This window comes from Anarhichas minor, unplaced genomic scaffold (genome assembly GCF_050575085.1).
Source record: "Anarhichas minor isolate MPS153535 unplaced genomic scaffold, ASM5057508v1 ptg000020l, whole genome shotgun sequence".
In the NCBI taxonomy this organism is placed as follows: Eukaryota; Metazoa; Chordata; class Actinopteri; order Perciformes; family Anarhichadidae; genus Anarhichas; species Anarhichas minor.
This window is the reverse complement of record NW_027466466.1, coordinates 4,142,394-4,286,572: the sequence shown is the minus strand read 5'-3', so window position 1 is coordinate 4,286,572 and position 144,179 is coordinate 4,142,394. Positions and strand designations below refer to the sequence as shown.

Here is a 144,179-nt window from a genome sequence, read left to right as displayed (position 1 = left end):
CTTCCCCTGTTTTTCTAAAATGAACCGTCTTCACAGAACCGTTTAACATCTTTTTTTGATGCAGAATGTATCATTTTGTTATGAGTTTCACTCGCACATCTCAGTGTTTTCCCCCCACTTTCAACCGTTCTTTTGTTTCCACAGAGCACAAGCGTGTGCGTGCCTTTTATCGTTTTTATTTTCCGATCTCGGCGTCAGTCGGGTCAACGACTGATGCTTCAGACAAATATTGAAACCATGAAGTGCGCGTCTGTGTTCTGCTGGTGGTGCTCCATCGTACGCTCGCTCACCCTCGGGTGCCTCTGCGAACAGAGGGAGGGGGGGGGGGGGGAGACCCAGCGTAGTTCCCAGAAACCCTCGGTGTGTGGGTGTAAGAGTTTTCTTCTGTGTGTCTATGACCGTTGACATAAAGTGTGTGTGCAAGCCTATAAGTGTGTCTATGTGCATGTGTGTGTGTGTGTGTGTGTGTGTGTGGTAAGTCCATTCAATTACACAATCTACCATGCAGTCTGAATCACATCCGGTTTCGAGCTCAAAATAACAAAACCACAGGGTGACAGAAAAGCAGCGCAGCAGGCAACTGCCCACAGGGAGAGAGGAATACATGTACACACACACACACACACACAACAACATCTATGTCTAAAAAGAGCTTTCCTGTACAGAGTTTGGGGCTAATTGCGTGTCTTATCCTTTGATTACTGAGACTGCAGAAGCCTCCACATGATGTATGCAACTGTATGAAGTAACTGCAAAACATGATTATTCCAATATATATTGGTTAGTCCATATATGAGGGTATTGACATTTCATGAAAAATCTAATATCAACCGGTCCTTGCTGGAAATACCTGCTAATTTCATACATTTTGAAATCAATTTGCGTTTTCAGAAAGAAAAACCTAAAGTAAATCAAGCCGAAATGACACAGTTGAAAACAGTCAGTCTGACGTATATGTAGCTCAGTATTATATGGGGCAGGATGTGGTCAACTGTGTGCTACACGGTTGCCTCCCACCTGCAGCGATGTGCTCCTGCCAAAACACGACGTTTGACACGAGAAGAGATCTTTGACAAAATACAAAAGTCTACAAAACCATGCTGAAATCCTCACAGAATGACGTTCAGAATAATACAGGAGGGCTATCGGAATGAACAAAGCAAAGTGACTTGTGTCCAGGGATTAGAGATGGGTGTCGAAAGTCATTTTTACTCATTCTTTCATAACAAAGCTTCTTTTTTAATTACTTCTTTTAAACATGTTTTGTTAAGGCAAAGTTCTTTTACGTCTAGTTGTGTTTTTCATCTTAGATCTTTGGCTTCTTTTGTTAAATGAAACAGTTTTGGACAAAAATATGGTTATATTTTATTAAGTTATCGATTTGAAAAAAAGTATTATTTTGATATCAGTACACAAAACCAGGTGCCAACACTACAATGTAAAACAATTTTCAGGCCTACCCATGACACATAAAGAGACTGTGCATCACACCAAAGCTTTAATTCTTTAATTCCCAATCTGCGTCTGTAGTTTCAATTCTCCTCAGTGAAGCAGTACTCGGGACAACTCGAGAACATTTACTGTTAAGTTAAACTTCAAGTTGAACATTTAAGATAAATTATGACTCATGCGCATGCATGCAGACACAAAGAAAGATTATATATATATATATATATATATATATATATATATATATATATATATGCATTTTAAACATACTTATTCTACTTTTTGTGAGTGTCCTGTCTCTGTGAGCCACTATGCGTCTGACTCTTCATCTCCCATGTGTGTCGTTAAAAAGAAACAGCACACACGCTTGTATGAACACGAATGAGCCAGTTTTACGTAACAGAGAAGGGTATGACCTGTATTTGCACTAATTATGAAACACAGTGGTCTCAGTAAGCTGTTTTAACACAGTTAAAGTACAAGCATACAGTCACTGTGTGTAAAATGGAATTAGCAGGGGAGGGAGGTTTTAGAGAGAAGGAAATGAGGGAGTTAAAGAACAAGGGAGGGGATTCGAGAGATGAAAGTGGCTGAGGGAGAGCAGTAGAAAGTCAGAAAGAGATAAAGATAAAGTGAATGGAGAGGTAGAATCAGCAAAGAAGAAAAAGAGGAAGGATAGGATGAGAGAAACAGGGAGAAGCTGAGAGCGCTGTAATAATGTTTGGCCTTGGTCTGCCAGCGGGGTCCTTCCCCTTAAGAAGCCAACAGGAATGCAAGGAATGCTGCATGAGAAGAAAAAAAAGGAAGGAGAGGACGAAGAGGGGGAGAAAACAGGGGAGGATGATAAAAAAGAAAGAAAAGCCAAGAAAGAGGAGGAGGAGGAGGAAAAGGAAGGAAAGCGGGGAATCCAGAGCGAGATGAAGATAGAGAGGGGGAGACGTGAAGATGAAGGCAGGGAGAAATATGAGACACGGAGGAAAAGACTTATTATCTTTACTGGGCTGAGTAAACACAAGAACAAAGACGATGAAAAAAATAAGGCTGGAAAACATATGGGAGGAAAGAATGTCTTTCTATACGTGTGTGTTGGTGTGTGTTACTTGTATGTGCGAGAGACTATCAGGGTGTGGTCAGCTACAGTATTCAACGACGCTCAAACTTCCTCTTCAAAGTTTTCTCTTTGCCAGTATTCTCAGTGTCAGAAATTTCTCTCCTGCAGTATTCCACAGAAAATGCTCTCCTTCCCTGTGTGACGGCTCTTTCAGTGAAAGTCTGCTCCGGTCTTGTGGCGGTCAGTTGATAATCATGAGATGCAGACAGACAGAGACTTTGCACATCAGCAAATGCACGCTCAAATCGTGTGAGATCCTCCTGCTTCATGGAGGGTAACGTGGAGGCTACGGGGTTATATAAAGCACAGACTATACGCAGAATGCTGCTATTGAGGACTGAGATCACTGGAGATATGCTCACGGTACTTTCCCTAAAATGCCAAAAACACAGTAGCCTAACTACAAATTAGGTTAGGACCAGAATCTGACTTTTGGGAATATCTTTTGGCATATAAAACATAATTCTTATAATGTATAATTTCTGCGAAAACAGTCAAATTTGCCAACCCAGTCTCAATCCCAACTCGTCAAATACCGACGCTTGGTCAGTGCTACAAACTTGCACGTCGCAAGTAACAGATACGCTCTCATGTTAACTAAACCTCAGTCTACTGCGTAATGCTTCATGTTAACTCTTTTACGCTTCCTCTGAACAGATACTGTCAGTCCTGCTCCGTGTTTAGTTCCGTTAGCTAGCTATGTTAGCTGCATTAGCCCTATTAGCTGTTAGCTCTTGTTAGCCAAACAGGAGTCTTCCGCCGACTGGCTGCTGACAGCTTACTAGCATTCCTCATACTAACATGAGAAGACGTGCATCGTTGTAGTTAGTGCTCGCTTCAGTTTGTCATTTGCAAAGTTACATACATACATAGTCTGGTTCAATTCATGGCCTTGTTTTCTCATTATATCATGTATAATTTTAGCCTATTTTATTTAGGCATAGTTCTTGAACATGTGCTTGTGTCTGGACAACATTTTACATTTCAGAACTTTGGCTTATTTTGTTGAATGAAGGTCTCTGTTTGCATGTTAGATGACATTTACAAGCTTGTTAAAGAAGAAAAGAATGTGTATTTTAGGATTACACTGAAGTACACCACATATTTATGATTATATTTCCAGGCTCAAGGTTATCAGTTGTCTGCTATTTAAAAAAAAAAAAGATGTGAAACATTTTAGCATCTTTAAATAATACTCCTCGCCTAAATACATATATCCCACGCAACAACTTTAAAATGCTAATACAGCGCAAACATAACTGGAAACCCAAATAAGAGGCAATCATACATTCCCTTACACATTTTCAAAATGTTTCCCCGGTGTGCGTATATGTGTGAAAAAAGAGAGACAGAGTGAGTGTCTGACTAGCCGCATCGGAGGCCTTGTTGACATGTGCAGTCCACAGAAAAGACAATGGATCGCTGACAGACATTTTCCACAACAGAGCAACGGTGTCATGTGTGCAGTAATCACTACCCAGTGTCAAGGGGTAAAAAAAAAAAAAGGTATGGTGACTTTATTCCAGGGGCACGTAGGATAATATGAATCATCTTACAGATAAAAAATACCATAACTATTCAAATAAAAAGTCGTGCAGAAACTTTACAGCAAATATGGAGACTAATGACTAGATTAAAGATGGTGGTATCTGAATGAATCGCAGCCTCTTTTGGGTGTTTGATCTGGTCAGATTGAAAGTGAAATGAGGTCAACCCCCAGTGACAGCACAAGCAAGAGCGTATAATGATGGATACTTTACACCCTAAAGATGTTTGGAGTTAAAGCGAGTTGTTCAAAACACAGCAAGAAACCATAGCAACCAGAAAATCCCAGGGATATCAACAGCACACACACACACACACACACACACACACACACACACACACACACACACACACACACAGAGAAACCCTCAAAATGTAAAGTCGAATCAAATCAAGACTCACCCTCTCAACACCCACCATTCTGAACAACAACAAGCCTGAGAAGTGTATGTGTGTGTGTGTGTGTGTGTGTGTGTAGGAAACACCCAGACGGGCCAAAAATAGCTCTACACTCTCATTCCCCATCTCTCGCTTTCAATCCCTCGCTCTCTCTCTCTCTGTCTTTCTTTCTTTCTCTCGCTTGTATCACTATAAACCATCGGTTGGAAAGAAACATGAGTTAATGTTCCCATACGGAAAATTTCACCCACTTAAGAGTGCACTAGAATGTGAGAATATCAGTATGTGATTGAGTGTGTATGGAGAGAATATGATAATATCTGTTGCTCAAGGGGAAACGCAAAGCTTCTCAACGGAGGGAGAAATGAGTAGGCTGAAATCAGTCCATTTGTCTGACACATCTCGCCAATGAGAGAACTCAGATATTCCTTTCAAATATTGTAGAAAAGTAACACTGGTATTTCTGTTTTTTTTTTTCCAAAATAAAGTTGCTTCGAGATAATGTTAGCATGGTAATGTTTCTTGCCACGTAGATCTTCATCGGGCTATATTCTCCTGCATCGACATTTTTTATGATCCTGGCACACCCACTGATATATTTTGCTTTGGTCCAAAAAACGTGGTGGCAACTTTGTCAGTTTGTTTAGCTTCAGCCTCCGCAATTATAAGTGAAGCAAGGCTTGTAAACAAAAGTCACATGGACTCACAAGTAGCATGTTTACTGGACAGTTTTAGCAAACTGTCATCCTGCAAGGTCAGAGATTTTCAAAACAAATGTAATTACAGTTAAATGAGCAAAGCATGTCGGCGTTGACTTTTTTCATCAGGTCTTTCGGTAACAATAGCAATGCATTCAAGTGATTGCTGGGAATGTGTCGACATCCTCACAGCAAAGCCCGTAAACTGTTACTGATGTTTGCAGAGGACAATTTTGGAAACAATATGATACTGATGCGGATGGGTTTACATTGAGTTAGTTGAAAGCCCGATGCCAGAGGGACACTGACCAAACAACGTTTTTTGACGAGTTGGGAGTGAGAATGTGTTGGTAGGCCGAGGGGGTCATAGTACAGCAGCCATGAAGCTGGCAGATGTTCATTGCCTTGCTCAAAGACCCTTCAGCAGGGCAGGTAACAAAGGAAAGATACTTGCACCAGAGACTCTGAAACCTTTAGCCAAGCAATCACTATCTTGCATAAGGAATTTAATAGCACAGCTGTTTTTCCAGGGACCATGCTGATATTAACGTTAAGCCTGAGTCTGTTAAAAATAAAATTGGGATGTTGTATAATCTTCACCAATACCTATATCGTCCCTGCGCAAACAACAGCACAGGATGAAACATACAACTGTTGTCACCAGACTTTATACACACTCAGTTTGTCAGGTCAAGACACATCAGGCGTGCATATCTGCTATCTGTCACAGTCACCGATGATTGATGAAAGTGAAGCCTCTCAGTCGGGAACTTGTGTTTTCTCTGTTGTTCTGAGTGAAAGGTTACACCTCTCCTCTCCACTGTGCCCTCTGTGGGAATTTAAGAGACGGAGACCGAGAGAGAGAGGGAGAGAGAGAGAGAGAGAGAGAGAGAGGGAGAGACAGATGGGTTTTTCCCTGCAGGATATCCTGTTCTAAGTAGAGCTGCTGGGCCCACTCTGACCTCCTCACCCCTCTTGACCTCTGACCCGCTCATAGCTTAGGCTCACATCTCCAACGTTTCCTAATCGCCCAAATCTCTTCAATTTCTTTCAATTGTGCCGTGGACCCTTTTGCTTTCTCTCCTTCCTAACTCCTCTGTCATACTCACAGGTGTCACCTAAATGTTCCCTCCTTCCTTTTCCTCTTTGTTGTCTGCAGTCACTCAATATAGTGCCAGCCCTCCTCTCCGTCCTCATATCCTTTATTTTATTTTCTCTTTCTTAAAGCATTTGCCCTGTTAGCTGGCCTAAATGACCTGATAGCCTTTTATTGGAAACATTTGAACATACAGCTTCCTTTAGCATACATATCCCGAGTACAAATGACCATTTTAGCTACTTTATTGGCCATCTTGATCTGTTTTCTTGTCGCTGACTCCTCTTTCACCAAACACGAAGCGTTCAATGACAGCTGAGACATTTAATTTAGGTCAAACCCACATGTGTGAAAAAGGCTGGAAAAGTGTTGTCTATCCTCTTTGTCACTTTCCTCTCAACCTCGTTCCTCTCTTTAAATCTTAAAGTGCCCGCTTTCCTAATTCTCTCTATTTTTTAACAATGTTCCCTGCAACATAATTTCACTTGTTTATCTGTCTTGGAACAAGTGAAGATAAAATCGATCATTGAGCTTGTTATTTGTTGCCAAGATTTTCTTGAATAAAGCGTGAGTTTCTTTGTGCCTTTTGAGCTTTTTCTCAAAGAAGTGACGATGACGTCCTTTCGTCCGTACAAAAATCCATCAGGTAGGGTTTTTTGCCCTTGGACGCCCTATTCTTGGCCTTCCCCCACTTTCTCTTTACATGCCAGCCTCCCTCTGTCTCTCTCTCTCTCTCTCTCTCTCTCTCTCTCTCTCTCTCTCTCTCTCTCTCTCTCTCTCCCATCCAGCCCTCTCACCCCTCAGTAGAACTGCAATCCATTAGCTGATGAATGGTTGTTTGTGTTTTCTTAAGCTCAACAGCGCCACCCATAGCCTCCGCGGCCAAAGAGGGCGATAACAAAACATTTGCAGTGATTAGAGGAATAATTAGCCAATCGTCCTCTGACCTGCGAGCCAACCCTGAGGTCAAAGAGACACAGGGTGGGTTCTGCTTCCCAGGTGGTTTCACATGAAAACCATCAGGCTGCAAAGATATAGTGGAGTCATTGTCTGCAGACAGGTGACTCTGATGAGATTCAATCAGACCCTGTTGAGGCTGTTAAGTTCCTTGGACGAGACCGTCCAGGCACAGTGGCCCAACCAACTGCCAGCCCTTATCCAGGCCTATAATAACACCACCCATAGCACAACAGGGATGACCCCGCACTATGGGGTGTTTGGGAGACATGCCAGATTACCTGTGGACTGGGCAACTGGCTTGAGCCCTACTGTGGAGTCTCACACTCTACAAGGCTGGGTAAAGCAGCACCAGAAAGCGCTGAGTCATGCAAATGAAGCAGCAAATAAACAGTCCCAGCACAGACAACAACGGGATCAGGCCCGTTACAACAGACGAGCTGAACTGGCACCACTGCTTCCAGGCGATCACAAGAGGGCCAAAGGAATGGGGGCCTCTGTTTTTCAATCTGATAGATTTAAAAACACGTATTTTGGTTTGAAGGCATCACATCTTCAAATTGTAACATTTTGGTTGGTTAGAAGGCACCGATGAGAGAAGCAAAAAAAATTCTTTCAAACATTGTAGAAAAGTAACACTGGTATTTCAATTTTTGTTTTTCATAAATGAAGTTGCTTCAAGATAATGTTAATGGTACATGGTAATGTTTCTTGCCACGTAGATCTTCATCGGGTTATATTCTCCTGCATCTTCTCCACATTGTTAGGATCCTGGCACACCCACATTTATATTTTGCTTTGGTCTAAAAACGTGGTGGCAACTTTGTCAGTTTGTTTAGCTTCAGGCTCCCCAATTACAAGTGAAGCAAGGCGTGTAAACAAAAGTTACATCTCACAAGTAGCATGTTTAGTGGACAGTTTTAGCAAACTGTCATCCTGCAAGGTCAGAGATTCTAAAACAAATGTAATTACAGTGAAATAAGCAAAGTTTGTCGGCTTTGACTTTTTTTTCGTATTTTCATCAGGTCTTTCGGTAAAAACAACATTGCATTCAGGTGATTGCTGGGAATCTGATATTAGCAGAGGACAGTATGGGTAACAATTTGGCGGTTTATTTTTATTTTGTTCTTGTCACCATAAATTTGGCCAACCTGGAGGTTTATTTACAACCTGATCATGTGACTGCTCGTGTTTCTTGTCTTTTCAGTTGATCAACTCGGTAAATATTAACATTAACTGCCATAGTAAAAATCTATTTGTAATTGTCACAAACCGGGCCGCACGGCCATGACAAACGAGTGAGACGCACACAACCAAGCAAATTAACAGATTATTCATTAACTTAAAGGCAACATAAGGCCTTGTCCACACTACTCCGTTTCCATTTGAAAACGCATACGTTTTGCTACGTTTACACTGGGCGTCCACACTACGCCGGAGTTTTCAAGCACCTAAAACGTTTCCCGGAAGATCACAAACAACAGCCTTGATTACCGATCGACTACCAGGTTAATTCAACATGGACAACTGATTACAGGTGTTGCTGACCTTGTTGTCTTTACGAGCAGCTGTTGCCCAGTTAAAGTCTGCATTTCTGCGGAGGAAGCAGCTGTTATTGGGGCGATCAGTGAGCGGCGTGTCCAGCGGCGTTATCAGACCTACGGAGCGGCCGTCTGAAGTCACGGTTAGCGGCTTTGAGGAGAACGGACACAAAACGGAGGACTTTACTTTTCTTATTAATGCTTATTTTGTTCTGCACAACTGTTGTGAAGTCCACACACATAAACTATAAAAGAACAAAACACGGATTGCTCTCCAGTACGACAGAGACTTCAGCCACCAGCAGAGCTACGAGTGAGAACAGACAACAACGAAACCGAGAGGTGACGAGTGAGAGACGTGTGTTGACCACTTTTATGGATAAAGTAAATTTGATGTGTGAGACAGAGAGAGATATAGCAAGACCCGCAGCGTTGTAACTAAGTCTGAAAAATAAAACTTCTAAAACTTTCGACGAAATTTGTCTGTTTGAGTTTATAGAGGAAGATTTTAGAGAAAGATTTTAAAACACGATCTTTCATTTTTACTCTGTCGTATTATTTTAAACTAAGCAACCAATCTACTTCCTGTTTACACCGGCACCCACCCGCATGCCCAGTGTACGTGAATAGTCACGTGATATTTGTTTCCAGGGGTTTTAGTCTGGACGGAGATCATTCCGAAAACTATGCTGAAACGCCGTGTGGACGGAGATCAGTATTAGTGTGGATGTAGCCTAAGAGGCAAGCTTAAACTAACAGTGGCGTGTGAACTCAGTCATTTCAGCAGTGTAGGTGCATGAGTGGAAAGTATGTATGCAATGTTGCATCGTGTAGAAAAAAAAACATAATGTCAATCAAAAAAACAAATAATTGGTCATAATCAATTCCAATATTAATTTTAGTAAAGGATTAGTGCAATCTTTACGTTTGCACTTAAGAATACTGAAAGGGTTAAAATAATCTACAGCGTAAGGCAGTCAGATGTCTACACGTTTGAAACAACAAAACCTAAATCTCGTGTTTTGGGTCGTTTCCTGTTCTTAGATCAGATTGTTCTCAGTCTTGTCAGACCACAGCACAGTTTTCTTAGAGCCTCACAATTTTTGACAACTTTGTGTAATTCTCTGGTGACACTTGAGTTTCAATGATTTTGTCATCACAGGGCCAAAAAAAAGAACATTTTAGGAAATTTGACTTTGACACCCAATCAAAAGGCACCCACTTTACTCTCCAGCACTCGCACATATCTAGTACATCTGTTTGCCTATAATATGTCATTGTCCTCCCAAAACTATGACTCTCTAGTATTCAGTTCTGGACCTGTCGGGTACAGCGTGTCAGTGTCCGCTTAAATGCATACAGTGTCTTTTCAAAATAAACTGTCAACAGAGGTTTACCTAGTTTTTTTTTGCTTTAGGCAACAAAAGTACTTAGTTAGGTTTAGACTTTCAGGGGGTCTACAAGTATCAATCAAGGGGTCTCAGACCACCCTGACTCCCCATATTTTGCACACTTGGTTTAGGCAACAAGGGTTTAGGAAAATATCGTGGTTTCGATCAAAATTTGTTTTTGTTTGTTATGTAAAATAAGTATGCTTGTGTTTGCTAAGTTAGTAAGTAACGTAACAAAAGTAAGATAAAGTAAGTCCATGTTGACTTGCTTTCCCTCGGGACACAAACAGCAGTTTCCTGGGTGAAAGTCCGGTGTTAGTTTGACCCAACCATCCACCCTGTCCTCGTCGCTCAGCCAAAGACCCTTCAGCAGGGCAGGTAACAAAGGAAAGATACTTGCACCAGAGACTCTGAAACCTTTAGCCAAGCAATCACTATCTTGCATAAGGAATTTAATAGCACAGATGTTTTTCCAGGGACCATGCTGATATTAACGTTAAGCCTGAATCTGTTACAAATAAAATTGGGATGTTGTATAATCTTCACCAATACCTATATCGTCCCTGCGCAAACAACAGCACAGGATGAAACATCATACAACTGTTGTCACCAGACTTTATACACACTCAGTTTGTCAGGTCAAGACACATCAGGCGTGCATATCTGCTATCTGTCACAGTCACCGATGATTGATGAAAGTGAAGCCTCTCAGTCGGGAACTTGTGTTTTCTCTGTTGTTCTGAGTGAAAGGTTACACCTCTCCTCTCCACTGTGCCCTCTGTGGGAATTTAAGAGACGGAGACCGAGAGAGAGAGGGAGAGAGAGAGAGAGAGAGAGAGAGAGGGAGAGACAGATGGGTTTTTCCCTGCAGGATATCCTGTTCTAAGTAGAGCTGCTGGGCCCACTCTGACCTCCTCACCCCTCTTGACCTCTGACCCGCTCATAGCTTAGGCTCACATCTCCAACGTTTCCTAATCGCCCAAATCTCTTCGATTTCTTTCAATTGTGCCGTGGACCCTTTTGCTTTCTCTCCTTCCTAACTCCTCTGTCATACTCACAGGTGTCACCTAAATGTTCCCTCCTTCCTTTTCCTCTTTGTTGTCTGCAGTCACTCAATATAGTGCCAGCCCTCCTCTCCGTCCTCATATCCTTTATTTTATTTTCTCTTTCTTAAAGCATTTGCCCTGTTAGCTGGCCTAAATGACCTGATAGCCTTTTATTGGAAACATTTGAACATACAGCTTCCTTTAGCATACATATCCCGAGTACAAATGACTATTTTAGCTACTTTATTGGCCATCTTGATCTGTTTTCTTGTCGCTGACTCCTCTTTCACCAAACACGAAGCGTTCAATGACAGCTGAGACATTTAATTTAGGTCAAACCCACATGTGTGAAAAAGGCTGGAAAAGTGTTGTCTATACTCTTTGTCACTTTCCTCTCAACCTCGTTCCTCTCTTTAAATCTTAAAGTGCCCGCTTTCCTAATTCTCTCTATTTTTTATTTATCTGTCTTGGAACAAGTGAAGATAAAATCGATCATTGAGCTTGTTATTTGTTGCCAAGATTTTCTTGAATAAAGCGTGAGTTTCTTTGTGCCTTTTGAGCTTTTTCTCAAAGAAGTGACGATGACGTCCTTTCGTCCGTACAAAAATCCATCAGGTAGGGTTTTTTGCCCTTGGACGCCCTATTCTTGGCCTTCCCCCACTTTCTCTTTACATGCCAGCCTCCCTCTGTCTCTCTCTCTCTCTCTCTCTCTCTCTCTCTCTCTCTCTCTCTCTCCATCCAGCCCTCTCACCCCTCAGTAGAACTGCAAGCCATTAGCTGATGAATGGTTGTTTGTGTTTTCTTAAGCTCAACAGCGCCACCCATAGCCTCTGCGGCCAAAGAGGGCGATAACAAAACATTTGCAGTGATTAGAGGAATAATTAGCCAATCGTCCTCTGACCTGCGAGCCAACCCTGAGGTCAAAGAGACACAGGGTGGGTTCTGCTTCCAGGTGGTTTCACATGAAAACCATCAGGCTGCAAAGATATAGTGGAGTCATTGTCTGCAGACAGGTGACACACACACACACACACACACAGAGCACATGCACCTCTGGGGGTGTGTGCTGCTCGCGTTTGTGTGTGCATGTGTGAGTTTTCCCATAGAGGCTGCGGTGAAAATCAGCACTTCCTGCTTCCTGTGGCGAGAGGAAGTGCTACCGTCGCTGTCCCCTTATCGCTGGATACACAGGCAGCGTGGAGGGAACAAGGCAGGGAGGGAGTGAAGAGGAAGAGGAGACACAGGGTGCTCAAGCAGGCTACACAAAAGGAAGAGGACGAGAGGCAAATACGGCAAATACGGTTGTTGATTTGAGAATGAGGAGAGCATGTGCAAAATGCATCTGACATGCATATGTAGAAGCTTATGCTTCTTGTAGTTTTAAGATATAATTTGTTTTGAAAATAATGATTTGTTTTATGATCCAAAAAACGTAGTTGCATCCCATTAAATCAGCAGCTAAAGTGAGACCGTTTACAGTTTAAATTACACAAAAATACAGCTTTCACTTGCATTATGTTGCAAGCCAAGCAGAACAATATATATACAGTATAGGGGACATGAACGTGGATAAAAAGACATGTAGTGTTTTTCCTGTTGTTAGAAGGAGCTGCATGTAGCACGCTGGCAGATGAGCGGAGAGAAGAGGAAAGAGACAGAAAGAAAGGTAGGCAGCATGTGTGTGTAAAGAGAACAAATGCAACAACTTGGATGTGTTTTGCAGGTTGTGACGAAAAAGTACCCACTTGCACCTTATTCTGAAGGAGCGAGAGAGAGACAACAAGAAAGACAGAGGGGGAGACAGGGGGGGGGGGGGGGATCAGGGTGGGGAAGCTTTCAGCACTTGGGATTGTCCCAGACGGACACAAGCCGCTCCCTCCCTTTATAAACAGCCCCTGGCTTCTTCCTCTCCTCTCCTCTCCTCTCCTCTCCGTCAATCTGTCCTTCTTTCCTTTAATGCCTGTTGTAAACCACTCTGCTCCCACTTTGCGGGATACATACCCTCACCAGAAAATCTGAACAAAGTGACACTTTTTGATTTTTCCTCTTTTCTTCTGACAATTGTATCTGTTCCCCCCTACCCACCCTCCCCTCACCCCCGATCCCTGCCATTTCAAAAGTCAACACACCACTAAATGCTGGGCTGACTCACTTCCACTGTGGGTGGCTCTGTTTCCAATTTTCTAACCACCTCAGCCCATCCACCACCTCCGAAGAAAAGAGAAAACTTTTTGTTCATAAAAAAAAATAAAAAGTAGCCAACCAGACAAGCAAAAAAAAAAGAGCAAGAAAACATTTCCCCAAGTTGCTTTAGCGTTAAAGGGACAAAAGCGTGCACGAGAGATGTCGAGAGGAGACACGGGATGGAACCATGCGTGCTTCTCCCACTTCTTTTGTGGCTCCGAAATGGTTATCCCTGTTTTCCTTCCTTTCTTTCTCCTCGGGAGAGCGTGGGAGCGCCCTCAGAATGCTGCAGAGAAACCACGGGGCTCATAACAACAGGAGGAAGCCGGTAACTTGAGTAACTTTGGGCCGGGCAGAGAGAGGGGGGATAAGGAGAAGTGGTGGAACGGGGAGCAGAGGGAAAGGACGTACGAGCGCCTCACATCTTTACATGTCTCCACATCTTGAAGGCATGAAATCGGAGCTTGTGCAAGTAAAGAAAAGGAAACCCAGGTTCACAAATGACCTGTTGCATTCCAGACAGCATTTCCCACATGCACACACACGCAAAGTGGCATTTTCCCCCGACACACACACACGCATGCACACTCATCCTCTCTGCAAACCCAAAACACACAACTTTGCCTTACCAGTCTGTAGTGTGAACATTCAGCATGAGGAGCGTGTTAGAAAGTCCCGTCAGTCACGTTCACGTACAGTTCAGTCCAGAGAGATCGAGAGTTGTGAGGACACCCAAACTACACATGCACACACATACATACACAAACACACACACACACCGGCACAGTATCGGTTCCCTCTGTCCAAGTGTTGAGAAAGTGAGGGGCCGTAACAAAAGGCAACAGAGGGAGGGAGGGAGAGATCGAGAGAGAGCGAGAGAGAGAGAGAGAGAGAGAGAGATAAACCCCTCTGAACTGACTGGTGGACTCTCTCCCTCCCTCACACACACACACACACACACACACACACACACACACACACACACACACACACACACACACACACACACACACAGTTGGTTTTCCGTATCACTGACTTCTTGTGTTTTTGCTCAAGTGCCAAGAGGATGAAGGGAGAGCAGAGGGAAAACCAGAGTATGTGTGTGTATTCATGGTCATGGATGTGTGTATTGTGTGTGTGGGTGTGGGTGTGTGTGTGGGTGTGTGTGTGTGTGTATTTTAAGGTAGGAGGGACCGGCTGGCTTGAGTCCAAAGCCAGCCTGCCTGGTAGAAAAAAAAGACAATAGCAGGAAACACTATATCAAGAGGAGGCAAAATACCAGCGCAAAAATAATGAACAGACAGTGAAAAACAATGACATCCACTGTGGAAAACACGGCCCGGGCCGAACAATGATAGTGGAAACAACGAGCAGAAAAGGCTTTTTTTTTCTCTTTTTGAGTGTTACTCTAGGATATAAAAACCCAAATCCAGAAATATCTGAGGGGTTAGTGACAATTGAATTTAAGAAATGTTAGCTTTATTTTTGGATGTGTAAAAGCTTGGAGTTTTTTTGAGTTTTTTTTGGCATTCGTCAAACGTTTTCGAAATGACTCTCACACTCGAACCCAAGCATGTAGACGCACATTCCCCGTGCAATCAGTCAGCCATGACTCCCACACAAATCTCACCACCACCCACACACCCACACCCACACACACACACACACACACACACGCACACACATTCCCCTGGCTGGTAATCATATCTAGTGATAAGGGCAGCTTCCCCCAGCGGTCGCTGGCTCTCCGACTCCGACCACAGTGACTTACAATGGCCCTGTATTCTGAGCCTGCTCTGATTACACACATAAGGAGCTGCATTACACCCTGCTAATTCAATTTCCTCCCCTCCGGGTCAACCCGTGTGTGTGTGTGTGTGTGTGTGTGTGTGTGTGTGTGTGTGTGTGTGTGTGTGAGTGTGAGAGTGCAGAAGGGGGAACTGATTAAGCAGTTGTTGAAGGGAAAAAGCTGCTTGCACAAAAACTGTAATAGTCTGTGTGTGGTAATGTGGTTGTTGATCGATATAGTAGTTGTTTGTCCAGTTCTGGCTGCGTTGGAAGTAAAACTTGGCTGGACTGTCAAAACACTGAGTGTTACGAGCAGGTATGGCAGGTCCAGCAACATATTTCACTGCTGACAAGTTGTTCCCGGTGTTGTTTATTGGAGTGATGTAAGGCTTTTACCCAATAAAAAAAGCATCAAATTATCTTAACTAGATATGACTGCTGGATCCAATCAGCTTTCTTCCACCTCTCTAAAATCTGAAATGATGTATGACGTAACAAGCTGATATTTAGCAGTTATAATGTTTACTATCTTAGTTGGATGGGTAGGCTCGCTCACAAACTGCAGACTGATGAGAATGTCATTAGTTTAGGCATGTTGTCATTGGCCAAGTAGCCTATTAGACAAATGCTGAATTTGACCTGATGACCTGATAAGTGCATAGACTGTAGATAGGAATTGGGCATAGTCACTGTGACGTTGGTTTGGGGACTGTCCTTTTGAAGCCTTGAGTTCAGCATTTTAGCTGTCTCCATCTTGTTTTTTTTTCCCCCACCAGACGTGACGCAAGAGGGTGGAGCCAAGTACAAGTCAATGCCGAATAAGACATTTAAAGGCAACCAAAAATGTCACAATTAACTGTCATGAACTGAAAACACACTGTGAAAGGGTGTGTTAACGACCTGTCAATCACAAGGTAGCCCCGCCCTAAAGCATACTCTGCTTTATGGTCTATTTGACTCTAAATGGACCATAATTTACTAAATGAACATCATGTTGTATTGAAGAAGACTTGAAACTATAGATTGAGACCAAAAACTCATGTTTACAATGTTTACTGAGGGAATAAATCAAGTGAGAGTAGAGTCATTTTATCATAGACTTCTATACAATCAGACCTCTTTTTGCATCTAGAGGAGTCGCCCCCTGCTGGTCAGTAGAAAGAATACAAGTTTGCAAGCCTGGATAAATTACTGGGGACCAGTGAGGTTATTACAACTGGTCCTGTGGGGGTCTCGAATGTCCCCATGAATGTGAAACCATTCAATAACTGTTGAGACATTTCAGTCTGGACCAAAGTGGTGGACTAACCGAGTGACCAACACCACTGAGGTCATGTTAGGGGGAGTTTGCAGGTCGAACTAACAGCTCTTTACTCCTTACAGACAAGGGTCATACTCCCAGTTAAAGTCGTTGCCAGTTAAACCTTATTTTAGGCATTTGGACAAACAACTGATGATGACAGTTATTGTTCTTGAGAGGACAGCCTCCAAAGAACGAGGTTGGTCATGCACTGTTTCACCGAAGAGTTGCTGGTGGTAACGTGCCAAGAAATGTAACAATCCGCCTGGTAAAAGCAGGGGGGGGGCAAAGATCAGACCGGTAGCAATCGCACACATGGATGTTAAAATATTAAAGAAAACTTCATGGGTTACCGTGTTTGTATCCATTTGTGGTTGAAAAGCACCACAAAATGTGATTCAAAGCTTCAACTCTCATTGTTTTTGATTCATAATTTAGATGGGGGGGGGGGGGGGGGGAATGTTTTTCATGTTTTGAAATACTTTTCAGCTGCACATACTGTAAAGTCACAATGCAGTGCACTCTTGCTCAAGTCGGGTGGATGTGCCAAAGATGTATTGTTGTTGCCAAAAGACTTTAAATTCTATAAATATTACTACAACAGCACTGTGGTACAATGTATGTTGTGTCTTTCCTTTTTTCCCCGTTTTACTTGAACAGAAAATCTCTGAGAATGTTTTGGTTTAGAGTTAGAGATTATGACAGATCACTTTGTGTTGAGCTGAATGAGCTTTCACTGTTATGCAAGCTCTCTTGTGCCAAGTTAAGTATGGCGAGTATTGAATAGCCACATGAGCTGGGAATGAAAACCATCCAGCAGTGTTATTGTTTTTTTAATTACATCAACACTCTTAATTTATAGCTTTACAGTTCAGTTGTAAAAGCACTAAATGCTAATTAAAGCTGCACTTTTTTTCTCTCTCTCTGCGGAGGTTTTCTCTCACAGCCTCCCCAAGAAAATGATGTGCAATGAGTCAAAAAACGCTAAAATCAGGGTGGAGATGCAAAATGCAGAGCTACATCACTTCCAAATGATGAGAATCAGTTGTTGGTCTGACTTTGTCATGACTTTGTCATGTTTCTTAAACTCGGGGTACAGAAAAGACCCAAAATAGGTTACAGGCCTTCTTCTGGCGGGTCCCACCAGAACACAAGCTAGCAATATGAAATCTTGGGTCCCACAGTAAGACACTAAATTCTCATTTGGATCCTGGGGATAACATATTTTAATGAAAGTCCTTGCTTTAATTTGAAGCAAGAGGTCAGATCTGCAGGCTTTTTGCACTGATTCTGTGTAATGCAGCCTGATGAAGCGGCTGGCTCACCGCACGTTGTTTATCAGACTCCCTCAACACATCTGAGTCTCATTTTGGACGAATAAAACAATGCCGTGCGTCACTGTCAAATGCATGGCAAACATAAGGCGTGTGTCCACATGTGCGTGTGTGAAAAAAAAGACAAAGAAAGTATGGGTGTGTGTGTGTATATGGGTATGTGTGTGTGTGTGTGTGTGTGTGTGTGTGTGTGTGTGTGTGTGTGTGTGTGTGTGTGTGTGTGTGTGTCCAAAAGCAGAGAATGTGTTTATTATTAAACTGACTGAATGCAAGGGCGAGATCCCTCTGGAAGGGTGGGTAGCTACATATCTGCGCGCACACACACACACACACACACACACACACACACACACACACAAACAAACCGTCACACATCTTTTCTGTCATCCTCTCTGAATAAACTTCTGTTCACCCTCGCCGTCTCTCGCTCACACGCACACGCACACACACATGGAAAGATGTCTCCAGATGTGGGTGTGATGCTTGTACACAGTGATCAGTGTGTAAGTGAGTCTTGTGTGTTTCCACCTCTCCTCCTCTGTTGTGGTTACCAGTCTTGTCTGCTGAGCGTCACTGATCAGTCCCGCTGCCAGGAGAAGAAACACAAGATGCAGGCCTGAGCGTTCAGAACAGTTCACATACAACGGACTGTCAATCACGGGACCTTATTGCTTAATAACTTTCCGATCCTGTTTGAATTGTGCCATGAATTATACATGTTTGTCAATTTAAAATATATTTTTGCACATCAAGAAAAATGCATTTAGTCGTAAAAACTGTTGAAGTATAAGACTGTGAAAATATGTTATCAGAAAGACTACACACCCAAAGGTCGTGACGTCTCTCTCTGAAGGTACGATGCCTGTGTGTTTCGTACCGTGACGTACTCACAAGAACAAGGGGTCTCGCTTGTACTTTCGCTTCCTAGCTGCTAAAAAGAGTCGCTGGATAAAACACATTGGGTAAGATAACGTAATATTTGTGCATGGATATAGTTAAGTTACCTGGCTAGTTAGAAAGCCAAGATAACGGCCGTGTTAGTGACGTGCATTGTGCGAGACGAGAGGTGCATGTAGTTCACTGAGCGGTTTCACGTAAAACTAAATGATATTACTTTCTTGACTTGCAAAATTATTTTTTAAATTATATGTGTAATTCATGGCAAAAAATATTTGTCTTTCGCCATTGATTAGTACATCATTTTTTCCAAAATAAGGTCCAATTGGGGGACTCTGATGGGGGAGGGACTCCGCCTCTCTATGATCTTCATACAATACGACTTTTACACCATGTACCCCATTCTTCAGTAGACTTATCAATAATCTTCTTTTTGGAGGAAATTCACTTCATGTAAAGACATTTTTCATAGCAACAAGAATGTCTGATCATTTAAGTGACAGATTAGCTGCAGTTCAGGATACATGTTTACCTTGAGATTCAAGTAAATCAAATCAAATACAGTAAGACATGTATGTTTACACGCAGGTAAAGATATTTGTGTCTGACAGTCAGTCAAACTGTGGGCTTACACGTGCTGATGAAATTTTCAGGGAAAAAGGGTCCGATCGAATTTGGCACACTCGTGGTTATAGCTGGCGCAAGACGACAAATCTAGCCGAGGTCAGGGCTCAAGTTGAATTAATTGAAAGCATGTGAAGCCTGAAGTCGAGACTTCTTTCTCATGAATTAAAGAAGATGACCTGTTTAGTTTCCTTGACAGAGACTGTTTTATTGCAAAATAAGCCACGGTCTCTGACATCATGGGGGGCTATGGGCTATAACACATACAGTTTAACACCTCTTACTTACATAATATCCCTCTCTCTATGACCATTGTATATGAGGACAATTTTTCGCAATTCCATTGGCTAGAGTTCGCTTGCTCGCTGCATGTACCATAAAGGAATGGTGTCCGCTCAGTTGCTCTATGGGTGTGCTCAAATTTAAATGTCAAATAAGATTAATTTAATAGCACAGTCTGCGTGATTCATACTTTTATTTTACGTACAAAATATATTATGTCCCAAGGTTGACTGTGGATGCCTCTGGGAAACAAATCAATCATCCAAATGTTCTATGCTAATGCAGACCAGACTTTACTGTGCTTGTGCTGTACCCGTAGAATTAGAATGGGAGTGAAACGGACATTGAACTATTTTCTGTGGTCATTTGACTAGAGCGAAAGAAAATGGCGATTGCTGTTGGTTTTTACGGTGACAACATACCCCAGCACGCTGTTCTGCTTGTCTTCCGTAACCAATGTAACACTAAAGCTAGCAAGCTAGCTAACTAACAAGCTGTCCGCTAAAAGTGCTTTCTTACAAGTGACAATAGTGTGTAGGTGAAGCATTAAGGTTGTTTATTCAGTTTACTCTGTTACTCTTTGCTAAGTCGGCTTAGTTTACAAGGAAGTGAGCCCGCCACAACTGTGGCAATGGCAACGGTAGACATAAAAATGGCCACGACTCTGACCATCTTGCTACGTTAATTTAAAAAGTCCGTTCTACTCATAGCCTGTATATAAGAAGTGGACGTAGTCATCGTGACGTCACCCATTGGTTTGTGGACTGCAGTTTTGAAGCCTCGAGTTCGACGATTTCGCCGTCGCCTTCTTGGATGACGGCCGTCGCCTTCTTTTATTTCTTTGCAGCCAATGAACGGAAGTTACCATATTTGGAATGCGGAGGGGTGATGTTGAGACGCCGTATACGGCTCTGGTAGCGGCAGAGACCTGTCAATCACAGTAAGTCCGCCCTAAAGCATACTCCTCTTTATGGTCTACTTTACTCTGTTACAATGCCGTGACCCGTCAATCACAAGGTAGCCACTCCCAAGAGCAAACTCCTCTTTATGGTCTATTTGACTCTAAATAGGAACACAATTTACTAAATGAACATCATGATGTATTGAAGAAGACTTAATACTAGAGATTGAGACCATAAAATCATGTCAGCAATGTTTACTGAGGTAATAAATCAAGTGAGAAGTAGAGTCATTTTCTCATAGACTTCCATACAATCACACTTCTATTGTACAGATAAGTCGCCCCCTGCTGGTCAGTAGAGAGAATGCAAGTTTTAAGACACTTCCGCATTTACTCGCAAGAACCGTAGAATGTAAGGCGAATCTCAGGGCATATAAAACTGGTAGAGTGCCCACTGCTGGTATTGTCACCTAGAACATCTTTGCCTCAATCCATCGATCAAATGAAGGGGTGGGAGCGTCCTATACATAACCACTACAATGAAACCCAGACGTAAACACTTTTGCCAAGTTCTGTTAAGCTAGACCTTTAAAGGCAATAACTTCAGTCCAGTCTAACAACACTTTGCACGAGTGAAGCCAAACAAATCCACGCTTTCTTGCAGGGGAACTATGCAGGTAAAGTTTAGACAAATAAACAGCTGTGGTTACGGTTAGGGTTAAGATTAGGCAACTATTTGGTTAAGGTTAGAATCACAGCAGTACTGACAAAGAACGATGTAACGACGCTGGTTAATATAGGAGTAAAAGTGAAACCGACCAAAGGAAAGGAAAGGAGGAGGAGGACAAAGAGGAGGAGGAGGAGGAGGAGGAGGAAGGAGGAAGGAGAAGATGAGATGGGGTCCAGACCCCTGATCCCAGCAGCTGCTGCTGTTTTGTGGGTCAGCGTTACATCAGTGGGTTTATGGAAAAGGCTGGGAATCACGTCTCCACTTGACCTACTTAAAGAATGTTAGTGTTAGATGACATGCAATACTCCCCGGCTTCCCAGCACTCACTCACCGACTACCCGATGTGCAACAACACACATTGTTTTTTTTCATCTTTTCATTAGCAGTTGCTGAAAGACTCCAAAATTAAGGAAGCAGGGCCTGAAAGCGTCTTGGCTCTGAGGCTTTGGGTGGGTGAATTGTTTTGAGTTTTATTCATCATTTATCATATTTTTCAATGAAGTCCCACATTGGTGTTGTTAGTAAAGAATGAAATGTCCAGGACGTGACCATTCATAAAGATAAACATTTCACAAGCTTATTTTTCTTCTTCAAGAAAACGCGAGCACTAAAACTCTCACAAATGTAACAGAGACGCACGACCCCCCCCCCCCCCCACCCCAACCCCCAGTCACAGTGTACAGCTCGTCAATAGCTCGGTCGATTTAACATGCCAGCTGTCTTTTAGGGAAGAATTATGGTTTTAACTTCCTGTAAAAACCTGCATCGAACCCGAAGGAGTAAGAGCATTTCTACTGAACAAATATTGAAGTGCGTTGCTGAAGAATTTACAAGTCTGTTTGAATTTATAGCATCCATGTGTTGGAGGATTTTATAGTGAATGGTTGTGGTAAGGGAGTGTGTGTGTGGGTGTGTGTGATGCAGAGGTTAAGTGGTGTGGTTCTGGCCTCTCAAGCAGCAGCCTTCCAACACGGGTCATGTCTTTTTCTTCACTGCTAGTGAACCACATAGGGCACACACACACACACACACACACACACACACACACACACACACACACACACACACACACACACACACACACACACACACACACACACACACAGGGCTCTGAACCTATAGCTCATATGAGATCATCAAGAATGTAGAGCTGCACTGGTGTAACAGTGACTGTTTGACTGTGTGTATTACGGTGTGTATTACCAAGCAGCGGATGTGTCCGAATCAGCCATGGGTGCCGTCGCTGTGGCAACAAAGCTGTCATACACGAAAGGCCGTCTCTCGGGAAACATGAATGATAATCACAAATCTAGATTTGCCAACATGCTTTCAAGCAGATCAACTTTTTACCCCTTAAGTCCCAGTCGGGGTAACAGCATGATGATCTGATGACCAATGGGATAAAAACAGATCTGAAGCAGCCCCTAACACATCATTAGGAGTGCACAGCCTGCACACACTTTCATATTTCAGTGTGTCGCTACGCCCTGACTTGAATGTAAATAAACTCTGGTTTCATCCAAACATCAGTGTGTACTTGATGCTGCCAGTGATGTACACAAGCTGCACGGAGGCAGCGAAGACAGTTCATTCTGTCCAGCACACAAGAACTGTTTATAACAAGCCACAGTGTCGGAAATAACCGAATGAACACAACAAAATGTTCTCTGCTGAGAAAAGATCAAGATGAACAAGAGTGGATGAAATTAATAAACAACAACAGGAGGCTCATATATTCTCATCACATATGCATGAATAATAAATAAATAACACTATGAGGTCACCAATTACAGATTTAGGACATATAACAGCTGAGTATTCAGACATTTATAAAATGCCCTACATGAAAAATGAACATTCAGGTTTGTGCCGCCGCAAGTTGAACTTCAATATTCTACACATTGGTGTAGAATATTAAGAATGGTGTAGCTGTGTTGTAAGTTAATCACATTCACTCTTCTTTTAAACTGCTGTGTGTGTGTGTGTGTGTGTGTGTGTGTGCGTGCGCACGCGTGCACGTAGTCTAGGGTCTGCTGTGCGATATGTCTGAATTTAGACATCTGGATGTGACATGCACATTTGATATAGTCCATTAAAACGTCACATGGTTATACAGGAGCTCTGTCGCTACAGTTTCAGCACCTGTCGGGTGATTTATACAGAGACACTAAGTTATGCAATGACACTCTGAGCTTGGTAACCTTTTCTTTCTTTGGTCATTTTCACCAGCTGGTATCAGAGGTGGTGAAGACACTACGGAGATCACGCCCAGAGACCTGAACTTGGCGGTTAAATTGGTTTACTTTTTGAGAGGAACTCCAGCTTTACTGCTCGGAGCTGTTGTCGGGCTTTAGTAAGATGCCTCCAGATGTGGTCTGACTGATCTGATCACATCCCGATCACAGTGCATTCTGCGTGCATTTACCTTCCATTAATTAATGTAAATAGGATCTGATGTGCAATCTGCATCCAGATATGTCTGTATCTGACAATCCGATCGCAGACCTTCACCTTTTCACCTGGTGTTAGCGAGCGTTTTCGGTGTCTCAAATTCCGCCATGATCGTGATTGTATCTTCATATGTAGGCTACCAGTAGAAAAGGATGCTTCTACGGAGAGGGAGTAGGGGGTGAGGACACGATAATTGCGAAGCTGTCTGACCATCAGACAAGCAGCTCTAATGGAGTGTAGGCTACTGTTGTTTTAAGCCAAAACAACCGATGAAACAGAGAAAAGGAACATAAAATGAGCAAAGAAAGCAAAACACAAGAGATTTCCTGCGTTGCTGTATCCTCATTTGGAAACATATCTACTTCTCAGGTCTGTTCACTTAAGAGCACACAAAAATGAGTTCTATCCAAGCCACAGCCAGCTTGGGAGATGTATTACCCCTGTTATATATTTAGCTAGTATTTGCACGCAGCCAAACTCTCCGCTCGACATTCGCGATGGAGCCAGATGTGGCTGATGGATTTGTGATGTCCGAATGCGGAGCCTGCTTTCGCCGAGGATGGACGGGCGGAGGAAGGAGGTGAGGAGGTAACACAATGGATCTGGAAAAAAAGGAAGACGGAGGCTCCCTGAGGGGGGAAACTGGAGGGGAATTTTTAATTCCTCCTCTCCATCTCCCCATCTCCCCATCCTCTCATTCGCATCTCTCCCCCTCGCTCTTTCTGTCCCACTTCCTTCATTGAGAATCTAGCTTTTCTGTAACTCTCTTTCTCTCACACACACACACGGTTTTGGCTGGAGTTGGCAGCAGTGTGAGTAAGAGCAACAGCTGCAGGGATTACAGACAAGGGAGGGAAAGGGAAGAGGAGTTGTGTGTGTGTGTGTGTGTGTGTGTGTGTGTGTGTGTGTGTGTGTGTAGACAAAGAGAAGAATTGTGGGCGAGAAAGACAAATGTGTCATGTGACGGAAAGAGAAGATAAAATGTCTGTGCGTTTGAGCGTGTTGTCATGCATGTAATGAGAGCAGTCAGCAGCACAAAGTATATTCATTTAGTAAGTGTCTATATGCTGCTTTGTCTTAGCTGTGGGCTCGTGGTTTCAAAGGCAGTGGGTGGGAGATGTGTGTGTGTGATTGTGTGCTTTGTTGCGCTTATTTTTCCGCGGAGACAGAAGTCAACAGTGTCACAGTGTGGAGATGTAATCGGCTCCCGTCTCTCTGCAGGTGCCTGTGTTTTCTTTGGGTTGTCAGCAGAATGTCTGAAACACTGTGAGTGATTCGGACAGAGAGCAGTGGGGATTTGTCCAAAAATCACTTGGTTCATTTTAATTTTTTATACTATATTAATCCCTTTAAGTGGGAAATTTGTCTCTGCATTTGACCCATCCCTGTATATAGGGAGCAGTGGTCTGCCAATGACAGGCGCCCGGGGTTCAGTGTATTGCTCAGGTACACTTCGACACGTGACACATCCCAGTCGAGGATCGAACCGTTGACCTTCCGGCTCCCAGACAACCCACCCTCTTAACCCAGTGAGCCACGGTCGCCCCAAAAGTTAAACATCTGTATCTGTGAGTCCTGCCATTAGATGATTATCTGTTTTGAATCATATGAAATGATTACAATATTCATTACGAAGGAGGTTTGCATGGTAAATAAATCTGACGGTGAGAGGAATGATGTCTTTTGGTGTAACTGTGTGCTCGCTACGCTCTTATTTTAGAACGTTATTCCATGTTAGCTTAAAAACTGAGCTTCGCCTGCTGATGAAAATCATTGAACATGATCGAAAGCTCCAGGACAGCTACTCAGCTGCTGTTTCCACGGTTAACTCTGAACCTCTGCTTTGAAGCTTTAAAGCCAACAAGGACATTTCGTGACAACTCTCGTCTGCTGATGAGGATATGATGGAGATCATGTGACACGATCGAACGCTCCACAGCGGCTACTAAAGGGACCTTATGGTGAGATTAGTGCTGCGATGGTATGGTGAAGTATTCAGATTGCTTGGTTTGGTCAATCAACAGTCCAAAACACAAAGAGTCACTATTCAATTTACTTAATTACAAAGAAAAGCATCAGATCCTCACATTTTAGATGCTGTTTCCAGCAAATGTCCAGCATTTTTGCATGAAAAAACGTGAACTATCATTAGATTATCAAAATACTCACAAGAAGAAGAGAGCAACTCGTCCTGTGACAGCACCATTTATTCTGTGGCTCTGCAGGGAGATTTCCAAACAGAAAAGAGTTTGAAAGAAGCGTTTGGGGGTCAGTGAGGGTCTAATAAATGGGGCCCGGGTTATTTTTGAAGCAGATGCATCTGTAGCAGCACCTCTCAGAACTTCTTTTATTGACTCAGAGAGCCACTTGGGTGCACAGCGGGAGTGGGACCTGCAGCCCAATTGTGGGTCCTGACCTGTGGTTTGAGAAAATATAAAGTATGATAAAAAAAGAAAAGAAAAGGGGGGAGGTACTACCTTAAATGCATCTACCTAGCGTAAATGAGAGTCCGGTACCAATAACGTGCCTGTGCTACACTTCAAATGAAGCACAGTGCTTTCTTCCTGTTCTTTTGGCAACCCCCCCCCCCCCCCACACACACACACACACAGGGCAGGCAAGCGACCATGTAACACAAACAAGAACAACAAGAATGTCCACCAGTGTACACACGAGCACACAGACTCACACACACGCACACACACACATACGCGGAGGATACCCATGAGTTTATGTATAAACCGACACACACACACATTTTCCCTGTGTGTCATCACGTGGTGCTCTGGGATTATTTAGCTGAGGGAACAGCTCAGCGAGGGAGTCGTCAAAACAGGAAACGTTTTATGTAGCTGAAACATTCCATTTTTAACTCTCACACAGGCTAGCAAAAATAAATAACGCGCCCAGCACCCGACAGGCCAGACTGTGTGTGTGTGTGTGTGTGTGTATATTTAAAGTACCTATATGTGTGTGTGTTCCTGCAGTGTTGTGTTTGCTTTGTGTCTTGCAATTGTGCATTTGTGTGTGGCGGCTTGCAGTGCACATTAACGCACGGGTTTGAAGGTGTGTGTGTGTCGCATACCAGCCCTACCCCCAGGCACTGCAGAGGCCTCTGAGTCTCGTGAAGTAATTTCCTCTTTGATGGGGGACCTTGACTCTGTGGCTGCACAAGGAATTACAGTCCTCTAGACCAGGACTCACTTGAGTAGTCTCAGACCAGTACAGACCGGCGGAGCCCGAAGTCACATCTGGTCGTTGCCTCTGAAAAGGATGGATTTGATGCAGTCAGATAACAAACTTGATGAATTGATTGATACGTCGTTTGCATGCATCTTTGACAAAAATAACATTTAAAAGGTAAATGGTAAGATAACCATCATTTAAAAATGAAAAACCTGTCCAGCAATAGTCCGAACTAAAGCTTTTAAAAACCCATTCACCCTCAGACCAGGTCGAAGGCCAGAGACCTTGTCCTGACCTGCTAAAAAAAATGATGGAAGGTGAAAACAGCTGAATAAATAATCCAGTGATTGGAGAAACTGTGGACACACATTATATTGATGCTTTTCTGAGGGTGAAACATCAGCCGATGTGAACTTACTTAATTTCGAAAGCCAGTGATTGAAGTCACATGACCTATGAGGACAGACAAATTCATCTCAACGTGTATTTTTCCCAAGAATGACAGTCTAGTTAGCTTAGCTTAGCATAAAGACTGTAAACGAGTGGGTCTGACCAAAGGTAAAACAAAAATGCCTACCAGCACCTCTCAGGCTCATTAGAGCCTTATCTCTTTCGTTTCACTTTGTCAAAAATCAAAGAGTAATGTTTCCAGTCATTATGCGAAGCTAAGCTAACCCGCTAATTGCTCGAGCTTGATTTTGGACAGACATATGAAAGTGGTATCCATCTTCTCATCTAACTATTTCCCAACAAACATCAGACATTAATCTTGTATCCTGTCAGTATAATAAGGTGTCATTGACAAGCCCTTAAATCAGCCGTCATTTATGACCCACATCGTGCCTATTGTGCTCTCACGATACCATGCAAAGTCCTCCGTGCACTTTGTTAGCTCTGCATCTTCATTCTAGGTGTTTTGAGTCTATGTTCTCCCGGTTTCTGGTTCCAATCACCCGCTGCAGCCTTCACACAACCACTTTGTATATCAAACAGATTCCAAACCGTGTTTTGAATATGAATTTCTCCTGCAAACACTTGCGAATGCGGCCTCCTTTTTAAGTCGTTTTATGTGTGGGAATGCCAGCATGAGTGTTCTTGCACTGCGTAAAGCTGTTTATATTTGTGTGCGTGCACATTTGTCTCATTAGTCACAGGGACAGCAGCTCTGCTGAGCCCCCCGGCCGCACCCAAGTGACCGGCTGAGTGATTAAAGATGTGGTCGGTGCTGACGTGGACGCAACGCAGGCGGCTTACTAAAGGACTGTGAGAAAGAGCAGGCATCACATCAGTAATCAGTGCTCATCAATACTTGGCTTAAGCATCAAGTTGCGATGAAGTTACCTCCCTGGCGTTTGCACGTATAAACTGCAGTTTTTCACAGTGTTCACTGCATCACATTTCTCCCTCAGTCCACCACATGTGTCATACTAATATCTGCTGATGCCAACATCCCCTTTTCTGCTGTTGTTTCCAACGAAATTTCTATAGACAGTTCTCACACATCTGCCCACGCAATTATGAGCGTAAATTACAGGACAAAGCTGAATGAAACGGGAAATGATCACTGCAGTGCAACGGTTTCGGGAAATGGCTGTTTCATCTTCGCGCTTTCAAGATCACTTGTTCATTTAGACTCAAAGTATTTACCTACAAAAGTAAGACGTATATAGGCAATAGGTGCTGACTGGTCCCGAGCACGTTTTGTATATACACATCCACAGCATTTACCCACCAGATATAAATCATGACCATGGAACTTGTTTTGAAGGAATACTAATATGGCCCTATCTGGCCCTACTTCTTGCCTGCTAATGCCTGAGATCATCCTTATGATGTCCCTATTTCTTTTTGGAAACCACAGAAGATATTATACAACAGTTTTCATCGTGACCGGTAGACTGACTGTGTGAGTCTGATAATTCAAATGAGTAGATACTTTTGTTGATTTTACAATGTTCTAAATATAAAAGCTCCATAAATGAGCCTGAAAGTCATGCGCACACTGAATGAACCTCTTCTATATCTTCAAGCTGCCTGATACTGAAAGGCCAGACTTCATAGTGCACGTGTATTTCTGTAGCCATGCATGCACAAAGAACAATATAAAGAGTTACGGTTGTTCCTGTTCAACTAATAACAAGAAGGTAAACACATGAACTAAAGGCTGATAGGATCAGGGATGAGTACATGTAGTGTTTTATGTAGAGTAATGGCATGTATTCAGTGTTAAACTGCAGAATTTAGAACAACATGGAACACTTTAACTCTGTGATAAAAATCTTCTCTGGTGTGTTGACAGCTCGCTGCAAGACAAGCTTCCAAACTCATTCACTGCCTTTCAGTGAAGAAAGAACGATGACGGGTCAGAGGGTTCTGCAGGGGTGAACCTCCATTGTATCGATGACAGTTGCTGGATGACGGCCAATATCCGCCAAGGGAGACATTATAAATACTTCCGCAGCTTAGCTGCAGTAAAAAACCCGGGTGGACAAAACAATTCACTCGCCCACCATCCCACTGGATGCAATCTGAGCAGGTCGCAGAGGAACCATTTCCATGAATGCAGCAGCAGCAGCAGCAGCACGGTAGTAGTAGTAGTAGATTGCCGTAGCAGACAGCATGTTAAGCACAGGTCAAACCAAGAAGTCAGAGCGGAGGAGGATTTTTTTCCTATCCCAGAATTCCTCCCAACCCACACACACACTGTGACATTGAGTTCAGACGGGGGGGGGGGGGGGCACTGAGGGATCCACCCCTTGGAGTAGATTTACATACAGGGGCAGAAAGAAGAGATAAGTGGAGGAGGAGACAGGAAGTGATTTGTTTAATCAGCAAAAAGGAAAAAACGAATAAAAGGGGTTTGTGTAAAGTAATTATGTCATGCTTTGTTGCCATTTGTTCTGAGAAATGACCGACTGCCTGTGGTACTTTTCTATTGTGTCTAAAACCCAAATTGTTGTTTTCAAATGGAAAGCGAGCAACAAAAAGAAAGAACATACAAAGGAATAAATGAGTGATGAGATCTCCCGTCCCATCCCAGTTTTGAGCGAGCGGGACCCTCGGGAGGGAGGCCGCTCACCAATCCTTAATTCCATTCCCCAAAAAAAGACTTTCCTATTTTTACCCCGCGCCGCCATGTTCCCCAGAGGGAAAGCACCCGCTCTGGGCCGTTTGGGTTTTTTTTCCCCGCAGATATGTCGTCCCTCAAGAAAACCCAAAATAAACATGCGGGGGGGGGGGGGGGGGGAAACAACCACGAGTATAAATTTGGCTGCTTGTGCGGAAAAGCTTGGAGTTTCTGTGATTGCGCTCTCACATACTCCTTTAAAAAAAGAAAAAGAAAAGAAAAGGAGAAAGATAGCTGAGAGGCAGGGAGATGAGGGGAACAAACAGAAATGGAGAAAGTTGGGAACAGATGGATGACATAAAAAGGAAAACAGGGGCTGATGGGGGAATGCGAGGACTCCTGTCAAAAGTTTGCAACACACTGTAAACACATCCAGGATGAACACTGGAAAAGTTTACTTAGGACTGCAGTATAAAAACTATAAACAGTGACCTAAACATCACATGAAACATGCTTTAAATGTCTTGATATTGATTTTAAAAAAATGTGACACAGTAAGGAAAAGACTCTCAAATGAAAGCTAAAAATACCTCGTGTCATATGAAGATATCCATCACCCGTTTCTGCAAAACAGAAGAAAAATGTAAGTCTTCATATCAAACTAAAAATAAGCCCTGGTGCAGTGTTTTACTGAATTCCTCTGGCAAAGAGGAATTTGCCATATAAATAAAGTGTGCAGTAAAATCAACCTCTTGTTTTACCACAATGACACACACATCAGCCGGTCGGGGCAACGAGGAGGAAGAGCTGCGTTGAATTTGGGATTCAAAATATAGACGGCAAACAAAAAAGCTTTGGAAACTGAATTTAGATGGAGTGAGAGTTTAAGGATGGAAGCACTCCAACTGGGGGGGGGGAGAAAATAATGACATTTGGTAAGTAAGAAAAGATGTTTACTGTACGGGATGAATCCCTCCGTTTTTGTCAGCTCCACCCAAAACTTGAACTTCTCTTCCCGGACAAGAGAGCATAATGCAGCTTAATGCCAGACGAGGGAAACTGCAGCGGAATGAAGTTGAAATGTATGGTTTACACAAATGTTAATATCAAGCCGAAATACACCAATAAGCCAAAGTTGACTCTGCATGAGGACGGATGGTTTTTTTGGTTTTAGATTTGACTCTAGAGTAGGTGGGACATACTGTAAGAATCAATGTGGATAGTCATCGTCATGTTTGACCTTTAGGATCTATTGAGGACCCCGATGGGACTCTGGGTTTACGTTTGGGATAGATAGATGAAGACAAAAGCCAGAAGATGATCTGCTGGAGTGACTCAGCAACCTTTTTTTACAACGTTGGTGTCTTGTAGACACATCAAGTGTGTAGATCAGGGAGGATGAGATAAACACTCACAGTGTTTACGCTGCTTATCGCCGTAAGAACTGTTCTCAGTACTCCCGTTTCTGTTTTTATGGCTGCAACTGGACCAACACATCATCAGTTCATTTGGTTTCTCAAATGACTTTAACTTTCCCTCTGTGATTCACGGGACTGGAGCTAGTAGACCATCATGTGATGAAATGTAGAATAAAAATGATGTGATAAATCAACAATAAAACCTCTGAAATATGCCAGCATCGGTATGGGGAAAAAAAGCTATAAAATGTAGTGTTTTTGCATCGCTATGTAACCTAATGTTAACCTTACATAACTCTGAATATCTTAGTTGAAGTTAATGAAGTGTTTCTCCCACTGGCTCCGCCCACACACGTCCCACACACTTTACATTGGGATGACAACATTCAACACATGAAGACTAATAATCGACCTTGTTTGCAGTCTGAGGTGTCCTGCTTTCAGTTTCACAGACATCTCTGTCTTTTAGAACAGGGGTTTACAGGAAAATGTTTTGCAAAATACTTAAATGCATCTTGGGAATCAATAGCTTCACTTCTTTAAGTGTTTATGTCGACACGATGACTCAACCGCGAGTGTCTCCTATCGATCCAAGCCATAGCAGTGCTTCAACTGTGAATGCATAACTCATTTATGGGGACAGTGAATTGGAATTGTATGTAAGGTAACCAGGGGAGCCCAAAACATCTCCTCCGTCTTTGTTACTCTATGTAGCTACCAGGGGGTCTTCACCACCATTCTCAATTTGTGCGTTCAAGACATCTGTGTGTCTGTCCCTCCGTCACTCCTTCATAACTCGTGAGTGAACCGACGTGTTGTCATCACTCCAGTACTAACGTGTCCATCTGCTGCTGTGTGTCATTCTGTTCGCCATAGTTTTGCTTCACTTCTTGTGTTACCCTGGTTATTTTGACCTGACTCTGACTTAATTTGTTTGGCCTTTTCCTTAAGTGTCAGATTTATTTAAACAAAGCGGTTTAGTTTTCATTGTTACTGGAGGAGGAGGAGGAGGAGGAGCAGAGGAGTGCCTGGGGTTTGGTCGTGGTCCCTTGTGGTAATACTTAATAACAAACATTAAAAATACCACAGAAATCCTCCACCGCATTCCCACGCTCCGACTGGCCAGAACACATAAGCATGTAACCACACACACACACACACACACACACACACACATATGTACTCCGTATACATACCGTTGAGACTCTATCTGTCTCACTTGCACGAAGACTGCACACACAGATGCATGTATTCACACACCCGGGCTAAAATAAAAACACTTGTAGGGTCATGCAAGTCTCCACAGACACAGAGAGGCACACCCACACACTGACACAGAAAGCAGAAAACAGAAAACAGAAACAACACAAAACAGTGTGTGTGTGTGTGTGTGTGTGTGTGTGTGTGTGTGTGTGTGTGTGTGTGTGTGCATGCGTGCGTGCGTGTGTGTGCGTGCGTGTGACATTTATAGCGAAATGCTGCACAACAGAAAACGCTCAGTGAAACTGTTAAACAAAGCTACACAAACATCCAAAACATAAACCATTCAACACACTGGCTCATGTCAAAATGCATGTACACACAGACACACACACACACACACACACACACACACACACACACACACACACACACACACAGAGGACAGCAACAGGGACAGAGGAGTGGTGACAGAGGGCTGACCCAGAGAGAGGAACTAAAATAATAATGTCTTCGAAGAAGAAAGGTTTGTGTGTGTGTGTGTGTGTGTGTGTGTGTGTGTGTGTGTGTGTGTGTGTGTGTGTGTGTGTGTGTGTGTGTGTGTGGGTGTATGTGTATGTGTGTGTGTGAGAGAGAGGTTAGGGTTCACCACTCCGCTCCCTCGCTCCTCTTGGTTTTCCCGATCATAACCCCATCGATGATTATCACCTATTAAACTACTATTTACTGTTATTATTACTACCCCGACTCAAGTGTGCGTGCGTGTGTGTGTGTGTGTGTGTGTGTGTGTTCGTCATGTCGCCAGTGGCTTTCTGACCTCGTCTCGAGGTTTGGTGATCTCTGCCAGAGATTCCTTTCCATCCCTCCCTCCCCTCCATGTTTCACATGTGCGTCAGCAACGTTACCGCAGCCTCTCTCATCCTCCCTCCCTCACTCCCTCCTTCCATCCCCCCCCTCTTTCTGTAACCCCATGATCTCCTTGTTATCAACGCTCAAACCCCCCCCCCCCCTCTGAACTCAATGTCACAGGTGTGTGCGTACCCCCAACCTTCAGTTTCCTCATAACATTTAGCTGAAGCTCTTATTCAGATTGACTTACAATGAGTTCAGCTGTGGAGCAACTCTCAACAAGAAGGGGAAAAAAATCAAATAAGATGTCTCAGTCATCATAAACCCACCAGTGGGTCCATCAAAACCAGCACGTTGTAAAGCCGACAACTGTCCAAACCCTGCAGAACTTGAACTGCCAAGTTAACTGGGGAAATACTAAATGTTTCATTTTGATGTAGAGCAGCCATAAAAACATTGTAACATCGCTGGAATCAGACGTTGGATGACATGAAATTGTCACACAGTGTGGAACAATGTTTTTGTTTGTTTTTTCTAACTATACTTAAAGCTGCACTATTCTTCTACAGAGAATTATCACCCAACTCTGCTATTTCCCTCAGCTGTTAGCAATAAAGTACAGAAATCCACTATACACTACCTGCTCAGCACCGAACAACAAGACAGTAATAGTCTGAGGACGAGCTGGTGAACACAGTGGAACGTTCAAAAGGCTAAAGAGACAGATGTTCTTTGAAAGAGCTGCTGGAGACCAACACAGAACAAAGGACTCAAAGTGAACGCTAATATGGTCCCATGACTGCTAACACCACAACGTACCTCATCTGGTGATTACACGTCAATACTTGAAATTGAAACTATTTATTGGAAATGAAAGTTCGGGAAATTGTGCTGCACATTTCATCCGCTATGGTTCATACTGTGAAAATCAAAACCCAGCAGCGCCTGCAGCAGATAACAGCTGACATCTGCTCAGCTGGTTATACTTGTGGTTAGAATTCGACAGAGACATAGAAAGGCTATCTTCTATTTGCAAACATCTGAGGAGGTTTTGATCATTATCAACATGTGCACAGGGCTCTGCCTCAGTTTCACAGCTTCAGCATTACGGCCTGTTGGAAACCACACCAGCAGAGCAACATGAAGAATGAGAGCAGACAAGCCAGACTCCGGAGTGGAGCGCGTGAGAAGCAGGGCGGTCGCTGTTTTTGTTACACTACGTTACATAAAGATGGCAGGCTGTTTGAGCACGAGCCTGATTAACTGTGAGAAATATAGGAGGCATAAATATAAATGCAATATTGAAGACTCAACTCCTTCGCCATTTGTCTGCCGCAACAGCTGTGGATGTCGGACGCTTGGCTGGAGAAACAAGAACCTTATTCACTAAAGCACTCCTCCTCCACAGGGAAAAGCTGCACAGCGCTGGGAAATGTGAAGATGAGACAAGTAAGAAACTCTAGAGGTGACTCCCTTCTGGGGTTGGACAATTCAGCATACACCGCTCTGGTGCCAGAAATACCAAATGTGCACCAAATGTGTATCAATCCACTGCGGAAAGTAGTCCCCAACCAAAACAAAATGCACTATTTACTCCTGTTTGTGGGATGTTTGCTAAAAAATAAAGTGACCAGTTTTTAAAGAAAGATATTGATCCTTTTTTAAAAAGGAAACTATACATTTGAGAGGTGATCTTAGAGATTGATTCATTTATTGGGATCTAGTGGGGTTGGGGGACTCTTCATGGGGGACTCTTCATGGGGTTTGTTGACAGTGAGATAAATTCAGAATCACTCCAGCCTTATCCTACCTAATAACTTGAAAGTGCTCAATTCGGAATTCAGAGGGAATCTATCACCTCCACACAGCTCTCAACATGGAGACGGCTCAGCCGGTGGCTATAGCAGCTAAAGGTGCTGACAGCACAAACAGTGCAAACAACGGCAACAGTGCTGATAGAGCTAACAGAGTTATCCTGAGGGAGGGGGGACCGGACCCTGGACAGGTCGCCAGATTATCACAGGGCACATAGAGAGAGACAACCATTCACGCTCACACTCACACCTACACCTACAGGGCAATTTAGAGTCATCAATTAACATAAGCTCCTCCCCCTCCACTATATATTAACATAGTAAATAGTTGTTTGCTGCTACCCTTTTAAACCCTAGCCCTATTTTTAGGCCTCTGCTCGAAAATTGCATACCCATACTTAAAAGACTGTAAATCTGAAACTACAAGGTCTATTTTAATAATTTTGATGGTATAATACAGGTAAAACTTGTGAGAGACTTGTTCAGATGTGTAAATATTGTGTATATGTTACTGGTTAATAGTGAATGAAGATGCACACAGCTCAAATTGAAAAGTTCAATCAGGTTCAGGTTTGCCTGAAAAAAAGCACTTTTATTGAAAATATTTATTGAAATAATGCAGATTGAAGCACAACAATACTCCACAGTCATAGCACAACATGTTTGTGGTCTCTACAAGCACATTTTACTTAGATTGAGTGAAGCAGGCCAGCATAAATGAGGTCTGAGTACAGAGTTTCAAGCCGAATTCTCATTTTTGGAACCAGCTTTTGCGCTGCTCTATTCTAATTGTATATACTATATAACTACATATTAACTATATATTCACTTGCTTTATCACTAAGAGTGTTCAATACATCGTAATAAAGCAGTTTGGCATCATTTTAAGCCATTTTCAGCTCTCATGTCTCTCCTCCATAAACAAAATCTCCTCTCAGTCAGTGTCTATGTAAGCTTTGTAAGGCCTGTGATTGGCGGATTTCATCATGTGACACCTTGTTGAGCGCGGAAGAGAGTAACGAAAGCACTACGCGGGTTATTTTGAAGATTGACAACCTTTTAGCCACTCAAAATCTCGATATGCTTGGCACAACCCCGATGTGTAAAATCCATTGGTCCAGCAGAAAACTGCTGGCCATTTCCTCATAGAAGATCCCAGCACGTTCATTTCAATGCAGAGAGAGAGGAGGAAAGGGACTATTTTTGCTGCATTGGATTTCAATGGATTACCTGCGTTTTTCGGCACGGAAATCACCAAAAGGTATGCTGACTTTCAATTTTATTTCTGGGGAGCAGTGTGTTGTTTGTTGGCTTTGTTCATGTAACTTTAGAATGGTTTGACGGAGGTGAATTTGGAGACGTTGAGTCGACGCCGTATCGAGCCCTAGTGCGAAATCATATATCCATCCGCCATGATCGCTGCTGGCTTTGTGATGGAAGATGAAAATCGGGTGCACAGTTCGCCGATTTTTTTGGAGACAAATCCGTGATTTTGTGATAAATCTTCTAGTTTATTGAATTAGTTTGTGTATAACTGTGTATAATTGTGTAAAATGGCTGGTATGATGATTTTGGCCAGACTTTTTTTGTTAATTCGGTATTTAATATGTTAATATGTTAATATGCATTTTTGATATTTCTTGATAAAAAGTCCATTTGGAACCACGGTACCACACTAAACGGTCTCGCTCAGCACCCTAATGGGGGCCGCTCGTCACCAGAAGGCTCTGAATCCTGTATGTAGAATTTTCATGCAAAATGTTGGATTTTAGAGGATAGTTTTAGTGTCCCGTTGGGGATCCAGAGGCTTTTCAATCCTGACAAAATCTGATTCTGGAGGAAACACCGGGGTTTGGTATTTAAAAAATGGTGAAATTGAAAGATCCTGAAACTCAGGATAATATATCAATGGCATTCAAAAACCAACATGTGTGAGCCCTTTTGGGTTAAGGGTGGGTTTCTGAAAATACCATAACTTCTACAGTAATTGGTGGAAGAAAACATCATCATCAGCGATCATCGAGTCCTGATTCGTTGCATTGTTGCGACACACTGTTAGAGCAACGTCAGAGCCAGCTTCCCGACACCGCTGTGTGTCAGTAATTATGCAGGAATGTGACTGCAGAAGCACTTCAGACGCCTGGCTTTTTCTGTCTCAGCCATGACTGTATAAATCGCTTTATAGCCGCGAAAGCCGGCGAGATAATAGCCAATCAACACGCTGCAGCATGAGCCATGAGCATCTGGTTGGCGGTCAGGAGGAGAACCTAATGTGGGAGACGCAGTTATGGTGAAAACCACAGTGAGTGCAATATAGTGAAAGTGTTGGTGGCGGCTTCGATGTAGCTGATTTCAGGCCTGAGAACACAGTCATCCAACCAATGAGGTGCTGGGTCGTTAGCATAAACAAAGGAACATGCTCACTGAACCGAGAGCAGTCGAGACCTGGTGTTTGTCATGAGAATGGTCAAACTTAAAAACCATGTTGGTCACTTCTCCTCCTCTACTGTGGCTCTCACTCTGCCTCTCTCCATCCTCTTCCCTCTGAATACCCCCCCTCCTCTTGTTTGTCTCTCTTTCCAGGAAGTCAACAGATCTCCATGTGAGGCGTCTACTTCGGGGGTCACATGGGAGGAAACGGTCCTAATGATGTTTGGATGACTCTCATCCCAGACAGGCCAGGCGCTCCGTCATCCTCCCGCTCACCAGACCTGGGTCATGGAGCGGTTTGTAAAATAACTCAAGCGTTCGTTTCATCCAGCTCGAAGTGCCGGGGGGGGGGGGGGCAAAGATCAAGAGTAAAGTGAATGTAACAGCCTTCACACACAAGGAATGACGCTCTGTCTGTTGGTGAAACAGTGGTGTGTGCAGTACTGCGGGTCATCAATGACTGAAAATATTGTCAATAAACCTTAATATTACGTTTGACAGGAAGCAATTGAATGTTTGTCAAAAACAAAACAAAAATCATAGTTTTTAACACAAGGGAGCTGCAGCAGTCTTGCCTCTTGGATTATTAGCAGCCTGAAGTGGTTGTAGTATTCAGTCTCTTACAAGAAATAAAAACACTCTGAAATTTGAGAAAAGACCTAAAAAATAAACATATATGTAAACTATGTGTCCTTCTTATCTCAAAAGAAAAGTAAGAATATTTAGCATCAAGATTGTGCCTGAGGAAGAGCACAATCCCTCATGCCATTACGTCTCTATTTAAGCACATTAGTGAATTGAATTGGCTCCTCATTCTGCCCTCTTCTTCATGTGTCTGTGGAGTATTTGAGATTAAACAGCTGAACTATTTTATTGTATAATTCATCATAAAGAATCTATTACTTTCTGCTAAATGGCGTATTACTGAACACTTTTGTTCTCGTCAAGTGTGACTAACCTGTTGCTGGAAATGTAAAATTACACACACACACACACACACACACACACACACACACACACACACACACACACACACACAGACTTATTCTACAAGTGGATCAGCTGCTGATGACTACGGCGGCAGTTTAGCGCCCTCTACTGACATTTTCAAAGAAGAGGAACACGAGGGACGTTTTGCATCATTATGTACAGCTTTTTTATTTGTGATTTCCCCAAAACATTGTCAGTATTTTTACTACATACAATGCATGTAATCAAAGTACAATGGATAAACTTCAAAGACAAGAAGAGCAAAAATTAAAGAGCAACACAAAAAATAAAAAAACCAGGTGGTGATTTTGAGCACAAAGAGAGACGTTGGTAAAGGTACTGTATGTAGAACACTATTTATTTTATCTGTCGGGCCGTTGATGGTGCCATCAATAAATGTTGAAAAGACAGGTTTCTGCTAGAAGCACTGAGGTCTGGTGAGTATTACTGCATGGTGGTGTGCATGAGTGAAGGTAAAAGGTACTTATCTTGGGACTCTGCTGAGATTAAACTACACTTTTTAACTTTTCTCTTTTGTTCTCCAAATGATGAGAACAGTTCATGCTATGGGAGGTCACGGTCTGCTGGACTTAAATTATATCAAATGAAATAAGAATAAAAAGGACTCTGTTACACAACAATCAAGGTTTTTTCTTAACATTAAAACCATTTTTTTTTTCAAACTTTATAAGAGCCAACTGTCACTGAAAAAAAATCAGCCAAGGGGAATAAATTAAAGTTCCGAATGAAACAAAAGAGCAACCCACAGAAAAACACAGAGGACATGCACCTCCCACGAGCAAGCAACTGTTCTGACTCGATGCAACCATTGAAGCAACGAACAAATGTGTGGATATGAAGAGAGGAAAACATCTGTTACTGAGACTAAATGAAAGCGGTCAGCGATACAGAGACAGATCGTCCTGTATTCTGGTTTTAAACCCCTGATATTGTCCCAAAATAAGGCTGTGGGTTCTAGGCACACCAAGGTACAACTGAGCTGAGCAATATGTGCATTTATGTTTTTGTTTTTCTCAAAAGACACAAAACTTTCTATATGTTTTTTGGATGGATTAATGTTCAATTAATTGTTCTAACCACCTGGCTATAGCCCAGGACTTTGCTATATAGATTAGAGTTGTTGAAGAAAAATAAAGATGACGACAACAAACCTATTTTAGACGTCACACATTTTGCAGAGCATTTTAGAGACAAAAAGACAAGTGCATCATTGGCAAAACATTTGCTGGTGAAGGATAAATAAGTGCACACAAATGTGCAGTGTGTGTGTGTCTGAGTGTTAGTGCGCTGTGTTCGGTGTCTGTCTTTTTCGGTCGGCGTGAGTGCAATTGTTTACGTGCGAGTGTGCATGTGTGTGTGAGCAGGCGCATATTTAAAGAGGTAGCAGAGAAATGCAATCAGAGCAGCAGATGACATTCTTGACACTCCTCGGGTTCAAACGCGGTTCAAAAATCTGCTAAAGTTCAATATTCAGTCTTTCTAATTTGAATAATTTCCCAGGGTGCAATTAATCAACAAAAAAACATCTGTTCTGAAGGGCTTCTTTTAATTGGATAGAGATAAATTGGGTGTCACTTTTACCAAATGAGTCAAAATATTTCATTTTATTCTTTTTCCCATAAGGCAGTGAAACAAATAACATACTGACGCTAATAAAAGATCGGTACCATTAAATATGAAATACTTTAAAGATCTGAATAAACTCAACCAATCCACGAATTTCCCTATCTGCCAGAAGCTTTTTCTTTTTTTCGTTTCCCGCGTGCCGTGAGCTGAAGCGTGATTGATGAGTGGATGCAGTAAGTAGTGTTCACTATAAGGCGCGTCGCGTCGTCGTTTACAGCATATATTCCGAAGGCCTGGTTACCTGAAAGCTGAGCGGATGCAGCAAATGAACGAAGGACTCAGTAGCAGAGTTAAGAGGGCTTTAGAAGAAGGCAGAGTGCTGAGGTGGGTTAGAGTAGAAAAAGGAATACACACTATTTGTATCTAGAATATTTAACACGGGTTCCCAACGTTACAAACCCTTTTCAGACGTTTTTAGGGAAAGCAAAACACACGGGGAACCTGCTGCTCAAAGCCAAGTGGCACGAAGGAGACGCCCGCGTTGGGCGTGAAGTACTGTTTACATTGAAGACGTTAACTTAGGACGGGGCGGTTATCAGAGGCGAACCCCCGCTGCCTCTGTGGTTGTATGCTTCATTCACATAGCAGACTCTCAAATACGATTTGCTGATCGGATCTGATTTTTCTGGATTATGGATTCTTTAAAAGTCAGCTTGATTAAAAAGCAGTCTGTGTTGGTTAAACTGCTTCTATTACCAATTATTATGGTTTTTAAAACGTGCTATTTTCTTCTCCACGTCTGCAGTGATACAGATTTTGCATATTTTGTTATTTTAACAGCTTCGCGATTTCAAATTTGTTTTTGGGGGAATTATATGCTTTTCGCTCTCTCCTAACTCTAATCAGCTGCGATGTGAACGTGGGTCTTAACATGCATTTAAACACGCGACGTGATGCTCATGAGGCCTCTGATTTATTGACTTTTATAGGTTTATATTGAGCTTTGAGGTAAAACAAAATCATCCAGCATTTGAAAAGAAAAGGGAAATAAAATGAATTTGACTGTACACATACACAAAAAAACCTTCTAACGTAGTATTAAAATAAATTGCTGCGGCTATATATATATATATAAAGAGGTAGTATGTTTGGTTGAACGCAGCGCCAGAGCTTATAGCGGCACGTCATCTGTCTGAGACAGAGAGACAACAGGAAACACTTAAGAGGCAGAGATGAGGACCACGCGAGTATAAAGCGACGGTTAACACGGAGAAACATTGGGATCCACTCATACACTAACTGGTCTACTGGCGAGAGGATTCTACCGGACAACCTTCTTCTTTATACAGCTGGCATCTAGTGTCCCGTACGTTCTGACGTAAAAAAAAAACTTTGCAAAGTTTGCTGAGGAGAGAGATCTGTAGTGTGTGTGAGAGAGAGTGTTGCAAGAGTCTATGTTTGGTTTCCTTAAAGGCTGTTGTGGAAAGTCATCCTGTAAAATATTGAGGTATCTGTTCAATGTTTCCAGCTGAGTGAGGTTTCCACAAGTAAGGCTACTGAGGTGGAGCATGGGTTGAGGGGAGGAGGGCTGAAAGGGGCCGAGAGCGGCTAAAGAGCGGAATGAACGCGATGTTGCCGAGCTCAGAGAGGCCTGTCCCGCCGAGGGCGCTCCCGCCCCGTCGCCCTGACCTGCACTCCTTTTGAAACAGATGTAGAAGTTGAATGTAAAAAAGTCGAGTTTCTCATGTGTTTCAACAACTACTCGTTAACAAACAATGATATTTTTTGTATTTTAAAAATCAAAAATTCCAAGACGTTGTGAGAAAAGGTAGCGTCACACTTTGGGTTTCTGGAGGCGACATCTCGTCAGTCACTGCACACTCTTGCCTGTAGAGCGCGCCACTACGTCTCTGCCTGTGGCAGATTCTCATTTCTAAAAGAATACTGAGATCTTCTATACAGATTGGACACAGTCTTCTGGAGGTCCAATCCAAAGGGCTTTCGGGGTCAAACAGGACAAAAAAAAGGAGCCAATATCCGCATTGTCTTTCTTTTCTTTTCCACAGTAAAGTGACACGATCCAATTCCACAGCAGCTGTTTCACTAAACTTCAGACTCCCATCAGCCCTTGTGTGAACCATAGTTGTACGAAAGCAGAGCCTGAGCGGCTGCCGAGTTAAAGCTATGAAGAGTAGTCCTGCTGTAATAATAGGCTATTGCAGAAGAAGAGGAGAAGAAGAAGAAGAGGTTAGATGGTCGGATGGTGAATGAAGAGGTACGCGGCCCACGCCGCTGCTGCGACAGTTTGCCATTGGCTAATTCCCGTGTAAATCGGTTGAGGCAGTGTTAGTCCATGATTACTTGATTGTGTTTCACATCCTGTTTCTGGAAAAGCAGATGTCGCGGGTTTTTTTCTCTCTCAGAGCCTGGGACTGCCTTTTCCATCGACAAATGAGACGATTTTATCTCCACGGGGTTCCCCCCCCCCCCTTTAGGGTGCAGCTCCAGGTGAAACAAAGCTGCATTGTCTTTTTTTGTTTTTATTCCATTAAAACAATGGAAAAGGAAGGAGAGTGAGTGCCAGTGTCCCTTCACAGTCCAAACAAGAAAGTGAAGCTGCATCTTTATTAAAAAAAAAAAAAAAGGGCTATTCCGTTTTTGCATGCTTATCAAGGTTAACATGGGGGGTGGAGCTTAACCGCTTTGGGTGGAGCTTAACCGCTTTGCTCTTGGAAAAGGCTCCAGGAGTCCACCAGGTCTCACCTCTGCTTCATTACGACGTCACAGCGCAGCAAGCCAAGCGCTAGCTAGAGACAGCACACTCTGACACATATTGACAATCTTGAAAAGAACAAAAGAAAATAGAGAAAAAAAAAAAAATTTCACCAAAAATAAAAACATTATGAATATACTGTATAGTTGTCGAAAGCTTATCGATAGACTTTAGAAAGGGAAAAGATGTACATCCATAAGCTTGGAAACGGACAGAGAGGACGCTTCCTGGTGAGGAGACACTGAGTTGTTGGGTGCCTTTAAAAAGGCCGCCGGATTCTCACACTGATGTTTCAGAGTGTTCATGGTGCACGAGACTCAGCCAGGGGGAATGATCAACCAAAGCAACCCCCCGCTGGGAATGTTACAATTATGACACATCAGATTGCCGGGTCTTGTTCATTGCACTAGTAAGAGCGTCATTCAATACAGGGTTGGACCTATTCCGGCCATTTATTAGGGACTATATTGGTATGAAACCAGGCTCTTTCAGGTGTGTTGATTTGTGAAAAACACACCAATATCAGCATTTTCTTGCTATAAAATTGGTTGGATCTGAATTTGCAGAATGCTGGGTGGTTTTAGTCGGCTGTTAAAAAGCCATCGTGGCCAATCTTCTTCAGCGCACGCTGAAACAACTCAGCGACCGGACCAGGATCGCCAAACTCTGCCCTTTCGAGTTGAACACAATGTAAAGAGTCCATCTTCCGATTGCATATAGTGCCGTATCTCCGAGAGCATCTCGCCATCAACAACTGAATTCTCTTAGTATTTTGCCTACATTAATCTCTAAACTATGTACAGACTTAGCAAGTGGTATTTACAGAGTTTGTCCACAAGGGGGTGATCCAGGCCCGCATGAGGGGTGAGCAAGCACTTGTGTCGGCTGAGACATATGATATGATATGTAGTGATGTTAATGAGTAACATCCTAAACCTCGCTTATGTGGCTGGTGTTGAAATGATAAAGATGTGAAAAAAACAACTAAAAAAACTAGGAGGCTTGATTTTATATTTGATATAAAAAAGTTCTTTCTCCGTGTTTCATAACTGCCACAGGCTGTGCACTGTTTAACAACTATACATTGCTACCTTCTGTCGATTATTCACTTGAAAAAATTAAAATGAAGGCTGATATTATCACTCAACAGTTTAACACGCATGGCTCTGTATTGTAGCCATTTAATGTGAAGGTGCAACAATGATCACCATTTCATAAGAGGAGTTCTGAATCGTTTAGGAATGAAAATCTTGTAGTAATCGTTATCTCAAAAAAGTTCCACTTTTAGCTTACTTCTGCTGTTATTTATCATGATTAGAAATCACAGTGATGCCTGGAGCTTCAAAAAAAAGAACTAAACAATCTCTGTCTTATGATTGTAAGCTTACGCCACACACACCATAAACATCACGTACAACAACATCACCAGACAAACGTTTCCCTGAGGCAGACAGCCGGCAGTCGGTTTCGGTCCAACTATATCTATCGCTAACTGTCTTAGCAGCAATCTAACCAGCCGGAAATAAAAAATATATATTTTTGGGATAGTCACTATCCACGAAACATGACGTCGTGTTTGCATGTGTCAGTCTACAAAATTCACAGGTCCCAGAGAAAAAGAAAAAAGAAAAAAACGACGTCGTGCTTCCCTGCACCGAAGCCCCTCAGCCCGGCGCCTGCACACACCCCCTTGTGGTCCATCAATATTCTCATATACTGTACACACGTCACACAAATAGAAGGACTCCCCACACACTTCTCAGCGCTCTCTTGTGAGTGTGTGTGTGTGCATTTGTCTTTTGAAAGACAACACACACACACACTCACACACACACACGACCTGAGGAGGGGCCTCCGAGTCCTCTATACAACACTCGGAACTATTTGCTTCCATGGAAGCAACCATGTTTCACTTTCTTAAATATATATATATATTCATATATATACATATACATATATATGTATATATATATATATATATATATATATATATATATACATATATCAGCTTATACGTTTCATTTATATTTATATAGCATTATACATACATTCTTGTTTTGTGAAATTCCCTTTTGTCTTGTGAACAGGGAATTCCAAGCGTAGCACATCCCTCCGTCTCTCCGACCTCCTTTTACTCATTCCTCCAAATCTCACCTCTCCTCTCACCGTTCCCGCACTGAAGCGTTCCGACTTAAACTGCTTCTCTTCGCTTCAGCTGACCGTCCGAGACCTCTCTTTGAAACACACACAGATACACGGGGCCAAGCAGCCCAACTACTTTGAAATTCCATTATAGTAAGCTTGCTGGCCATGTTGATGTTGAATATATTTTGATTACTTTGCCGTCAACAGCAGTTTATAGCTACCCTAACACGATTGTACTAACATCGCTCTCCACCCCACAGGTGCCAGCGTGGCATATATAGATTCCCGTCAGTCACCGAAGATGATGTGAACACTGAACAATGAACATTGATGTCATTGAGGATAATGGTAGGAGGGTGGCGCGCGCGGCCGTCACATCCATCAAGCTGTCTTCACTGTAAAAAAAAAAGAAAATGGCAGGAATCTAGCGGGGATGTCCGGGGGGAAAATTGACTCACGGGAAGAGGCGAGTTTGGGGATTTGGAGAGGATCGGGGTCTGTTGTGGATGTCGATGAGTCAAGGATATCTGCCTGACTTAATGTGTCGCTGTGTTTTGCAAGTCCCGAGCTTTAAAATACAATCTGGCTATCTGAGAGCATATTGAGGTGTATTCAATCCATAAATCCGGGCATCTGGGTCTTGCAGCTTGAGGTCGGGAGGAGGAGGAGGATAGGGAGGTGATAATGAAGAGGTGAAGGTAACCGTCTAGCTTTCCGACTATCCATCTTTCTCCCTCACGTCCAGGTGTATCAGGGCTGGGGTTCTCTTGGGGGGGAAAGGGGCGGTAAGGGTTGGTTATCAGTGTGTGTGTGTGTGTGTGTGCATGCGAGCGAGCGTGCTGCCGCTGCCTCCTCCGCTATGACACCTCGCTGCCGAACACTTCCAGCACCAGCGGGGTGAGCTGCATGCTGTGCTCGGGCTGGAAGGAGAGAGAGCGGTACTGCTTGGAGTGCTCCTCGTTCAGGCTGCGCAGGTCGGCCAGCTTCTGGATCATCTTGGCGTAGAGGAGGCGCCCGCCGGGGTGGTTCACCTGGATGTAGGCCTGCAGCGTCTCCGACAGGTGGTCCTGGAGCTGCTCGATGCGGCCGTGGTCTTGGACGCCAGGGCGGTCTGCCATCGGTGGGGGGGGGGGGGGGGGGCACAGGGAGAAAAGGAAAGCAGGGTAAGGTTCAGGTGGATGGGAAGAGAGAGAGAGCGAGAGAGAGAGAGAACATCGGTCAGGACGTTCAAGCCCAGTTGAAACAATACTGTCCATTACAGAACTACATAAGACACACTAACCACGTTACTGTGTTTATGTGTATATATATCTGACTGGTTGCAATTCATCGTATATATTTTGAATATACAGTGCAATATAATGCGAGTTTTATAGTGAAAGAGCAGCCTTTTCTCTTTGGAGATGAATACATCTTCAGATTTCTGTGCTTGAATTTGTTCCCATCTTGAAAAAAGGCTTTGAACAGAAACATTTATCAAAGCTCGTTGGCTCTTTAACTCACAATAGCGTTTAATAGTGGAACCAGACAGCCTTTGACATGTTCGAGATGGGGAATGACTCATCGCCTATTCTTGAAGTGGGACTTGCTGCTTGATGCTTTCAGTGATTTCGTTCGCTAACAAACATCCTTCACCACATGTGTGAATTCTTGGCTGTTCAGCAAGCGACACAGCCCCCTTGCTCCACTGTTTGGCAAAAAAAAGAAAAAAAAAAAGCACACAACACTAGCTGTACCTGGGGAGAGCAGGCAGATGGCCATGAGCAGCACGTGTTCCTCCTCGTGCAGGTTGAGTTTCTTCAGGCCGACCTGGAACTTCACCAGCGGCTCCAACAGATCCAGAGTGTGACCCGCTACGGTGGGGGGGGGGGCGACACAGAAACATACCGTTAGTGCTGCAGAGTCGGTTGCATCTTCTGCCACTAAGAGAGGCTTTTTTTTATTGATTCATAAATGAAAAACACACTTTATGTGTGTTTCACGTGTGTTTCACGTGTGTTTCACGTTTCATGTGTGTTAGTGGGCTTCAAGGATGAATCATTACTCTCTTAAGAGCATTGCTTCCTGCCCTGCATGTGTGAGTGACTAAAAGCGGAGTGTGTGTTTGCGGCTGCTTTATTGCTTCCATGAAAATACCTGAAGTCCAAATGTCACAGTCATGTGCAAGTGTGCGTAGAAAAAGCAGTGTGTGTGTGTGTGTGTGTGATCATGTAAGGTTACGTTATATAAGGTGGGAGAAAAATAAATGCTTGATGCTGTAGCCTTTGGGTGAACAGGGAAGAAAAGGTCTGTGTGCGTGTACGTATATACGTATGTATGTGTGTGTGTGTGTGTGTACTGAGAGGATGTGTCATCAATAAGCAAGGCCTGTGTGCGCAGTCTTTAAAGTCTGCTAAAGTACATAAAGTCTTTGTCTTTATGTACTTTAGCAGGTAAAACGCAAAAAAAACAAGGTCCACTCTTGCCATGCTTCCTTTTTTTTTTTCCGTTTCGAGATCGACAGTGAGATGTGACCGACCCTTTGTGACGTCGTTGATGCAGTATTTGAAGTCCGGCCCCCCGCAGCTCCAGGACATGTCCTCCAGACTGAAGGACTGGTTCGAACGCAGCATGATGATCTCAATGGCACTCGACTTCAACAGAGCGATCTGGTCTTCTGCGGTCAGCTCTCTGGAACACACACAGTCACACATACGGGATGTTAATGGATCAATGTTCACAGGCACTGACAGGTTTGACACACTTATGACAAAGGGGGGGGGGGGGGGTCTTTGGTGGTGTCTTTACTTCAGCTTCAGCTTTATTTTAGTTTTCTTTATTTTACTTTTTAACTTCAGGGGCAACAGTTGTCTTTGTATTCTATCAACTCCTCAAAAAAACACTTATATTTAGTTTTGCTTTAGTTGTAGAGGAAGAGTTTCTAATGAACATACAATTGAATTTCAATTTTCCATGAAAGAAAAGTTCCAAAAATGTTTGTGTATTCTGTCAATTACAGTTCTCAGAAAATAAAATAAAATCATCAGGTCGGAAAAAAAAATGAAAAAATAAAAAATAGGAATCAACCCAAAAAATCTGTGCATTTCCAAAACAACAAGTAGGTTTTATGTTTGTAACAAAAGTATGACTAAGAGTTCTGCATCAAATCAAACAGTAGACAGAGACAACTGTCTACTGTTTGAGCTATCATATACATGGGGTTGGTGTGTGCTGGTGTGTGCTATTCAAGCCCAAAGCAAGAGCACCGGGCTGGGAAGCAAATTTGACATAGTTTCCAAATGGTAATTACAACTTCTGTGTCGGAGTTATTTTCCTAGGCCGAGAACGAGGCTGGACCGAAGGCTGGGAGGCGGGGTTAAAGGAAGCCCTACTGCGCCTGCTCTGTGGGCCCATGGATGCTTCAGATTGGCAGAAGATCCGGGTCATTCTATCTGAATCTTACAATCCCAAATCAAACATTTTTGGCTTCATGCGCCACTTTCATAGGAATGAACGGGGCGCGCCTCCAACACTGTATCCAGTTCTCTGTATACATCCACGGTGGGCAATGTGTGGCAAACAACACTGAGTGCAAAAATTCACAAAGAGTGAATGGCGGCAGCTGATCGCACCATGATTGTGCATCATTTGCAAACACCATCTGCCCAATCTCAAGGTCCGATCACAAAAGATGCTGAGTGCAATGTGCCCTTTTATTTTGCATCTGATTGCAATTATCCACGTGGCAAAATAACACTAACTGTCAGAAGGTTCTACTTAACCACCAACACGTAAATGTTTGTTCATGTCTGAGTGTGAGTGTGAGTGTGAGTGTGTGGTGGGGGGGACTGAGAAGCACAACAAGCACAATGAATGTATTAATGAATTATATGGTTACTGTAGCAACAGTTTCCAACCCCAGGCTGACCATAAAAGCGCACACACGCACACGCACAGTGCACATGCAGAGCCCGCTATGTTTCATTTAATATTGACTGTATATGCAGTACTACAGTATGTGTATCTCCACACACTGACAGAAGCAGGTGTGACTTAAGGAAAGCCATAAAGGGTCCCCACTACTCGTGGAAAAAGCGTTTTCTGATGCTACGAATTCATTTTGCACTCAATAGAAAGTCTTTTTTGTTCTTGTTGTTGCAGCAGAGTTATTCCAGGGAAGAACTGAATTGATTGGATCGCTGCAGTGTTACAGTATATGAGGCATAGGTAAAAAATTTAAAAAGTAGTTAAGTCATTTTCAAACAGTATTGCCTGTATTAATCAAATGCTGCGGACTAAAGGCCAATTTTGCGATCGCTTCAACCCTTCTGAAACAAAAGGTTAGACGGATAGATTTGTGCAGGCAGAGGACCAACTACCAGGATCCTATTGAGCCGGAGCAATGTCTGTCTGAGGTGAATTGTTGTAGAGCCTGAGCTACTGTAAGCTATATGATTGAGCTTCCTTTCAGCAAAATATTATGAGTGAATTTGAGTTCCCTCTGGTAAACAGCTACGCAGTGTACTCAGTCTTTCATTGTGAAACAGATGGAGTGGATCTGCACTACCTTTGTCATGGCTGAATTAGTTAATTAAGTTAATATTCACGTTCTGTGTGAAAGTAGATGACCACAACAAGGTATTGACGGGGTGTGTAAGAGGCCTCGAGACCTTGAATGAAAACTGTGCAGCACAGTCAGGGACAAAATAGGTTGTGTGAGACTGAGAAGGTAAACACTTTCAAGAAGTGCTTCACAACACTTTAAAGAAGTGCTTCACAAATCAACGGCCAGAGTTGCCCTGAGGTTTAAGGGTGTTACTGGAGTTAATCTCCAGGATGAGAACACATCCGAACACCTTTAGTCAATGCTTAGAGCTGCATAGAGCTCCAAGTTATCATCTTTTTGCAGCATCTTCTAGGTAAACAATGTATTCCCAGACACTCTTACTCTATATTCCCAGAGGAAATACTACATACAGCTGAGACTCGACTCCACAACGAGGTGAGCAGCAGGAATAAATGTAGGTAAATGCAAAGCTAGCACGTCAACGATTATTGTTCCGTTTCATAACATGCAAACACACATGCATCATGCACACACATACGGGTCTCCTCCATTCTTTTATTACGTGGCCTCTGTACGTGCATATATTTATGAACTTATCTCTCAGCGCAGCATGCATTGATGGAGCTACAGCCTGTTTCAGCGTATTCCAGGAAGAGCTTGTTTGTTTGGGAGTGATAATAGAGTCTCGCTGTACCCAACAATGTCCCCGCATTAACGGAGCCGGCAAACCCGTGTGCTCTGCGTGTGGGTGAGGAGCTGCTAGCCTTTGGGTCGGTGAGTGCTACTGGTTGGACCCAGCAGAATTTCAACGAATGATTACCAGAACTCGGTAAAGCAGCAGATAGCTGCAGGGTTAATAGGGAGTCAACATTTAACATGGCCAGATTATGATTAATGGCAACAAAGGATAATATAACTTATATTGCATATCTATATGAGAGATTTTTAGCCTTCCAAAAACATAATTTACACTGCGGTAAAAACACTGTTTGCTCTACCGCTGGCCGCACATAGAGGGAGGCCTACACTGACAAGTTATATTCATTAAAGAGAGTCGAGTTCATAAGTAAAAAATAAAAATCAAATTGATCACTTTATTCAAATTGAGGACTTCTATGGAGCGACGTCTTTGTGAAATATGAGGACAGGCATTCGACAGGCTTTCGCTCTCAGAGTTCTGAAGAATAGGAATTGTTTTTATGAATGACAGAGAAAATCTTCAGCACCAAGGAGAGTTATAAGGACCCTATTTTACTGTTACCGTGGTAACAGGCTGGTGACGGAGCTTCAAGTGTACACCACGGACGGATTACCCTGCAATGAGTTTGCGTGTATAAAACATAGTAACACGGTTAGTACATGTTTTGTATGGGGCTTAAAGCGGCCAGTCTAGTGGTCGGTTGTTGCAATGAAGCTGACCGACATTGCTTTAGAGCCACTGTGCTGCAGCGCTGTACTTTACGGTCAAGTGCTTTTCAGATTTAACTATAATAAATGTACTACATTACATTGGTGTGATATCCGGGACAGCCCCCACTGCTGAATGTCCGTTCCTGTGTGTCGGTTTGTACCTGAAGCCTGGGATCATCTTGGCGAAGCCGATGACCTTCTGGATGCTGTAGGAGACCAGGTCAGCCAGGTGGGGCAGCATAGAAAGCTTTGTGTCCTCCTCACTGGAGTCTGGACTGCTCGCTCCGTCCTGGTACATCATTAACAGGCTGCTGAAGTTCATCTTGGTGTCCACAGACTCTGTTTGAGGAGGGGATTAGGAGACAAGATGAGCACAGAGGAAAGAAAGCAAGGAGAGGGCCGAGGCAGAGTAAGGGAGTGATTAAAGGGAAGCATGCTGAACACACAGAAAAGGCAAAGAGCCAGTGAGAGGTTGAACATGGCAAAACAGGAGGTGAGTTCACAGATTGAAAATCAATTTAAAAAACATAGAAATAAAAAGCTGGAAAAATAAGTAGTTTATTTCTTTATTGGCATTCCCAGAAGCTTCTACCTTGGGACGACTAACAACTATAATGAAGCTATCATTTTGAAGCTAAAATGAGCAACATAAGAAAAATCTACATTAACACAAAACGTAGATGAGTACAAATATACATAACGTTTAAAATATGATTTTTTTTTTGTATGATTTTAAAGCCTTTCTTTTGGTAATTGCAGACCATTTCAGACTTGTAAAGACCTGTGGATATGCCGTTATATTTACATGAAATAACCCCAAAACAGTCACTTTATTTAATTGCACTTATCACTTCCCATCCATCAAGGACAACAGGCTACTGTATATAGGTAAATATACAACAGCCTTCGCAATAAATATACCATTAAACACATTGAGTTTTATGTCATGAGTGTAAGAAGTATGCACCAGTGTTTCCCATTAATTACTGTGGCCTTGATGAACTGAAAATATATTTACACTTCTCAACGGGTGGTGTGCCTGAGGGGAGGGACGGGGTCCGATTCTCCTCAGAGTGCATCAGGGGTTCTGCCCGTCTAAAAATACGGACCCCTGTCTCATTTACCACGTTTTTGTGCTTCTAGGCTCTTAATTGTACTCTCAAAGTGCACCACATTGATGCATTTAACTTTAAAATGCACTCAATTTTCTTGCCCTCCCTAGAGGGTTTGAAGTCCACCGACCACAGTCTCACAAAATCCTGTGGGAAACACTGATGCATGCATAGCCCATGTGCTTGTTTCTCCAGTGAGGGGCCTTGCTGAGTAGCGGTTGTACATAGACTATGAATAGACTTTCACTGGCACAATAAAACTTAGTAAGAGAGCAGAGGTCAACAGCGGGCAGATGGTTGCTGTTTGTATCCCAATGTGTTTGTAAATCAACAGAGTTCGTCACAACTGTGTCCTTGGTGAACTTAACCCTGAAGCATGAAAAACGAACAAGGACGGGAAAAGAAGAAGGAGGAGGAGGAGGAGGAGGAGGATGACGACTCTCACCAGGTGAGTGGTTGAATGAGTCAGAGGAGGCATCGGACAAAGAGTGAAGGGAGGCGGCTCTGCTGGCACTGCGTGTTACTGGGCCTTCACGCACCGGAGGCTGTGAACACACAGAGAAACACAAATATTAATACAGCAGCGCAACACGTTCACAACTCAATGCACTGCTGGGGCTCGTCCACCAGGGGGGGATAACTTCTTTGAGGGGGCGCCATAAAACGCGTAAAAGCAATGACACTGGGTGTTTTCCATGAAAAGTATCCGTTTGTGGCCATCATCATGTTCTTATTTAGTGTGCATCAGTCTATTTAAGGAGACGATTGCTAATCACTTCTGAAGTACACCTCAGTGTTTTTTAGTCTGATCTATTGTGATGGAGTGCTTCATTTTGAAGAGGTTCACACTCAGCCCAAAGTGACACCTACAATTTAGTATCCGTCTGCACAGTGTGTGCTAGAATCACACTTGCCGCTTTTTGATAACAGACAAAGGGAGAAGTGTTTTGAGACGTTCCGTCCAATCTGCATCCTCCATCTGGACGACCGAATTGTTGTGGTCTGCGGGGAGAACGTCCTCTGAAAGTATCAAGTTTGTGACGTGGAGAAAGAAAATACGCCGCCTCCGTCGGGCGGATCAACGCCTTTGGTGTCTGTTGTTACTAATTGAAATCACAAATGTGCAATGGTAGCTGACGTGTTGGCCTGAAGTAAATGTGACTGAGGTTACAGGAACTATTTACGGCTGTCTCAAGATCATGGGAGGCACTTTGCCAGATGTTAATATTTCTGTGTGGAGAGATTTTGTCACCACGATAGCGTCGCAACTGCGCAAGATGCAAACACAAAACTATGCAGGTGTGTAGTTGAGAACAAGATTAAGTCTCAGTTTAAAGATGGGTATGGTCCGAGCAAGGGCGCCAGAAAAGGAGGGGTAGGAAATAGGGAAGGGGCCATCGGCCTCCTACTTTATGCCCCTGGCCCAACTTGTGATAGCAGATGGTGTGATCCCATTGCTAGTTGTATAAAATGGTTTTGGCCAAAGAAACCGAAATGTCGATGGAATTGCATCCTTAAGTGTGTATTATGTGCTTATTATGATACTTTTACCACAGCCACGTGCCAAGAAAACTCCAAATGTTATCATATTTGTAAGCCTTGTGTACTTTTATCATGTTTGTCTTGTTGTCTGTGTTGATTGTAATGTGTGTCCAGATGGATGCCTCGCCTTATATTGCAAACCAAGTCTACCTACGGGTACAAATAAAAGTAACCTGAACCTGATATTTAAAACTTACACGTAAGAAAATTTGATCCCTTTGTTTAAAACATAAAACACCGTTCCTCAGCCTCAGAATATTTGCGTTAGTAGGCAACATCTAGTTAAACAGGCAGGGGTTAACAAGGCTGACCAGTGTTGATAAACGGGAGTACCACCGTCTACAAAGGGGTCACATATATGCTCGGTTTGGACGTCAGGATTCAAGCAAACTCCAAACACACACACACATAGTGCGAGCTCAGAGACGTTTAGCTAAGCCTCACTGGTGCTGTCCTTGCCTCCAGTTTACAGCCAAACTGTCCAGTCACTAGAAGGTGATCAAAGCCAAACAAAGTATTCTCAGTGGCCATGGTATAAATTAAGTAAGGACAGATACATACTTTATACTGCTGCCACTTACAGTAATGGACACAAACTAAAAGAGAGAATGCCAAGGTCTGTTATGATGTGGTGTACCAGAGCAGATGGTATCCATATCCTATTATTACTTTCTTGTGGTTTGCTCAGATCTTCAGCATTTAACCTCCAAGGAATTTAGTTTCTATGGTGACAGGCTGATACCTTGAAATTACACATCAAGTACACTGTGGTGTACGGAACTTGTGTTGAAAGAAAAGTTGCTTCTGTATCAATTAGCTTTTCACTGGGAAACGTAGCATTATGGTCTGATGCCGTGCTTCAGGGAAGCCTCCCTTCCGTTGCATGACATCATGACCTGCTGCACCCATATTTATGGTGGACAACAAAGTGATTTTGGCTGCACAGATGATAAATGAAAACTGAGTGTGGTTGCGGTAGAGGAGGAAACTTTGTGCTGGACTAACCCTGAAGCGGGAGAAGTCAGAATAGGAGGCATCGTAGGTCTTGTGGTGAGCCTCCACCAGACTGGAGATGATCTGGGACTGCTCCTCGTTCAGGCGTGGCCTCATCGCTTCCCGGGCTGCCTCCTCCTCTTTCCTCTTCATTATCATGTCCTTCTTCCTCTGAACCTCCTCGTCTGTCAGGATGACTGTGAAAGAGGATGGAATGGAAGATAAATAAAAAAATCTTACATGGAGCAGACGTAAAAAACTCCCCAGCACACGCACAAATCAGTATTCACAAATATTGATGTCAAAGTCCCAAAAGAAACAATGAAAAAAAGGCAAATCAGTAAAAATTATCATTAAACATACATTGCCACAATGTGCTTTAAACCCTCCTTACATCATAAACTAAATTCCTTTAGGTACTGAATAGCATTCATGCGCAAACATTGAAAACCTGATGATGAAATCCATCAAAAAAAAGAACCAAAAGAGAGAAAGCTGCGGACAAGTCTTGGATTTAATGTAAAGGGAGCTCCATTAACACCCAAAGTATCACACGGTGTAACTGATCTGGACTCTCATTGTGTATCTAGTGAAAGTGAACACATGATCAGGTCTGGACAAGTGGTTGCACAGTGCGTAGTGACAGCACACTGTCTTTGCACTCTCTGCATTACACTGTTAATGACAGGAAAGAACTAAAGGTAACAATCGTTACGATTAACTTTCATGAACTGAAAACACAATGAAAGAGTTAAAAGTTGTGACACGAAAAACAGAGACAACTCCCACACCGGACAACAAAGTGGTAGCGACCTGTCAATTACAAGGTAGCCCCGCCCAAAAGCATCCCCTGCTTGATGGTGTATTTGACTCTAAATGGATCATCATTCACTAAAAGAACATCATGCTGTACTGAAGAAGACTTGAAACTAGAGATTGAGACCATAAACTCATGTTTACAATGTTTACTGAGGTAATAAATCAAGAGAGAAGAAGAGTCATTTTCTCATAGACTTCTATACAACCAGACTCAGACTTCTTTTTGTAACCAGAGGAGTCGCCCCCTGCTGGTCAGTAGAGAGAATGCAAGTTTAAGACACTTCCGCATTGGCTTCACCTTTCAGACCCGGGGGTTGCCGTCGGTTTGGGCCGCAATGAATCTATTAAGATTTGGTTTTCGTGTTTAAGGAAATATCAATACTGCCAAAAGTTTAAAATATAAACAGCAATTTTGCACGACAGCCCGTAGTTCATTTGTAAAAGAGTATCTCAGAATGATAGCGTGCTACATTTCAGTTTCTGCTTGTTTACCTCTCTTCAAGGTATATAAATAATTTCATTTCAACTACTTTATGATTTTAAAGAACGTTATTTTCAAATTTTAGGCGTAGTGTTTTTTATATTAATTTTGGTAGTTCTTTTAATCAATCCAGGTACTTGAACATCTTGTTTATTTAATGGTTGGGGTTTCATGGGGTTGTTCTATTCCCCTTATTATGATGAGTTTCAAGAAAAGCTCTGATGCTGTACCTTAACAACACTTTGGAGGAGTCAAGACATTTTCAAACGCAATATTGTTAGTGTCCACTCATTCCGAGCGTGTTAGGAGGGATGTTCATATCTCAAAATATTGCCAGAACTGGCTGCGATAGCAGGAATAAAGAGTTCAGTTCGAAGGTGGATTGGGGCTTCAAGAGATAAAGTGCTACTTGTCCACAGTTAAACAAAGTTAGTTTTCAAAACTAGGTGAGGGGGCAGTAATGTAAGCTCCAAATATTTCCATCTCAGGTTACATGAACCATACATGTCCTGATCTCGGCACGCAGAAAAGGCCCGTCATGTCTGCTGCCTTTTTAGTGCGGCCGATGCTGGATGTTTAAGTGCCTTTTGCCTTATTCATGCTGCAGGAGTCGAGACTGCGGGCGGAGTGGAACGGTGGTGCAGAATGGATTAGACATACTGTTTGGAGAGACTCTCTTAGGTTTTGACTAGATGAGAGGATCTTTTGGGAATTCCTGGGTTTGCGTGCCACTTCCACATGTCTTAGAGCACACGTGTCAAACTCAAGGCCCTCCACGTCATTTTATGTGGCCCGCGAATCCACCAGCAAAAAAATAAATAAAACATATAAAGTTTTTGTTTTTTTTAAGTAAAAAATAAAAATATCCCCATGGTCGAAATTATGAGATAGAAAGTTGAAATTAAGAGATAGCATGTTGTGAAGTATTATCACCGTGGCTGGACATTGATTACTTGTCCTCCTAACAGTCACTTGGTAACAATATGGTTAATTAGTTATTACCTTTTTTTTTTTTTTAAACAGGTGGACATGAGAGGGAACAGCCCGTAAAGAGGTTTTCCAACAAGTGATTGAGTTGAAAAAGATCGACAAATAATCCCAAAATGTCCACGAAGAGAAAAATTGATGCAGAGGGAAGAAAATGTAATTTAAGATGGGAAAGCGAATACATGTCTGTGCTTCAAGGAGAACAACGGGTCTGTCTTCTGTGTTATGATGCGTGTCGGTGATGAAAGATACAATTCACGTCAGCATTTTGACACCAAACACGGAGCTAAATTTTGCCTCCAAGAAAAACATAAAATTGTCCAAGAATTAAAAGGCAGACTGCAATCACAGCAGAATATATTTACAGAAGCTACAGCCCGGTGCATGCTAAAGGTATGTGAGCAGGTGAGCTCCGACCAGATACAGACTTTTACAAATGTCAGTTTGTGAAGAAACACCATCGCAGACCGAGTTCAGGAACTAGCAGCAATCTAACAACACGGCTAGCTAAGAGACGAGATACATCATCTATCAATGTTTGTAAGAGGCTCAAGGCAGACCTGACTGTCAGTGAGGAGCTCTTGGATGTAGCTGCCATGCACGGGACGACGGCAGGGCGGGACATTCGTGATGCAGAGAGGTGACAAAAATAGCTTTGAACAAAGTTAATGTAATAACTTGTGTTTGATATTTTCTTTAATAGTTTGATCTTTGATAGAGTAATGTGGGTTTCTTAACCCTAAATTAAAATGATTTATGTTATAATAACAGAAATGTGCTTAAATATATTTTTACATTTATATAACTGCATGTACAATATTTTTACACTTGAATAAACAATAATCAAAAGCAGAGACAGTTATTTAACAATATGTTAGGAGTAGTTACAGTTATACAGTCTTACAGTTACAACCGGCCCTTTGAGGGAAACCGTGATGCTGATGTGGCCCGGAGTGAAAATGAGTTTGACACCCCTGTCTTAGAGCATTACATTAATGTTATATTCACAACACTCATTATGTATTACAGTTCACAACAGATCTATTGGCTTTAAAACCCAATGCACTCCGATACGTAAAGAATTAATATTGTTTTGTTTGCTTTTCAATACCTAAAGACAACTACTGGGTTCTGAAACATCAGCTGTGGTCGGCCATGAGTGGATGAACATAGCGGGAAGGCTGAGTTGGTCACACTAGCAACAGCATCTCGGTCTATTGGCTTTCTAAAATGTCAAAGTGCCGAGTCTCTAGATGTCTCTCTATGACTGGTATCTCACAGCCCTCTGAGATCTACCCATAAACCGTGCAGCTGCCGTTAGTCTGGTTGCTCCAGTAAAAAACTGTTGTTGTGGAAAGGCCATTTCAACACTCTAACCCGAACCCCAACAATTCCTGCTGTACAATATTTTTCCTTTAAAAAGGCGCCTCTCAGCAACACACTGACTGACCCAACATCTGGATGTGTGTTGCGGAGCGGCCACTCGTGGTGTGAAACAGGAAACCCCGGAATACAAGCTGTGCCTGAAGAGATTTTATAAAGATGAAAAACAGGCGGCTCAAATGTTCCGTTTGCCGATGCGACATCTGTAATGAGGTGGTCTGAAAGAAATCCTTCTGTGTTACATTTCTTGTTGGTTTATTCCTTAAATTGAAACACATTTTGACACTATATCACAGTCATTGCTTTAATTGAGTTATAAGATTAAAGACGTCATAAAATAGAAACCGTGCCAAATACGTGCCTGTATATGCTCATTATAGAGGAACAAGCTGAGCGAACACACCCACACACACTGAACATATGCACAACTACTAACTACTAATCATGACAATGTGCTAAATTCAAAATTCAGAGCCTTAATATAGCAGCAAATAACTATTTACTATGTAATGGTATAGTGCAGTAATGTCTACCACATTGGTGCCGTACATACACTGTTCCAATGTTAGCACAATTAGCAACTAGCCGCCGGCGGACCGTGTGGAGGCATCCTCTGAATCATAGAAATTCTCAGAATTTTGAATTTAGAAACTGTTAACTTTAACACGCTGTGTTCGGGTACGTGTTTGTTTCAGAACACAATGTCTCTGTCGAGTCTAGAGAAAAGAAGCAGGAAGAGTGGCAATGGCAACAAGAAGATAGGGGGGGGGGGGGGGGGACTATACATTTATGTATGCAGAGCAAATATTTACCACTGAACCAAAAAAAGGATGCGTATTATCTAGCAAGTTAATTACACACAGCTTTGCTTCTTCAGCATCGTGTGGCACCCTAAATATAGCACACAGGGAACAAAGAAACAGGGCAGAATATAGAAATATATACATATATATATATATATATATAATACTGCTCAATAACATAACAGTACTACCTACTACTTCCATGGTATTTTATAGTTAAAGTTAGTGTTCACGTCATCCAGTCACTGATGGAGTAACGCACTGACCCCTGAATGCCTCGGCCCATATAATCCTTTTGACTCTCTGCCACAGTGACCGATCGCTCGACTGTGCAGACAGACAGACATCACGACTGCCAAAGAGAGACAGGCCCAGAGCCATGAGGTCATAATACGCGCACATATGCCCCAACAGTCTGGCAGCAACAGAGACACTCTCTCACGATTCGTACCAAACTGACATTTAATTTAGCTCTATCAAATGATGCAATTTCTTTTAAAGGTTTACAGGCAAGTCGTGTACCGTTTTTAAGAGATAGAGACCTTGTTTGGTTGGTCTGCTGTAGTAACTTCCTCTAAATGTACTTTTATGTGGTCAAACTGTTTTACCGTCTTCCTCTGTTAATACAGAAATGTCTAAATGGTTTGTCTGTTACCTATTCCTAAATCGTCAATTAAATATGTTGCTGCAGCTTTTGCCCTCGGCAATGGTAAGTACAAATTTGGATTAAAGGAATAAATAAACCATATGAATGCATACTTTCGAGTAACTGCTAATTTAAGAGACCAATGGGATGGCACGGATGTGTTGAGATCATGCACCTCATACTGAATACTGGTTGTTTTCCTGGAAGCTGTAAACAACTATATTTGAGGATTTTCAGTGATTGCACCCTGAATGGCAACCACAGGAGCGCCGTTACATAAGCGCATAATGTGGCGATGCAGACAACAACAACAACAACAACAACAACATTTTGGCTACACAGTCTTAAAAAGGCAACTGAATGACTCTTACTGCTTAGCTAGCCAAAGGATTTACTTGGCTTTCATCTCTTTGAACCGACAGTCATTAATTAGGCTTGGGCTACGCTCCAATGTCCACCCGGTCCCACGGCCAAGAGCCGACTGCCGACAACAACTCCTCCGCGGTGAGGACGACCGAGTATGTAGCCAGAAGCCAGATCATGAATAGGCACAGTTTGGGCAAAGTTTGGCACAGGCCTGTCAAAGCAGCTATTCTAAAGCCGGGGTCATGACTGGACCGGTCAGTCCCCAGCCAGGACGGCTTCATTAAGGCAGGGGTCGACCCAAAGAAAAACAACAGACCATCAAAGGGCATCTTGACCACCCCCCACCGCGCACCGCAGTTAACCAAAAGAGGAGTTTGCTGTTTGGAAAGGGACTGATTGGATGGAGTGATGTGGTGAGAGCAGAGACCAGCAAAGACAAGATGAGACAGAAAGAAATGCAAACAGAAAAAAAGGGGTTGGGGGGGGGGGGGGGTGTTTGGTCAACACCAGCAACGCCAGAGGCACTGACAAAGAGGGAAAGGCAGAGTCTCGCTGTAGCCGAGGCCAGATGTCCACAGCGGGCTTACTCATTAACCAGCCAACCGACCGGTTAAACACAATGGATGCCGCTCAGATTTGGTGCGATATGCGTCAAGCTGGATTTGGTGTGAGGCCAATCATTTTCTCCACCGCTGGCCTGGGAGTGTGATGTTGCGAGAGGTGAATTCAGGTCAGTCGGGCGTCAGGGCGCCCACGCATGCAGAGAGTCGGGCAAAACGGCTTATCAGAAGCTGGTGATGCAAGATACGGATTTATATTTTTCTAGCCGATATCCATGACCGATATCGACCTGCTTCTCATGGCCCATAGCGATAAGATAACCGACACTTTTTGTATTTTAAAAATAAGTTCATAACATGAGGTTAATGAACACCTGAGGGTAAGACTGAGGTGAGTAAAGATGAAACAACAGCTCTGACTCGTCTAATACATTTTTTCTAGTAAAGTACATAAAAATGTTGTTGTTTTTTTAAACTTGTTCCTGTTCTTCTTCCTTCTGTTTATTGGCAGAAGTCTAACCGACTTTAAAAGGTGCATACCATCACATACTGTGCATCGCAACCAATAGCTCATAATAGAAGTGTGTATGGTGGCAGTAAAGCGTGAGGGTATGAACAGATTATGTGATACCTGATTGTGCCATTCTTTATGTCTTTAGTCTAACTCTTATTTACCTCTTTCCTTCATTTGAAATTCCTTTGCTGGTTGAGTTACCACTAAAACAAATACCAGGGATGCAATGAGTAGAAAATGCAGAGAGCTTATTTTTTTTCTTTCTGCTTTCTGATTCTCAACCATCTTTGGACAGCACAGCACACACAACTCTCTATGGATGGCTTAGAATGATAAAAGGTAAACAGTTTGGGAGAACAAGCCTTCGTTTTTTTTTTTTTTTTGTGCTGCATAAACGCATCCATTTGACAAGTCTATCCAACAATAAATTAAGCATCTGGCACTTATGGTAATGCCGGTGTAAGGGTTGTCAAAGAGACAGAATACAAAGGAGTCGGAGAGAGGACCAAGAATACAAATTAGGGAGACAAAGCTGTTGCTACTGAAAGACACAGAGGGGAATTCAATCATCTAAAAAGGCTCAAACATTTCAGAAACTCTCCTGTGATTGGAATCCTGTTATAGCTGGAATACACACACACACACCCCAAAAGCAGGCAAACACGGCAAGCATGCAAACACGCATGCACGCACGCGCACACACACACACACACACACACACACACACACACACACACACACACACACACACACACACACACACACACACACACGAGTCTTTTCAGACGGTAGCTGAATTGTAATTCGTCCTCGTGAACGCAATATACCATCTTGCATCCTAAAAGAAGAGACATGTATTATCAGTGCGTAAATACATCCTGTAAACCTCATCTTAATGCCAGTGGACTGTTTGTTATTCAGTCTTGTCAATTTTACATAAAGAAATCTTTTTCAAAGTGTCTTTCAAGAAGCCACAAAAATGTTATTTGAAAAAGTTATCCTAAGAAAGACTGTAAATTTACTGAAAATAAATAAATATATATGTATTTTTTGGATAGATGAGAAAGTCGTCAGTGCTGTCACAAGACCGAACATGTAGAGATACACACAAAACATCCTCACAGGACGCCGACGGGGAAAATAAATACATTTTACATCAGGGCCAAGTACAATCAAGAAGTGACTGTGCCAACTTCACCACAGCCATGCCAGCACATTTCTGCAATACACTGAGTCATCTACTTTTTAATGAAAATTTCTACTGAATTGCACTGCATGAAGTAGTGCGACACCAATGATGAGTCACATGTGCAGAAGCATGTGTGGGGTTTTTTTTTTCTAAGCTTCCTGGTGCTTGTGGCACAACATTGGCTCAATGTAACCTGTGGGATTTGTAGTGTGTGATAACATTTTGTCCAACTCATGTCCCAGACCGCAGCCTTCAGACGACTGTGGTGGGAATTACCCAGAGTAAATAATTCGAATAAGCGTAAATTGTCAAATGCTAATTGCCGTGGCTCCCCGGAGCAATTCTGCCTTCGCAGTCAATGCAACATTCCTGAAACTGGCTTATTACTGCAGAAGGTGGGAGTTTTGCACAGGCCGTACAGTGCGGTCCACAGACACCGTGGGGACAAGCAGGGCAGCTGTAACACTCGGTGAGTACAGTGGACTTCCTTCAGCCCGCCAAACCTGAATGCTGACTGTGAGAGACAAAGAGAGCGCTTCATACTGATAAGTCTCGCTCCTCCCGCGCACTCTTCTCTCTCTCAATACAGACGCTCCAATGTCATGTGGCTATTTGTGATCAGCACAGGGGTTATCGGCAGTCTGAGCCGTGCCCTGCATCATCTCTGATTCTCTCACACACACACGCCCACACACACACACAGTGTTTGTAAAACGAAATGTGGGCCAGACCATTGTGTGTCTCTTTGAAGAAAGAGTCATTGTTGCGCAGCACTTTTGCGCTTCCTTCCTTCCTTCCTTACTTACTTCCTGCCTTCTCTCTCTCTCTCTCTCTATGTCATTCTCCCCTTGTCATCAACGACTTGTCGCGGTTATGCTGACGCGCTGCTGTTGGTGCTACTTCCCATTGGTTTGCTGAAATTCGAGCGCACGCCGTCTTGCAACCCTATTATGAAGAAAAAGCTATGAATCGGTTGTGACAAAGTGTCATTTTGAGTTAACGCGGGGTGAGGCGACGTCTCAGCAGCTAATACTTGTATTACACCCTGGTATCGCATGCATAACCAACGTGGTTAAGGGTGGAACTGTGTCAAACAGCCTTTCAAACGTAACACAAATGCAATTGCCATCCAGTTAGGATAAATTACTTTGACACTTTGATGAATACCATCCACACAGCACTGGTGATGGAAACCCCATCTGCTGCCATTAAAAGCAGGATTAAACACAACAATTATTATCTTGCAGCTTGTGTTTGACCCGAAGCCCGAGTTTGCCATATGGTACATACAGCCTGCCTAATGTATAACCACTATTGACCGTCTCCTTGTCTCACATCAGATCAATTTACACCCTGCCATCGATTCTATTGGCCGCTGGTCTTCCTGAATGTCTTTAAATATCAGATTAAATGCTCTGCGAGCAGGAAACCTGTTTACCGCTTACACAAGCCAACCTGACACTTTATGTCTCCAAGCAGTTGGAACATCAGAAAACAAATTCATTGAGCTTTTCTGTACAGAGAAAGCTAATAAAGTAAATACCAATGAATATTAGAACTGTCATAATGATGATGACAGCATAATTAACTGCATCATTAAAACAGCAACAGTGAAAAATGGATTTTTATGGGTTGATTTTTAATAATGCATTGATTTAAATCCTGGATTGGAACAAAATTCAAAGCTATTGTGCGAGCCAGACATGACAACTAATCAACTGGACAGTAGGTTGGCCTCCTCTAACTGGCGTTATGTGCTGAAATATGGCACAGTAAGTGAAAACCGGGAATACAGAGTTAAATGTATTTCGTATTTCGAGTTTGAAGCTAAGCACTGATCCTGAAGACGCATCAGAAGCAGCTTCACATGGATATCACACCAAACGGATGTCCAGAGGCAGAGTGCTTTATTTTGTAAGCATCAAACCTTAAGAAATCAGACCTACTGTATGTGGCGACTGCATGACATTATGCACAGTGGTTATGAGTCTTTTAATGTAAATTGTCTTTAAGCAATTCCAAATATCTGTCTCTAGGGTGAGATGTGAAATTAACGTGACCTAAATATCACTAGATGTCTAAAGTATTACTGCCATTTGCCCTGAGAAAATTGGGAGAGAAACTGCATTGGAAATAAGTCAGATCATCTCATCATTTTAATGCACAGCTAACATGCATTACAATATGAGATTTTTAAAAATAAATTTAAAAAAAAAGAGTTAAAAAACGGTTGAAACTAAAAATGTTTGCAGCTCGTCTCCACGCCTCCAGCTCAAGCTATGGCTTCGACATCAGTCGCAGCATTGCTATAAAAACAGTGTACTCACACTCTTTCATCATGCCGATGTCAACGCAGCGCTTGAGACGACAGGCCTGGCAGTGACGCCGGTTGTCCTTGGTGATGGTGCAGGTCCCGTTGAATGGACAGGTGAAGGCGGCTTTGCGCTTCATACTGCGCCTATAGGAGAGCAAATCCATCGTTTATTCCCTGTGGGGGTTCAAACGTTCCACTGCGCATTGATGATAAGACAACTTTCCAACATATGTATTGTAGAACCCCCAAAAAATAACTGCTAAACTAAACTGAAATAAGCACCTTTGAAGGAATATTTCATATACGGTGCCATAAGATGTAGGAACCGAGTGCATATACTTTACCAGCTCTTTTCATTCATAAAAAAAACAAATGACGACCTTCAGCTGGTAGGATTTAGATGAATAACAATACCTCATTATTGAATCATATTTAGAATCCTTAATCTATGAAAAAAAAAAGCATGTTGTGTGTGAGTGAATGTGAGAGAGCGAGCGAGCCAGAGAGAGAGAGAGAGAGAAAAAACAGAGTGAACTCCACTGAATAATGTACATTGTTTATGCAGCCAGGCATAAAAATAACACAGCGTACCATAACATCAGACACTGTATAGTGACTTTAGAACCTCCACATGGAAGAGGCAGGGAATACCACCTCACAACAGAGAGAAACACACACACACACACACACACTTGCTATAACGTCATCATCAAAACACACTTAAAAACTCACACGACAACATGAACACACGATTCTCAACACGGGGGGGGGGGGGCACGCACCTGAAGAAACCCTTGCAGCCCTCGCACGTCATGGCGTTGAAGTGGAAGCCGGTGGCCTTGTCACCGCACACGCCGCAGATCCGCGGGGCGTTGCGGTCAAACTCATCCGGTCCGACGACCGACGTCGTCACCGTCATGGGCTCCATCACTGCAGAGGACGGAACAAAACAAAAAAAGAGGGGAAAAAGGGATTAGAGGCCCGTGTGACACCGCTCGCCTGCTTTTTGTACACGAGAGAAACACTTAAAACACAAAAAGATATGCGTATATAAAAAAAAAAAGAGGGTGAGGAACGTGTACGTGTGCGTCCGTAAGTTTCACCAACCTCGCCCCAAAAAGCTTCAAAATCAGTTTTTGGTCCTCTGCTCGTGTGTTGTGTGGGAGTGTTTGATGGGGAGGTGTGTGTTTTCCTCTTCTTATACAAACAGGTGTTAGGCTATTAGCATATTCAGCAAACGGCATTGACAGCCGCGCTCAGACTCTCGCAAGCTATTGGCTGAGTGACTCAGTAGACACACACACACACACTCACACACACACACACGCATACACATATACACAAAATATTAACACTCATGATGAAGTCAATGTTAATGGGAAAGAGAATTAATGACAGAAAGAAGGGGCTGTTTGCCGAAGGCTAAGAAATGACTGATACATTCAATACTGCCAAGATGAAAAGTGCTCATTTTACCACACTCACGCCATCTGGCCGTCCCCTATGAAATAAACAGCAGTGGAGTAACACACACCGACGGGCACAACTATGAGCAAACTAATCCAGATCAATCTGTACAGACAGATCCTCTGTTTGTCTGATTGGAGTGATGAGGATACTTTAAGGAGAGTTTAATATGGTCTCACAGGACTGTCACTTATATCTTCATGCATATGCTGATGTGACCTCATGAATGCGTTTCAGTGGAACTGACCAAACCGCATAGACCCTTTGCAAGAAAAGACAGAAAAATACAGTTTGTTCATCAAGTTGTAGTGGCCTAATGTTTTTGAATACACTATTTAGTTATTTACACACTATATTCTATCTATCTGCTCAGGATTATTCGGTGGTTAATAGTGATCCAGACAGGACACGATGGGTGGTGGGTATCATTTGCACCATTCGGCGCTCCCAAGGCTAACTATTTGTTTTCTTACATTTTACTGAATAAAGCTAATGAAGGAACACTACACAGCAGGTGACCAGGTACTTTTCAAGGTTCAAGGTCCATTTATTGTTATTCTACAACATGGGGTTGCACAAGTTTATGTATTTTTATGCAGCAGAAGAAAAAAAAGGGAAAAAAAACCCAATGATTTTTCATGACGGGGTATGGAGGACGAGTTGAGGAGACGGCCAGAGGAAAGAAGCTAACCGGTAGTCTTGATTTAAAAAACAATAAATTAAATGGCTCCTTTAATTTCCTGATATGATGTCATTTCTGTTCAAACGAGATTTATTGCAGGATAACCAAAAACATGAGAGCGAGAGTAACGCTGGTTGTTTTGCATTACAAATGAGTGACGGCTTTGTTGGTTTGGTTTTATGGTCACTAGCACAGGATGAGGTTACAATTAAAAATCCACAGTTTTCTACAACATGAAGAATAAGAATGAGGTCATTTCATTGTGTATTTAAGGGTTTACATTTAGACTTCAGTTCAATTGATCTTTTCTGACTCATGCTACACCAGCGAACAGTAAACACAATGTTATAACATCTGAAATGACCTGAATGGTTATTAGTGTGAAAGAAGGAGGGAAAGTCAAAACAAAAACAAACAAAAACTGTCAAAAACACAAATGAAAAGACAAAATACAACAAAGAGATGAAACTGTCCAATACAACAAACATATGGTTAGTAGGCTTTTGGTGTTGTTAAGCTTAAGCAGAGAGACCTGCGCCTGTCGACAAACACTACGGAGAAGTCCTATGTGTAGAGAGGGAGAGGTCATGTGAGGGGAAGACAAGGAAATGAGGACAAAGAGGAGAGGGGGGCACATGCGATGAGCTTAGGCCCAGCGTGGAAGCACAGTCACGTAGTGGCTGCAGAATATAGCCTGTGGGGAGTTGTCGTGCGTAGAAGCAGGACTCGGGTAGTGTCAGACGAGGACAAGAGATAGGAGGAATGGGCCCGGCGGAGCGACGAATAAAGGGAAGGGGGGGGGGACAGGTGAGGATGGAGACAAACATAGTCAGACTCCATTAGCTCTCATTACATCTTGGCTAGGTGAAGCTTCAGCGCCGGTTCCCGGGAAAACAAGAGCACACGGAGCCAGGAGCTGCTGGCTGTGAGGCCATCGGTCTCATTACCCAGAACGCACCACATGCGGGAAAGCAGGACACGCTCTAACGCGCACACACACAGGTGGAGTATCACTTTATGCACGATGAGCATCTTTGCCAGGTTTGTGTGTACCTATGCGTGTGTGTGTGTGTGTGGCTCACATGCAAGCATGGGGGCGTGTGTTTATGAGTGATACAGTGTGCGTTGGGGTGGGAGGAGAAGCACCTCGACGGGCACAACAACAAGACACACACCATTAGTCATCATGTCACAAAAACAGCTGTGTGTTATTTTTTTCGGATGCAGCAACAGGTGAATAATGAAAAAGTTGGAGAGGGTGAAATGGAGAGACGACGTGTCAAAACACCTGAACGGATCGGCAAAAACAAGCCCAGAAAACAAGCCGCCGTTTCATTAGCGGTGCCGGTTAACAACAGCATGAGTGGGATCCAGGTCTGTAATTAACGACCCCAGTGTTATTTCTCCTTCAATAACCTCTCTATCACATTGTTTTTATCCTTTCTCTCGCTTGTTTGTCATTTGTAACGCTGCTTTGATAATGAGCATCTTTAATTATGTATAGTCAGCATGATTAGTTGGTAAAGAGGGGGCAGGCGTGTCTCTCTCTCTACCCCTTTAACAATCCTCGCTCTGTTTTTTCTCATGATTACACTTTTTTTCTATATGTCTGCCAATCTACCGATATCTACTCTGAGAGAACAAATTCATTAGTTCTTCATCATACTCATCTTTTTTTTCCCTTTTCTCTCTTTAACCTCCTAAGAGGCAGCACTCAGGTACGGAAATATGGTGTATTAGTATGATCATTACAGAGAGGCAGAGTGTGTCCTGGTTTATAATGCATCTGTCATATACTTTTGATTAGTTTGGTTTCATTATTTGGCAATATTGTAGCGCAACGGTCACCTCTAAACATTTCATAGGAGATGAGGAGATTCATTTATGCGAGCGTTGACTAGAGTTGTCTCGAGAGCTCCTGTTATCGGAGCTGCTCTCACTAAACCCAGATTGTGCCGTTTATTTACATTAGTTTACTCAATTTTCATGCTTATTTGGATGTTTCGGTATCATTTAATATGACGTCCATGCCATCAAAACAAATTGAATTGGGTCGGGAGGCAACGTTGCCAGACAAAAACAGACCTCGGCCGTGCATAACGGATTCTTCATGGATCCATTCTCATTAAAAGTGCATGTGTCGACACTGGGGAACTGATTTATCAAACGTGTTGCACAGCTAGGCTCAGATCATCTGTGGAGGACAAGATATACCGTAAGCACATACGCACAGAACTAATTATGGTTACGAGTTGATCTGTAACACCTAATCATTTTTAATCACACCCTTTGCTTGTTAATGCAAGTAAGTATTGTTTTATTCTAGTCATGTTTACCCTTAAACGGGACAGTTCAGGTGTTTTGAAGAGGGGTCTTATGGGCTACTTATCCACAGTCGGTGTATTACCTTCAGTAGATGGCGGTCGGCGCGCCCCCACTTTGGAGAAGCAGGCAGGAGTACCAGCACGGGAGCGAAGCAATGTAGTGCTGTGGATGGGGGCAGCAGAAAAACGTAATTTAGCCACCTAGAGAAAAAATAAAAAATAAAATAAAAATCAATATCAGTTTAAGTGTACACTATGTTTAGAATATTTTCACTGCTTTACCCTTCCGTAAGGCAGCCCTTTTTACGATTGGGGAACTGAAGCCGTTTTATCCATCTATGTTCTCCTCAAAGTCACAGGACTCCATTGCTCAACAAGGCAATGGCTGGTCTACCGCGGCCTCGATCACTTAGTTTGTTGGTTGTCATTGTCATGACACAACAACTAATCGATTGAGGCCGCGGTAGACCAGCAACTTCCGTATCTGCGGCATAAAATAACTTTTTCTGTCAAAGGAGAGTAGTGGCTTTGAATGTTTTTCAGTTCCCTTCAGAAAGGGATGCCTGATGGCAACATTCTATTTTGGTGATAATATCCTATTTTAATATTCAAATATTCTTATACAGCGTACACTTAAACCGCGATTGATGTTAAGTCCAATGCTTTGCTCCCGTGCTGGTACTCCTGTCTCTCCGGGGGTGTGCCGACCACCATCTATTGTAAGTAATATACTGACTTGAAGTGGAATTTTATGAGGTACTTATCCATATTCAAACAGCCAAACAATCCTATCTGGTTAATGCACTGTGAGAATTGAACAAGGACTCTATGCCATAGTGTTGCATTTGCATTGCAGGATATAGAGTGTGTTGATTTTTGGGTCCCTACATGACAGAAGAGCCCCTCCACACATTATCTTCCTCCTTGACTCCCTGGGGTCATGGTTAGTCAGCTGACTGTCACGGGGTGGTTTGTTTTCAATATAGATGTGGAGCTGTGTCATTGTTGTTGTTGTGGTCGAGCTAGCCCTCCACTGTTCACCTCGTATCCCCCGTTACAGCCTTGTGCTCCCATCGCTCACTGCCCCTACAGTCCTTGCTGGTGTTGACACAATAACAAAATCCAATGCTGTGTCAATAGTGTTGCGAAAGACTGAACACCGAGAACAGACTGTTGCAAACTGTCAAGAGTTTTACCAACTCTGACTAAATGAAACGCACAAGATGAATGCTCCCTTCAAAGTGGTGTCCTGAGGGTGTGTCTGTGCACACTGCTACAAGAGAGTAGAATGGAACAGTCTGGATCTTAGTACAACATTTGGAATCAACTAACTGAAACCATAACAAAGGCATTAAACACTCCTCATTTTTAGTCCTGAAAGACATCAGCTCAGGAGCATCAGTTTGAACTTTAACAGAGCCAGAGAGTCCATTTTATTTATTGTTTTGGTTGTGTGGTTCCATTTCATTATGTTTTATCAAAGATATTTAAATATTTCTTTTGACATTCCAATATATTCTTAAAGGGTGTATTGAATTATTATGCTTTTACATTATCATTATACCAGTGCCATGAAATGGTCTTAAAATTACAATATCATTTATCGCAACTATTTCTAGGTCAATAAAGCGTCCATTGAAAGCCTCGTGCCCATGTCAAATGCAGTCCCTGCATCGTTGCCAATCCTCCCATCCCAAATATCTCCGTTTCATCTCTCCTCCTCTCTCCTCTTTCCATTTCCCTTTGCCGTTCCTCTCTCCCTCCCTTTTCACTAATCTCACTCTCCATCCTCTTTAGCTGTAAACACATTTTGTCCATGTTGCTTCTGAGAGCTATGCAGAGTCGGCTACAAGTGCCATCCAATGTCAACAGATGAAACATTTAGTGAGAGGGATAATCAGGCCGGATTACAGCAGAGCCCGCTCTGTCTGTTTTTTCGCTGATGCTGATGTTCTTTCCCCTCACCCAAGCAGCGAGACAGCCGAGTGCCATTTCATCGTGTTAAAATTCATGAACCCCCTCATAGGATGTAAACACTGGGTCCCGTGAGGCGAGACCAGTAGAGACCCCATCACCACGCAGAGTGCCAAAGAAACATTCACTGAAGGACGGTTGGCATTACCGACGGAGGGAGAATAGTTTGTTTTTGTTTCCACACAAATGAGTATGTAATTCAGAAAATGCATCAAACATACAGCCAGGCCTGTTCAGCAGTGCACTCTCAAACACAATTACAGCCATTACACAGTAGGACCAGCCTGTAATGGCCAATACAATGCTCCGGTACACCTGTAAAGTTTATTGATGGGACGCATCGTAAAAACATGTTTTTTTGGGGGTTCTTCAATGAATCATGCAACGCATCATATACTTGAAAACTGAATAAGATCTCCACTTTCCCACTTCACATTAATGACAATAATAAAAGGAGGATTTAACTTTGCTTTCAGTGCCTGGAAAACTGCAAATAATGGTCAACAAGCACGAGATTACAAAAGTCAAAGTTATGAGGGGAAAAAAACACACCAAATATCTACAACAGTGCATGAGAACGTTGATAATTAAAGAGATAAAAAAAGGGAGCATCTTGTTAGCCGAGTGGTTGCAGCACGTTCCATTTAACCGCAACGTCCTTTGTTGCATGTCACCCCCCTCGGTCTTTCTCCCCCATTTGTCATCTGTCAAATAAAGGAAACAATGACCCCCTCCTACCTCCTCCCCCTCTACTTCCTGCACCCTTGCTCAACCACACCCTTCTTTAAACTTGACAATCATTTTAATTTCAACCACACACCTGTAAAGTTTCGTGACTGCATCCTGAACGTAGTGCTGGGCGGTATATATCGGTTTTAATTTCCCGTATTATATTCATTTTTCACACACCGTCATACCGGTGCATAGACGAAACAACTGCTGTCACTCTTCAACGGGCAGCAAAATATATTGTTCGCCTCTATGGGCGTTTTGGGCGGAGCTAGTTGATTAGAGTGTATTGAGAGGGACCCCTAATCATGGTTATAACTTCATAACACAACAATTAATAACCCACAACTACCGCTCTTTAATAGGGCAAAACATCACGACACAACAGTTTGTGACACATAAACAATTTGTAACACTAATAATTGTACATTTATAAAATGACACCGCCGAACGGCATGCTGGGTACAGCTCGCTAGCTAGCCTGGTAGCACAACAGTCTGCTAGCAGCTGGGAGAGGCTCCGTTGCTACAGTAACGTTACATTAAAGAACAGAACAGAGCGATGCAGGATGAACAAAGACAGACCGGAGATGCACCGATAGAGTCTGTGCCCAAGAGAGGAGCTGTGTCTGCTGTTTGGAAGTCGGTTTTAAAAAATCCGACGTCCAAAAGACTATATATTGCAACGTTTGTCGAGCCACTGTAGTTGCCGCTGGTGGTAATAACTTACGCCGTCACCTCAGCAGAAAACATGTGTTGGAATACCAAGAGTGTATGCGGTTACGGTCATCGGATTCCAGGCAGACGACCAGTAACTTTAGCGCGAGTGAATCAGTGAAGCCAAAGGTTCAGATATCGCTTGAAGAGGCATTAGCTCGAGGCACTGCATATGACAAGAAAAGCAAGTGGTGGAGCAACATTATGAACGCAATAACGACCCATCTATGAAAGGACATGGTCCCACTACAGACAGTCGAGAAAGACGGGCTCAGAGCAATGATTAAAACACTGGATTCAAGGTACATCTTAGCGGGGCGACAATACTTCAGCCAAACTGCTATCCCAACATTATACGAACAAACGAGCACACCCTATAGTAAGCAAAGCCTTTATACATGATGACATTAAAATGTTTTTATATTCTATGTACTCCTGACAGTAGAGTAAGCCAAAGAAATACAGTGATATACCGTGAAACCGCCAGAATCTTAAAAAATACCGTGATACACATTTTTGGTCATACCGCCCAGCACTATCTGAACGGTCGCAATGCTATCGCGGTGACAAAATCTGTCCACAGACAGAGACACGGAAATATAAACACCTGGCAAAGTACTCAAACCCACCTCCATGGTAGTCAACATAGACAAATCCCACCACAGGCCGGTTAACAGCAGAGCAGAAAGAGTTGTACCTCCTTCAAAAGCTTCATGTGGCTCTCTTGGGACTTTGTGTCTGCTGCTCTTTTCTCCTTCACCTCCTCTGTGCCTCTTGGGGGCCAGTCAAACTACCGTGCTGCGTTTGTTTGGCTTCCCTCCTCTCGTAAATCTCATGTTCCAGTTTGCAGAACCTACACAGCCCACGAACCGCTAAAAACATCAAGACCACCTGACTGGGGAGGAGGACGGCGGACCACGTCTTAATAAGAATTAGTATGTGCTCTCCATTGTGCAATAAACTCCAGGTGGGCTGGGACTCCCTGCTTCTGTGTGCGTGTGAGGCTTTCTGTTAAATTGAGCGCGAGGTGGACTCAATGTATTGATCAACCCTAGGCAGTATCAAATATCAACACCGCGATTGAGCATTTTGTCAATACAACACTGAGACCGAGCCTGATAATTAACGAGCATCTGGTGGCCTTGACCCCAATGTGCTTGTTTACAGGAAACCACAGGCCGGCAAAACGGATCCTTGTGGATTTTGTTGAGGAGGAAAAAGCGTTGAAGTTGCATTGCTAATTCAAATACTAAAATAATAAAGAAATGCCCAGCCTAGTGGGATGGTTAAAACGCGCTAAAGCTTCTTTGTCAGTGTCTTTAAACCCTCGTATCATGAATGCACGGTTGAGCTGGAGCCTTTCCCAGCTTTCAGATCGCATGTTGACAAAGCGGCTAAGTGCTGCTGAAGTGGTTTGAACTTGGCGACAGGGAAGCACAAAAAAAGGTTAAAAAGATCGTCCCTAAACGGAGGGCCCCGGTTCACACCACCATACCAGCGAGCGTCAACACTGCCCTGACGTACTACGACCCCTCCCAGCTGCGGAGCTGGTGACCCTGACCTCCGACCTCCCTGTGGAGGAGGCAAGAGACAGGACAATTTCCCTGCAGGGATCAATAAAGTGCCGCCATTGTCTGCAAGAGGACCCCGTCGTCTGCTTACAATAAAAAGGAGTTGACTTTTGTTCTCTGCTCCGACTGCAGATATTTGGCATTTCAGAGCGCTGGAATGACAACCGCAAATATATCTCTGCTTAAGATCTCCAAATTTGATTCCGACTGCACTGTACTTAAATTGATTAGATTTTACTGTTGACATTTAGAAGCGGAGAGGAAGAGGAAGAGGAAGGAGTCTATTCTTCCTCTTTGCTCCCTCAGATGGGCTGTACTTTATGGGAATGTCAGGCCGAGGGACTCTCTGCTTTCACATAGTTTCTCTTCAAAGCTCAGCAGTAACCCAGCACAGCCCGGTCCTGCATAAGGCCCAGTATAGGAGGGTACCATAGAATATGCACCGGCCACGTATAGAGGGGTTCACTCTATAGGAGGCACAACAGGGCGCATTGGCCTACTTTTACCACCAGCTGCCCCGCTGTGGGCCTCACGAACAGCTAACCGCCATAAACTCCACAGTCCAGTACAATGCAACAAAAGCGGGCAGCAGGGCCAGAGCCTCACACACACACACACACACACACTTCAAAAAAAATAAATCCCACCGCTCGGAAAACCAAACAGATGCTTCTTGTGTCTCCTAACGGTAATGTAACACAGAGAATTCTGGCTCGGTCATCTTCGGGTTGGACTTGTTTACGCATCTAGACGGTGAGATGAGTGACATCCTGTTTAAAAAGGCACCCAAACAACCTACTTTTGGACCAAACCACAATGTGGGACACAAAGATCAAAGCCAGAAGGTTTTTTCTTGTTTGTTTTTTACTCTCCGAGTTGGTACCCGACAGATTACAAAGAATCCACTGGTATGTCCCAAATCCCTCTAATCTCAGGCTGAACGTAATAGTCATATTTGGATTTAGTGGAACAATCCGCGAGTTCCTATTATGTTCATGAATAACAGAAACACCTCTCTGTTCAACAAACAACATCCTCGTTTTCACCTTCATAAAGGCAGAACGGATTGCACGAATGCTGTATTTGACCGCATTCGTTTCAGCTCGTCAACCTGATAAACTGCCAAATGTGTGTATGTGCTAAAGCTGTGAGTGTCTATGCAACTGAAAAGCCACCGCAGACAACTAAATAAACCGGGCGATATTTTTACAGACATAATAAAGACTGAAAGCAAAAGTGTAAAGAATGTGTGGAAACATGCAGATATTCATGCCAAAATAATGAAAGTGAATTTGAAGCTATGACACATCATTGCATAATGTAAAGTGATCCGGGAGGCAGCGATGCACGACATGAATGTCAATATCAATATGCCACACTGGGCTTCAGTACAGTACAACATGGAGAGCTCAGACTTTATCCAAACAGATGCCTGCACAGCCGACAAATGAGCCTGAGGACATTAAAAGGAAGGGGGGGTCTGAGCCTGTATGTGTATTTGTGTTTTTTGAACTAATGGAAGGTCCCAATTGGCTGCAAGAGTATGCTACACAGAGGGACGGATGGGATTGGTCGGAACACGGCGCACCCCCCTGACACATGCACACACACAATAGCGAATTGAGTGGCCTTTGCTTTCTACCAATTTGGTTAAGTAGACATCTGTCCACATGTGATCAAACCCTTTGTGATCGATTCCATCTACACAACATGTTTCAAACCAAAGAGATGATGCTGTATGTTTGTTTTCTGATCCATTCAGGAATAACTACAGAGAAATATCTCTGTAGTTATCCAGAAAGTGATATACCGACTTTGTGAGCCGTTTCAGAATCAGCGCTCTGTAAAATGTCCGGATGGTTGAAAACATTCTGAAGGTGCTACATGCTGAAAATGCACATTTTTTAAGTACAATTTCCTCAATTTATGGTCGTTTTGAGAACTTTTGTGAGGTGACCGGTCGATAACTGCAGCTGCAGCAGCAAAGTCGCATATCTTAGCACAATCAGCTGCTGTTATTAGCACACTGATAGTGTAATTACAGGATTCATTTATCTTTGACAAGAATGTCATTATGAAGTGATCAATTATCTCCTCTTCAAAACGCTCTGATAATGTCGGAGCATCTGCACATTAAGATTTTCACAGTGATATACTTTCAGTCTGTCGGATTGTTAACCGTCAGTGATCAATGATCATTGAATTATTAACATCCCCCACATACTCTAATGTGACACAGTGTGCATTAGCTACAAATACTGACTAACTTCAGGTGCTGATCTGTCGTTTTTTTCCTCCAAAAAATAGCCACACTGAACACACACTCACACACACACACACACACTCACAGCAAAACAAGAACAGGTCTGTATCTCCTTCACACACATCAGCAGGAAAAGTGCTGAAGGAGCCGCTAATTGCCTGTATAGTGTGCCAGAGTATCTACAAATAAGTCTGTGTGTGTGTGTTTTATAAAGGCACCATAATAACAGGGGCTGAAGAAAGCTGAGCTGGGAGAAATGCAGGTGGCCACCCCGGCTCTCTCTCTTTCTCTCCATTAATGGTGCAGGTGGAGACACACACACACACACACACGTTTTAAACCGGCACAGATTCCGATGTGGGAACAGCCCAGCTGTGCAAACGAATGATATGTTAAGGACATTGAATCACATGCGCATACACAAGCACTGTGGGTGTACAGTGAGCAGTGGCAGGAGGCGGGAGCATGAAAACGACCAGTCCGTCAAAATATACTGCACCTCCCTCACTAATCAGATTAAAAGCACCAAGAAAAACAGTGCGCACACACACACACACACACACACAAATAACGGTTATATTCACAGCATAGGCTTTAGGCCACATATCGTGTCAGAATGCACTTGATTTGTGCTCCCTATCCCCTTGAACATCACCTTCACTGACTCCTCTCCTAGTGTCTATTTCCTCCAGCCTAGTCAGTGTAGCTTCATCTGAATGCGTTACAATCACAGGACAAGGTGTCTGACATGCATATGCACACTCGTGTATACTGTACATACAAACATCAGAGAAGACTTTTTTTTAAATTCCCTTATCAAACCAGTTTCCACTTTGGAGGCTGATAACTGCTGTTTGACAATAAACCCTAAAAGTATGAGTAATCAATCTGTTTTGTTCCTCTAACCCACAAGTGCACCGAAATTGAAATGTCGGATTCGATTAAAATTCCATCTATTTAAGATGATATTCAAATCCGCTTCGACCCGGCCCCCCTTTTGTGTTCCCTCTCCTGCCGCCGGACCACAACAGCAGCTCTGAACTTTAGACCTTGTTTTTCAAGCAGAGGATGAAAACGAACAGACCGTCGGAGCTGCTGGCAGACCGACAGCAGGAGAGACGGGAGAGGGAGGAGCGAGAGGGAGAGACAGAGGGGAGCTTGTAAAGAAAGGAATGGAGTAATGAAAATAAGGCGGGAACTGAGGAATGAAATAACGTGAAATAGAGAGGGATTGAAGGGGTGAAGGAGGAAAAAATAAGAAGCCGAAAGGGGGGGGGAAGCAAGGAAACAAGAAACGTAGTTAGAAAGATCGCAAGTACACATGTTTGAAGAAATGCAAGTGTAAGAAAACAAAGGAGGCAAGCAAGTAAGAATAAAAGGGAAGACAATTATGAGTAATTATCTCCATTACACTCTACATGGCCTTTCTTCTAGAGCCAAAATGTCACATTTTGCACAAAATTGTTTCTAAACGCGATAGTCGGGGAAATCTTCATTGTTTCCAGCCGTTGCTTCGTGATGGATGCGTGTGGCAGGAGGTCATTCTGGGCCCCGAGGGCGTGACGTGATCCGCCCGGCGCTGCTCCTGACAGCTTAATTGTGACGGCTTAAGGGCCGAGGCTGTAATGTCCCGCGCACGGAGTACACACACTGAGAGACAGACAAGTGTTCTGGGCAGATGTCCAACCAGGGGAGAGTGTACTGTGCTGCGTGCAGCCCTACCTGTGTGTTTGGAGTATATGTTTACACCGTCTTTAATTATGCTGAATGTAACGTCTCCAAACCGGATCGATAGCTCGACGGGACGGGGAGAAATGTCAGATGAGCTGAGGCTCACTCGTCATGGGTGATCAATACATGACCTAGAAATCAAATAAGGACAAAAAGGGACACCAGCTGATTGACTGGTGTTCATGCCGTGCAGACTTAAAATGTGTGTCCAGCTACGGGTTAGGGGTTAGCTGCGTGTGCAACTGAGCCACACACACACACACACACACACACACACACACACACACACACACACACACACACACACACACACACACACACACACACACACACACACACACACACACACACACACACACACACACACACACACACACACACACACACACACAGGCTGATAATGAGTCATCACAATAACGGCTTAAATGCCATTTTTCCCCCATTGTTACCACGGATGCTGTTACTTGTACTTTTGAGGCATTTATGAAAAGCTGCAAAAAATGCACATATTTTTCTGATTACAGTCAAAGTCCAGCTGTTCGTATTATTCCTCGTGTTCACTGCCAGCGCTTCATTCATTCAGATCAGATGCCTTATGTCACAATGCCACACCACGGGACGCCGCACTTCAAAAAATAAGTCCCCTTCCTATGATTGTAGGGGAAATAAAAGTCTCAAAATGTAAAATGAAAACATGACCTCGTCCCTCCTCTGGAAGGCCACCTACTACTTCCACTGAGAAACGTCCCCGTCGCACAAAATATGGCTAGAGCGCACACACACACCAACACTCGCTGAACTCCAAGCTAAATATGTGCTGACAACATTAAGATAAATTAGAAGTTGTTTCCTCTAAAGATTCCCTCTGCTTCCTGCTCCGGCTCGTTAGCAACCGAAGGGAAAGGGGACCGTCGTGCTGCCTGAGCGTTCATCCAGCTGTCAGGACAGAGTCTCTGTGTGGTCTCTGTGTGTGTGTGTGTGTCCTCTTTTCATGAGGGGAACACAACATAAAGTATATAACACTCTCAACTAGTACACTCTATTGACCTGCTCCAAATACGGGAAAGGATAATCAAATACGGAAAAGACAAAATGCTGGTTTTCTACAAAGTCACACCCAAAATCTCCATTTTAAGACAAACACACTTATCTGCACATTAAACACTGTGCATTACCCGATGAAACAAATCGACTGGAGCTCATCTGTTTCTATAAATGTTGGTATCGTTTGCTTGAAAATGTAATGGTATCTTCTGAGGAGGTCTTATCATTAACGCCACAAACAAGTAACCACTGGAAACATGTAATGATTCATTGCTTACATTTACATTGCTGTTTACAGAATGGCAAAGTCCACACAGGTAATGATTTGGGAGGGGGTCAGTCTCCCACTCACCAGACCTGTGGACTAAGAGAGGCCCTGTAGTGACACGGTGACTGAAGGAAGTCCAGCACAGTAACCCTGAATAGCACAGTATACATAAAGGAGGCCATGGACCTCATTGGCTGGATAGGACACCTCCAGGCTCTGGTCATGGCTGCTATGAGCGGGGTATAGATACTGTAGACAAAGATAACTTATTTTTTTTTTTTAAAGGGGCCCAACATGTATTTTCTCAAGTTAGTAGGTACAGCGTCACGTAAATTAAAAAACTGCTTTTCTTGTCAGGCTATTGGTTGCTCAATCAATTAGGCCTAATTCATAGGAGACTCCAAAACGGCTTACTTAGTACCACCAGAAATAAAAAATATATATATATTTATTAATATTTTATTGTCCCGTATCTCGTCCGGTATGGTTTTGGTGAACCCTGTTTGTTTATTCTAAGATGCAGAACAAAGTAATCGTAACAGAACATGGGCATTGGAGTACGCTAAATTCTTTTGCTGGCACATCCTGTCATGAGTCACACATTACTCATGAAGCACATGTTTACGACTTGTTATTAAAAACAAAACGTCAACAAGCGAAGAAAAAACAAATTGTCTCTTCTGCATATTATTGCCTCGTTATTACGACCGCTCTGTATATTCTTACTTAGCATTTGACATCGCAATATCCTTCCTAGAATGAATACCATGTTGTACATATCATATTCATATCCATGGTAAACTGACCTATGAACACATACAATTTAAAAGAAAGAGATCACTGACATTGACTTCCAGCTGCCGTTTGGTGGAACCTCCGAGGAATAAACACACTTGCCGGAAATAACTAACAAAGATAAAGAATAAGATACCCAGCAGCATTGGCAGCTGCCACTGACCTTTTACTCCATTTTCCTCCCAGCAGCTAAACACGGCAGCTTACGGTCGGCACTCCTCCAGAGAACCCCCCCCCCCCCCCCCCCCCCCCCAGGTCCAGAGCTCTTCCTCTGCCTTCCTTCCTCTGGTTTAACTCTCTAGCTGCCTCACTGATTCGGATATTCATCGATATACTCCCTTCGCTCCCACGCACCGTCTTTCCGTTTACACCTTGCCCGTTTCCTCCCACTGCTCCCACCACACCGATAACTTCCTCTCTTTTTTCTCTCTACCTCTCTTCTTCTGCCAGAAGCTTGCACATTTGATGCAGCAACAAAATAAATCAAAACACAGCGCAGCCTGTAGCTATGTCGCTGTTGACATATCCCTAGTGTGATAAAAAGGTTATAAAAGCTCAATGAGACTCGTTTTTGCGACCTCATAATTCGGTTCATTTTCCAAGAATGTCAAATTAGAGAAAAGTGTGAGACATCAACACAATGGCTCAATTCAGATTCGTAGACGCTGGTCTTTGATGTATCATTTATTACAGCCAATGTGAATTATTTTTAGATAAATCGCTGCTGCATCTTGGCGATACCACACCCCATCTAATGCCAGTCTATAGTGACCGGTGATTAAACAGCAGACTCTTCTTTTCTTTCTTCATACATCATCATCATGTGGTATTATATGATGTCACAATCTAAGTTATAGTACTGTGTGTGTGTGTGTGTGTGTAGTGTGGTTAGCATAGTCACATCTTTGTGGATCACAATCATTTTCACAAATCTCTTTTGTGGTTTCGTATCACTCATACCAGGATTCCATATTAGTAGACTATATGAAAGTGATACAATATTGATGCAGCTTTATTGAGTGCAGCTTTAAAGCATGTATAACTGTATCAATACAGGAAATAAGACTTCCTCTAGCAGGACGGCGTATTCACCAATGCTTGTGCGAATTGCTCGTGTTTTTGTACACGTTTACAAAGACCCAGTCCGAGCCTCACTGCTTTGGAACACCAAACCCATGCTAACCTTAGATCAATCCGCTACCGACAAATAACCTGCAAACAACAACGATATCAATAGAAAGCTATGTCCTATAAAAAGGTCATAGACAAATAACAGAAAAAATACAAAATCTTAGAAAAAAAGGACTAAGACTAAGCCTTAAAGTGGCAATCTCGTAGATCTTTAACCACAAAAATGTCTGTCAAGTCACCGTCCATCACCGGATGAGGCAACACAATGACGCCCATGGATGAAAGCAGCGCGCAGTTGTGTGCTCGCAGCACTACAAAGCTGGGTGTCTGTGGCAACAGTCCTTAAAGACATATGACCTAAATAATAAAGCGGAAAACTGGTCTGGTGACTCCTTCAGGTTAGTGAGAAGGGGCCTAAGCTAAGGGTGTCAGCCACATGACGTTGGAATGCTACAGGGCAATGAACTTCAGGTGAATTTCTTCAGCCTAAGATTAGCCATCATAAATCAAGACATACAGAAGATAAAAGGGAATGTGGAGGATGACATAATTGAGAGTTATACTTCTGGGTGTATTAAATAAAGCCGATAGCAATGGACGAACGCCACCTGAACACATCTGGTGCATCTTGGTCTGCTGAAGAAGAAATGGGATTTGAATAACTCAACTACTCCCCAACTTTACCCTGATTTAAATATAAACATTTCAGTAATGTGTGGTCTTCAAAGTCCAACCGTCCCATTTGACGGGAAGCATATTAGCAGCATATTAGCAGCGTTTCCTAGATAATAATGTTAATGTTTGGACAGCTCGCCCAAGACCTACCGCAGTAAATCATGGTATGAATTCATACCAGATGCAGCAGCTAACGGTCAGTCTGATAGGAAATACCAAAAGAAATATATATTTCCAAATACTTTATTGTAGTATACTGACTACTGTATGTTAAATGGGTATACAGTGCAGATTTTTTACAAAGCTAGTTTTTCAAGATTTATAAAAAGCTCTATCTAAACAGCTCTTCATTTATTGACTTTTCAACACTTCTACTTTCAATGTGCTCATGTTTACAGTAGGGCTGGGTATCGGCAATTGATACCTTTAAAAAGAAAAAATATATCGACCAAAATAACCCAGTACCAAGTGGTTTTACAGGTCAAACTATACCTGCAATCGCTCTCTTCGTGCCAAGATCTAGAAAAAAATACAGTGGGTACGGAAAGTATTCAGACCCCTTTAAATTTTTCACTCTTTGTTTCATTGCAGCCATTTGCTAAAATCAAAAAAGTTCATTTTATTTCTCATTAATGTACACTCAGCACCCCATCTCGACAGAAAAAAACAGAAATGTAGAAATTTTTGCAAATTTATTAAAAAAGAAAAACTGAAATATCACATGGTCATAAGTATTCAGACCCTTTGCTCAGTATTGAATAGAAGCACCCTTTTGAGCTAGTACAGCCATGAGTCTTCTTGGGAATGATGCAACAAGTTTTTCACACCTGGATTTGGGGATCCTCTGCCATTCTTCCTTGCAGATCCTCTCCAGTTCCGTCAGGTTGGATGGTGAACGTTGGTGGACAGCCATTTTCAGGTCTCTCCAGAGATGCTCAATTGGGTTTAGGTCAGGGCTCTGGCTGGGCCAGTCAAGAATGTATGTAAGAAGTATATACTATTATACTACTATACGACTATTTGTTTCTTCTCGCAGCAAGCGCTCTCTGTTTTAATGTTGCGTTTGATTGGCCCACCGCCGCAGCAGCTAAAACACAAACAGCCGGGATATATTGCCTGCACGTGGCTCTGAACATGCGGATGTCTGAGCCGGCGGCTAGCGGCTAGCAGCTAGCAGCGCAAACAGCGCTAACAACCGCAACGGTGCTGACAGAGCTAACAGTTTTACTAGCGAGCCAGTGGGACGTACACACAGCTACCATTCACATGATGGACGTCGAATGAAGTACTCCATTGGTATCGCCAATACTTGTACTGGTATTGGTATACCCGGCCCTACCTTACACAGACATCCCACTACGGTGTTAAAAAATCCAACCGCCTTTGTTAATCAAACGTCCACAAAGCGAGAGTTTCATCATCTCAGAATTTAAAAAAAAGAAACATGTCAGACCTTTTTTGCCCTCTTCCAAAACCTCCATGTCACAAGGGAGAAAAAAGGCAACAGGCCAAAACTAACATATTAGCTCACTGCAATGTAAGGTGCTTAATGTGATCAGACAGAACTTTCTCTCACTTTACCGGCACGACAACTCTTTTTTAGCATCCGAAGCAAACTCATCAGGAAATAGTTTCCTTTCAGTCGTATCAAATCATTATTGCTCCATCAGCTGAGGTTTGTGTGGCATTCCTAAAATATCTGGGATTGTAGTCTGTTGCTCCGCTAAGATGAAGGCCCACAGCGCACAAAGCTTCTCTTGCTCAGGGCATCTCCTGCTGCTAATTTCCGTTTAGAAACAAAACTGTTAAAAGGTTTACATGTGGGAGACGGCTCAATAAATGGAAACACTATGTTGAAGATGTGACAGCAGTGTACAGCCAAAAACTGCTATCTTGATGAACTATAATGGCAACGCATGAGCATCTTCTGCTTCCTGTTATTCTAGAGTGCGTGTTCACTTCAGCTAGTACAGGACAGATGTTATGCAGGCTCCTTTTAAATGCCTACATCGACGTGCTCAAATGTTGTTTAAAATATTGATTGTTCTCTGATGTGATGAACTTTAATTTTCTGTGGTTGAACTGAATGGTTAAATCCCCTTTAAGAACGACAGCGAGGAAGCACTCGACATGGTCTAAAAATATATATATATATCTCTGATCGCTATTGAGAAACATCTGCAGGCTTTGGTTTCCATTTTGTATTAGGACTTGCTTTGATTTTCTGTTTTTTAACTGGACTTTGGAGGGAAATCCAACACTGTTTTTATCTGAAGTTGCAAGCTGTGTGTGTGCTGTGTGTGTGTGTGTGTGTGGTAACAGCCAAAAGAACAGGATAAGCCTGCCTGGTATGCAACTCTAATTCATAGCTGCCTTCATCCTCTCAAAAGAGGCAGAAAGGTGAATTCCTTTGTGTATCATTTCCACGTGTCGACGGGAGCGGGCGGCGGTTTGAGGAGACAAAAGATGCGCACAAATAAAAAACACATTTATTTGCACGTGTGTATTCCTCTCTTCCGATTCCAGTTTCCTGTCACCCTGGGCCTCGACACAGTTGGCACGGTGCTGCACAGCTGCCGGCATCTTTTGTCGAGCAGGTAATAACAGTTATAACCGCAATATTAAGCCATGTATCAGTTTAACTTTCATGCAGTATTGTGCGTGGGACTCCTCCCAGCTAGTCTGGACTGCCAAGTATGCAGGTGTAAATCAATACCACACCCCCCTCCCCCCCCCAACAACACACCCACACAAAGTTCACTGGAATTCGAAGTGCATTTAACAGCGTGCTCTCTGCAGCCTTTACAACAGTAAAACAAGAAAAAACAAACGCATAGATAACAAGATAAACAGACGTAAGAGTATACCGCCTCATTAAAGCCAGCTGATTGTGATAAAGGTTTAACTAACTGAAGTGATGGATCTTGAGTCCGTACTTGAAGACGGGCTCGTTCACATTCCCTGATGTGGCTTGGCCTGCCACTAAAAAAGGAGAGGAGCTCTGAAGGAGAAGGGCCCGGCACTCAGTGAAGCAGAAGGGCCTCTTACTGAGGGAGAAGAGCCCGAAGAGTTTTTTTTTTTTTAAATGAAAAAAATCCAGCAGCTCTTCATCATCATTTCCGTTGAAAATGTAGAACCAGACTAGATTTTTGTTGCCAGTATTAGCTACATTTTGTTGCAATGCTGTGCTGTGATGTAGCGGGTGATAAAAAAAAAAATAGTCCCTGTTGAAAAACAGCTGATCTGTGGCTACAAATATAAACAAATATGTTACACATGCACAAATAAATGCTGATACAAACATCAAGGTGTGATAAAGACTAAAACAGAGTGTAGGACACGGACATTGGATTCTTTAATTAAGTGGGATGCAGGAATGTGGGGTGTAGGACACAGAATAGAAGTTTTACGACGTAGTTCAGTTGGCAGTGCCCTGCAGAGGGCGAGTACAATGATGTCATGTACTTATTGCATTTGTTACAAGGAAGCTTCTTCACTATCTCGCAGGAATATAAGAACACAGCCGTGTGTCTGGAGAAGTCAAGTGTCACAGCTCAGCATGTGGATACCAGAGTAGTTTCTGCACCACAGTCTGTAGTTTTCTTCAAAGATGATTTAAGAAATAATAAGTTAAAACATCAAAAAACTTAAAAACTGCCACACAGTAATCCAACTTCTTTAAAAAGGAAGATGAGAAATAAGAGATTTGAGGTAACTATATCCTGATCCACAGCCCCATAAACTGATCCAAGAAAACAATGATGTTTCCTTGAAGAACTATGTGAAGCGAGCAGTGAGAATAATGTGACAAATGGAAGGAATGAAAGACATGATTTAATATTGCTAAATGAGACGCCAGCTTGTTTACATCTGTAAAAAATGTTTCATCAACCTCTGTATCCTCAGTTAACAGCTAGGTGCAGAAATATTATGTAATATAAGCTGTTTGATGTGTGTGTGTGTGTGTGTGTGTGTGTGTGTGTGTGATGGAAGAGCATCAAAGAACACAGAATCAGCTGGCGATGGTAACTTGCCAAGAAAAACCATTTGCTACGTAGAAAATGATTGACTCGGCTGAACAAACACACAGTAGAGAATGCCATTCACGGTGGTTGTGTCATGCTCAGTCCTTTAAGTATGTGCTTAGCGCCTTGGAAATCCAGAATAATTGATAGCAGCAGTGTACTGCCATCAGAAACGTAGTACTACAGATAAAAAAAGAAAAGAAAGGATGAATGGGCGATGAATGCCGCCCTCTACAATGGCTTCCAGGTGGAGATCAGCCACTGTGATAAAAAGGAGAAACTCTCGGGCAGATTAACGGAGTTCAAATGGCCCCTTGAAGAGAGATCCTTCAGATCCAAAACACAGACATAAGCTTCCATTCAAACGCCTATTATCCAATTCAACTCCATCCCATCTGGCCTCTGATTCAGTTTAATACATTCTGCCACTAATCTCATACTACTCGACTCTTTCCTATTCACTGAGGGAGAAGCATTAAAAAAAAGACCAGGTTTCAAGGCTGGCATATTCAATGCCACAGCCTGTCGATCAACCACGGAGCAGAAGATGGGGGTGGCCGTGGCTCACTGGGTAGAGCGGGTCGTCCGGTAACCGCAAGGTCGGCGGTTCGATCCTTGGCTGCTACGTGTCCTGCGTCGAAGTGTCCCTGAGCAAGACACTGAACCCCTAACTACTCCCCGGGCAGCCCACTGCTCCCTATATGGGGGGGGTGGTTTTCGCCTGTCCGCGCACGACGGACATTTTCCGGAGAAAATAGAGATCGAGGCTGAGCTGTCATTAGGAAAAGAAGAGGAATTGTGCCGGAAGAGATGGAAAAACTATGTGAAAGTTAAAAAAATTTAAAAAAGGGGAAGGGAGATGTGGAGACCCAAGAGGGGAGAAACACATCACTTTTATTCTGAAAGAGCTCGCCGTTTTGTAAACAAAATTCTTCTACTCTTCTACTCAAGCATGCTGTATAAAAGAAGAAGTCTCCGCGTTGCGATTCTGCGTCGGCTCATGACGGTGCAAGAGAAAGTATAACTGAGGCTTTAGTCTTTTCTTCAGACTTATGGGCAGTCCTTCTCTAAAAGTCATTACATAATGAATGGGTTTTATGGAGTCCGGTGTCCTGAAACTTAATAATGACATGAAAATGATTTGTCCTCTTTTGAACACTGACTGCTCATCTGTACTTGTGTTTATATTCACAAAAAAACATTGGTGTTATTGTTACCTTTCCAAGTTAATTTCCAAATCAGGTGCACATCATAAAATACAAAATGGAAAACCTAGAGCTTGAATTACACCTCTCCCCTGGACTGAATGTGTGTGTGTGTGTCCAGACCGTGCTTCATGAAGGTCTCCCTCACTCTGCTGCAGCACCTGTTGTGGCAGGGGAACTTATCACCTTATCAGTACATGGATTTTGATGACCTTAGGGAAACCTGAGCGGTCATTTCTTCAATTTTGGCACACAAACTAGCACATGCTGCTAATGCAACGACTACTCAGCGGCCCTGTGCGGGAACACCGCGTGCAGGCTTATCGCCAGTATTGTAAACAGTACAGACAGACACACGCGTGGCTCGCATGTCAGACTTGGCGTGAATGGATCCAAATGGATCCCTATGAGGACGACCACAGCATCTCCACTGCCTGCTACCGTTGATCAGCAGAGATCCAGCGTCAGTTGTAGGATATTTACAGTCAAAATCTCCTTTGACTACCTTTAGATGACATCCACTTCAGACTGTGTGTGTGCTTCCAATTTCAAACAGAGTTATCAAGGCCGATTTCTTCCTCCAGCATTAATATAGCAGCAAACAACAATTTACAACGTAAAGATAAAGTGGAGTAAAGTCTCCAAGTATACAAACACACAGACACACACACACACACACACACACACACACACACACAGAGCAAAGAAACAGCAGAGCAGAGGCCACGCTGGAGACATTGAAGTAACTACGACAACTATGCTCATTAACGTTACTTTAAGTGCAATAAAACCTCCGCGAGTGTAAAGCCAAAACTTTACCAACACACCTGTTCAACAAGTATAAGCATGTGGAAAAGCACCATTTCAATCCGCTCTGTCCACAGTCTCTCGTGCATCCATTAGCTCGGCTAACAGCCGATTGGTACGAACAAGCTAAAACAACTGTTGCAGAAAACAAGCTCAGCAAACATGATAAAACACTGATGACACTTGTACATTTTGTTCAGCAAGATAGTGTTCACAAATGAAGGCTTTTATGTTCTATGAAGCCTGTCATCTATTGCCAGGTGATTTCACAACACATGCTTTGGTCCATGTGAAAATAGGAGAAGAAGGTTGCGTAGGGACATGTTTAACCACAGTCTGCCCCCATTATAAAATTCGACCAAATGTGAAATTACAAAAAATAAAAAGACTCTTTCCACCCACTACCTGGCATCATTATGAGCGAAAATAACAGGGCTTGGTGGAAAACAACAGTGTCTGACAGAGAAAATGACTCATCTCTCGCTCCATCTCTCTCTCTCTCTCTTCCTCTTTTCTAGTTACCAGCTCCGGAACATCCTGTACATAAAAACATAGCTGAACTTAACTGAGAACATAGGCACCGACACGCTGCCCCTCTGTTCCAAGAACCGATGGGGCAGGCTGATACAAAAAAATGAGAGCAAATAAACGCCATGTCCAAATGATACACAAGATAAGTTCTTCTAGAATTAGAAAATTGGGGGAAAAAAGGGGGAACAAGAGGAGCACAGAAAGAAAACGAAAGGACACCAATGTTTAACCTCATTTCCATGCATTAGTCATAAGGGTGGGATTTCTATAATATACGGAGTTCGCCTCCAGGCGTCAATAGTCTAAAAATGCAGAAGGGCAAGTCTGCCCGTCACAAGTAGCCACATGTATTTCCACTTTGGATAGAAAAGCCAAAATGGCTGATTTCGGTAGGTAAAAGGAGATCAGAACAATCTCTTGCACAATGCATGCTAGTACGTGTAGTCATGGTGGTGAGAGTGCCAAGCAGGAAACTAAACTACACGGGAAAGAAAATAATTTCTCTGTCCGTACGAACAGAACCAGAGGGACACATTGTTTGGCACTAAATAAAAAAATAACACAGGTATCAAAAGCAGTTTTTCAAGGGACTATGCTACTAATCATTTATTATTATTTGGCAAGTGTTGTACAGACTATTGTATGAGGAAACAGTATTATATTACATGAATACAAAATGTCCCGCTCCTCTTCGTCTCCAGAACACTTGTGAGATGCTTGTTTACTGTGATACACCACTTAGATTAGAGGGCTTCCTGCAGATTGAGAACAGCGGGACATCGCTGAATAAGAGTGTGTGTGTGTGTGTGTGTGTGTGTGTGTGTGTGTGTGTGTGTGTGTGTGTGTGTGTGTGTGTGTGTGTGTGTTTACAAGCGCATGTATCTGTGAGAGGCCCCTGTAGCGAAAGCTGCCGAGTGACACGATTCAGCCTTGGCTGGTTTGATAACTCTTACTTTGTCCTTGTCAGCACCCTTGCTTGTTGCACAACTTAAAAGAAAAATAACTTTTTACTTTCTGGAGATGGGGAAAAAAGCAGTTAAAGTATTGGAGGAACAGCTGGGTTACATGGATTTCTAGAAGCATGTTTTTCGATCACCGTCTCTGTGATTAGGGAAAAAAATGATGGAAATATGAAAGTAGCAGGGCTCAAAATACTTTTCTTTCTGTGTGCACAAGTCATTTTTTAAATCAAATTCACCAATTCTTTTTTTTTTTCCCAAAATAGTTTTCTTCCCGTGTCCAAAAGTTTCACAGCACGTGGTTCCAGCCAGAGTTTTGTAAACTAAAGATACGGTCATATTTGTGTGACGAAGGTATTCCGAGGTCTGCCGCTCTCAAAGATTACGTCATGGTGTACGAAGAGTGAGCCGATCTAAAGGATGACATCGTGTCACACGACGTGTCTCGACAGCTCCTTCCCGGGTTGTGGGCAGAACATTTCAGAGATGCACCAATTTTCTTGGCTGATTTCAGAGTTTTTAAAAGTCTGACCTGCCGATTGTGATTATTACAGATTTCGATTTACTTTTAAAAGAACTATAGTTGACAGCTAAGCTCCAGACTTCTTTTTTTTTTTGTGTATATATATATATATATATATATATATATATATATATATATATATATATATATATATTACTGTCCTGGAATCCTTCTTGAAAATTATTTCAACCGTTTTATAGTGTCAACTAGTGTTATTGTCATCTACAGTGTGTTTTTGAATTAAATATATAGTTCAAATGATTTTACGTAAATATGTTCTGTAAATAATAAGTCTCATTGCTGGTAACTGCGTTAAGTGAATAACCTTTAAATGCCATTCCTTCAGTTGAAAAAGCTGTTATCCTGTCTGCCACCGCTCTCATGGAGGAATTTCTTCACATTTCTGGTACACTTGAAAGCAAACAGGAGGAGGAAAAAAAAACAAAAGCCTCACCAACAGAAAACTAACACGTAACACAAGTACAAGCGACGGTGAAAAACAGGGTTTGTGAATGTTGTCTCTGGTGAGGCCGTAAAGTACGCGACTGTCAAACGGGGTGGCTGTTGTTTTTAACGGGCGGCCTGAATCACCACATGTGAAAGCAGAATCTGATTCTGAGTGTCAGTTTTAACTCTACGGCGACTGACTACGCTGTAAATAAGGGAGATGTGGGGGGGGGGGGGGGGGGGGGAATCACGCAGAGCAAAATGTGCAGACGCTTGGTCGCTCTTCTTCTTCTGCAAATGTGCCCGAATTCGTGGATTTATGCGTGAAATCCCATGAAGCTCAGCGCTCTGCGTTTCCCAGCCAGACTCGAGGTTTTCACCAAATCATCACACACACACACACACACACACACACACACACACACACACACACACACACACACACACACACACACACACACACACACACAGAATGTAAAAACCACAACCAATCGCCACCATATGGTGAGCAGAGAGAGAGAGGGAGTGGGGAGAGAAGAGAGGGTGGTTAAGGCGCACAAATCATTATCTATGTTTAGACTCTTTGTGGCCGTTGTTTGTTGCTCGGTTGTTCTCCTCCCCGTGTAAACTAGCATACGTCCTCGGAAAACATAACCACTCTCTCCTGGTTTCGGAGGCCGTGTATTTACATAAAACACGTACACACAGGAAATATGTTCGAGGGAATGGAACTGCGTGTTGTCTTAGGCGGACAAACAAAACGCTGCTCCTGACATCTGCTGTACAGCTGAGTTCAGTCAGTACTAGGGGCGAGCGATATACATTGGATATACTCGATGTATTGTGGCTTGTTCCAAGGGGGATGTAGGAAGTGAAAAATACTATATGAAAATAAATGATAATTAAAAAAATTGTTCCAACTGTATTTCAGGGGGGGGGGAAACTGAATTTAAATTGTGTGAATAATTAATAAGTTAAACTTAGTAACCAAGAATACATTTCCCAAAAATAATTAGTGAAAAACAACAGTCACGGTGTCACTCAGACAATATCAGGACATCTGATGTGGAATTTCAAAATAAAAGCCCCCTAAAATGTCATATACGAGCTGTGTTCTCTCTGAACTTAGATTGGTTTACTAGAAGGAACGAGTCGGTATGATCTTACGCAGAGAAAAAAATTATCAACATATACATTGTGTATCGCGGCATAGCCTAGCCGTAGGTACGTTACTTTTCCTCACTAGCCAAAGCTAGCAGGTTAAGATGATGAAGATGGAGTGACTTAGGAAGCCGTTTACAATTCGCACTAGCTGGAGACTTTTGGGCATGTGGTGATAGGCACAGAAAGGCGCTAAATGTGCATCACCGTGTGTCTGCTAATTGCATTGGACTAGATCCACAAATGTGTATCACTGCCACGAGTCCTGGTGTTATTGACTCGCACCCCCAAAGGATATCAACAAGAGGGCTTTCAGTGGCTTGGAGTCCAGAGACATCCAGGCACTGTACGAGAAAAAAGTAATTGGGATCACTGCGGAGGAAATGCATATATATGTTCATTATACACACAGATAAGGGCCACAACTAACTCTTAACAGACAGTACAGACAGCAAGCAGGGAATTGACAGATTTAATGCCTATTTACTCGTCAAAATAAAAGTATGAAATCTTTGATTCAAAGACAAATGTGTGGAGGAAAAAAAAGAAATCAGTTACAAGGTATTCATGGTATGACAGCGTTATGTAACGGATGCTGAATCCAGTCAAAGCTGCCAGCAGGAAGCCTGGATGGAAAAACAAATGTGAGGCTGAGTGAGACTTGGAGTCTTCGAAAACAGATTTTACATTTTGTTCCTTAAGTTCTCTTCGTTTCTGATCATGGATGGAAAAAAGTGAAATTCCGTTATCGTACACATACGTACATCACAATGAAAGTATAGCCATTGAAAAGGATTGTCTGCACCAGGGCCACACACTCCTCTACAGCAGAACACTCCAGGGTAGTAAAGTGGTGCGTTGTGTGCAGTTCCTGCATACTTCTCTTTTCATACCTAACCCACACAAACAGTGAGCCCAGAACAGCCAGACCGTCGCATCAGTTCAGTGCACATTGTTGCACATTGTTGATATAAACGATGACGCACATGTCTGACCTCACTGCTTACTTCGAGAACGCCCTTCGAATTCTGCAGAACTCTGGAAATGCCATTTTCTAAACGTCTTCTCATCCAATCATGGTCGGATTACTCGTTCTGCCATTGACCGATGTCAGCGTGACATTAGCAGCATAAACTCAACATAACAGCTGTTGCAAAAGCAGCATGACGGGGGAAATAAATATGGCTAATTCATTAGCACATGTTGACTGATTAAACATGAGATTACACAATTATTATTTTTTTTTTTTACAGTTAACCGTGCAGACGACAAGAAAGTCCTTGGAGACAATATCCAAATGTACCTGACCGCGTTACAAGGGGTGGGAATCACCAGAAGCCCCACGATACGATATCATCAGGATATTTAAGTCACCATGTTATAGCGATTTTGCAACATGCTGAGTATTGCGATAACAAACATTGCAATAAATTGCGATTTGTTTCCTATTTCGTTTGTCAACCTCTGTTGAATCTAGCAAGACAAAGTTTTCACTCGGTTCAACTAACTTCAGTCCATTTCTAATAGGCCTTTAGCCAATATGAACATGTTGGAAGGGTGACTGCCAAGTGGTAAATAACCTGTCCATTATAATTCTCCTCTCTTAACAACTTGGAAAACACTACCATCGCTGCAAGAGCAGGTGCTGTTCATTTTAGTTTTTCAGTGTATATTTTAGGACGAAAACTAACGGCAGTGAAATAAATAAATCAGATAGAATACAGTAAACTAGAAAAGTCAGTTTTAAAAAAAAAGTGCCTGCTGTCAAAATTAGAGAGTGCATTCACAAAAAAATTTCCGAAATGTTTAGTATCCGTTGCTTTGCATCTTCTCAGACCACACGGGTTTTTATGAGACAACCCAGACTGTTTCCGTTTCCCTCTGTTGAGATCAGCTCTGTCCGACGGCATCTGCGCGGTCGCAAACGTTGCCCCCATCGTTCGCCTCACTCCGGTGGAAACAATTTCCTTCCCTGGCTAAGGTGAATTAAAATATCTCACCTCCCTGCTGCCCCTGGCTGCCAGCCAGCGGAGGGGCCTCTCGGCCTGGATGACGGCGGCTGAAAGCCTCTATCTTGCCCCGACTGAGTATCACTGAGTTATCTGTCGAAGGAATTATGGGCTTTTTGTGGTGCATTACATAAGAAAAAGAAAAAGAATAAAGAAAGAACATGGACCGTGACATTTTGACAAACCTTTTGTTATGCCATCTTTATGTTTGCTGTATGTGTTTTAAATAAGTAATGCTGTAAAGTAGTCTGTACAGTACATCAAACATGTGTTTATCCTTCCAAGTGACACACTGCTTAGCTCCCCTTTTGATTTGTCTGCAGTCTGGTTTTCGCGCAGTGAAAAACATGTTCCGCTGTACTGAGGTCAGGCGACCTAACTTGACCAGTGAAAAACATTCCACTGTTTAGCCACAATAGAAGAAAAAAAAAAGTCATTGGCTGGTTTTGCTGTGTGTCGAGTATCATTGTCCTGCTGCATTGTCGAAAAATTCAGAACCGTGCATAATTAAAAAAGGGACACAAGTACTACACCACTGACCCAATATGATGCGCTACCTCGAACGCTGTTAATGCTCTTTAGTCGTTATCAATACTCACACGCTAAAGCTCCACAGGCTTTTCTCTTTATATTTTCATCATTCTCACAACCAAACTATTTATTGAAATGAATACTGGAACAAACTGTCTCGCTATGTTTGATATTCTTGTGGGTGACGGTGCTCGCGTGTTCTGTGGCTAAGGTTAACTATTTCAGTGACCCACCTGACGTCTGACACCGGTGACATTTAACCCTGGGGCTGTAGTGCGCAGCTACTTTGCGTGCCGTACATCCAAGCGCCGTAGGAGTGGGAGGACGGACAGACGGAGGACATCTGAGAAAGTGAGACGGAGAGAAACCAACGACGGAGGGAAGTGGCAGGAGTTGACTGGAGGCGAGCCACGGAGTGAAACTGTAGCTAGTGTGGAGAACACAGTGTGGTTACTGTGAAACAGCTGTGTCAGCTTTCAGCATATATACACTGGACACCATCACACACACACACACACACACACACACACACACACACACACACACACACACACACACACACACACACACACACACACACACACACACACACACACACACACACACACACACACACACAGCCTGGATAAAGTCAAGCACACACACATTTTCTGTGATACACAGGTTATGGACATAGAGTACGCACATATACTCGTACTGTAGCGCGGCGGCCAGATCCCCTGCATTAAAACTGCATTCTTTCTAATGGCCATCAGGGCGCGACTCCTCTGGTTGCTAAAATAAGTCTGATTGTATAGAAGTCTATGAGAAAATGACTCTACTCCTCACTTGATTCATTACCTCAGTAAACATTGTAAACATGAGTTTATGGTCTCAATCTCTAGTTTCAAGTCTTCTTTAATGCAGCATGATGTTCATTTATTAAATTATGGTCCTTTTAGAGCAGAATATACAAGATATATATATATATATGGTATACTTTAGGGAGTGACTACCTTGTGATTGACAGGTCGCTACCACAGTGTTGTACAGTCTGGGAGTTGTCCGTGTTTTTTTGTCCCCGAACCTCAACCGTTTCACAGCGTGTTTTCAGTTCATGAAAGTTAACTATAACACTGTTGGTTGCCTAAAAATGTCTTATTCAGCGTGCTGTTGTGCTCCACCCTTTTGTGTCACTTCTGGTTGCCAAAAGCGTAGATGGCGACAGCCGAAAACGAAGACGGGGACGACAACCAAAATCCAAGAGGGCAACGGCAAAATTGCTGAACTTGAGGCTTTAAAAAACGGCAGACCACAAACCGATGGGTGACATCAAGATAACTACATTGACTTCTTGTAAGTGTCATCCACATACACTTCCATCTGACTGCTGCAACCTTGTTTTGACGGCTTCGCACACACACGCAGAGGAATCATCAAGTCAAGACATGCTAGGACATAGATATTACTGCAAAATATATTCATCCATTCATCCAAATCTGACTGAATACTCAGAATGTGCCACACAAACAAAGGATGAATGAGAGGATGAGTAAAAGCGAGTGTTGTGAGAGCCAGCCCCAGTAAACAGGCCATCTGCACGGCCCGGGTCTAATTTTGGAAAGGCTGGGAGTGAGTTGAATCAACTGGTGTCAAAACTCCGGAGTACCCACAGAGATGAGCGAGTCTGTCCAACACAGACACGACACGACACAAATACTAGGTGGAAGAAGGAAGCGCTATGTTACAATTATTGACATGGTTAAGATAGATCTGCTGTACTTTTCTGCTTCATAACAGACACATAATATCACTGTTAATATACTGCAAATACAGTGGGAACCGTTGACAGTGATCGACTGCGTATACGGAACTAAAAGCTTGGGATGGAATCATTCCTAAACCAATGCTGTTTCTGTTTAGATTTGTGTTTTTTTACTTTACTCCCTTGATACTTTGCCTCGCGGTCACTCATCTATTTACCTGATGTTAGTGCTGCGTGTACAGTGAAATCTCTCAATGAACAATGAATGTGCACTGAGAAAGCACCATCCTAAAATAGTATTGCCTTGCTGCCTGAGCGGTAAACCAGTAATACCAGTCATAGCCAAAGGCTCATTGATAGCAGGGCCTGTGGTCTTACCTGTAGGGCCCCTGGGTGCAGGTACAAGATAACATCTACTCTTGCCTCCGGGGTGGAAGCCATGTTGATAAAGATGAAAATCTCTGTGGCAGTTGTTTTTGTTTCGTTTGCGTGGACCAGGAGAGGATCGGTGGACATGACGGCGCACAGTGCCAGCTGCAGCTAATAAGTAGTTATGAATGATGGCAGTTTAAGACTGCCAAGGACACACACCGGCAGCTTGACTGCAAGGAGAGCATTTCAAAGACTTTTAGGATGTTAATCAGTGGGAGTTTTAGCTGATGAGTTCAGCCTTGGTGGACTGAGTTTTCCTTTTACTCTTCATATTAATAACACCAGCATGCACACGAGAAACACACCGACCAATGCGTTGTAAATCACATCACGTGATGCAGCTCAGCCAATCAAAAATGGGTATTTTGACAAGTTTCCTGACTCGAGTGAGATGTTCATACACCGTGACAAGAGAAGGAAGACTAGGATAACTTTGTGAGTCATAGAAGTTATTTCACATGATGTCCAAAAAGAGAAAAGTGGTCAGAGAGACCAGAGTCTGTAACCATTAATGAACAGACACTTATAGATTAATTCTTCACACAGATAGATTAAAACCAGTATGTCTCATATGTTCAGAGACCGTGACGATTATTAAAAGTGGTATTGTGAAGCGTCACTACGAGACAAAGCACAACTCTTTTGAGAAAACGTATCCACTCACATCTGAAATGAATTCACAGAAAATAAACCTAAGAGCCCAAAATGATCAGAATCCTAACACATGAATTCACTGCCCAACAAGGATGTTACCAGAGAGAATAGAGCTGAAACAAGTGTTAATAACCACATAAAGTCCATGCTCACTGATTTATCTTGTTAGAAGATGAGAAAAATATAATATTGATTTTTTTATTGACATCACTTCACACCTGAATGAACTGAATTTAAAGCTACAGGACAACTCAGTGAAATGAATTTTTCTAAAATGAAGTAATTTATTTTGCACATTTTTGAAAAGCTTTCTGTTATGTCAGTTATTCTTTATTCCAGCCCTTATTGTGCTTTAAATGAGAAGAACATTTATTTATGTATTACTTATAATCCATCCAGTAAATGTGAAAACTGAGAATAATAATTTGTTAAAATATAATTGGTGTACTTTCTTTATTTGATTTTACCGTTGTTGACTACACAGAGACGTTGTTACTACTACTAGGCTTCTTACATACATATATATATATATAATATAGATATTATTGTAATGTTCCGGACCTTTGTCCGAGGAGATTTTCGCAATCTGGACCATTTGGAATTTTAATTGAAGACCCCTGCTTTATTCCATTAGATTACTAACTAGAGCTGGAGCTACACTGTAAGAAAAGTCAGTGAATTTTACAGTGAAAAACTGTTAAATCACAACAGTAAGAGACCATAAATTGTAAATAGGTTATATTCAGTTTACCTGACAGTGAAACACCGTAAATATATATATCAGCCAAAACAATATTTTGTGCATGTATTTCTTGTATAAAATACATTTTGTCACTGTTAAATGTACTAAACATTGTACTGATAACGGAAATACACCGTAATATGAACAATGTACTGGTAACGGAAATACACCGTAATATGAACAACAATCCATACCGTGATTTTTGCATTTATTACTTTGAAAAAATACATTTGGTTACTGTTAAATGTACAGACCATTGCGCTGCCAATGGAGGTAAAACGCCTCATACATTCAACAGCCAGCCCCGTATGTTTTGCATTTATTATTCGTAAAATATTCAGTTTGTCACTGTTAAATGTACTAAACATTGTACTGATAACGGAAATACACCATAATATGAACAAAAATCCATACCGTGATTTTTGCATTTATTACTTTGAAAAAATACATTTGGTTACTGTTAAATGTACGGACCATTGCGCTGCCAATTGAGGTAAAACGCATCATACATTCAACAGCCAGCCCCGTATTTTTTGCATTTATTATTTGTAAAATATTCAGTTTGTCACTATTAATGTACTAAACATTGTACTGGTAACGGAAATATACCGTAATATGAACAAAAATCCTTACCATGATTTCTGCATTTATTACTTTTTAAAAATACATTTGTTTACTGTTAAATGTACGGACCATTGTACTGATTTCAGAAATACACCATAATATATCTAACAGCCAACTCTGCAACTTCTGCAAATATTATCTATAAAAAATCAATTTTGTCATGAACATTTGTGCCGATTACTGTCGTGGCAGCAACCCAAAAACCCGGTGCTGGACACCGGAGGTGAGGGAAGCCGTCAAGCTGAAAAAGGAGGCCTTTTGGACCTGGTTGGCTCAGGGGTCTCCTGAAGCAGCAGACGGGCTGCAGCTGCAGTGGTCACGGATGCTAAAACTCGGGCATGGGAGGACTTTGGGGAAGCCATGGAGAAGGACTTTCAGTTGGCCTAAAGGAGGTTTTGGCTAACCATCCGACAGCTCAGGAAGGGAAAGCTGGGCTTACCCCAGGCTGTTCTCAGCGGGAATGGGGGGACTGCTGACCCGGACAGGGGAAATCGTTCGGTGGTGGAAAGAGCACTTTGAGGAACTCCTAAACCCGACCAACATATCCCCTGAAGAGGAGGCAGTGCCCAAAGACTTGGGGGGGGCGGGGCACCCATATCCCTGGTAAGGTATTCAAAAAGCTCCTTGGTGGCAAGGCGACGGGGTGGATGATGCTGAAGGCGCTGGACACTGTTGGGCTGTCTTGGCTGACACACCTCTTCAATTTTTGACCTTATTCGGCCTAAATACGCCCAGAAAACAATGGACTAGGAGGCTGGAATTTTCACAGTCAATCGACCTCTGCCGATTCATTAAGTGGTATGAAAATCAATGGGACATTCCAAACACTTTTTCCATAGTGAACTATGGATTTTTGACCTAATTCGGCCTAAATACCCATATAAAACAATGGGCTAGGACCCTGACATTTTCAGTCATTCCACCTTTGCCCACAGATTAAATGGTGCGAATATCAGTTGGAAATTGACTGTTTATTTCACCCAACAGAAAGGATTCTAACCCAATGGTACTTATGATCCGAAATGGCCTTCACCAGTCTTTTCTCTCAATTGTTACACTTTAAATCAAAGTAGAGATTTGAATCCTTTTCCTGTTTAAAGAGGGGCTAGTGAATATGAATTCCCCCAAATTTTGAGGTCGTAGCTGCAAGTTAAGGTACCCAAACACAGCCCCAAAGGTCAAAATTGAGGCATATAGCCTTATTTTTCGGCTTTTTTTGGCAAGTGAGAAACGGGCCATTAAATCTTAGTGAAAGGTTGAAACTGCCTGAATTTTGCATAAATCATTCCCCTGTGATAATGTGATGCAGGATCTAAAGCAAGATCTCTGTAGACCCTTGGGAAAATTATCTTCTGTAGCAGCATGCTAATGACTTGAATCCAATTGAACCTTGAAGAGGGTCCTCTTTTGTCCATCATATGTCAATTTTAGAACAATAAGCCATTTACAAGTGTTTTCAAATTGACCAAGCAGACAAGGTTTGCCCCAAATGACACTCATGTTCCGAAATGGTCTTCACCAGTCTTTTCTCTCAATTTTTACACTTTAATTCAAAGTAGAGATTTAAATCATTTTCCTCCTTAAAGAGGGGCTAGTGAATATGAATTCCCCCAAATTTTGCGGTCGGAGCTGCAAGCTAAGGTCCCCAAACACAGCCCCAAAGGTCAAAATTTAGGCATATTGCCTTATCTTTTGGCCTGTTTTGGAAAGTGAGAAACGGGCCATTAAATCTGAGAGAAAGGTTGAAACTGCCTGAATTTTGCATAAATCATTCCCCTGTGATAACGTGATGCAGGATCTAAAGCAAGATCTCTGCAGACCCTTGGGAAAGCTAACTTCTGTTAGCAGCATGCTAATGACTTGAATCCAATTGAGCCTTGAAGAGGGTCCTATTTTGTCCATCATATGTGAATATTTGGACAATAAGCCATTTACAAGTGTTTTCAAATGCACCCAACAGAGATGATTCGAACCAGATGGCACTTATTTTCCCAAATGGCCGAAAGCCAGTTTTCACCAGTCTTTTCTCTAACTTTTTATACTTTAAATCAGGGTAGAGATTTGACTCCTTTTCTCCTTCAAAGAGGGGCTCGTCACCATTACCTACCTATAATCTGGACTTCGTAGCTGCAAGTTAAGGTCCCCAAAAACAGCCCCAAAGGGTTTAATTGATGCCTTATTCCCTTATATGAGTGGATTTTTTGACATATGCAAGAATGGCCATAATCTCTCAAATATGGGTCCCAGAACCCACAGATTCTGGACACACATTGTGGACTAAGCCTACAATAAGGTCACTTGAACAGAATCCCTCTAGATTATCTAAAAAAAAGATTTTTGCCTGTATGACACTCAGACCTCAGCATGGTGTACACCCTGTTGTACTCTTGGTGAGATCAGACCAACTTTTTACTTTTAAAGATGTCAGAGCCCTGCTTTTTTTAATATGTTGTAGACAGGCCCCAATGAGCCACATTCAAGTTGGATGGTACTCCCTAGCACTTAGCACGCCTGCGTGGGAGGAGGGGGAATTGGCCTACATTTGAATGGGGGATTTTGCTAGGATAAAATGAATGGGAAGTGATGAGCAAATGGCCCACATTCCCACATTCCCTTACCTGGGGAAGACCCAGAACACGCTGGAGGGATTACATCTCCCAGCTGGCCTGGAAACGCCAGAATGAGTTGGAAAATGTTGCAGGGGAGAGGGAAGTCTGGGTCAGCCTGCTTGGCCTCCTGCCACCGCGACCCCATCCCGAATAAGTGAAAAACAATGGATGGATGGATGTGCCGATATGACAGCCAGCACTGTAATTAGGGCCCGAGCACCGACGAAGTCGGAGTGGAGGACCTATTGTTCTTCTAATGTTTATTATTATTACCGTACTTCTTTCATTGCGAAAAGGAGGTGCTTGGGATACTGGTAAGATTTAGAAAGTACTTTTGAGTAGCCCCAATATTTGGTTTCACCTAGCTCAGGGGTCGGCAACCTTTACTATCCAAAGAGTCATTTTGCCCTATTTTCCACCAAATAAAATTTGTCTGGAGCAGCAAAAGTATATTGTATTTATGAAAATATAGAACAAGAATTCTTGACATTTTATTGCTATTTTACCTGTTATAACAATATCAAACTCTTATGAAGAGAGCTCATCTCCAGCCTGATACTTTTCAGCAAATGCTGTGTGCTTGTTCTGGAAGTGTCTTTCAACATTACATTTTTTGCACATTTCAAGCATACAGGTAAGCCAGCATCATTGGCAGTGAAAGCGAATATGTCCACGCAGAATTTAACTCTCTATTTTCTTTTTTGGGATTTATCCATTGATAGTTTACCGAGGGCGGGGGACTGCAAATCATGATTCGCCACCTGCAGGGAAAGGCGCTTGACAGCGACGTAATAGGATGTGACGCAGATCTACGCCGGAGTTTTCAAAGCACCGAAAACTCCGGAGTTACCTCTTCTTGTGGATAGTCGTAAACGCATAAGTTTAGAAACGATGACATAAACACCCACGTTGTCTTTACTAGCAGCTGTTCAGTTAAAGTCTGCATTTCTGCGGAGGAAGCAGCTGTTATTGGAGCGATTAGCGAGCAGCGTGTCCAGTGGCGTTAGCAGACCTACGGAGCGGCCCCGTCTGAAGTCACGTTAACGTAATTCATGATATAGATTAGACCACATGGGATCACCTTTCGGTTTGTTTTTTTCCACATGGAACTATACATTCTGCCATTTCTCCTCGACTCTTTCCGCTCAGCAGTGATTGTCAGAGCTAGCTGCACCACAAACAAACAGTCGGTTTGGACACCTGCATTTACTTTGACAGTCTTTTATGTTACAAACACTGAAGAGCATTCAAAAAACATTCTTTTTTTTGTCGATCATTACAGACTTACATTTATGATTGTATTCAGAGCTGAACTCAAAACATTGGAGGCTTAAGACCTGGCAAAATGATCTTGCTACGCCACTGGTACACGCAGGAAATATTGTCTAACTCGTGCACGCAGTGTCTCATGTTCACAGAAATGCACGGCCGCGGCAACTAGAGTCCTGCTAGTACCCTCGACGTGTGTGAAGGTGCGAGGGCCCGGTCAATGCTGCTTGCATTCATTATTTGTAAAAAAGACATTTTGTCAAGGTTAAATGCACTAACCATTGTGCTGTTTTTGTAAATACACTATAATATATAAAATATAACACTGCAGTTTTTGCAGTTACTATTAGTAAAAAGAAATACATTTTGTCACGGTTAAATGTACGAACCATTGTGCTAATAATGGAAATATACCATAAGCTAAATTTGAAGCCCAACACTGTAATTTTTGAAAGACATTTTGTCACTATTTCAACAGTCAGAAATAATATTTAACCAACAAACAAAACAATAAGTGCTAGTTGTAAACTAGTCTGCTTATTCAAAGCAGTAGAGAGTAACCTTCCATAAGTTCTCCTTGTTTTGTAATCCTTTTTTGCAGAGCATAAGTTGCATCTCACCCCTCACCCACCCCTCTTTTGATCTCTGTTGGTTAGTATTTTGTAACATTGCAGGTGCAGATCTCACAACAGTTTCAAGGCACCCTGTGACATCTATTCCTAATGTGTGTGGCACCCTATATGTTCATGCCTAAACTGTTTTACTGTTTCGAGATTCCCCCATGACACTTTAAGACCAACAGGTGCCTGTCTCAGTGAATAACCTGACCAAATGTGGTGAGAACACAGGTAGTTCATGATAAGGTCAATGTCCTCTGTGGACTCACTGTCACTACTTTCACATTCAAATTATACACAGACATGGCATGTACAGTTTCACGGTTTCAAGATTCCTTAAAACCACAATTTATCTTGACTTGACAGACAGAGAGAGAAAGAGACAGACAGAGAGAGAGAGAAAGAGATAGAGAGAAAAAGACAGACAGAGAGAGAGGAAGAGACAGTCAGAGGGAGAGAGAAAGAGAGAAAGAGACAGAAAGAGAGAGGGAGAGAGAAAGAGAGAGAGAGAGAGAGACAGACAGAGAGGCGGCAGTGATCAGACCAACACATTAATTTTTAAAAAAGCAACGGTCGGTCTAGCTAACGTTAAATTTGAATTTGAGGCTTTGTTTTCTGCAGCTTTGTGTCTATCTAATGAGTTGAGAGAGTTTACTTTTCTATGATATAACGTGGGTTATGGCTTTCTGTGTTGAACATTAGCTAGCTTACTTTACCAAAGGTTGGCTACGAAAATGTTTAGTTGTAATTTCTGTGGCAAGTCAGTTAAAACTTCGAGGGGTTATGTGCTTCACTGCAAACTTCATCGAAATTAACCACGTTGTTTATTTAAGTGCTTTGAAGCCGGTTGCAAGCAGACATTTGTTAGATATGGAGCATTTAAGGCTCATTTCTACCGGAGGCATAACGTTAACGAATCAGCTACAGCTAACGTTACTGTTGGGATGGCTGTTAACGTTACCGCTTATAAATGCGCTATGGCGTTATGTGAACGCACGTGTCCAGACACTAAAGAGCTAGTAGCTCATTTGAAGGAGCATCTTGTGGAAGGACGCGCCGTGACTTGTCCAGTGAGTGGATGCAAAAATGTTTTCACGGTCAGATCTTCATTTACCGCCCACATGTCACGGAAACACAAAGATTTAGCAGACAGCAGTATTAGTGACATGTACAGAGAATCTGCTTCTCCTCAGTCATCAGCTGTTCCAGATGAATCACATGACTGTGGCCCTCACGTGCATGAGTCAGATAATGTCACAGAGACAGGCACAGATGAAGGTGATATGGATATTTCTGAAAACTTCAGTGATCTTTTTCTCAGAAACGTCAGTTTATTCTACTTGAAATTGCAGGGACAGTTTCTACTACCTGCTTCGACCATACAGAACATTGTTGAGGAGATGCAAAACATACATGAGTTGGGTCAGACATATACTTTAAATAAACTAACTTCACTTCTTAAAAATTACACACCATTATCAGATGAGGACATCACCAAAGTGTGTGAGTCTGTCAGGGGATTTGATCTTTTCTCTGCATGTCATAGAGGGCCAATGAGGACAGCTTACTCAAGAGCTCAATCAAAAAAGGATTCAACTATGTGGAGCCTGAGAAAATATTTTTAGGACGAGATGAGAACAGGACTGATAGGTTTGCATATTATGTGCTTGTAAAAGAGACTTTAAAATGTTTGTTGGAATCTGATCTTTGGAAGAACTGTGTGTCAGGAGAGCACTCAACTGAGTTTCCCTCAGAGTCAGATGTTCTAAGTGACATTAGTGATGGTCAGATATTCAAATCCAATGATTTCTTTGGTCAAAATCCATCATGCTTCAAGCTAGTACTATACCAGGATGCTTTTGAAGTTGTTAACCCTTTAGGCTCTGCAAAGACCAGACATAAAGTATTAGCTGTCTATGTATCTGATGCTAATTTGCCAGTTCATGTAAGGTCTGACACAAACCACATGTCACTTGTTTTATTGTGTAGAGAGAAAGATTTCAAAACATTTGGGCATGCTAAGGTGTTCTCTGAATTACTAACAGACTTGAAGGATTTGGAGGAGAACGGGATCGTAGTATCAGATGAAACAGTAGTCAAAGGAACCTTGTATTGCATTGCAGGAGATAATTTGGGCTCTCATGGCATTGGTGGCTTCACTGAAAATTTCAGTCGCTCGCAATATTTCTGTAGGTACTGCCTAATAACCCGATCTGAATTTCAGGGTGACGATCCAAATCTGTACGGACCAGAGCGCACCATTGGCAGCTACAACTCTGCTGTTGATCGCCTCCAGACCGAAGATAAACTAGATGTGGAAGGAGTAAAGTTCAAGTCAGTATTCAATTCTTTGAAATACTTTAATGTCTGTCAGCCAGGTTTGCCACCTTGCCTAGGACATGACATCTTCGAGGGAGTTTTGTCTTATGACGTTGCGCTGTATCTTAAGTATTTCATAAAGAAAAAAAAATGGCTCACTTACTCCGCTCTGAATCGGCGCATTAAGCAGTTCAAATACTGCGGCTCTGATGCTTCTACAAAGCCATGTGAGGTCAGGCCACAAGCAGCTAAACTCTCAGGACAGGCCATACAGAATTGGAATCTTCTAAGACTCCTGCCTCTCATAATTGGTGACAGAGTGAAAGATACAGCAGATGACGTGTGGCAGTTGACTCTGCAGCTCAAAAATATTGTAGACATGATATGTGCTCAGAAAATATCTGTGCCTCAAGTTGCATATCTTGATGTTCTTATTCAAGAATATTTAGAGTCAAGAAAAACTCTATTCCCAGAAAGTAACCTGAAACCAAATCATCACTACTTACGTCATTACCCAGCACTGACTCTGAAATTTGGGCCCTTGATCAGACTATGGACAATGCGCTTTGAAAGTAAGCACAGTTATTTTAAGAGATGTGCAAGAAATTTGAAGAATTTCAAAAACATCTGCCTTACTCTCTCTGAAAGACATCAGATGTTGCAGGCTTGTCTTTCAGCAGGATCAATGGGTCGAGCTGTCTTGCAAGTTAAAGATTGTACTCCATTTTACACAGTACTATACAGCAAAGCCATTCAAGATGCAGTCAGACGATTTGGCATCAGTGAGACCAACACAAAGATCACAGTTGAAATGCTCTATAAGGGAACATCATACAAGAAAGGACAATTCCTTGTCACCGGAAACATGTACTCCATGGAGTTTAGTGAACTTGTGCTTATTTTGATAAAAAAATGACACTGTTCATTTTCTGGTGTCAATGTACATAACAGAATTCCTTCCTCAGTACCATCTGTACTCAGTTAGGAAGGACAATGAAAAGATGTAGTGTCTGAGCATGAGTGACTTGATGGATTTCTATCCATTGCCATCTTACATGAAGGATGGATACCGAGTGGTCCCATTGAAACACAGTGTGTTGTCACACTAATGGATGCTGTCATTTTGGTGTTAACTGAGCTTTCTTCACTCTTTCATATTCAGAAATGGACGATGAAGACCAAAGCGACATACGTTGTGCCATTACTAAGGTGTTGCCAGACCTCCCAACCTCAATTCTAAATACTTTAGATGAGACACTACAATTGTTGGGGGTGGAGACCCCTGAGGATTTTCACCTCATCCAGGAAGGCGATCTGCTTTCAGCCTTGAGACCAATTCAAGCAAGAAAATTAGTGGCTGCTTGGAAACAAACCAGTCAGTACATTTCAACAACATATATTTTTAAACATAACCAAGAATAAAACATTCAATACATTTTGGTAATTTCATCATTTTTGTTTTACAGCGCAGAGCACTAAAATCTACAACCAGTCAGGATTAACCTCTCCAGCTTCCTCTTTGTGTTCTTCATTCTCTCCGTCCCCCTCGCCCAGCTGCCAGATTGCTGCTGCAGATTGGGTTGACAGCTTCCAGATTCCATGGAGAAGGTTACCTGAAGCCTTGATGCAGTGTTTGGAAAGGGGGAAAAGGCCAAGTCCACGGTTACGGAGAGAAATGATCCGGATTGTCGCTTCTGAGATGATGAATGCCTGTGCTTCTCCCAGTAAACAAGCCTCCACAGAAGTGGCCAAAAAAATGGTTGCCAAGTATCCACTGTCACTGCAAGATGTAATTGAAGGTGATGTGGTGGGGCCAGGATATCACTCACTGGTCAAGCAGTTACAAGTCCGAATTGAAAATGCAAAGAGGTCTTCAACACCAAGGATATTGAAGCGCAAAAATGGGTCAGATGAGTATGATACCAAAGAAATCCCAGCTGAACAAAGGGCAGCTGTTCAGGACACATATGGCTGCATAAAGTGGGACATGAAATTCATGCCAATGAGTGAGACACCAGAAAGCCAACAGCAGAAGAAAGACAAAATGAAGGTGTTGAGTGAACAGACAAACATAAGCCCAGACGAGGTAAAAACTCTGATGAAGTGCAGTATTCTCAACGAAAAGACATAAACAAGGGAACAGATCTGCATTGCCTCATGGAGGAATGGCCTCTTTTGTTCAAGGAGATTGGCATGATAGTCCACTTCCAAGAGCTCACTGGGGTATCAATAAAAGAGACTTTCCTCACCAGTGTAGAAAAAAAGGGAAAACGGCTTCTGGACTTCCTAAGAAACAAATGTGCAGACAGGAACAAACGAGTTTTGCAGGCTGTCACAAAGCTGGAAATTCTACGAGGACAGTTGGAGGGCTGCTCAGAAGATGTGAAGGATATGGTGCACCTTCTTCTCTCCTATTTTGATGAAAAAGAGGAGAACCTCTTCCACTATGTGGAAGAAACATGTCTGGCAAAAGAAGTAGAAGTGGAAAGCTTGCCTGTGACACCATGCATCATTGTATGTGGTAAGTTGATATTTATTTTTACTGAAGAAACCGTAATTAATGTAAGGAAATATTGCATGAAATGCACCGTCATGCTTGTGTTTCTTCCCAGTAGTATTTTCTTCTCTATAACGGTGTAATAGATCCATTAAGTTTGACCTATCAGCTTCTTTCCTGAGGCTTCACTGGGACTCTTCTACTCCAAAATGAATGAAATGGACCAGCAAACACCAGCATTTTGAGCTAAAAAGGTTTTGAAGAATACATATTTGTTGTTCATTCTGTTATTGTTGTTTATTCTTCAAACACCTGTGCCAGCTCAAAATGGTGTTGTTTGCTGGTCCAGATCCAGATCCACTTTTTTGGATGGTAATGGCTGGTTTGCTGTTAATTATCTTATACGTCTATTTTGTAGGAACCTCCTGCTATGCATCAAGGCAGTTCATGCTAAGTGTCGACGGCAAGGTTGTGAATGACCAAATCCCAAACTTCATTTCTGCCATCTGTTTGATGTTTGGAAGCTATTACTGCCTCAATATCCACTATCCTGTTGTTCTGGGCTCCACACTTGAGTTCCTTCAGAGGTAAAGTAATGTATATATTTTTTTATTTCTTCATTTCGAGCAAATCACTGTATTTAGTGGTTGATTATGAATTCTTGTGTTCACAAAGGTGTTTCTTCCTCATCAATCCAGAGAAGGGCACAAAAGTTGAAACCAAGAAAAACAAGAAGCAACTGTCAGTGAACCCAAGAGTCCTCACCCTCATTGCGGATGTCTGTGATCATGAGTGGAGAGAGACATGTTAGAGACGGACTTATCGAACGGAACTGTTAAAGGACCTGTGTGTAGAATTGAGGAGAATTGATTGGCAGTAATGGAATATAGTATTCATATATAGATTTTCATTAGTGTTAAAACTAAGAATAATTGGGTTGTCATGAGTTCAGACTGAGCCCTGTATATCTACATAGGAAGCAGGTCCTCTTCAAGGTGTCAATGTTTTACCATTGACATTCAGATAAGTATTATTTAATGTTTCCAGTTAGCTTTTGGGTTTTATAAGCAGTTTGTTTGGGTTGTGTTCATTCAGAACAGTATTTGTATATATATATATATTATTTGGTATTTTCATTGTTCTGATAAGCAATTGTTCAGGTTCTGTCCAATTTATGTGAACTGGCTTATTGTACATCGAGGTGAAATTACTTATGCCTACTGATAACTTTAACAATGAGGTCAAAGCAACAGTATGTTTTGTTCGAGGCTGTTCTTTCAGTTAGGTCAAACAATTCGAGGGGAAGACTGACTTCTATACATTCTGAACATTGCAACCAGCAATTTGCTTCTTGAAGATTTTGCATTACATGTAGTGAGTTATTCAATTTTAGCTTGTTATTTCTTCCCAGAACAAACTTTTCAGATTCACTAGCAGGGTAGGTAGGATACAAGGAGGAACAGAGCCTCTTTACTATCCATGCATTCGAGGTAATAAAGCTGTCCCTGAAGACAATTTGAGCCTTTGTTTCAGTGCTTTTGTGAAACTTCAGATTAGGTTGAAGGCAGGTTGCATTGCTAAGAAGAATTTCCTTTAAAGTAAGTAAATTGTACACATGTCTAACAAATATCTGAACAATTTTATTGGTACAAGTGCAGTTTGTGCAGGAAATTAAGACAATTTACTCTTATCTTGTAACATTTAATTAATTTGCTCCTGCCACCTTTCAGACATTGCATTCAAACTCGAGTGGTTGTGAACTTGGATGAGAACCAGGAAAACGGTGAGATTCTAAAAGATTCTGAAAGCAACCAGTTGTTTTTTTTACTTTAAAGATGATTTTCTGTCATTTGTGTTTTATTGGACAGCAGAAGTAGAGAGACAGGAACCACAGTGGAGTGAGAGGGGATGATCTGCAGCACATGGCCCAACGGGAATCAAACCTTTGTTGCTGGATAACAATATGTGGTACGTGCTAAACCAGGTCAGGAACTGTTTTTATTTTTGATTGTGAATTTAGCCATTTCATTTTAATTTGCAACATTTGCATTGAAAAGAGTAAAAGTTGATGCTTGAGATGATTTCATTTTTCACTTAAGAGGATGTATGTCCACCCCTTGTCTTTTTTCTCTTTATTCTTTCTTTCAGGTGCGATTACGACTACCAGCGGTTGTACTTCAGATGGACCTCATCACCCTCTTTGCTGTCCTACTAGTCTAACCTTATGATCGGATACATACAAGTTTTGTCAAGGATAAACAGTGGTAAGTTGTTGTAAAGTTCAATGTATGTTCATTCAACAAGAGAAGGCTTTAGGGTCTTCTATTTTTGTAAGCACTGTGTAGCCATTTCATGTTCAAACAGTGTATGCATGTATTCTTGATGTTAAGCACTGCATAAAACTAGGCATTGCATAATCCAATGTGATTTTAACTTCTTGCCAGAATAACCTTATTTTGACATACTGTGAATTCATTTTGACTTTATTGACATACCATACTGTATTATGTCTATTTCTTATTCATGAATCATATTTGTAGCTTGACCTTTTTATGAAATCTTTTACCCTACTCTTTGTTTACCCCTTTGTAAGTTTGTTCTGTTTTACCCTCTTTAATGTTTTGTGTTTTTATAGTTTGATTGTTTTGTGTGTGAAGTATGTGAGAACCATTTTGCAACAGTGTAAGTGCTATATAAAGTTACATTATTGGTGTGGTGTTGTTACTGTTATTATTATTGTTAGTATTGTTAATGTTTTCTATGTTGTCTTTTTTTCTGGCTGTAGAGAGGATCATGCTAGCCCACAGCGAACACCAGATTGACTTGTGAGTCTTCAAGCAGAAATTATGACAACACCTGCCTAAAGTTCCAGTTTCCTGAAAAGCATACCCTGTCTGTATGAGACTCTGTCCCACCTGTCTTCAGTCAAGTATGGACCCAATGACTCAGACGCCAGTCTTGTCAAGGCTAATTAGAGGTAAGCAGTGCGATAGGTGCAACTCAAACTTCACTCAATCAATCATCCTCAGGTGCACGGTCCGAGCCAACCGCTTTATGCAAACATAGATGAAACCACTGGAATATAGTTTTGTATTAGTACTATTTGTTTTTAGTGCTCTGAACTGATATCCTCCTTACATTACGTTTCACGTAACAGTAAAATGTCATTAATTCTAGGGCATATCCTCATGTGAACTATATTTCCAAAATCCACCCAAAAGGGGTTTGCACCTGTGTCTTTGCACCCAAGTGGGCCCTACAGTGCACTCTTATGTTTATTTGATGGTAAATGCTGGGGGTCATTGTTTCCTATTGAACTGGGTCTCCGCCATACAGTTTGATTTTTGTTAATGAGAAGGCAGTTATATTAGCTATTGTACACTGAATAGCTCAGTTATTCAAATGCAATACAACTCAACAACAGGATACAGCTTACTGTATTCTAGTTTCTCTATTTATTTTGCAACAGTAATGTAATGGCATTTAGAGATATTTAAAAGTCATTGAATTTAAAAAATAAAAGCAAAAAATGTAGAATTGATGGAATTAATAAGATGTGCAGATACCCTGGTTGTATTAAACATGATGATTGTCTTTACACTGTGTGCACAGTTAGTAGGCAAGTTGTATTTTTGAAGATTCATTTTATTGAACAACTACAGAGCTCTCGGTCAATCCAAAATATTAATAAACCTCAAACCTGAATATTTAAGAAAGTAAAAGTGAGGTTTTGGCTTTCTTAGGAGAATATCTATATGTGCACAATTATTGGGCAACTATTAGTGTGCACACTTATTAGGCAGCTTCTTTTCCTCAGGCAAAATGGGCCAAAAAAGAGATTTAACTGACTGAAAATTCAAAGAAAAAAAAAGTCTTTCAGAGGGATGCAGCACTCTTGAAATTGCTAAGATATTGAGGCTTGATCACAGAACCATCAAACGTTTTGTTGCAAATAGTCAACAGGGTTGCAAGAAACGTGTTGAGAAAAAAAGATGCAAATTAACTGCCAAAGATTTGAGAAGACTCAAACATGAAGCTACCAGGAACCCATTATCCTCCAGTAGTCACATTCCAGAGCTGCAACCTACCTGGAGTGCCCAGAAGTACAAGGTGTTCAGTGCTCAGAGACATGGCCACGGTAAGGAAGGCTGAAACCCGACCACCTCTGAACAAGACACATCAAGACTGGGCCAAGAAATATCGGAAGACAGATTTTTCAAAGGTTTTATGGACTGATGAGATGAGGGTGACTCTTGACGGTCCAGATGGATGGGCCCGTGGCTGGATCAGTAACAGGCACAGAGTTCCACTTCGACTCAGACGCCAGCAAGGTGGAGGTGGGGTACTGGTATGGGCTGGTATTATTAAAGATGAGCTAGTTGGACCTTTTCAGGTTGAAGATGGACTCAAAATCAACTCCTAAACCTACTGCCAGTTTTTAGAAGACACTTTCTTCAAGCAGTGGTACAAGAAAAGGTCTGCATCTTTCAAGAAGACCATGATTTTTATGTAGGACAATGCTCCATTGCATGCATCCAAGCACTCCACTGCGTGGCTAGCCAGTAAAGGCGTTAAAGATGAAAGAATAATGACATGGCCCCCTTCCTCACCTGACCTAAACCCTGTTGAGAACTTGTGGGCCCTTCTTAAACGGGAGATTTAAGGTGAACGAAAACAGTCCACCTGGGAGGATGTGGTTGATCGTCAACAGATCAAGAAAGTGACAGAATCCATGAATGGAAGGCTTATTACTGTTATTGAAAAGAAGGGGGGCTATGTTGGTCACTGATTTAAAAAAATAAATATCAATAACGTTTATTTGTCAATTTTGAGTTGTTTATTATTCTCACTTTAACAGATGAAAATAAACAAGTGAGATGGGAACATTTTTCATTTAGTTGCATAATAATTGTGCACACTAATAGTTTCCCAATAATTGTGCACACATAGATATTCTCCTAAGAAAGCCAAAACCTCACTTTTACTTTATTAAATATTCAGGTTTGAGGTTTATTAACATTTTGAATTGACCGAGAGCACTGTAGTTGTTCAATAATAAAATGAATCCTCAAAAATACAACTTGCCTAATAATTGTGCACACAGTGTATTGTTTGGAGGCATCTGTGTATTTAGGCTGCCTGTCGACAGAAATTAAACACATGCTGATGATGCCTTATTGCTGAAATGTGTAGTTTTTTTACCATTCGACCTGATAGTTATTATTTTTTATTAAGTATAAAGTGCTGGTTTCTTCTAGGTCATTGGAGCTCAGTTTAACAGCAGAAGACAGTAAATGTTTCTCTGTGTAGGCATCATGTTGAAGCACTGCATCAATCTAACTTTGCCTTGTTTCTGTTTTTGGGTGCAGAGGATCATTCCAGTCCACAGTGAATACCTGATGGTCAACATACGAGTCCTCAAGCAGAACTGGTGAAAATACACGCTTCAAGTTCCAGCTTCCTGAACTTCATGTCCATGTGAGACTCTATACCATGTTGAGTGCCCTCTTCAGTCAAGTCTGGACTCAGTGACTCATTACTCTTGATCAACTCAGGGCAAGTGGCTCATCTTTTCATGTTTAGTCATGGATTATCCTTCATATATATATGGACACATGCTGTTTCTTCAAGATCTCAACACTGCTTTGTGAGTATATTGTAAAAGATATTGTATCAGTTCAACCTGTTTTTCACAGAGAATGTTAGTTTCTTAAGGTTTATCAATGATGGTCTGTACCTTGATTTACAATATGCTTTATTTGATATTTCCTTTGTAATTTACAATAATCAGAAGTTGACTGAAATCTATGCCAACCAATTGTATTACGTTCTACGTTGTACCGTATTTTTGTACCGTGATGTCTTACACATTGTCACTATATTTTTTACGGTAAAGTTCTGGCAACCACAGCTGCCGGTAATTTACCGTTAAGTTGCATTTTTCAATAAAATGCCGTAATGTATCATACAGTTGTACTGTTTTTTACTGAGAAAAACTGTAATTAGCTTCACAGTATAGTTGCTATTTATACAGTTATTTACCGTAAACACATTTATAACATGCTGTTATTTCTAAAGCAAATTACTGTAAACAGGTTTATGAAATCTCAGTTTTTCTATAGTAATTTACCGTAAACAAAACACAGTTCTTAACTGTGAAATCTACGGTTGCAAAAAAAATATACCGTGATGTATTATACGTTCTCACTTTATTTTTTACGGTGAAGTTCTGGCAGCCACAGCTGCCAGTAATTTACCGTATATTACACAGAATTTTTTTTACAGTGTATGAAAACAGCAGACCAGTCAGCCACTCACACAAAACAGCAGTTCACAACAACCATGAAGCAAGAAACAGGGAACACCAATCTGACTCACTGATATCTAACATTTTCAATACAACACACACACACACACACACACACACACACACACACACACACACACACACACACACACACACACACACACACACACCATCTAGACATTAAATACTTTTATGGCCCTTCAAGTTGCGTCATTTTCCCAATGATTTAGACAGAAGGGCAAGGCAGTGTGCAGGGTGCATGTGGAGTGTGGAGAGAGAGAGAGTTGGAGAGACTACGTACGAGTGTGTGTTCTCCTTCTCCTCGGGCATATGCAAGCCACGATCAGCGTCGCACTAAAACTAAATCTGACCCAAACCTTTCCCAGTTCTTGCCAAAAGCAAATAGTCTTAAACGCTACATAATACAGCGCACAGCAGAAGTAAAAAACAAAAAAGGTTTGGAGCAACACAGTAAAAACCATAACAAGGGAAAAAAACGCAGAAAGAAAAAAGAAAAAACAGGGAGGGGGGGGCAGAGAAAGCGAATAACAAGCATGAAATGCTGGCGGTGGAGGAGAGGAAGAAGGGCAACTGGAGGAAATGAGGCAGAGACAGAACGTAGATCGAGACAGAGCTTCGTTTAAAAGGCAAATTAAGACTTTACTGCTGCCAGGATTTAGAGTTAAGACCAATTTAGTAACCAAACAAAAACAAAAAAACAGGAAAGGCTGGGTTGCATTAACACCACTGGGTTTTAATTCAACTCTGGACAAGAATGCAAATAAAACTTCCTTTGACCACCTGAGGTGAAGTAAAGAAGACGAAATCAACATAAGAAAATCAGACCAACGCAGCCGCATGTCCACTCTCCTCCGGCAAATGTATTCAGTTGATTCCAAATAACATTCAAGCCACAAAATGTATTATATTTCCATCAAGACGGTCCTGAAAATATTTTTTAAATTTAAATTAAATGGATAATATATATATATATATATATATATATATATATATATATATATATATATATATATATATATATATATATTATTGTTTGGCGTGAAATAACGGTATCATCAATATTATTGACTTACAATATAATCAACGTTGCAGAGTTTAACATCACTTTGACTGTGGAATGAGATGAAATGAATGAGAGATTATGGAGCTCAACCTTTATGTAACACTACTGTACATACTGCAAATGCCACAGTATGCACAGTATGCACAGTATGCACAGTATGCACAGACTGTATTCCGCACAGAAACAATCACACCATTTATCCGAGCACTAAAACCTTTAAATCAGCAAGGATATGAATCCGAGCAGGACTGGGCTTATTTTCCTGCCTTCTTCTACCGTTTCTGTGTTCCCTGACAATGCAAAGTGGACGGGGACACGACACTACTGAGGAGGGCATGACACGGTCACCAAAAAGAGGAGCAGGAGGGTACAGCCCACACACACACACACACACACACACACACACACACACACAGAGAAAGAGCGGGAACACTCGGGTGCAAAATGGATTAATCAATAAATTTTGTATTTGTAATGATGGATGCAAAGGAAGGTAAAATACATAAAAGCATGAGGAGTCTTCTCCTAATTCAAAATAGATTGACAAAGAGGATAAAGAAACCAGGTTTCAGGAAGCCTTTCAAAGACGTGAGTAATTCTATTGAGACCTGACTAGAATTATAAATCCAAAACCAGACATAAAGCCATCAAGTATAGCTCGACTACAGCACATGATATAAACAAACAGGAAAATAAAAAAAGGTGTGCGAACAGATCTATAGACGTCCTCCCCATTTTCACCCATTTTAGAGACAGTTTTGAGTTTTTAAAAGTGGACAAAGGGATTAAAAAAAGAAAAAGAAAAAAAAGAGACATTTGCACAATGACTAAATGTCTGATATCATTTTCTTTTTTCCTCAATTCTGAAGTCCAAGGACTGGATTTGTGCCAAAGAGGGAGAGAGCGAGAGTGAAAGTGCTTTAGCTCTCGGCCAAAACATGCTCCGTCCTGTCGGCTAACCCTAACCCCGTCGCAAAAATGCAAGCAGAGAGGAGAAGTGAAAGGCGGTGGGTGAGGCACAAAATATTTAGGTCATTAGTAACAAAAGGACGTCATGTCAGCTTTAACTGCACTCGGAGCGTGTGTGTGCATGCTGTGTCCACAACACTTTAGGATGACTAACTGCCCCACAAACAGGATGGGATGGGCGGAGCCTGATGCGGGGGGCCTGTTCAGTTACAACCAATCAGCCTCTGTGGGCTTGCCTCTCCTTCTCTGGGCTCCAGTAGCACCAGGAAACAGAAAATGGGAGGGGGGGGGTTGAGAAGGGTTAGTAGCTCGCTGTAAGCCCCTTAAGCTGGGCCTCCACAGACAGATGCAGAAAGAGTGAGCGAGCAGTAGGAGAAGCTGAATCGCATTTTGCTTGCGTTTTAGGGTTTCCTTCACACACTGCCATTCGCTGCTCTGTCCAGACATGTCGCCGCCCCCTTTTTGGAGAACATCATCAAAAGATGACAGTCACAAGACGTAGGTAGGGATGGGCATCGACACCAGTGCTCTTATCAATTCTGCTTATCGGTTCCTTATTGATACTCTGAGCGGTTCTTTTTGATTATTTTGTGAGAAAAGAAAAAGACAAATGATTAAAGAAAAGAATCGGCATTGCTTTATTATTATTTTATGTAAACAAATAGTCTTTCTTGAGTAGCAGTTCCAAAAATATTTTAAATACATTCGCAGCTAAACAACTAGCAAAGTGATTAGCTTTCATTTATTAACCTAATCTGATGATCAAACTCCATGCGTGATGCGTGCCTCGCACTGTACTGCGCGAGTCGGTGTGTGTGTGACACAGAGAGGAGGTTTGCGACAGTGCTGTTTTCCGCGGAGATCTAACTCCGTAACTTCTAAAAGTACCGACAGCTGAACCGTAAACTCCGGACCCTATCGACACTCTGGGTTTTTACTCATCTAGGACTGGTTCCCGTTGAGAACTGAGTTTTGAGGGGCATCCCTAATTGTAGGTAGGGTAAAAACAATCACAACCACATGACAAGTTAACCCCCCCCTTGACTCATGTAAAGTTGGTCTATAGGAGCTTTTACAGTGAAAACAGCTGCATGGCTGCTGCTGGGAACGAGGCCGATGAGAGCGGCGAGATCGAAGCAAAACCTTCATCTGGCTGGTCGTGGGCCCGTAAAACCAAAGAAATGAGCTGAGAGATGTGAAACAACACTTTCCAGAGTCTCCTGTTCGCACGTAGTTATTTGACACATCGTTAAAAAAATATTAAACTGGTGCAGCTTCACTTCATAGTCACAACGCAAAAATGTTGTTTGTGCAACTCCAAGTCACAGGCCGTTCTTCTCACAGTGGGCTGACGGTTTAGAGCCAAGGACAGTCGGTCGCTCTTCTTCAAATACCAGCACTGCTGCAGGTCCACGACACACACGCACACACACACACACACACACACGCTTACTCTCCCTGTCCCAGGTTTAAAGAGCCGGTCGTGCTTTTAGCGAGGCAGTAAAACGCGTCCAAGTTAACTCTCAGATCAGTCTAATTAAAAAGCCTCATTTTAAATCAACGGAAACACAGAAGGCAGTTTTGGCTTTGACAGACTTTTGGCCGCTTAAGCAAAAGTCTTCAGCGTGGAGTTTGGTAGTCCGGTTCCAGTTAAACCAAATCAAAGTCGATGACTGAGCTGTGCATTTTCAGACACATACGGGCAGACTTGTATTGCTTCTTGTTCAAGGCCTGTGTTGGTGTGACATGGGAAATGGTGTTTGACGGTGACATTTCAAAGCTTTTTTTCCTCGTGACGCGGTGTTGTTTTATGTTGTTTTCACCAAAACGTCTCATTGCACTTCTCTGGGAGACAAAGAGTGACCGACCAATGTTCCTGACTTTTATGGAAGCTTTCAGAAATGCCTAGGCTATATTTAGTTTTACCTACTGGAGCACAGTTGGGCGAATTACAATATTCTGCCAATTTAAAACCGTAAAATATGACACAAATAATGAACCTCTAAAAGCACGATTTGTGTGGGATCAGGGGTGGCAGGGGCTTGATTCTTTCATTTCAGAACTTGGCATGAGTTTCTGTCACCTGAATCCAGATCTGCAGCCCAAGCCTCTGCAAAGACAGGCCGACGGTGATTCTAGTCTCTCGTTAAGCATTTAAGCCGCTCTTTGCTCACGTTAAGCCCCGTGTGTGTCCTGCTGAAAGAAAAGTGGGGCCTGTGCTGTGTCTTGAGACAACAGGTAACATGGATGCTGATGATCATTGTATGAAGGGCTGACGCTCGGATCGGTGCTTGAAGGCATATCTTGGTCACAATGGCAAATATTCAATAGACTTACTGCCAATTTAAATTGGACTTTAATATTTCACTTACCCTGCGCATATTGCATTGATTGCATGGATTAAACATACTGTTGAAAGCCGTAGTGCATGAATACTATACACAGACATGATGCAGCTAATGAAAATATTTGTATAGGGGAAGTACATTTCTGACCCACTTGCCCAACTGAAAGAAAACAAAAAAAAACATAATTATTATATTTTCAAAGGGGAATACATTTTTGCCATCTAACACAAGAGGTGTTTGTATTGTGCTAGAGACAACATGCTGCATGAACACTGATCTCTGTGGTCTATGGCGTTGTTGTTCACCACCGCCACCAGTCACTCAGACGTCCGACCCTGAGCACTGGCAACGCGCTCAGCGATACTTGTAAGGTAGCCGCTATTGACATCCATCTCGCCGAGCCCTTCGGGGGCTTCACACGAGACCTAATCGCAGCAGCCACACCACCAGAGCCACCATCATATTTATGTTGTAGCTGCACAATTACCTCTCATGAGGAATCCATTATCCCCTGTTTAGCACGTCCACATTAAAGAGGGCGGAGGAGAGGAGGAGGCTGGAATAACGGAATACAAATGAAAAATGGAGTAATCCCTTACATGTAGTTTCCCAAAGCAGACACATTTTCTTCTCTTTATTACAGGTGTATTCCTCACAACGGGGATTCGACCTTTTGGCCAGCTCATTAAAGCATTATAGATTTTGCCACTGCGAACACCTGGTGTCTGTCTGGTAGCTCTTTACTAGCGGAGTGGTGCGTTTTGTTTGAAATAAGCAAAAAGAGAAACTGGTTAGTACCGTACGAACGCCGTGGTTTAACGGACAATGGGGAAAATTCAAGAGCAAAAGACAACGAGAGCACTGAGCTGTTTGGATGACGGGAGAACTCAGAGGTGCAGAGCAGAAATACTGCAGCAGCTTGTAACAAAAGAAGAAAAAAAGATGGAAGAAAGTAGAGTATTGCTATTGTCACTCTACTTCTACTTCATCTCACGTTATTGTATGGCAGTACTATAATGACACATCTTCTCTCGACTGGATCAAATCAAATTCAGGTGCATCATTCTCCAAGTTCATATTGCATTAACCACATATCAATAAATTAGGCTTACACACAGGGTTGTAACGGTGTTATATGTTAATAAGAAGTTATTTTAAAAGCTCACAGCTGATGTTATTTTTCTTTTAGTAGTTAATGCTAAAGCAGCTAACATGCTTCAGTCTTATGTGAATACCAACAACAACAGGTACCTATTTTGAATCTGTCAGATACATATTTTATCATCGTTGAAGTGAATGGAAGCATCATACACATTATTATTAAAAAGGACTCAGATCAGGATCAGGGCCAATAATTAAAACTTGATCGGGACGTCCCTCTACATTACCAGTTGCTTTAAAACATCCTTCAGCTAAGCCTATGACGAGGGATCATCTAAATCTGACAGCAGTGCAGATTAAACTGGAATCAGTATCCAAATATTTGTCTGAACAAATCCACAGCCCCATCCACAGCAGTGTTGATTCAGGACAACACCTAGCCAAAGCGGCATCACGGCTTGCCAAATATAAATAAAAATCACCCACCGACACCAACATCCACCCGAATCAATCATCGCCTGCCGTTCCACTTCGTTGATAGACGAAGTGTCGCCCATCTGCCATAACCTACCAGATCCCATGGAGAGGCTACACGTCCTGCACCCGATGCTTAAAAAGGACAGGCTGAGGCTGAGCAGTATTATGGGCCAACAAGGAAAACCAGCATGTTCTGTATAACGAGTAAGCAATATATACGTATATACTGTGAGGCAATATAAATTTGTCTACCATCAAAAAAAGAAACCACCACACTATTTATATCATGATAGCTCTCCCTTTAATATATTCAACCCATTATGGTTCATGATGCAAATCAGTAAGCAGGACAGATCTGTGGTTGGCATATCATTTAGTTATCTTTTTGCATCATAATTAAATTTTAAACACATTTGCGTGAGGTTCTTTTACCTCTTAGCTAATTCTCAATTGATTTGATTCTCCTGTTTGAACTCAAACTGCTGATTGATTTTGTCTTCTGCGATAGTAAACTGTTTCTGCTGTTGTTGTTTTCGGGACTGATGGTTGGTTAAACAAAACAGGCGTTTTTTCCAGTCCAAACTAATAATCAATTCGTGGAGATCACCAGATTAATCCGTTAATCTATTGTGAAAATAATTGTTAGCTGCACCCCTTCTAGTCTCCTTTCAGTTTACAAAAAAACAAAACTGTCAATCCATATCAGGGCAAAGACTCCTCTTGTGTAAGACAACACATTTTGCTTTTAAAGTCTGCTCCTGAAATCAATTTCCGTAGCCAGCATGATACAATCAGTCGAGCGATTGTGTTGCAGTGAGACGTCCCTGCTCAAACATCTTTAAAAGCAAATAAGCAGCACTGACTCTAAACCCCGTGAACTGAACAAAGTCTCTGGAAAACTTTAACTCGTTGCATCAAAGTGTGCAGACCTGTGGGTACAGTTTGTGCGAACGTGTTTGTGTGTGTGTGTGTGTGTGTACACGCATGTATGCACACATGCATTCCATATTGCCTGGAACTAGCTTATGTTTCAAAATAGTGTGCTGCACCTTGAGGCCCCCATTCATCTGTTCTCATTTTACAACCAGCCTGTAACTCAGCGGAGTACGAACCTCCTGAGCACAATGTGCTCCACTAAGCACCTCATTACAGAAAAGGAGCCTTTGTACACCGCTGAGGAAATCGGTGGGTGGGAGGGAGCCTTTGGATTGAGGGAATCGCCGCGCCAATGTGACACAGCGATTGTCCCTCTCAGGACTCAAAGCGCCACACCTCCCAGCTCTTTTCCAGATTCATAAAAAGCCGTGATAAACCGTGGACTGACTCCGCGGTTTCAGAGCATGATGTACGTCTCTCTCGCTGGAGCGGATGGCGCTGAGAAACACAAGGCTGTGTTACTAGAGTCATGATTCTCAAGGGTTTGGGGCCAACAGCGGTGGGAGGTAAGTGGTCAGTGAATCATGTTATTGCAGGGTCTGTTTACTCAGTGTAGGCGGGCAGCAACCCAGTAATAAAATAACAACGTGTCAAACAGAACTAAAATACACAAAACATCAACTTTCCAATCTCATAGTTGCATCAAATTTACGGAGGATACATTGACTTTCATCATATTCAATGCTACAAAAACAACAACAAGAGAGACTGGAACAGTCCCTGTAATTCCAGCTCAGCACTAGAAACAGAACAGCATTAGTATTTTTACATGCTATGCTATGCTATGCTAAAAAAAGTCCAAATAGAAAATCCCAGAGAATGTGGGAAAATAAAATAAATAATCTCATCACACAAAAGTATAACTGACGTGCAGTTTAATTTCTATTCAGCCAAGGGAACCACCCTCAGCCTGAGGAAACACTCACAGAAATCCATTATGCCCATACTTAAATATACTGCCACTACTTCAATAAAAGTCAAATAAATATAAAATCTGACTTAAAGAGGCACTGATGGGTTTGTTCAAAAACGTCAGCCTCAAAGTGAAACGCATACGCTGAAAAGCCACAACACAAATAACGCTTCCACGATGAGTGTTAGGATTAGAAATGTTTTTCAGATACCGAATGGCACATCCCTACAAATTCCACGAGTCAACTGTACAAACAATCAAACCGAACACAATACCTTTTTTTAAACACTGGATTTTTTACTCTTGATGACTTGACAGTTGCTAATACCTGATATTACACTGTGGAGGATGCGATCACAGAATATAATCAAATAGAAAAACATTCAACATCCTGTCCAGGACATCCATGGCCCCTAAGAGTCACACAACTACACTTTCTGAAGTCTGTCCGGGTCCACTCCACTCGGCTCCACGCTGATCTGTCCCTTTGTCGTCGTCGTCGTCCCCCACCCCACCCCACCCGCCTGCAAACAGAAGCAAGCCTCCTCGACATCAGACACTGACAACCTCCAGGACGAAACCACATCACCACATCCATCCGCCTGTCACTTCTGCATACAAAGTTGGAAGTGATATTCATTTAAAGCGATGTTAACAACCTCCAGTAAGGTTGATTTTCCATATCACGTTTTGCAGTGGGGGGGGTGCGCACTGGCCCTTGGCGCAGCAGCAGCAGGCAGACGGGATAGGCATATACACACACACATGTGGAATGTGGAATGTGGAGGGAAGCACCCGCCCGCAACACCACCACCACGCACAAAAACATAACCGGGACGATGCTGCAGTGTAACACGATTTAAAAGCGAAATGGATGTGCAGTGTGAAATGAGCATGTGGCCTCGACCGAACGTAAAACGCGGTATGGCGCGGAAACAAAGAGAAAAGCTGCCCATAGGCTGCGGCTAGCTCATTACATTACAAGCTAGCCGGAGTCTCGTGCGTTTCTGTCACACACAAAAAAAAAGCCAAGCTCGTGAAATGCTCACTTACCAGATGTGGCATATCAACCTTCACTTCGTGCAGTAGCAGAGGGGACCCCCAAGTATTGGAGCCAGGTCGCCAAATTGTCCGAGCCAGTGGAGTTGAAGGCAGCTTTCTTTCTTTCTCTTTTTTTGAACAATTTCCCCACGCTGGAAAACTTTTCCTCCGTATAAAACAAAACTGTCAACAGAGAAGAAAGGAGGAGTGATTAGACACGGCTATCTAACGGTCAGTCGGGGGGGGGGGGGGGGGGGTATTGAGCCCCGATGATGACGTTATTTCTCGCACGGACACACTGTTACGCCAAACGTCATTCAATAAATCTGGCAATTATTGCCTCCCTTAATCTCGAGGTAAACACTTCTGAAGAAACAGGACTTCAGACCTTTCGCGAACCATGTCGGGACTTCTGGGACGTTCGACACGCACGTTACACGTGATGCACTTCATCCAAACAACACTTCCAAGTTTTGTGCTTGTGTTCACGCTGCTCGGTACCCTACCTACACGTTGCTATTTCGCTAAGAAAACGTGGCACTAAAAGCAGGGCCAGTATTTACCGTGTTTTGCATGTGGGTAGGACCTACATCTGATCAAAGAGGGGATCAACTATATTTATGATTTAGGTCTGTAAAATAATGTTACTAGTTCTGTACATTCGCCGACGTGCACGGCCATGTTCAATTGCCACATTTCTTTAAAAGGGGGGTTTTGCCGTCCCCCGTTTTTCTCTCCGCACGAGCGTACACGGCGATTTCTCGGCTCGGACACTGGCTAGCAAAAGCGGCAACGGGGTATAACTGTGTTATATGTTGTTGTGTGAACTGGCCTCGCTGCAATGACAGTAAACGCCGAGGCTCGCTGCGTACACCGTTGGTTGTTGGCAGCATGTCAAAACATTGCAGCAACAACAGCGGCTAACGCTACGTTACCAGCAGCCCACTTCCAGCCCACTTCCAGCAGCCCGTTACCAGCGCTGGAAAAGCGCGTGTGCCACTCGGCCTGAAAGAACTTCTCGGCAAAACGAAACGAGAAAAGAGCAAAAACTACAATGCCATTCTACTGTTACGTCTCCTTTCACTCCGCGTTACGCCCCCGAAGGTAAAGGAAAGTGCGAAATAACTTACATTAGTCCATGCGAAGGGCAACGTAAGCAGACACTCTGTTAGTCCAGTTTTTTAGATCTGTAACAACATAGACGGGCAGCGCTTCTCCATGGTCCCGCCCCCACGGTTTAACAGTCAGGCATATCTATACATATATATAATCCCTCCAGTGTCCAATCACAGCTCTCCACTCCGGAGTAGTGTCTGCTCCCATTGGTTGAGAAGCGTATCCGTCTCGATCCGAGTCTACAGCTGTCTCCTTACCATATAGGGGTGTGTCGTGACGTCACAGACGGCCTGATAGGTAGTAAACAATTTCGTCAAAAAATATTAGTTAATTATTTTATTATTAAAATACATCATTACGTATAAGAATGGCAACAACAACAACACTGTGAATGCTGTGACGTTCAGGGCGTTTGCTTGCCTGCATAGAGGCAATAGAGATGGTGAGAAATTACCCAAAAGCATGTACTTATAAATTTGTGTGAGCAAATTTGTGTTTTGACAATGCTGAATTTTGAGCACTGCATGTACTTTGTAACTCCACATTTCTCACCCATTAATAATTTATGATTTACCTATACATAATATATGAAAGTTCCAGCATCCTCTTCTCTCTCTTTCTGATCTCTCTGTCCTGGAAACTGGTGGTAACTGATAGTGTACACCAAGAGTAGGGGAAAGCATTCAAACTAACCCACTAACCTACATGGTCTGTGTCCATAGTCTGTATAAGGAGAGGGGCTAGTTTGACTTCTTGGTGGAAGAATTCAGAGGAAATGATAGGGCCCTGTGGTACTATACGATGTCACCCCTGGGAGGTTTTATTATAGCACTTCAATCACCACATTACCCACTCTGTAATTAGGAGTGATTCTCTCCTTATAACCACCTCCTGTCATTTCTCTGGAAGGGCTTTGCAGTGCCCAGAACCAGCCAGGAGAAGTTGGACTGTGGCATCTGTTTTCTTTATCGAGTGCATATACCAACCGGACTTAAGGCCATTGACTGTTACAGGGATCTAACCTATGACCTTACAATATGATCCATGTTGACAACATTCCAGGTAGTAATCCATAACTTGCCGTATGTTTCATGCAATGTTGCAAGTGAGACAGGCAACATTAGCCCCTTTCTGACTGACGAATGGAAAAAAGGCGACTTGAAGCCTTACTATTGGTGGCTGTGAGTTCTCTGTGAATGGATTAGGGTATTTTAAAGCTTGCATTCTGTGCTGTGTGAATGGAAGCTTTTAAAAAGCCATCCTCACCATGTGATGTATGGCATGTTACATGTTGGGGGTAAAAAAAAACTAGTGTCCTCATGAAAGTTAAGCTCTGGACTTAGCGGCAGTGTGAATGAGTCCAGAACCTATACTGTTGCAGAATACCCTTTTGTTGGTACTCAACATGAATGGAGTTTGATGTTGTTACAGTTACATCAACAAGATTATCACAATTGGTTGCATGGAACATCTACTTTTGGAAACAACTGTAATGTTGCTGTAACACACAGCTCTCTGTCTCTCTCTCTCTCTGTCTCTCTCTCTCTCTCTCTCTCTCTCTCTCGATATATATATATATATATATATATGCCATTATACAATACATTATACATTTATGCACTACTACATTTGTGCTATACTATACATTATTCATAATATTATATTATTATTATATATTAATACTACGATTATATATATCTATACTATACTACACTATACTATATAGCTCTATACTACACTATAGTGTTATACAGGACAGTTGGTGGTATACTATATGAATTTATACAGAACTTTACAAAACAATTCTATACTATAAGCTACAATACTACACTATACAATATATTATATGCTTTACTATACTATACTCTTTACTATACTATACTGTAGGCTACAATACTACACTATACTCTATACTATTCTATACGCTTTACGATACTATACTCTATACTGTACTATACTATAAACTGTACAATACTGTACTGTACTATACTACTTCTTATTATAGCCTACTATATTACAGTATAGTTTACATTACATCCATTACAGGAATATTGTGAGGGCTCTCTAGTTCCAAAGTTAACTTGCTTGAGGCTAATGTAACTGTTGCAATCATTATGATGCTAATCTTTTAGTCTGGTACGCTGCAGCCACTGCCAAGGACAAGGACAGGCTGCAGCGCATCATTCGCTCTGCCGAGAGGGTGATTGGCTGCAATCTGCCGTCCCTCCAAGACTTGTTCGCTTCAAGGACCCTGAAGCGAGCAAGAAGGATTGTAGCCGACCCCTCTCACCCTGGACACAAACTGTTCGTGCCGCTTCCATCTGGCAGGAGGCTGCGGTCCATCAGGACCAAGACCTCACGCCACACGAACAGTTTCTTCCCGTCGGCAGTCAGGCTCATTAACAGAGCCCGGGACCCCCACTGACTCTGTCATCCCCAGGACAATTTCCTACCGGTCACTCCCCTGCACATCCCTTCATATTTAAATACACTTGTCACTTTTACATTACACTTGCATTATACTTGTTAAAAGTACTGTAATCTGTTTGTCTTATTTTATATTCTTTTATATTCTATTGTACATTTTAATATGTTTCTATTTCTTGCACTGTCTTGATTGTTGTTGATTGTTTAATGTTATTGTCTAGTGTTATGCACCACCCGCCATGACAAATTCCTTGTATGTGAAACATACATTGGCAATAAACGGTTCTGATTCTGATTCTGTTGGCCAAGTACCTAAAAACAAATGTCAAAGCTAAATGGTTAAATATAATATGGCGAGTTTGTTATAGTCAATGGTAAATATGTGGTTTGACCAAGAGCTGTTCAAGAGACCTTTGTAGCTCCAACAAGCGGACCCATCACATTCCAAACAGCATGGTTCTGTACAGCCCACACCTGACCGCCCCCCCTCACATTGTTTCTTCAAAGCCTCCAGGTTTAACGACCATCCAACACAAGGATTGTTTTAGAACGGAGCATAAATCAGTGTTGACTTTCTTAATTGTTGTAGACTGAATACAAGAAATAAAACTGTAACTGCATGTTCACGCTCCACAGCTTAAGTACTCGACATTTAAATGTATAGGCTATGTATGCGTGGTAGCTTTCCTTGCAGCCTGCCTGTGTGTGCATGTGCTGGAATCTAGGCCATCCCTTGTGGCTTTGTGTCTGAGAGGCGGATCAGTCTATATGAGGGGCAGCCAGTCATATGGGCGTGTTTGCGTGGGGGGCATGCGCACAAAGGACTTCATCTTTCTCTGTGTTTGCGTGTGTATGAGAGAGTGTATATACTGTATGAGGTACCTGGCTTGTCCTAAGGGTGTTTCCACTCTGCAAACACACTACAGCGTAATGGGAACAGGAGACACTCTCACTTAAATTCAACACACACAAACACTTTCTCTGTGGCTGTCTCTTCCTCACTGTCTTCCTTCCTAGAGCTCGGAATCTCTCCATCTCACTCCGACGCCGCCCCCCCCCCCCCCCCCCCCCCCCCCTCCCCACCTCCGAACCGCACATGCACGTACACACCACTTTCTCTCCCGCTCACGGGGTGAGTCTAGTAAACAGCTGGAAAAGCAAATAGTTGCAGGCGGGCCCAAGCCCTGGCCCACTGGCTCTCACACATCACTGGACCTTTGCTTGGATGAATGCAGTCCTCACACTTGATTTTTCAGCTGCAGTCAAAATATAAAAAAATAAAAGCACAAGGAGCAGCGCAACAGCACAAACCATCAGTGGTGTATAAAGTACTCAAAAGCCATACTTGAGTAAAAGTAAAGATACCTTACTGGAAAACTACTCCAGTAAAAGTAAAAAGTCACCTATTAGAATACTACTTGAGTAAAAGTCTTAAAGTATCTGATATTTATTGTACTTAAGTATCAAAAGTAATTTTCTGATATTAAATGTACTTAAGTATTGAAAGTAAAAGTACAAGTAAATGCTGTCAATAAAAAAGCAAAGGGTCAGAATTTTGAGAATTATGAAGTTTATTCTTTTAAGTGCTGTGGCACCATGACCAAGGACATGGAGCTGTGTTGAAAATAATTGGGTTGGCTGTGATCCATCCAGGAGCAACAATGTTCAACATAATATATTGTACATAAGTATACTTTTGCATCTACTATGAACTTATCATCATAATTCTCCAAAAAGCAATATGACCCTATGAAGGAGTTGTAACAGTGCGTTTATAAGTATGCTTTTCCCTCTGCCCCCTTCTAAATTTGTGTGCCCCTCAACTCTGCCTCGACCTCCAACTCCTCAACAATGTCATCGTCGGCCCCCTCCAACATCAATAAACTCGAACCATATTCACAACTTGTTGCGTTATTTCCAATTAGACATGGGGGAGTTTAATAGCTGAGGAAAAAGAGCAAATTATTTGACAGTATGACGAGTATTCCAGCATGGATTGCATGCACATTTTGTGAAAGATAACATTTACAAGAAACTGAATGAAATAACAAATTGTGGATTGCACAACTGTGTCCCTTCATCCAATCAGGAGGCGCAGTCAAAAGCTAGTTTGTGATTTGCGAACTAGACGTGACCACAGCCAATTAGGAGAGTATAGAACAAAAGTTCTGAATGTCGTCATATATTTTCTTCTGTATTGAATTAATGCAGGGTCACAGGGTGGAACATCATGTAATTCCTTGAACACATTGTTCTATTCATTCAGTTCCTTCTTCCCATACGTGTTTCTGCAGGGGAGGAGTACGTCAAACAGGTAGAAAATGTGTTGGGCAGGTTTCAAGAATGTGGAAATAATAGGAATGTCACATAGACAGCATATAAGAGAGCCCTTTGCAGAAGCAGAGGCACCCTACTATATAACCTGTCATTACAAAGGCCCGACACTGGCACGCAGCTGTGCAGTCCGTCGTTGCACTTCAACATGTTATGAACACAAAGGAGTAATAGCTCATGCGCAGCAGATGTCACAACCCACCTTTCACAATCTGCCTCCCTTTGTGTACAGCGCTCCGAATCCTTACCAGCCACATAAAGGAAGTTGTAAATGTGAGACTGATGGTACAATAAAACTAAAAACCTTTGACCACCAAGATCCCACTGACTCTGCAGTCCACTTTAAGGAACATAAACACAGAACCCAAGATTGGAATGTTTGGCCCACAGAAACATTTTTTTATATCTGAGGCTAGTCTGTTTCACCTCATAACACTTTTCAATTGGATTCTTTTTCTTCTGTTTTATAAATGCCAGGGTCATTGTGTTGGTGTCATTCCTACATCTTTCCTGTTTCTAGGGGCACATACATCTTTGATAGCAGAGGAAGATGCTCAGCTTAAAATGTGTCACCTGTGCCAACTGTTCATTGATGTAACTATAACCCACCCAAATTAGAACTCATTGTTGTTGGTTATAGATGAAACCCTTGAAAGACAAAAGGGTTCTCGATAAAACCCAGTGGGTGGGTTCTTGTTTGCATCCTTAGAAGATGGAAATGTTCTGGATAGAACCTCCGGAGAGGGTTCTGGGTGGAACCATTACACCATAGAAGGGTTCTCTGTAGAACCTCACATTGGGGACTCTGAGTGGATCCTTTGGTTCTAACTCTTTATGTTGGGTTCTGGGTCGAACCCTCTGAAAGTTAGAACCCTCATTAAAAAGGTTTTATCAGGAACCAAAGAGGGACCCTATATGATTCTATTAAGCACCTTGAATTCTAAGATTGTGCTGGTCCAAAGTGAAATCCAATATATATGGTGCGTTATATCCACTTGGCCGAGGGGGGAATATATTTGATGGATTATTTCCACTCATTTCAGCTCTTCAGGAAGCTTTTAATGTGAAGTGGCCGGGCTGGCTAGAGGATACACACCCTGCACCGACACCTCCAGCCAGACGGAATGCAGATCACTGCACAAAGCTACGCAGTCATTAATCAGCTCACAACACGCAACCTGTGTGTAGCACGTGTCAGCAAAAATAACCTCTGTCAGTATCCCGAGCACTGAAGGGAGGAAAATTGTTTTTGGGGGTTATTTCTTTGGTTTGTTTTTGTCAAAAGAAGAAACCTGAAGAGTATATACAAATTTTCTTTATTTTAAAAGTAAAGGAATATTTGTCTTCCTTCATTGTGAGAAACATATGCTCCTATAATACACCAGTATACTACACAGCTACCTTTGCCGAAGTAAACGTTTTAATACAACGATGTATAAATACTACAAGTCTTTTTTTTATTCAACTTTACTTGTCTTTTCACCTCTTTGTGCCTCAAACGATGATACCAATAACCCATGTGAGAAGTATATCACTATTTTACAAAGAGTATTTGATTTGACTACAACTTTCACATCAATGCAGAGGAGTAACAAGTTAAATATTTCCCTCTGAAGTGTTGTGGAGCAGAAATATAAAGTAGCATAAGAATGGAAATTGCAAAGTACCTTAAATCATACTTAACTATTACACATATTAGCACCAGATACTGAATTTCAATCCACCTTAATCCAAAAGAGCTCCGCATCAGCCTCACCATACAGTATATACAACCAGACACATGCACTCCATTCTTAACATTTTGAAAGAAAAGTTTGTGGAAGTTCTTTAGATTCCGGTACAACAGCACACAGATTATTGACAGATTTTGCATTGATTGTGTATCGGAAATATGGAGACGAATGGAAAAGAAAAAGTTTCCTGGAGCCAGTTGACTTGGAGGAGAGAAAAGACAGAAAAGAGAGGCTGCACGCTGCAGACAGATGAGACAATGGACTGCCGCGTCATCAGTCGAGAGTCCTGATCAATGTCGAGCTGTTGCACAACACCAAACTCCCCTCTCCTTTTGTCCTCCTCTCTTGCCTCACTTCTTGCCGCCCGCCGTGCTTTCTGTCGTCCTCGTTCGGCTCAGTCCACACAGCAGAAGCACTTATTGCTGCAGAGAAACATGGATGTGGTAGTAATGAGGACGCAGGATTCAAATATGTCATATCGATCATTCAATCAATAATCAAATAGTTTCCAGCTGTCTGCAGTGTGTCGCCTCACGTCTGAGCTTGCAACGGAACGTTTCATTTCGCGCAGTTTTTTCTCATTTGGGTAGACATTAAAAGAAAAATAACAAGGCAGGGTCTGCTCTCTTCTTGCTGTTTTTCATTCCAGCCCTCCCTCTCCCTCTGCTCCCTCATGACCTCTGCCCTACTGGGATCCGTCACGAGTGGCGAAGAGGAGGCCCGAATCACAGCTTCAAGTGAATCCGTCTATGTTTGCAAACAGTGAAGATTCCCCTCCCACAACAAAAAGATGGGAGGTATTTGGCTTCTGAAAGCGCTCTTCTGCGCTTCATTTCCCCCCCTTTATTTGCCACGCATCATCCCCTGAAAACATCCCTCGTCCCAGTGCTGTGTTTCATAGAACGGTGTCATGTAATGCTCCGCCGGCATTGCGTCAGAACCCAAAATGGATCGTCACATGACAGCATAGTGCCGTCAGTTTGAAGCCCAGGTGCACAAACAACACGCTTTCTCATGAGGATCCCCAGCCAGAACGAGTTCAACAACTGCTGCGATATTATAAACTTCATGTATAAAAGATGAGGATTGTCTTTTTGTAACACACAGCTGCCCAGCGGGGTAAGCGGAATTCGAGTGCATTTCTTGGCCCCTATTTTAGATCTTTTTTCTGTGGCATTTTTGTCCCTTTTTCATTCAATTTCAGTGAACTATGAAATCATACACTTTCACTCAATACTGGCAATTTCCTACCGCTAAGATTCCTGTTTTTATGGAGTTCCCCACGGCTGGAAACTGGCAGCAGGTTTCAAAGGACAGAACGGATCCTTTCTCCCTTCAACCAGTCCATCCTCAACCCTCCATTGTTGGTTATTTCATTTTCTGTTGACATTGTGGCTGAGGTTGGCCAGCATTACCTTCCACTGAGGGCTGTGTGGTGTCAACACTTTCGTTATTCGTCTTTATTCTGAAATCTTCTCCATTCGCTTTTCTTGTCTATTTTTCTTGCCCAGAATCCACTGGAAAATATTACTTTGACATGTTACTCACATTTAGGCTTTTGTCTTTTATCTTACTTGTAAATTCTGTATATTTACTTTTTATCAGTGTATCCCAAAGCACACAATTTACACCACAGATCCACAATTTGTTAAGATCTGTAAATGCAAAGCTATTTCTTGACGACTTTAATGATTCCTGCAGAATTGTAAAATGACTTGGTGAGGACACCCCTCTTTTCAGAGACAAGCAAGTTCTCCTTGATGTCAACAGGAGCTCCAGGGCAGCCATCTGGACAGTCTCAGTGTACAACTCTCCTCTGTTTGTCATGCATAAGTCTAGCATAAACATGAGCACATTCGTGAGCGGACGCATGTGACACAGATCACTACATCCTGAAGCACATGCTGAGCTTGAGAGGTTACAGAGAGCAGGGAGCATGTGAATGCAAGAGCATACACGAGGATAAGAAAGCCATGGTGATGACGTGGATTGTTATTGAAAGGGGCATCTGTTTTTTATATTACTGTTGGGTGATTTACCAAAATTGAAATATTTTGACACAGTATTGGACCCAACAAGCTCAAGTCTGACCTTAAATCTGTCACAAATGTATTTTAAGTTGAAGAAAACGATGCGCATATGACATTCAAAGGTGCAAAGGACACACTTATTATTAACAATCAGTAACAATGAGGATGTCTGTGTGTGGCTGCACATTGCTGCAGTTATTTCCTCGGTCCTTTTGCTCATGCAACAGCAAAAAAAGTTGCAAGAGCAAAGCACAAACTGTCGTGATGTGTTGTTCTCCTTCCAAGACAGCAGGTGCACTTCTCTGTAAACTTAACTGTTTCCTACATCATCCTGCATAATTTCCCCAGAGGGAGAAAGAGAGAGAGAGGGAGGATTAAGAGTTGTGTATTTTTCACCAGCTGCAAAGTCGAATGAAAAACTATATGTGTTCCCAGAAGTCAAGTGAGCGTATATGTTTGTATCCATATGTTTGTGTATTTGTGCTTTGCGCTTGGTGTGTTTCGAAGAAAGAACATATTCTGGCAACCCTGACCATAATGCCTCGGAGCCAGAGTTATACATAGAAAATTACACACTGGTGTGCCAACCCCTCCTGACTCAAGCCTGCAACTGGATACCGGACACAAAGAGACACACACAAACGTGGACACACTCCACACAGATGCATACCTTGGGAAGAAAAGCATACACCCTCGAACAAACACACGGCAAAATCATGATGCTCACTGATATAATGTTCCCAACTTTCTCTCTCTCTTTTTTTTTTCAAAAAACAATCAGCATTTGCAGCACTTTGCCCTTTTTACGTCCCGGCTTCATATTTACACCACGGATGAAGTTCTGCCGCCGCTACATAGCCACACAGCTGTTACGCAATGCAAACTATTAATTTTTTTAATGTGAAGTTTTAAAACGCTGTGAGGTAGAAGAGGGAGAGCAGTATTGTTGGAGCTCTCCGAGCAAAGCAATAAGCTCCCTGACATGCCCAGGTTAAATCTTTCATGCTCGGGGCTGAAAGGGAGTTGTACGTTTGTGTGCGTGCGTGAGGGGTGTGGGGGTGGGAGGGGGGGGGGGGGGGGGGCAATTTAGTTCATCTGTGAATAAATGTTTAAATCAATCTCTAAATCGTCAAGTTTCGGTAAAAGCAGCTCTTGCGTCTAAACGTGCGATGCAGATTCCTTTAGCTTACATTTTTAAATGTGAGGTCTGACAATTTGACTCGGGAGGAGAGAATAGGAACAGGGCTCCCTAGACAGCGCTGTTGGCTCCCTGACCTGCCTCGGGTAAATGTTTGAGTGTCGCCGCTTGCTGTATTTGTTGCACGCTAGCGTGCAGAGGAGGCCTGAGAGTGGGAGGAGACGCTGTTGTCACCAAGAAGTCAGACGCTGGGATAAGCACGCTTGGATATAACCTGAACTGAACTTTTCCCAGGTTCCTGTGTAATTATTGCATCTTCAGCTGTTCACACATGTGCGTACACTATTTACTGATGTTATATGTACTTATTGTTACTTATTTACTCAACCGCTCATTTATGTACTTACCCGCCACAACACACTTAACTCTTTTATGTATTGATTTAAAGATGCTGAATAGGAGATTGGGAGTATTTCAACTGCCTCCGAACGGCTTTCAACATGGCGATGGCTGAGCCGGCGGCTTGCAGCGAACAGCGCTAACAGCGTAAACTACTGCAAAAGTTCTGACAGAGCTGACAGTGTTTTCCTGAGGGTGGGGGGGTCTGACAACATTTCACATGAAACAAAAGAAAAATCCCACTTTGATTGCAGTGCTTACAACATTCAAAAAGGTTTCTAAACCTCTAATACTTAAGCGTATTTAATTTGGCAGCCGCTAATGTTTCTTTTTTATTATAAATGGTGAAACAAGACTTAAGGTCTTGTCAGTAATTAGTTCGCAGTCTAATATCCCATCCTTTGGATGGTTGCAGGGGTTCACCCGCCCTGTCTTAAGAAGCTGCCAGCCTTAAAGAAACCTCATTAGTCTGGGTTTCAGTGGAAAGTTAATGTCTCATGATGGTCTACTATACATGCTGCTCCAGAATCTTTTCCATCCGGCAGGAAAACACTGTCTTCTTGTGACGTGGACGCGTGGAAATAGAAAATCTTTAATCTTGGTAGAAGTTCTGACATTCCTCTTGAGGTTTTCAGTCACCACAGACTTGTAGGTGGACCTCTTACAAATAAAGAGCATGAAGTCCAGTGTGTGGTCACTCAACTGTTAAAGTGCTAAAAATGAGACTATTAACACTGTTCCTTCTATGAGAAAACCACTTAGCCTGACCTAACCTCGAACGGATTACAGCCCAAGACTTTTAAGCCAATCAGACAAGAGAATGAACTGTTACGGCAACATTTCATCCCGGCAAGAAGCCCTGTGAGACTGTTTTGAGATGTTGCGATCTGAAATAATTTTAAACTTTGGGAAAGAAAGAGAGAATCTAAGACTTTCCCTTATTTCAAAAATGAACGATCGCACTTTGTGAAAGAGCTGTCTTGCTGTGAGGGGATCCAGAGGTTCTGCTCAATCGAGTGGCAGAGGAAACTGTATATTTTTCTTTTTGGGAAACTACTTACTCCCTTTCTTGGATGGCAATATTTATACCATTCAATCTCTGGTTTGGGTTAGGTCTCCGACTATTAGCCCCTCTAAAGCTCACTAATTAGCACATCATGTCTCGTTTGTTTAATCCACACACTAAACTAAAGTGTAAAATGTGTGGTTGTAAGGGGAGTAATGTTTTGGCATGTGACAGCAAGAACAGCTCACGTGTAATAGAAAACGTCAAATACGACAAATGAGAATTTGACGAACTTGATGAAACTGAGCCATGATACATGTTTTATTCAAAGCTCTACCGGTGTTTTCCTGTACTTTAACCTCAACATAGCCACTTCCTCTTCCTCTCTTCTTCTTCTTTAGGGTCCCGAGGAGAACGTGAAGTTCACGCCTCGCTTCTCAATCATGTTTTCCTTTCATGAATCTGTAAAACGCTTATATTCGACGGTGTGGTCCTTGCTGGTGAAAAAGTGATATATTTCTGCCTAATTAAATCCAGAGGTGTTTATCTGTGAGCACTTCATGCAATATACGTCTACACCGCACTCATGAATGGTTGCGAAGAAAAAACAATGCCCATGCTCAAAATGCTCATGCCCAGGGGTCTTTAGATGCCTTCCTGCATGTCTGTTATTTTGCACAGAAACAAAAAGTATCACGTATACCACAATCCGCACTGTTACAATTAGCACGGTGGTGCACGGTGGTGCACGTGACGATGTCATGGATACAAGGTAGAGAAGGGCAGCATTGATCGGCTTCCCTTTTCTTTTCCCAGAGACACGAAAGGCCATGAAGGCCTCCTGAGCTATCATCCGTCCATGTTTCAACTCACCTCTGCAATATCTGCCACCAACCTCAGCTGCTCTGCAAAGCCCTCATCACACATCGGAAGGTGTCTTGCCACAAGTTTATTTGGTAATAATTATAGATTTTGTCAACGTCACACCACTTCATTAAAGTGAATAATTTAGATGTGTGTTCATGTATTTTCTTGCCATAGATGCTTTTCCTTATGTCTCAGTTTAATTTGTCTGACCGTCTCGCCTCCTCACACAGACACACACACACACAGACACACACACACACACACACAGTCCTCGCTTACAGTATGAGCCTGTCTGTGGGAGTTCTCCTCAGTACAGTGTGCAGTCTGTGGGTTTTATCAGAGGTGTCCCACCTGGAGGGAGTCTGGGAGCAAAAACACAGCTTGAGACAGATTTAGAGCTCTTTCTGCTCCGCAGGAATGAATAGGCGGTGTTTGTGTTGCGTGGTGTTTGAATAGTTGCTCTTTTTTGGAATGAGCCTCCCATTGGTAAGTGGCTCATGGAGTGTGAGGATGCATAATGATGCTGTACGGGCAAATTGTCGACACGCGGAATTGACCTTAAAAGAAAATAGCAGGATGGACACTGATTTGTGTGTATTTGTTTAATGGTGTTCAATCAAAATTTGGTCTAAAAGGCTCTGTGTCAAAGACACTTTTTCAATAAACAACAATGTTTTTCCTGCAGAATATCAGCTTTTAGTGGACTGAGAGAAATGTCAAAAGCCCCATTGAAGCAGATTTTTGGGGGGGAAACAAACCACAGTTGGATTTATGTTCTTGGCCTGTGGGCCATTACTCAAGCAAGTACACAAGCACTTTTTTCTTCATAAGTTTTGTTTCCTGGGTTTTTAGCATAAATATAGATAGATATATAATATCTAGATGGATGAACCCGCCATGTGTTCTGCAGCTGTCTGTAAGAATTGTGTGTCTCAGGACCCAAAATAAATCTCTGGGCCTGGTGCAGTTTGTGGTTAAATTAAGTCAGGCTGACTAAGATCAAAATCAAACTTACAGCAGGTAGCTCACAAACACACATTTTCTTTATACATATGGTTAACATTTTTCATGAATAGCATGTGTGTTATGCTTTTGTAATTGTTTATTAATATTACATGTGGTTACAATCTCACGCATTTAAGCTTTGTAAAACGTAGGATAACGCGATGCTCTCCATGCAAAAGACACATGCGTGAAACGTAATCTTGTAAAGGAACTACCTGTAACTTAGTGATGTGATCCTTAAACAGCGTCAGAAATCTCCCACCCCCAACAGAAGAGGTCTCATTGTAGGGCTGTCCTGCTGGCCGAGAGGTTTAAGAGACGCTGACCATTTAATCCGGTCAGGGACCTTTGTTGCATGCCGTCCCCCCCCCCCCCCCCCCCTCTGCCCTCTTAATGCCTGTTACTGACTTCCTGTCTGGTATTGAATAAAAAGGGTTTAAAAAAAAACCACAATATTTCCTTTTACGGTCATATAATGTTTAACATCATCAATTACCTTTGTCGCGTAGCATCCTATCCATCAGTTCAGTTCAGTTTATTATTAATAGGTTTTCAGCTGTTGTTGAAAAACGTTCACAATTTTAATTAATTGATTTCATTGCATTTTGCATATTGTAACATATTTATTACAATACAGAATGAATCTATAACAAGTTTAGTTTATTATATCATATGTGTTGCACGCACATAAATGTAACCAAATCTTGAGCAAAATTGATTGAATTTGATTGTGGTGAGTCAGGATACCAGTTATTGTCATTAATGACAGTTTTATTATAAAGGGAGAAAAAAATCCAATCTGCAAGAAAGCCAAGCTAAAAGTGTAAGGTTCAAGCACAACTGGGAAAATACCACTTTATCTTCAGTGTTTTATTAAGACATTCGCTACTAAAGGTAATATTTTAGAACAAGCAATCTGATAGGCAACTTAGTTAATGCCAACAATCAACTTAAGTCTGCTTTAGTACTCCATGGTCAGTAACTGCAGATATGATTGGTCCTTTAATTAACCCACAAACATGAATTACAGATGTGGTACAGTTTGCAAAAGCAACTATGTTTGCCAACTAACTGCTGATGTTATTTGGTGGAATGTGTTAATTTCCGGGCCTGACCACAACACACAAATCAAATTGTCCGAGGTTAATAATAATCCTTACAAACTGCCGCTGCAACATTTAATCCTACACAGTGATTACAGTGCAAAATGTCAATAATGAGACAGTTGGGACAAAAGAGGGCAGACATGCAGGACAGCTGTGTGACAGCAAGCATTCGGGCAGGAACCGAGGACAGTCCTGGGACAAATTAAACACAGACGTGAAAGGAGTTTCTATTGGGAAATCTTGTGAACTGTTGTGTTTCCAATATTACGCTTTTATTAGGCCATTAGATAAAACGACCATGTGGTCCGTTCAGCGAAAATTGCGGTAGTGTAGAGAAAGGAAGGGAAAATGGAGGTGATGCAGCAATAAACAACAATAAAATAGAATAAGACTTTCAGCTGACTGTGTTCACATGAACAACACACAGCCCGAAAAGTATTTGGCACACTAAAGAGAAAATACAGTCAAGGCTTGAAATTCTAATAGACTTATCGTGTATTTTGGATATAATTCAGGCTAACAACTTACAATTGTGTGGTGCTCTTAGTCATAATTTATCATGGAATTCTCAGTGTCTTTATCCTGGAATAAAAATGTACCTCTTAATATTGCACACTATGGTGTTTTGGTGTTCACAAATATGTCATTTATCTCAAACATTTAACAAATTTATGATTTTGCCTGTAAGTGCCTGTGCCTGATTGTGTCTGAATTTCACTCAGTTCTGTTAAGACTTGGTTGTACTTCCAACCGATTGCGGGAACCGTTCCACACATGCGCATTAGCTACGCTACCAGTCGGACAAGTCCTAATAAGTCTGCACAGTCCAACGTATCCTCATCCAATGGTTTGTATGATATCCTACGAAAAGTAATTCCCAATTTCTTGTGAGTTTCCCACGAAAGTCTAGCTACGTGTGACAATTTCCGCTCATTACACGCATACAGTCTTTTCAAAATTAACTTCAGTCTTCATGGGAGATAACGTAGTTAGGTTTAGGCAACAAAAATAATTTTTAAGGTTTCGGAAACGATCGTTAAATACTTGGTTAGGTTAAGGCAACAAAAGTACTTGTTAGGTTTAGGAAAAGATCGTGAAATACGAAGTTAGGTTTACACAATAAAAAATTGTTTAGGGAAAAGATTGTCATTTAGGTTAAGATAACTTTGGAATTGTCGTTACTGAAGTACGCAAGTTATGTGACAAATAAATCTACGTTGACTTCTTGTTCCACACAAAGAACGAACAGCGTCCTCATGGGTGACAGATCAGTTTTTCTTTGTCCCATTCTTTTGCCCCTCCTGCCTGCGTTATCTGGGTTTTTGCCGTCTGGTTCATGATTACGTGGACTTCATACGACTTCATTTCATGTACGAATTACAGCCCAATGCAGCAATCAAAAAAGCACAAAATGCCTATAATTTCTAGATAACGGCAATGCAATAACATGAGAAAACTGGCTTAAAAACAAATGTGACCAACACAAAATCTGAAGTCATGATCTCATTCGGGTAGCAGGTTAATTTTCCCAATGATAGTCGACCCCAACCCAGCCTACCAGAGCCGAGGATGTCGCTTTTGTTTGCTTTAAATTACTACCGTCTCCTCTGTGGAGGTCGGACAGGGTGACTCTCCCAACAGCCAGGCAGGCGTGAAGCAAAGATACAGAGTGACAAGATCACATGTGGCAGAGCTGCGGTGAAGGAGCTTCACGTGTCAACCAGTGTGGAGGAAGAGGCAGGCAGGAGAGTGAGATGATGGCGGGAACAAAGACCGAGGAGGAGGAGGAGGAGGAGATCTGGAGAAAAAAGGCCAGTCACCGCCGAGGGGGAACCGAGGCGGTGCTCATACACTGTATATCAAGACGCATGTGCAGGATTTTCGTCACGAAGAAAGCATGAGAATGAGAGGAAATGAGAAAAACGGTGGTGTGTCAATGCCAGAATTTTTGCGACCACATCCTGCCACACTAGAATAAGAGAGTGTGAGAGAGGTGTCAAAATGAGATCAAGGGAGCTTACGAGAGCGAGGCTGAGAAAGGGGGCAGGGGGGTCCAAAGGTGCTAATCTGGGGCTGTGCTCGTTTCATAAACACTATCCCTGCATTCTGCCAGGTTGAAGTGAGCCTGCAGGATCCACAGGTGACAGCCAGCCAACTGTGTGCAGAGAAGAAGACACCAATAACATGCGTGGTACATTGGGGGTGCTCGTAAAAAACACGGGTTCACCACACGGCCAGGGAATGATTCTTTAGGCTTGATATGTTTGTATATGTTTATATATGAATATATTTATATTCACAGTGTAGTAAGAAGGGATAGAACTCATTCAAGAATGCATTGGGTGATTCAGATCAAACAGATTAGTTGGCCTTTTGAAAACCGCACAAGGTTAATAGATTTGGTTATTTGACAAGGTTTTTGTCTGTCCGTATTTTGGTAATTTCGACGGCAACTGTGACATAATGTATTAGTCAAGGACATTTAAATTGCCAAAACTAAGAGAAGATACTGAGGATGTGAAATATAAACATGAAAAAATAGCTAAATGCTAACTAAACTAAGCTAGCTAACATGCTCACAACGACAATCATGTTGATGTTTTACAGGTTATCTTAACCTAGCACGTTAGCATGGTAGCATTAGCTAATTAGCACTATAACACAAAGTATGGCTGACGATGGAGGGAATGTCATACATTTTGCAGGTATTAAAAACTAAAGTATTGGACAAATTAAAACTTTGACATGATGGTGGCGCGAAATGGAAAGTTACGGGATCACCGAAGTTTTTACAATATCTCCTGAGGTTTCACTTAAAACCTCAAATGTCTATCTGGCTCTACGACTATCGCACTTGTAACACAGAAGAGCGTGTTGTCATCGTGAGAGAGGCTGCACTGTTACGTAATGGTTGGAAGAAAATGTGTCAAGCGCACCTGGACACACAAATGGGGGTTATTTAAGGTAATCTCCAAAAATATTTTCACGTTCAGATGAGGCCTACATTTTTTCAATGTACTCTGCCTCTACACATGTTCGGCTATGTGTCTGTCCTTTTTGTTCTAAGTGACATTTTTGTAACCTTTCTATCAGCCCAGAATAAAGCCACCACCCCAATGGGATACTTCCTCTTTATGCTTGCCCAGTGTGACATTTGAGAGGCCCGTGCTCCTGAGGTCAGCTTGTGCCACCCAGTTGTAACTTTGGCATAAAATGAAACCTTTATCTAAAACCTTTACCCTGACCCTGTGTGCAGCAGAGGACTCCCTTTTTTTTAATGTCCCCCCCGACCCTCTGTGCACGCCACTGATGCTTTCTTCGTTCATTTATATCGGAGAAAAGTGTAAGCTGATAAAAAAGACTGGAGGAGTCAATAAAACAAGCTAAAGCTACAATTTCACTCGTTACACTCTGTGTCCCGTTCCAAAATGAATATTCCAACCAATAACAAATGGAAAAAAACAATATCAAAGCGATAGCGCATGTTGTTTTATGCTAATTTTGATGAATTATTACTGGATATTCTGGATATTCACTGACACAAAGCAGCTAGTTTAAATCACCTCCAATTAAGACAACCGAAGTAGGTGAAATATCTTAACCTTTATAATCCATTTCGGCGAAATGTGTTAAGAAGAGAATGTAGTGAAATGATTCACATAATACGAGCATTAAAAACCGTTTACAGACTGATCTAATGTGCATAATTGCTTAAAATCACATGCCTTTTGTTGCCTCTCTCTTCGCCTCCCCTTTCACTGTGATTGTCTCCAGCTAAAGCGGTCGGGCCGAACATTATTACCTTAATGTTCCGCTCTATGATTTAAAAGAGTTTCTATAAGAATACACTCGATGACTTTCTTGTACTAAATGTCTAGCTCTGGAAGTTCCTAAATGTTCCTAAAATGCTGCTTTTTTAAATGTATTTTTTATAACAAAAATGTATTCATTTATACACTTTTACCAAACATGTTCTGATGTTTTGGATTTTCAATTGCGCTTCTTTATACAGTATTTAATACCACAGAAATGTGTCATGTTATCTAATCTACATGAATCTGGTGTTCAAATTTATAGATGTTAATAACGTTATTTTTCAAGCCAAAAAAAAGCTAATCTGGCTCACTTGGAACTGATTTGAGTCTCCTCAGGGTGAGAGGATCTATTTTCTCTTATCTCACACTAATTTGTTACCTGATTTGAGTAAAGGACATCTTAAGCTGGACCAAAGGGGAATCAGCTGACTCCCAGTGACCCAGTGACCTTTTGTTTGGAAACCCCTTGTGCCAGTGATCTGGAGCTAAATATAGAAATGCCTAACCACCTGATCGAGCAAGGGATAAGATAAGATCAAAGGTATTGATCCACACAGTGTCACGGCAGCAGAAGTACAACATCTATCAAAATAAAATCCATTTAATCTCGCTGTGACTACGCCTGCACAGCGTGTATTGTGTGTATCTATGTGGTATATCCACACTTGTACTCACCCTTTTTTTCCCCTTTTAGATTCTTCATACCACCTATCAAGGAAACAAGCAACAGGAATTTCATTGTTTTAGTAGGAAAACAATTCATTTTTCATTATGTTCCTTCTGGCCTTTCATTATTACGTCTGAAACACTCTCACAATATAGAATTGTAGTGATTTTATTTTTAAAGGTAAAAATGTGTGAAATTATGAACACGATGGTTCGACACAATATACAATCAGACAGTCTTACATAACACTGGATTGATTTCAGTCACATTTCTGTTGCCAAGGTCCAGCACCAAATTGATTTACCAACGATCCCTCATGTGTGTATGTGTATGCTCACGTATTATAGGGATTGGGAAGCTATAGGGATGTGTGTGTGTGTGTGTTACTGCTGGTATAGACTAAGCTCTGGGACATCAGGTTAACGTATCCTCACAGCACCTCTCTGTTGAGCTACGGATGGATGGAGATGTATGGGCCAGGTTTGCAGCCATAGAGAGAGAGAGAGAGAGAGAGAGAGAGAGAGTGAGGCTGAGCAGTAGAAATAAGAGCAGTGGAAATTGGATGTGTTAATTTATCATCCATCACAGCCGGCCAGAAAACATGACAACAACTTCATCACAACCCTGATAGAAAGCGTGGTTTTGTTCAAATAATGGATAGATAGATGGATGGATAGATGGATGGATGGATAGATAGATAGATCATCTGCTGCCCCCACGTGGCATTTTAGTTACTACAACTCCATGTGGCTAGAACCAAAGATACAAAAGGTATCGAGATAGCTCACACCCCATTACAGCCTATATGGATGGCTGAAAAAAAAAAAATCCTGTAAGTCATTACAATGAGAAACTTTCTCAAAATAATGACTTACAGGATCTTTATTTTTTCATCACAGTGGTGGAAATGGGCTTCCATACAAACTAGTATGCTGTGTGAAGCATACAAAAAAACTATACATGTATTGGGCTTTTTATTTATGAAATTTTGAACTCGTTACCGGCAGCAAAAAAGGTAGAGACATGGTTCCAAAACATCAGTGCTTACTACTGTGTAACTAACATTTGCATCCAATATTAGAGATGAGTGAGTAAACTCCCCTCTGTCAGAGGTCTTACAACTATCTATCGTTAAGGTGCTTTACCCAAACTATTTTTTTATTTTCATTAATTACGTTTAACGTTTTGAAATACATGTGCAGTAAGAAATGCTCTCCCCAACGTCAGCGGCGTTTGCTACCGAAACGCAAGTTAAGGGAGAGTGACGCATCCCGACGTGCTATTACACTCTTTACTTACATTTAAAGTTTTGGATACATTAACGGCCACATGACCTGGACATTACCTATTTAACCTTCTTTATCTTAGCGTTATGCGTTGAATAAGATAAGAAGATTTCCGCTTCTCTGAACAGATAACGCACCGCGCGGCAGTGGG

General features: G+C 42.3%; 2 protein-coding genes across 8 annotated transcripts; one reads left to right on the top strand and one right to left on the bottom strand.

Moving 5' to 3' along the window:
• Positions 1-38,816: 38,816 nt before the first annotated feature.
• Positions 38,817-124,341, bottom strand: LOC142954445 (vitamin D3 receptor A). Of its 2 annotated transcripts, XM_076095459.1 has the most exons (12): positions 124,230-124,341; positions 123,112-123,282; positions 69,405-69,522; positions 65,631-65,778; positions 64,862-64,992; positions 54,799-54,983; positions 52,697-52,796; positions 51,301-51,478; positions 47,702-47,853; positions 46,920-47,036; positions 45,087-46,294; positions 38,817-43,106 (listed from the first exon to the last, which is right to left on the bottom strand). In XM_076095459.1, the coding sequence occupies exons 2-11, from the start codon at positions 123,121-123,123 to the stop codon at positions 46,041-46,043; spliced, it is 1,395 nt and encodes a 464-aa protein (XP_075951574.1). In that variant the 5' UTR covers positions 123,124-123,282; positions 124,230-124,341; the 3' UTR covers positions 38,817-43,106; positions 45,087-46,040. The 2 variants fall into 2 exon arrangements, with proteins under 2 accessions (XP_075951574.1, XP_075951575.1); XM_076095460.1 differs by lacking the exon at positions 69,405-69,522.
• On the top strand, positions 104,590-113,889 carry LOC142954433 (uncharacterized). 6 transcript variants are annotated; one of them, XM_076095442.1, is made up of 11 exons: positions 104,590-104,610; positions 105,332-105,441; positions 106,589-106,801; positions 106,893-107,947; positions 108,342-108,510; positions 108,599-109,521; positions 109,654-109,706; positions 109,795-109,907; positions 110,072-110,187; positions 110,709-110,900; positions 113,293-113,889. In XM_076095442.1, exons 3-4 carry the CDS (start codon positions 106,591-106,593, stop codon positions 107,555-107,557), a joined length of 876 nt encoding a protein of 291 aa, XP_075951557.1. In that variant the 5' UTR covers positions 104,590-104,610; positions 105,332-105,441; positions 106,589-106,590; the 3' UTR covers positions 107,558-107,947; positions 108,342-108,510; positions 108,599-109,521; positions 109,654-109,706; positions 109,795-109,907; positions 110,072-110,187; positions 110,709-110,900; positions 113,293-113,889. The 6 variants fall into 6 exon arrangements, with proteins under 6 accessions (XP_075951557.1, XP_075951558.1, XP_075951556.1 ...); XM_076095443.1 differs by having other exon boundaries at positions 109,792-109,907; XM_076095441.1 differs by having other exon boundaries at positions 109,654-109,907.
• Positions 124,342-144,179: the final 19,838 nt, after the last annotated feature.

Coding starts and splice junctions, on each gene's coding strand:
- LOC142954433 (XM_076095442.1), top strand. CDS start 106,591: ATGGACGATGAAGACCAAAGCGACATACGTTGTGCCATTACTAAGGTG. Junction 106,802..106,892: donor GGCTGCTTGGAAACAAACCA/GTCAGTACATTT, acceptor TTTGTTTTACAG/CGCAGAGCACTAAAATCTAC.
- LOC142954445 (XM_076095459.1), bottom strand. Junction 52,797..54,798: donor CTGACTTCTCCCGCTTCAGG/GTTAGTCCAGCA, acceptor GTGTGTTCACAG/CCTCCGGTGCGTGAAGGCCC. Junction 46,295..46,919: donor CATCTGCCTGCTCTCCCCAG/GTACAGCTAGTG, acceptor CACCGATGGCAG/ACCGCCCTGGCGTCCAAGAC.